At 43.5% G+C, this 142,309-nt stretch overlaps 9 protein-coding genes and 1 pseudogene across 11 annotated transcripts; 4 read left to right on the forward strand and 6 right to left on the reverse strand.

Annotated features, from left to right (window-relative positions):
• Positions 1-5,176: 5,176 nt before the first annotated feature.
• Positions 5,177-7,204, forward strand: LOC122759573 (annotated as a pseudogene).
• A 4,669-nt stretch (positions 7,205-11,873) lies between these two features.
• LOC122759574 (prolyl 4-hydroxylase subunit alpha-1-like) lies at positions 11,874-14,686 on the forward strand. Its single transcript, XM_044014505.1, has 9 exons — positions 11,874-11,904; positions 12,161-12,366; positions 13,117-13,187; positions 13,419-13,518; positions 13,602-13,655; positions 13,760-13,810; positions 13,902-13,970; positions 14,058-14,154; positions 14,247-14,686. Exons 1-9 carry the CDS (start codon positions 11,874-11,876, stop codon positions 14,315-14,317), a joined length of 750 nt encoding a protein of 249 aa, XP_043870440.1. The 3' UTR covers positions 14,318-14,686.
• A 312-nt stretch (positions 14,687-14,998) lies between these two features.
• arg1 (arginase 1) lies at positions 14,999-21,748 on the reverse strand. The gene is made up of 8 exons (XM_044013151.1): positions 21,580-21,748; positions 20,540-20,612; positions 19,849-20,023; positions 16,141-16,300; positions 15,978-16,072; positions 15,797-15,901; positions 15,401-15,537; positions 14,999-15,326 (listed from the first exon to the last, which is right to left on the reverse strand). Exons 1-8 carry the CDS (start codon positions 21,697-21,699, stop codon positions 15,163-15,165), a joined length of 1,029 nt encoding a protein of 342 aa, XP_043869086.1. The 5' UTR covers positions 21,700-21,748; the 3' UTR covers positions 14,999-15,162.
• A 912-nt stretch (positions 21,749-22,660) lies between these two features.
• On the reverse strand, positions 22,661-61,600 carry rnf213b (ring finger protein 213b). The gene is given in 66 exon segments (XM_044013643.1): positions 22,661-23,109; positions 25,456-25,643; positions 26,376-26,465; positions 26,790-26,987; positions 27,078-27,155; positions 27,248-27,449; positions 27,569-27,752; positions 29,006-29,089; positions 29,196-29,325; positions 29,829-30,077; positions 30,161-30,255; positions 31,185-31,353; positions 31,444-31,588; positions 32,089-32,192; positions 32,290-32,324; positions 32,406-32,490; positions 32,579-32,821; positions 34,387-34,488; positions 34,621-34,740; positions 35,333-35,523; positions 36,050-36,254; positions 36,344-36,455; positions 37,486-37,585; positions 37,664-37,809; positions 38,263-38,442; positions 38,526-38,626; positions 38,763-38,886; positions 39,728-39,915; positions 40,568-40,771; positions 40,846-41,021; positions 41,141-41,274; positions 41,815-42,003; positions 42,505-42,640; positions 42,861-43,017; positions 43,096-43,145; positions 43,234-43,347; positions 43,427-43,539; positions 43,639-43,737; positions 43,862-43,998; positions 44,085-44,686; positions 44,689-47,827; positions 48,037-48,189; positions 48,272-48,456; positions 49,091-50,357; positions 51,178-51,330; positions 51,414-51,557; positions 51,634-51,851; positions 52,370-52,529; positions 52,611-53,245; positions 53,321-53,470; positions 54,099-54,266; positions 54,358-54,523; positions 54,672-54,800; positions 54,879-54,977; positions 55,447-55,596; positions 55,679-55,844; positions 55,922-55,977; positions 56,060-56,270; positions 56,859-57,065; positions 57,905-58,140; positions 58,223-58,506; positions 58,795-58,964; positions 59,079-59,234; positions 59,726-60,351; positions 60,433-60,616; positions 61,552-61,600. Coding segments are annotated over 65 exon segments (15,228 nt in total). The 5' UTR covers positions 60,535-60,616; positions 61,552-61,600; the 3' UTR covers positions 22,661-22,970.
• Positions 61,601-65,577: 3,977 nt separating this feature from the next.
• On the reverse strand, positions 65,578-77,186 carry nploc4 (NPL4 homolog, ubiquitin recognition factor). Its single transcript, XM_044014476.1, has 17 exons — positions 76,985-77,186; positions 75,635-75,715; positions 73,759-73,868; positions 73,014-73,241; positions 72,878-72,926; positions 72,702-72,796; positions 72,504-72,627; positions 72,237-72,416; positions 71,544-71,630; positions 71,259-71,330; positions 71,035-71,161; positions 68,577-68,737; positions 68,415-68,486; positions 68,241-68,333; positions 68,026-68,142; positions 67,840-67,942; positions 65,578-67,762 (listed from the first exon to the last, which is right to left on the reverse strand). The coding sequence occupies exons 1-17, from the start codon at positions 76,997-76,999 to the stop codon at positions 67,605-67,607; spliced, it is 1,872 nt and encodes a 623-aa protein (XP_043870411.1). The 5' UTR covers positions 77,000-77,186; the 3' UTR covers positions 65,578-67,604.
• Positions 77,187-78,286: 1,100 nt separating this feature from the next.
• pde6gb (phosphodiesterase 6G, cGMP-specific, rod, gamma, paralog b) lies at positions 78,287-83,723 on the reverse strand. Its single transcript, XM_044013248.1, has 4 exons — positions 83,643-83,723; positions 80,318-80,548; positions 79,322-79,362; positions 78,287-79,226 (listed from the first exon to the last, which is right to left on the reverse strand). Exons 2-4 carry the CDS (start codon positions 80,458-80,460, stop codon positions 79,150-79,152), a joined length of 261 nt encoding a protein of 86 aa, XP_043869183.1. The 5' UTR covers positions 80,461-80,548; positions 83,643-83,723; the 3' UTR covers positions 78,287-79,149.
• A 2,127-nt stretch (positions 83,724-85,850) lies between these two features.
• oxld1 (oxidoreductase-like domain containing 1) lies at positions 85,851-87,271 on the reverse strand. The gene is made up of 2 exons (XM_044014318.1): positions 87,067-87,271; positions 85,851-86,351 (listed from the first exon to the last, which is right to left on the reverse strand). The coding sequence occupies exons 1-2, from the start codon at positions 87,115-87,117 to the stop codon at positions 86,028-86,030; spliced, it is 375 nt and encodes a 124-aa protein (XP_043870253.1). The 5' UTR covers positions 87,118-87,271; the 3' UTR covers positions 85,851-86,027.
• Positions 87,272-92,627: 5,356 nt separating this feature from the next.
• gprc5c (G protein-coupled receptor, class C, group 5, member C) lies at positions 92,628-98,628 on the reverse strand. Of its 2 annotated transcripts, none has more exons than XM_044013271.1 (5): positions 98,502-98,628; positions 95,463-96,494; positions 94,158-94,258; positions 93,558-93,677; positions 92,628-93,050 (listed from the first exon to the last, which is right to left on the reverse strand). In XM_044013271.1, exons 2-5 carry the CDS (start codon positions 96,460-96,462, stop codon positions 93,018-93,020), a joined length of 1,254 nt encoding a protein of 417 aa, XP_043869206.1. In that variant the 5' UTR covers positions 96,463-96,494; positions 98,502-98,628; the 3' UTR covers positions 92,628-93,017. The 2 variants fall into 2 exon arrangements, with proteins under 2 accessions (XP_043869206.1, XP_043869205.1); XM_044013270.1 differs by having other exon boundaries at positions 95,463-96,497; positions 98,502-98,577.
• Positions 98,629-104,102: 5,474 nt separating this feature from the next.
• Positions 104,103-109,721, forward strand: gpr142 (G protein-coupled receptor 142). Of its 2 annotated transcripts, XM_044013138.1 has the most exons (3): positions 104,103-104,252; positions 105,939-106,087; positions 108,409-109,721. In XM_044013138.1, exons 2-3 carry the CDS (start codon positions 105,949-105,951, stop codon positions 109,350-109,352), a joined length of 1,083 nt encoding a protein of 360 aa, XP_043869073.1. In that variant the 5' UTR covers positions 104,103-104,252; positions 105,939-105,948; the 3' UTR covers positions 109,353-109,721. The 2 variants fall into 2 exon arrangements, with proteins under 2 accessions (XP_043869073.1, XP_043869075.1); XM_044013140.1 differs by lacking the exon at positions 104,103-104,252 and having other exon boundaries at positions 105,973-106,074.
• Positions 109,722-114,456: 4,735 nt separating this feature from the next.
• btbd17a (BTB (POZ) domain containing 17a) lies at positions 114,457-118,021 on the forward strand. Its single transcript, XM_044013137.1, has 3 exons — positions 114,457-114,653; positions 115,396-115,702; positions 115,878-118,021. Exons 1-3 carry the CDS (start codon positions 114,602-114,604, stop codon positions 116,950-116,952), a joined length of 1,434 nt encoding a protein of 477 aa, XP_043869072.1. The 5' UTR covers positions 114,457-114,601; the 3' UTR covers positions 116,953-118,021.
• The last annotated feature ends 24,288 nt before the right edge of the window (positions 118,022-142,309 follow it).

Below are 142,309 nucleotides of genomic sequence, written 5' to 3' on the forward strand. Positions count from 1 at the left end.
CTGTGACACGTGTCATCTGAAGTAAACACAGATTTTCAAGGACACATGAATGTACAGTTGGGTCAAGGTTACGCACACGTACACACACACTCACACACACTCACACACACACACACAGCTTCTTTGATGTTATTAATCTACACAAAGCTTCACTCTCTGGGGTCTTTTCAGAGAAAAACACACCAATGTAAATGAAAGGCAATTAGTGTTCATGAGTGTGTGTCTGTGTGCGTGTGTGTGTGTGTGATTCCCTGCTTTTGATTTACACCTTCTTTTGTTCCTCTTGCGTAAAGACGACCTGTGGGTGTTGAGATAATTAGTGCAGCTCTGAAGACTCCAGAGAAACAATAATATTCATATTCAGTCAAACACACACACAGTCCTTTTCTCTCCTAGGACAAACTGTAATGCTGTCTTTCTCTCTCTTCTGTCCCTCTGTCTCTCTCTGTCTGTCCCTCAGTCTCTTCTGTCCCTCAGTCTCTGCAGTTAGACACATGTTGTGCTTCATGGTGCATGTCCTTTTCTGTCGCAGGACAAACTGTAATGCTGTCTTTCTCTCTCTTCTGTCCCTCTGTCTCTCTCTGTCTGTCCCTCAGTCTCTTCTGTCCCTCAGTCTCTGCAGTTAGACACATGTTGTGCTTCATGGTGCATGTCCTTTTCTCTCGCAGGACAAACTGTAACGCTGTCTTTCTCTCTCTTCTGTCCCTCTGTCTCTCTCTGTCTGTCCCTCAGTCTCTTCTGTCCCTCAGTCTCTGCAGTTAGACACATGTTGTGCTTCATGGTGCATGTCCTTTTCTGTCGCAGGACAAACTGTAATGCTGTCTTTCTCTCTCTTCTGTCCCTCTGTCTCTCTCTGTCTGTCCCTCAGTCTCTTCTGTCCCTCAGTCTCTGCAGTTAGACACATGTTGTGCTTCATGGTGCATGTCCTTTTCTCTCGCAGGACAAACTGTAACGCTGTCTTTCTCTCTCTTCTGTCCCTCTGTCTCTCTCTGTCTGTCCCTCAGTCTTTTCTGTCCCTCAGTCTCTGCAGTTAGACACATGTTGTGCTTCATGGTGCATGTCCTTTTCTCTCGCAGGACAAACTGTAACGCTGTCTTTCTCTCTCTTCTGTCCCTCTGTCTCTCTCTGTCTGTCCCTCAGTCTCTGCAGTTAGACACATGTTGTGCTTCATGGTGCATGTCCTTTTCTCTCGCAGGACAAACTGTAACGCTGTCTTTCTCTCTCTTCTGTCCCTCTGTCTCTCTCTGTCTGTCCCTCAGTCTCTTCTGTCCCTCAGTCTCTGCAGTTAGACACATGTTGTGCTTCATGGTGCATGTCCTTTTCTCTCGCAGGACAAACTGTAACGCTGTCTTTCTCTCTCTTCTGTCCCTCTGTCTCTCTCTGTCTGTCCCTCAGTCTCTTCTGTCCCTCAGTCTCTGCAGTTAGACACATGTCCTGCTTCATGGTGCATGTCCTTTTCTCTCGCAGGACAAACTGTAATGCTGTCTTTGTCTGGGATGTTTTCAAATTGACTGTATTGTTGCAGATTTTGGGGACAAACAAGTCTCTCAGGTCTTTGTATGTGTGACAGTGTAGTAAGAAGTGCACGTCTGTCTGTCCTCTCTTGGTTGCCAGGTCTGTCTGTGTGGGCCTGTGGTCACTTCTCCTGTATGGGGTCAGGGTCTTCCTCAGTCTGGGCTCTGTGGTCAGATATTGTGTATTTACGGTTTAATGTAAAGTAACATTCTAGTTTACTGTGAGTTTTCTTGACTTTTCCCAGTAGATGATGTCATTGTCCTTTTGTTTGCTGATCATTTGATTGGGCCAGATATTTTGGGGTGTGTTTTGAGGCGGGGGAGGGTTGTTGGTGGTGGTCAGCTGGCTGAGGCCACTCCTCTCTATGTTGCTCTCTTGGCTTTGCCAGGCTTGGTGGTGATCAGAGGCGGGGTCACTAGTTTGGAGGTGTTTATAGAATGGGATGGCTCTTTTCTGGATGTCAATAAGGAGCAGGACCTGGGGGGTATTCCATCAAGCAGGCTAAAGGCAAAGCCAAGCTTAAATGGCCAAGTCTGGCTAATATGAGTGAGAGTTCGGTTCCATCAACGAGGCTGAGATTAGCCCCAACTCAGTAACCATGGAAACTATGACTCTGGCTAAGCCTCAACCATGGCTAAGCCATAACTGTGGCTCAGGTTTTCGTTCCATCAATCTGAGCCTCAACCCTGTTCCACCAAGGTGGCTAATGTGAATGCCAACCATGTAACCATGGTAACTTATGCTGCCCGGCAAACCTGGTCTGTAGCAGGCTAAAAGTGAAGCTTAGCACCATCTGTGATCAAAGAATGTCCAATAGACAGAAACAGAGACACACAACTGTCATGGAATGATAAAATAATATGTAAAACATAAAACATATAATAAAATGTATTCAAGAAATTATTTATACTAATAATTATATATTATATAATATTAAGTACATTAAAGAACATTTTCACCAAAATAAAAGAGAATAAAAAATAAGACACAAATAAATACAAAATTAAACTAATTAGCAAAAAAATATAATAAAAGGAAATTTAAAGAGATCATCATTGTTTTGATGTAACAAGGGTTAGGGCCTCTGATTGATAGGAGACAGATGATTGATTTGCTGTCACCTGCATTCACTTACTGTAATAGGGGTCCTCGTCTCCATTGAATTGCTTGATTTGCTAAAATGATTCTAGATAAATAATCAATAGATCTGTCATATGATTATTTCCTATAGAATGATAACCAACATTGCATTTCTTCATGTAATAATCTACCATCAATTGTATGATAAATGTGATGAGTCATGTAAAGTACTTTGATTAAATGTAGCCTATTATTATCAAAAATGTAGGCAAGGCAACTTTATATAGCACATTTTAGCACAAGGTGATTCAAAGTGCTTTACATAAAATAAAATGAAAATACAACAATTCAACATATAGCATGTGGGACAAAATACAGCATGTAAAAATGACAGGCTTAAATGAAAATGATATCAATTCTATACAATTGGCCAAGCAGGAAATAAATGAAAGCTATCCAATCGATTTGCATAACAATCAGTTGATAAATGTGATGAATATCACGTTCTAACATTACCACTAGGGCTGCCAAATGATCAAATATGGAGAATTTCACATAAATTGCAGTGAAACAATAATGCTATTTTAATTATGTTCATATGAATGTTACTTATTAGGGTTGTCTGTTTGTTCTTTGGGGATTTTCCTTTTCATTTTAGGGATTTGGTTGCATTAATAGATCCACATAATTGATTAGTTTAAAACAAAAACCATCAAGAAATCAATTGGTAGATTATTGTCTACATATATTTAGTCCCTTTGATGGAGGATTTATATAACATGATGATGCTGAAATACTTCATTTTCTTTGTCACTTACGCATTCAGCCTCTCTGCAATATTCTGCCTTGCTTTATTGATTGCCGCGGTATTGCCTTTCTTTGGGATTATGTGGCTGTAATCCTCATATACCTCCATGAGGAGAACATCTCTGCACGCTCTTTTCCCTTGCTTTTCGGCATTTTTCACAGTTTCCGCTCGACTAGAATGGGCTTTTTATTTTCCCTGTGGGCGTGCACAAGTTGCGTCAGTTGGAGCCAGTTTGTGTAACTGTATGTGTATGTGTAACTGTATGTGTTTGTGTAACTGTATGTGTATGTGTAACTGTATGTGTTTGTGTAACTGTATGTGTTTGTGTAACTGTATGTAACTGTATGTGTTGTGTAACTGTGTGTGTATGTGTTTGTGTTTGTGTATCTGTATGTGTTTGTGTATGTGTTTGTGTAACTGTGTTTGTGTAACTGTATGTGTTTGTGTAACTGTATGTGTAAGTGTATGTGTTTGTGTTTGTGTAACTGTATGTGTTTGTGTAACTGTATGTGTTTGTGTATGTGTATATGTATGTGTTTGTGTATGTATGTGTTTGTGTTTGTGTAACTGTGTTTGTGTATGTTTGTGTAAGTGTATGTGTTTGTGTATGTGTATGTGTTTATGTAAGTGTATGTAAGTATGTGTTTTGTAAGTGTATGTGTTTGTGTATGTGTAAATGTATGTGTATCTGTATGTGTTTGTGTATCTGTATGTGTTTGTGTAACTGTATGTGTTTGTGTATGTGTATGTGTAACTGTTTGTGTATGTGTAAATGTATGTGTATGTGTAAGTGTATGTGTAAATGTATGTGTATGTGTAAGTGTATGTGTATGTGTATGTGTTTGTGTTTGTGTAAGTGTTTGTGTTTGTGTATGTTGTGTAAGTGTATGTGGTATATGTGTTTGTGTATGTGTGTGTATGTGTAAGTGTATGTGTTTGTGTGTAAGTGTTTGTGTGTATCTGCATGTGTAAATGTATGTGTTTGTGTATGTGTATGTGTTTGTGTATGTGTAAGTGTATGTGTTTGTGTATGTGTAAGTGTAAATGTAAATGTATGTGTATGTGTAAATGTATGTGTTTGTGGATGTGAAGAAACAGTCTTCTTTAAAGTGTGTGGGTTTCAAGGGGGCTATGTATATCGCGCATAAGAATATGTTTTCTTTTATCGAGATTGTCCCTTTTTGTATATTAAGCCAAATGTGGGATTCACCTATTTTTACTGCTTCGATGGAGTGTGTGAGGTAAGTTTTATACCAGATCCCATCCCCTGAATCTCTGCCTTGAGTGACTCCCTTGAGTTTGGTTGAGGGTAAAATAATTTCCCTATATCCTGGGGGGCAGCCAGTGGACTCCTCTCCTCTACTCCACGTTTCTTGAAGAACAATCTCTCTGTCTCTCTCTCTTTCTCTGTCTCTCTCTCTCTGTCTCTCCCTCTCAGTCTCTCTCTCTCTCTGTCTCTCTCTCTCAGTCTCTCTCTCTCTCTGTCTGTCTCTCTATGTCTGTCTCTGTCTCTCTCTCTCTCTGTTGATTGGACTCTGGGGGGCGGAGCATAACAATGTCTTGTCCCACCTGAACACAAGTCTGAAGAAAACTTTTGTTCTTCAGTTCATGTCATCAGCCCAAACCGCTTCTTCCAAGAGGAGGAAACCCAACAGCAAGCTACAGATCGACTCATGGAGAAATACCCCCTGGGGAGCCCGAGTGGGCGGGGAGGATGAGAACCCCAATCTGACGGACGAAACGGAAACAACAAATGGGAATGTATCAACGACTATGACCCGCATAGTCCGCGGGAAAATCTGCAAAAACAGCCGAGGCCTCAAGATTTACCAGGCCAGGATGAAGTGTTTGGAGAGACGTGCACCACAGCGCACGGATACCACACCTGATAAGACGCAGGAGGAGCCGGGCCAGGAAGAACCCCATAGAGCCCAGAGCGTCCGTGTGGCGCAATCAGCTCTCCCAAATCCCACCCTGGGGAAGGTCCGAATTAAGTGGCCACAGGCCTGCAAGATGACAGCATGGGAGCAGTTTGATGAGGACGTTGACAAGGTGCTTGAAGCAAGGTGCTAGCAAAAACTACATAGACATGTTGGTGCAGAAGGGAGGAATCTCAGGAGCGCCTGGGTGTCTGGAGCACACTGGAGTGGTGACGCAGCTCATCAGGGAAGCCCGCGAGAACAAGGGTGACCTTACAGTCCTGTGGTTAGACCTAGCCAATGCATATGGCTCCATCCCCCACAAACTGGTTGAGACCACCATGACCAAACACCATGTGTCGCATCATGTTGCAGACTTGATCCTGGACTACTACGATCAGTTCAGGTTGAGAGTCAGAGTGACATCAGAGTGGCATAAGCTGGAGGTTGGGATAATCAAAGGCTGCACCATCTCGGTAACCTTGTTTGCCCTGGCAATGAATATGATGGTGAAGTCAGCCAAGCCTGGGTGTCGGGGCCCCCGGACCCACAGGGATCTGCCAGCCACCAATCAGGGCCTTTATGGATGACCTAACGGTCACCACAGAGTCTGTACCAGGGTGCAGATGGATCCTGCAAGTGCTGGAAAAGGTGAGATGTGCTGATGTACAGAGACTCAAGAGACCCAAAGGTGGACCAGGCTGGAGTGGAGGTGAAGATGGGAAGGAAGTGGAGGGCTGAGGCTGCTGTGCTGGATGCAGAATCCCAGCTGCGCCAAAAACATTTGGTGGGTGTGGTGGCTCATGGCAGAGCAGGCTTGGGGCTGTTCCTAACACCCCGGTATAGGGAACGCAAGGAGAAAGAGAAGCAGAGGCTAATTCAGGAGGAGGTGAGGGCTGCAGTGGAGGAAGGAAGATCAAGCAGAGCAGTTGGTCTGAAGCAACAAGGGGCCTGGACAATGGACTGGAAAGTCACCTGGACAGACCTATGGCAGGCTGAGCCACACTGCATCACCTTCCTGATTCGGGCAGTGTACGATGTCCTGCCTAGCTCAGCGAACTTTTGACCTGGGGAATGGTGGAGACCCTAAATTGCTCTCTGTGCTCAGCCAGGGGAACATTGGAGCACATCCTAAGCTCCTGCCCAAAAGCTCTTGGTGAGGGCTGGTAGACTTGGCGCCATAACCAGGTGCTGAAACCGATTGTGGATGCCATCAGCAAGGATATCAGCAGCTGCAGCCGAGTGTGGAACACCACCAGCGCAATAGCGTTTGTCAAGGTAGGAGTGCAGCCAAGGCCAGGACACAAGATCGTGGCAGCAGGAATCCTGTCAACAGCCCGAGACTGGCAGCTCTTAGTGGACCTGGAGAAACAGCTGAGATTCCCGCAGCACATCGTCAGCACCACTTTGAGGCCAGATATACTTCTGGTCTCAGAGGCTACCAAGAACATTCTCATCATGGAGCTGACGGTGCCATGGGAATACCATTTGGGAGAGGCTCATGAAAGGAAGAGGACCAAATATGAACATCTGGTCTTCGGCTGTCGAGAGCAGGGCAGGAAGGCAAAGTGCATGCCCATCGAAGTAGGTTGCAGAGGATTTGTGGGGCAATCACTCGACAGAGCCCTCAGTGTACTGGGCATCACAGGAGGAGCAAGGACCAGTGCAATCAAGAACATCACCGAGGCAGCCGAGATGGCTCTGGATCCAGAGAGAAGGTCCATGGTACAAGCGAATGCCACCTGAACACACAGGTGGGGTCACCTGGAGGAGAGTGTATGATGTTGTGAGACCCGAAACACCCGGTTACATCACTGATGATGTGTTCAGGTGCATCAGAAGATGTATTAATGAACATAATCTTGACATAATCCAGACATAATCTCGACATAAACTAGACATAATGCGACATGTCGACCTTCATTCAGACGAATATTTTAGCTCTCACCTGTGTGTAAATCATTTTTATTTGATATCAGTGTGCGTACGGACGTACATTTACGCTGCAGGCGTAACAAGCGGTTACCATGGTAACAGTTGAGCGTGTTTGCGTTAACTTCATATATGATCTCATCACATGAGACGTGAGCTTCACCTTCAGTTTGTCAATCATCAGCTGTGAAATATTAATTACAGATAAATAATTACATTATATGTAATCTGCAAGCGTCAGCGGGCTGAGGATTAAACCCTGTGGAACTCCACAGCAGAAGAAAGAGGGAGTTTTTGAGCCTGAGGTGGAGCTCAGTCGTGTTTACATGAGGATTTGTTGTTTTGCTTTGTGCTCACTGATTGTTGTGATGTGTGTGTGTGTGTGTGCGCGTCCACAGATCAGAGCAGACGTTTGTGAGCATGTTAAAGTGCAGTGCGTGGAGGCTCTGCTGCGGTTCCTGCTGTTTCTCTGTAATAATGCAGCCTCACACAGTGCTGGTCCGGACTCTCTGACATTCATTAAACGCTTCTGTTTTCTCTGGATTAGTTTTTCTGTGTAGATTTGATATGAAGTCGCCTGCGTTTCGTCCACAACACCAGCAGAATCTTTAAAAAGGAAAACACTGCAGCTTGTGTCGTTGTCCAGACTCAGGACATGATTATTCATCATATCTTCTTCACTTCCATCACGTTAACGTACAGATCGTCAGATTAAACCTCCTGAATCATCAAAGTGTCCTGTCAGGATTATAATCTGGTTTTTGATTATTGATAAACTGAATCACTTCTTTATGACTCCTGCTGGTGGCGCTGTTCACAGGATTACTGTACGAGAATCATGCCGGTGAAATGTTTTTATTTATAATTCAACACAACAACGTGACTGTTTTCATGATGCTAATGCTAAGCTAATGCTAAGCTAAAGCCTGGTAAAATCTAACTGAAAGACAGAAACATTGTTGTGAAGAGCTAAGCTAATGCTAACTTTAGCTGCTGTTGTAACAGACAGGATGTGTTTGTTTCCGAGTAACCATTAACATTAGGCCACGCCCACTGAACTGGTAAACAAACAGATTCTGCACTCATTTACTTTGGCTGAGTAACAGCTGTGTGTGTGTGTGTGTGAGTGTGAAGAAGAAGATCAATGGAAGACAAATCACTGAGGTTACTGTCCATTAATCCTGTTGTTAGAGGAAGAGCTCAGTGCTGTGGTTCCTCTCATGAGTCCTCACCACTGCTGCTCCTCTGAGTACCCACAATCCTTCATTACAGAGTGCACACACACACAGCAGTGGTTTTTATTGTTGTATTGTTGCTGTAAAGTTTATTTATAGCACCTGTATTTTCTATAGGATGAAGATAAAATCATGATGCACTATGAGCGCCCCCTACTCCTTAAACATGGTAGTTACACCTCGTTAGTTATGATCACCAGGACACTGGGAAAAAATATTGATATTTTAATTTTAAAATCAAGGTTAAAATCAGCAATTTATGAATATTCCTCATGAGAACTTACTCTGTCTTTATCTCACTGTTAGACACGCACACGCATGCGCACACACCCACACACGCGTGCGCACACACACACAAACACACTCTCCCACACCAAACCCCAGAGAAATTCACTGATTTAAGCTGCAGGGACACAGGAGCCTCGTGTGGTCACTTTGTGTCACTGAGTTAAGTCTAAATTAAATATTTCAAATGCTGAATTTATTAAAATCAGACATTAGAGCTCAGCGATGGAGGCAGCAGTGTGTGTGTGTGTGTTGTGTGTGTGTGTGTGTGTGTGTGTGTGTGTGTGTGTGTGTGTGTGTGTGAGAGAGAGAGTCAGTGTTGCAGCAGACGAGGGTGTGAATGATTTATTTGCAGGGTCTGTTCAGGCGGGTGGAGCTCTGCAGAACAGTCTCACATTAATCTGTGTAGTTTTCTGCTGATGAAGATGATGATGAAAATGATGAAGACCTTTCATGAAATACATGAACTCGTTTGTTGTTGTTTTTCTGACGGGAATCAAACCTGTGACCTTTCTGCTGCTCAGCAGCGGTGCCACGTCACCACCTGCCGATTTCAGAATGTCGACATTTCACTCACAGACTGGTCTGTGAGGGGGGCGGAGCCTCTTGCCCCCTCTGTGACCTGGCGGCTCTGTGTTTGACTCGCTAAGACTTTCAGAGTCCGTGTCCACATGAGGATCAAGAGCTCAGCGTGAGAGGATGAAGAGGATTTAGAGTGTGCAGAGTACGGAGGCCCAGAGGAGACACAAAGCTCTTTGTGTTTGATGTTGGATTCACTCGTTCACTCTGACACATGTATTCATGTACATGAACAGAAACACCAGAGATCAGCTTTACAGCAGTTTGACCTTTGACCTCTGTGTGTTGACTCAGTGAAGGAGAACCATAATAATAACAACCCTAATAATAATAATTATAACAACACTAATAATAATAAAAACACTAATAATAACAATAATAACAACAATAATAATAATAATAATAATGAGTGTGAACATGCTGGCATCACTTGGCTGTTTACAACGGTCACAATGTTTCACTTTCTTATGATTTCTTTACATATTTTTATAGACATTTTAAAAAAGCTCCTCAGCGCCATCCACAGGTCTGAGGGTGTCAGAATACGACGTGTGTGTGTGTGTGTGTGTCCTCTTCACATTCACTCACTCACTCTTCTTCATGCTGACTGTGCTGTGAGCGCCCCCTCTGGCTGAGAACCAGCCTGAGACAATGAGAAAAACAGATTTTATTCACCTAATAAAAGACTCACCTACATCATGTGACATCTACGTCACATGATCACGTTTTAGATCTCACACACACACACACTGCTGCCTCCATCACTGAGTTCTAATGTCTGATTTTACTGAATTCAGCATTTGAAATATTTAATTTAGACTAAACTCAGTGACACAAAGTGACCACACGAGGCAGCAGAGGACCAGCAGCTCCTGTGTGTGTGTGTGTGGTTTGTTGTGGGAGAGTGAGTGGTTTACAGACGTGTGTGTAACAGTGAGATGAATATGTGTTCCTGTCTTTCTCTCACTGTGAGGGAATCCCTCGCTGAGGGTTAATTGAAAGCCGTCTGTCTGTCTGTCTGTCATCCTCTGAGGTCTGTACCGCCATGTCTCCCTGAACATGTCCTTCTGAGCACTAATGAAGAAGAGTCTGTGAACTGTAACGACAAAAATCACATGCAGGAAGAAGAGAGAGAGAGAGAGAGAGAGAGAGAGAATAGTGGGAGGCGTTTCCATGACAGCTCCATTCATTTATTACAAGACATTTTAATTACCTGCTCACATCATGAAGAGACTGAGTGTGTGTGTGTCTGTGTGTGTGTGTGTGTGTGTGTGTGTGTGTCTGTGTTTGTCTCTGTGTGTGTCTGTGTCTGTGTGTATCTGTTTGTCTCTGTGTGTGTCTGTGTTTGTCTGTGTGTGTGTGTCTGTGTGTGTGTGTCTGTGTTTGTCTCTGTGTGTGTGTGTGTCTGTGTGTGTGTGTCTGTCTGTGTGTGTCTGTGTGTGTGAGTGTGTGTTTGTGTGTCTGTGAGTGTGTGTCTGTGTGTGTGTGTGTCTGTGTGTGTCTGTGTGTGTTTGTGTGTGTCTGTGAGTGTGAGTGTGTGTGTGTGTGTGTGTGTCTGTGAGTGTGTGTGTCTGTCTGTGTGTGTGTGTGTGTGTGTGTGTGCGTGCGTGTCTGTGTTTGTCTCTGTGTCTGTGTGTGTGAGTGTGTCTGTGTGTGTGTGCATGTCTGTGTGTGTGTGTGTCAGGAGTGTGAGTGTGTGTCTGTGAGTGTGTGTGTTGTGTGTCTGTGTGTGTGTGTGTCTGTGTGTGTGTGCGTGCATGTCTGTGTGCTGCATGTCTGTGTGTGTGTGTGTGTGTCTGTGTGTCTGTGAGTGTGTGTGTGTGGTAGCATGTCTGTGTGTGTGTTTGTGTGTCTGTCTGTGTTTGTCTCTGTGTGTGTGTGTCTGTGTGTGTGTGTGTGAGTGTGTGTGTGTGTGTGTGTGTGTGTGTGTGTGTCTGTGTGTGTGCATGTGTGTGTCTGTGTGTGTGTGTTTGTGTGTGTGTGTGTGTCTGTGTGTGTGTGTCTGTGAGTGTGTCTGTGTTTGTGTGTGTATGTGAGTGTGTGTGTGTGTGTCTGTGTGTGTGTGTGTGTGTGTGTGTATGTGTGTGTCTGTGTGTGTGTGTGTCTGTGTGTGTGTGTGAGTGTGAGTGAGTGTGTGTGTGTGTGTCTGTCTGTGTGTGTTTGTGTGTTTTATTTTTATGGAAACAAAAACATGATTTTAACCTTTAATCTCACTGACACTAAAGAGCTGCTTTCTCCTCTCACCTTCATCCATCCATTCATCCATTCATTCATGGCGTCACCAAGTGTCAGCTCAGGTCAGGAAAACAAATAAAATAAAATAAAATAAAGAGTCTTTGTGATCAGAGACACAAAGGTCAAAGGTGACAGAACAACTATAATAACATCATTTATTATTAACCATTATAATAATAATAACAATAATGATGATGATGATTCATCATTGATGAATATTTTTTAACCAAACGTATCAGTTGTGAGGGATGTTGTACGTCCGCTGAACCACCTGTTGTGAGTGTGATGGATGAGACCCTGGAGTACGACGCTCAGAGTGAAACACGAGCTTTGAAAGACTGAAAAGAAGTTTAACATCAGTTCAATCAAAACAGCAACACAACGACCCTGTGCCCTGACCTTTGACCCTGGTGCTGCTGACCTTTTGACCCTGGTGCTGTGCCCTGACGACCTTTGACCCTGGTGCTGTGACTTTGACCCTTTGACCCTGGTGCTGTGCTCTGACCTTTGACCCTGGTGCTGTGACCTTTGACCCTGATGCTGTGCTCTGACCTTTGACCCCGCTGTTGCAGATATCCGGGGGCTGCAGACGTTCCTGGACCAGACATCTCGTCAGGGCGTGGACGTGTCCCTGCAGAGAGTGGACAGAAACATCAGCCGCGTCTTCACTAACCTGTTCACCAGCATGAAGACGGAGGAGCTGAACCGATACAGAGACACTCTGAGGAGAGCTGTCCTCCTGCTGAGTCCTCACGCTGCTCACACCTTCATCCTACAGGTCCGTCCTCTGAGAGACACACAGACAGACACACAGAGAGAGCAAGAGAGACAGCGTATGAGTGTGTCTAAGACAAAGTGAAACGGCTGTTGTTACACTGTAACCATGGTAACCAGTTCATACACACACAACTACACACAGTAGTTGTAAAGTGGTTTGTTCTCTGATCTGTGGACACATGTCTCCTGATGAGTGTGTGTGTGTGTGTGTGTGTGTGTGTGTGTGTGTGTGTGTTTGTGTGTTGCCATAGCATTGTCTCAAGTATTAATGTGGTTCCGTGTTATCATCCATCATATAGAAACCACACACACACACACGCACATGACATGCACACATGCGTGCACGCACACACGTATACACACACGCGTGCATGCACACACACGCACACACACAAGCACGCACACGCACACATACACGCACACCCACACAAATACACACACAAACGCTCACACACACACACACACACACTGAGCATAAATCACAATCAGTTTGGCGTCAACTTTAAATTGAAGGTGGACAAAGAATTCAGTCTCAGAGGAGAAAGACTGACAGGAACCTATCAGTGTGTGTGTGTGTGTGGGTGAGTCTTATGCTACACTGCAGCCAGTTTGGTTTGTTTATTTATAAAGCGGTTGTTCTCAAACAATGTCATGTGTATTTTTGCAGAGTCATGTTTTTCAGACTGTTTGAAAATGTTAACCCCTGACTAGAGGTCAGAGGTCACTAACTGTCAGCTGACTGGCTCCTCAGCTCCAACGAGCCGGTGTCTATCATGCTAAAACTGGCAGAGGGAAGACGGTTGACTACCGCATCAGTAAGAAGTGAGTTCTTTGATCCGCCTCTTTATGCACCACCTTTATTTGTTGTTTTTATTTTTTATTTCATTTAAATTTAAATGTAATTTACGGAGGAGGGACATAGTAAGATTTAATGTTTAGTGTTTAGTATTTGCTATGAAATTTTGGCACTGACAAATCAAACCAAATCTAAGCCACGCATTACATTGACCCCGCCCCTCAAATTGACCCTGCCCCCTCCTCCTCTCTCGTCAGCGCGTGGCTCAGAGAACAAGAACATCCAGTCGTCGATAAGATCAACCAGAGGATCGAAGACATCACAGGTCTGGACATGTCCACAGCCGAACACCTGCAGGTTACGCCCCCTCCTGGTGACATCACAGTACTGAAGATGCCATCAGTCACCTGACGTGTGTGTGTGTGTGTGTGTGTGTGTAGGTGGCTAACTACGGTGTTGGTGGACAGTACGAGCCTCACTATGACTTTGGACGGGTAAATGTTTAGATCTGTTTTCTTTGCTAATCGTTTGTAAACACATGAGCGACGCTTCAGGGTCGCAACCTCAAGTTGACCCACTTCCTGTTTCCTGTTTGCAGGAAGAAAGATCAGAGCAATTGGGAAGGAGAATCGCCACCTGGCTGCTTTACGTCAGTCAGCCTGTTGTTTACCTGTTGTTTACCTGTTGTTTACCTGTTGTGATGTCATGTTTACATGTTATGTGTTGTTTACCTGCTGCAGATGAGTGACGTACAGGCAGGGGGCGCCACAGTCTTCACTGATGTCAGAGCTTCTGTGAAGCCCATAAAGGTGCAGTTCACCAAATATATGAGAGCAGTTTGTGTTTGAATTGATTGATTAACGGTTATTGATCAGTGTATTGATCTTTGTGTCCAGGGGACGGCCGTGTTCTGGTACAACCTTTATGCCAGCGGAGAAGGAGACGATCGGACGAGACACGCCGCCTGTCCGGTTCTGGTTGGAAGCAAATGGGGTGAGTGTGCGGCGCTCGCTGTCGCCACCATGTGGTTAACGCGGGGAGTTTCTGCTTCACTGTGACGTCACTTCCTGTCTGTGTCTCTGCAGTGTCCAATAAATGGATCCATGAGCGAGGACAAGAATTCAGGAGACGCTGCGGTCTCCGCAAAACAGACTAGCAACGCTAACTTTGCCACTGCCGGTCAACTTAATGATTAAATATTTTATATTAGATATTAATGATCAATATGTTCGATCAGTTCAGATTTAATCACCTGCTTTTATTTTGAAAAACTTTTCCAAACACTTCAGAGAGAAAAAAAAATGATGAGTCATGTAACAGAAGTGAGACACAACCATCAGGACTCAGCAAAAAAACTTGATTGATACAAATTTGTATTTATTTTGATGTTGAACACACACACACACACACACCAATAAAGTTTAATCATTAACTTTTTTCATACGTCAAATTTGTTATAAACAAAGTCGCAGATTAAAAACGTCTTTAGTAGAATTAGTTATTTCTTAAAAAATAACTTTAAATGTACGTGATTATTGTTGGTTAACAAACCTTTAAGGTTCTTTTGGATCATTTTTTGCTAAACTTAAACAACTTATTGAATTCTAACTCAAGATTTTGCTTATTCGTAGCAATGTTGTGGCTAACTTTAAGCTAACTTTTGGATCAATGTTTGACTCTTACTAATGGTTGGGTAACTTTATTTAATCACAGTTATTTGGTAAAATCTTAGCTATTATTTGATGATATTTAAGACAACATTAAGCTTTTATTTCAATAGAAAAGTATGGCTTTGCTAATGTTTTAAAAGCATGTATTAGCACGTGAAACGTCAAAATTTGATCTTTTTTGTTTAATATCCAGTTTTACAAAGTTTATAAATTCTAAAATGTTTATAGTTAATAAAACGCCATTTATCTGAAGACAGGTCGACTGTTTTAAACATGTCGTTCACTGACGTCACGCGCAGGTGTGCGTCAGTACGTGTGGGCGTGGCCCCGCTCATGGTTCGGGCAGACGATAATTGGACGAGTGGTTTCCCTCGCGAAGTCGTCCGAAGCAGCCGAGCAGCAGGGCGACCGCCGTGTCCACCGTGGAGGTCACGCCGTCCTCGCCGTGACCTCGCAGAGGATTCACCTCCACCAGGTCGACCGCCGACAGGAGACCTGAGGACAGACGTGTTATTCACCATGTTCACGGTAACTATGGAAACGTGACCTCAGTGGTTCGTCTTCGTTACCTGTCTGACACAGGTGTTCCGTAATGTACACGCCCTCCCGGTAAGTCAGTCCTCCCACCACTGGTGTTCCCGTTGCCGGGGTAACAGAGGGGTCAATGGCATCGATGTCGTAACTGAGGTGAATCGGTTTCTTCACTCTACAGAAAAATGAAATAAGAAATACTGTCGTCCGTTTATGGTGTGCCGTACGGAAGCGTGTAATAAAAACCGGCTTGAATTCTGAGAAAAAATAATTTTGAGAAAATTTATTTTTTTTGAGAAAAAAACAGAAAAAAAAATTGGATGCCTAACAATTGTTTTATTTTTTTGAAATCTTATTGTAACATTTTCTCATAGAACGTGAAATTCTACTGTTGATAATATGTAATATAATATCAGTGATGGGGCGGAGCTTACTTGGCAGAAAGGTAGTCACATGTTTCCTCCATGACCTTGGCGACACCGAGCTGATCCACCTGTGACATGGAGAACATCTTCACTCCCAGCGTCTTCAGGATGAAACTGACAGAAAACGCAAAGAAACAACGTCACAAACGTTCTTAACATCATTCGCTCACATGACCAGAGATCTACGTACTGTTCCTCCGGATCCACGTCCCTCAAACCGATGTAGACCACGTCTTTGGCGGAAACGCACGCTTTGATCCAGGAAAAGTTCGGAAGAACGGGAATCTGACGACAGACAAACGTCAGAACTCCAGAGCAAACGTTCGTGTCTGGGTTCTTTGAACTAAGTTCACCTTGGACTGCAGCTCACGCAGCAGGTACGACATGGGCTGTCCGTGGATGTTTCCGGTGGGCGTGGTCAGTGGGGTGTTGATGTCGGCGTGGGCGTCGACCCAAACCACGCCCAACTCTCCAACGGCCGCCGCGTGACCGTGGATGGATCCGATCGCCAGGCTGAACACAAACAAAGACGGACTCGCAAATCAGAATCAGCTCAGACACACCCCCCAAGGGTGGAACCCCGGTAGGACAAAGATCAACATCGGGACCAGGATCTCAACAGGAAGTCTGAATGTTAGCATCCGACGTGACGATTTGCTTCTTCAGTTTCTTTCAGAGAATCACGTTTCACTGAACTTTTAAAATGAACTTCTTTAGGAAAATAAACAGATTGGGACTGACTCATCTTCTAGCACAAGAGCTTTAGAAGCACCAGGTGCACAGTTAGACAGTTTCTCCCCTATAGATCTCCCTGAGTTAACATCATTAGTTTCATCATCTAAGCCATCAACCTGTCAGTTAGATCCTATCCCCACCAAACTGTTTAAAGATGTGTTTCCTTTAATTAACAACTCTATATTAACTCAAATTAATCTATCCTTATTAACTGGATATGTGCCCCAAATGTTTAAAGTAGCAGTTATTAAACCCCTTCTAAAAAAAGCGACCCTTGACCCAGATATTTTAGCTAATTACCGACCGATATCTAATCTTCCCTTTGTTTGTAAAATCTTAGAAAAGGCAGTTGCTAATCAATGATGTGAATATTTGCGCATTAATGGCCTGTTTGAAGATTTTCAGTCAGGTTTTAGATTAAACCATAGCACAGAAACAGCACTAGTTAAAGTTAGTAACTCAGATAATGGTCTAGTTTCTTTACTTGTCCTGTTAGATCTTAGTGCTGCATTTGACACCATTGATCATGATATTCTACTGCAGAGATTGGAGCAGACTCTTGGTATCACAGGTGCTGCCCTCTGCTGGTTTAAATCATACTTATCTGATAGATTCCAGTTTGTTCACGTTAATGATAAAGCCTCACTACAAACAAAAGTTAATTGTGGAGTTCCACAAGGCTCAGTGCTTGGGCCTATACTTTTTACCTTATATATGCTTCCTCTAGGGAACATTATTAGAAAGCATAACATACACTTTCATTGTTATGCAGATGACACACAGCTATATTTATCAATGAGGCCGGATGAAATAAATCAGGTTGTTCAACTCCAGGAATGTCTCAGAGACATTAAGTCCTGGATGACCTGTAACTTTCTACTTTTAAACTTTTATACTCGGCCCTAAACACCTCAGAGAAAAACTTTCTGATCACATTGTCACTTTAGATGACATCACCCTGGCTTCCAGTTCCACTGTGAGGAACCTTGGAGTTACTTTTGACCAGGAAATGTCTTTTGATTCACACATAAAACTCATTTCCAGAACAGCCTTCTTCCACCTGAGGAACATTATGAAAATTAGAAACATTCTGTCTTTACAGGATGCTGAAAAACTAGTTCATGCTTTTGTTAATCTAGATTAGATTACTGTAACTCCTTATTATCAGGATGTTCTAACAAGTCTGTTAGAATCCTTCAGTTCATTCAAAATGCTGCAGCACGAGTTCTGACAGGAACTAGAAAGAGAGACCATATAACTCCAGTGTTAGCTTCTCTACACTGGCTCCACCCACAGTTTAGAATTCAATTTAAAATCCTCCTCCTCACGCACAAAGCACTTAATGGTCACGCCCCTTCATACCTGAAAGACCTAGTCTTACCTTATCACCCTAACAGACCACTTAGGTCACAAAATACAGGTTTACTTGTGGTTCCCAGAGTCTGTAAGAGTAGAATGGGAGGCAGAGCCTTCAGTTACCAGGCTCCTCCTCTCCTGTGGAACCAGCTTCCAATAACAGTTCGGGAGGCGGAGCCTCTGCCTGTATTTAAAGTGAAACTTAAAACTTTCCTTTTTGATAAAGCTTATAGTTAAACCTGTATTTTGTGACCTAAGTGGTCTGTTATGCTGCTATAGACCTAGACTGCTGGGGGATTTTCCTGTGGTACACGCACATTCACTCTCTCACACTCAGGGTATGATTATGACTTTTTATATGTCATTAACCTTGTCTCTTTCTCTCCCTAGTTTGTGTCCTTCCTTCCTTCCCTCTCTCTCGCTCTCTGTATTCTCATCTTACAGGTTGCAGGATCCAGATCCAGTTTTCGAGGCTATCCATATCATACTTATCATCACCATTATTATTGTGCTATAATTAAAAGTCGATATCATTGACTGTAAACTTGTAACTTGATACAGTTGTTGTGTATCTGCTCCTGGTTTCTCTCTCTCTTCTGTCTCTACCTCATCTCCCTCTTGTCCTTTCTCTCCCCCCTTTCTGTCCCCCACCTCTCCGCTGTCCCCCATTTTTCCTTTCACCCCAACCGGTCGAGGCAGATGACCGCACATCTCTGAGTCTGGTTCTGTCAGAGATTTCTTCTTCTGTTAAGAGGGAGTTTTTTCTCTCCACTGATGCCTAGTGTTTGCTCATTGTGTGAACTGTTGTGTTTCTCTGCTCTCCTTGATGTTGTCTATGTACAGACCTGAGATCATGTATGTCATGATTTGGCGCTATACAAATAAAATTTAATTGAATTGAATTGACAAACGTCTAAATGTGCTTTTCACAAACTGAACCAAACTCAGTAATAAAGTTCAGGACCTGCTGGACCACAAACACCGACCCTGTGACCCTGCCAGCGGCCGCTAGCTTGTTCTGGTTTAACGAGATTCTTAAACAAAGTCAGTTTCAGAAAGCAGGTTCAACAAACTCTGACTTAAAACCTTAACTCCAGGTTGACCAGGTTTCAGAACAGCTGATCAGCATCAGTTCAGTGCACTCGGAGTTCAGCGTGTGCGTCATCATCAATGGAGCGCCGATACTACGATTCACCATGGCAACGGGTAAACAAAGAGCACACGTGACATTGAAGTGAAGCGACGAGTCAATGAATGAACACTAATACATTTTACACTCATTCATCATTTAACAGACTTTAACTTCATTAGTGATGATAAAATGCTGCAGTCCTAACATTATGTTACATTTGATTTGATCTTTATTCAGCTGGAACCTGACGACGAGAATATGGATCAAACATAGTTATGGATCTATAATGATAAAGTCCAACTGAAGTGTCCATGTTCAAACGGACTCACTTTTTCTTTTGACTCTATTTTACATTAAAACATTTTGCTCAACACTGTTTCAGGACGTGTAAATATAAGGACATGAGACAGGACATGAGACGAGTGTCAGACAGACGCTTCAGGCTCAGCAGCAGGAGGAGACACAGAGAAACTCAGGGTTTGTTGAACAAAACCTGGTTTGGTTAAGTTCACAGAGTATGTTGCCGTGGTAACTGACTCAGAGTTAAGCTGAACTGACTTTGAAAAAACTCTGAAAAACCAGAGTTTCCCTCGTCTCAGTGTTTACTAACTCAGAGTTTCACTAAACCTGCTTTCTGAAACGGGCCCCTGGAGTATGATTGACAGACTGAAGCTACTGTTACACAACAGACACACACACACGCACACTTTCAGTATTTGACGTTTCTAACACTTCATTCTTTTAGAAAAAGTGAAAAGTTATTTATTTATAAAGTCATTGAAAACACATTTGATTTAAATCTAAGAATCATTACGATGAAGAAGTCGTGACCTCTGACCTGTGATCTCCTCCCAGCATCACACTCGTGTGTCCGTCCCTCTTCACCGCCCGCACCGCCTCCGACAGCCTCTGGTTGGCGCCGCCCACCGCCCTCGCACGCTTCACCCGACCCACGGGCGCATCCTCAAACACGTCCTCAAACTCCAGGTTCCCATAATCCTTCACTGCACAACCTGCGACAGGAAGCGTTCCATTTCTACTTTAGACGCTCACTGGTTTTAACCTTTGTAATCTGGAGAGGATTAAAGTTTACTTTTATATAAAAGTAGGAAGGATCGTGATGTGAAGGAGACATGATGTAGGAAACAATGTAGGTGTGTGATCACCCAAATATGTTCCCATTAAATGTAGATAAAACTCCGCCCACTGATGACATCACAAAAATGTCTCTTACAAGAAAATCCTGACCACATTTTATACAGATTACAGATTACAGGCTTAAAATGAGACGCTTTCAAACTGTAAACATTCACGGGAAGTCAGCGACCTCTGCATGACCTCTGCGTGACCTTACATTAAAGGTCACAACTGAAAACATCTGTGATGAAACACAAGGTCGACTTTTATCTGGTGAGTGAACATTAACTGTGTTTGATGTGGAAACTGTTTCAATTTGTCAACTCTGTGACCTTTGACCTTTGTCTTTGCCGTCCTCACACACACACATTTACATGGTGTTTGTGACTCACCTTGTTGCTGCAGTTTGAGCAGCAAACCCGCGGCTCTGATCGCGTCCGGTCCTCGGTCCACGCCGTCTCTGGGCTGCAGAGGACACACAACGTAATCGTGAGGACAAAAGACACAAACAACACAACAGTAACAAAGTAGAAAACTGGAGATGAAGGATGTTGTGATTATTTGATTTACCAGTGGTTCCTAAACAACGTTAGGAAACCTAATATAGGACACAATGAAGGAGACAATGTAGGACACTTATCGAGGATCAGTGGACCAGATGGGAGACTTTTTTGGGGGCGTCCAACATTTTTCGTTGGTCATAAATCATTCTGACGGAGTTTCTTGATAATGAGATCGTGTCTGTGTTAAGAAGGGAGCGCCAGAGACATTCAGAGCGTCCTGATGAATCTGATAAAACCAGTTTCTGTGTAGACCGTGAACCTGACTCAGGTCTTTAACAAGTGTTGAGGATCTGCCAAAAATGTACTCACTGCATCAACATGTCCTTGCACTGCATTTGTCCTCGCAACGCCTCAACACACACATTCCTATACAACTACTTTAAGGAGGACACTCCCTAAACAAAACCTCGACCCAGTTCTAACATTTACATCATAAACAGGTGAGAACAGACCAAAATGTCCTCACTTTCCCAAAAATGTCCCCACATTACAAAGAGTCCTCACTTTCCCAGAATATCCTCAGTTTCCCAGAATGTCCCCACTTTCTCATCATGTCCTCACATTCCGAGAATGTCCTCACTTTCCCAGAATGTCCCCACATTCTCCAAGTGTCCTCACTTTCCCAGAATGTCCCCACATTCCCCCAGAATGTCCCCACAATCTCAAATGTCCTCACTTTCCCAGAATGTCCCCACATTCTCCAAATGTCCTCACTTTCCCAGAATGTCCCCACATTCTCCAAATGTCCTCACTTTCCCAGAATGTCCCCACACTTGACTAATTAAAAGTATGAAGACACTGTGAAGTGAGGACCGGACAGAATTGGTCCCCACATCTCCACCAAAACCTGACCACACACTCTCACACACCTGTCCCTTAGAGAACGGTGCTCCGATGATTCCCGCGGACAAGTGATGATGACGATGATGATGAAGATGAAGGTTTGATCCTGTCACCATGACCCGCCGCAGTGTCCTCGCGCTCCACATGCTGGATGCTGACGATCCGCGAGCGAGAGCGCGCACAGACACACACGAGCGATCCAACTTTATAACACAGTGTGTCGTCATCGGCTGTCTGGTGGGCGGGACTTGAGGACAGTTCTAGAGGTTGATGACTCAAGTTTTAGCCGCGCTTTAAAGTTTTTTAACACGCGCGCGCGCACACACACACACACACACACAGAGAAACAATGTTAGAATCATAGGAGACGTGATGTAGGAAACAATGTAGGACACAATGAAGGAGACATAATGTGGGAAAGGTAAGGAAACAAACTGATGTAGTACACTCAGGGTGATGCCATTTCCTGCATACATTTCAAATTAAAAGCCTTTGATGAAGCGCAGCAATGGCGTCCTTTGAGCTGCTGTTACTGTCAGGCTAAGTTGCCATGGTGATGCAGCGTGGGATGATGGGAAAGAGATTGAACAATGATAATAATAATAAAAGCATCATTTATTTTGATTAAAAAAAACCTTTGACATCAGCGTGTGAATCACAGACATTTGTTTACATTTAATTTACGTACGACAGTTTTAACCAAAGAATAAGTCATAAGAATATTTTATTATTTTCAACTGGGACGCGGTGGTGAACTCGTTTCACTCCCAGTTCCGACATAAACAGAAAATGAATGAATGAATAATAAATATCCAGCATTTATTTGGTTCTAAAATTTGACCTGTAAAGTCTTTGCACAGGTTTTAATTCACTTCCTGTCTGCAGTTTATTTATAGCATGCTCCTGTTCAACTGTAAAAATCGAGCGACAACTGTCAATCAAATTTTCAAAAATCAAAAAAAGATCTTTTTAATGGGCAGAACAATAAAATCAAACTCAAACATCTCTGTCAAACCTCATCAGACTTTGACGAAACGCGGGGTGGCTCAGTGGTTAAGACCGGCACCCTGTGTGCAAAAGACTTCATGGTCCCAAGTTCAACTCCACCCCTGGCGGGTTGTACTCAATTCCCTTCGCTAAATGACATGTAATGTAATGCACGATCACACCCTCTACCATCCTGTCAAGTTTCATCCAGATCTGATTTTGGTGACCATTTTAAATTTAAAACAGGATTGATCCGAAATCTCTGCGACATCTTCTCAGATCAGGATGAATTTTGTGACGTTTATGTGAGATGGTGATGTCTATAAGACGGTAAAGGAGTGAAGAATCCAGAACATGAGTGGCTGAAATCACACAAACACTCAAACTGTTTGTCATAGACTGAGCGGTCGATGACTTTGCAGAAGACATTCTATCGTCTTTTAAAGTCCACCGCTGTCCTCCACACGTCCACTGCCTGTCCCAGTGTGATGTTCTCAGGAAACGAGTTCAGCCCAAGCTGAGGTGGAAGGTTCTTCTTCTCCATGTGGAACTCCAAGGTGGAGCAGATGCTGAAAAACAACAGAGAGAGAGCTGCTGTGACCTCTGACCTGTGACCTCTGACATGAGGGGAACATATTCATTTATGATTCATTTCAGACGTGTTGGAGATTTGAGAAAGCTCCTGTTTGATGGTTAACACTTCTGTTATATATGAAACTTCAGCTCTGACAAATATTAACAGACAAATGAACACCAGAAAAACTGCAGTCAATGATCAACAACCTTCACGTCTATAACTCGTCTACATGATCAACAACCTTCACGTCTATAACTCGTCTACATGATCAACAACCTTCACGTCTTAACTACAGATCAACAACCTTCCGACATACAACCTTCCGTCTATAGCATCGTCTCTACATTCATCATGATCACAACCTTCCGTCACGCTTAAATACATTCCGATGATCAGCAACCTTCCGTCTATCCAACAACCTTCACTCTACGTCTATCTATCAACAATCCTTCAATAACGCTATATCTTCTATATCAGAACTCTACAACTTCTATGATCAACAACCTTCCCTATATGATCAACCTTCCGCATACGACAACTCAATAATCCAGGATATGATCCAACAACCTTCATATGATCAACAACCTTCCGTCTATAACTTCGTCTTTATGATCAACAACCTTCCGTCTATAGCAGCGTCTATATGATCAACAACCTTCCGCCTATCACGCGTATATGATCAACATGATCATACTATGATCAACAATCCAACCTTCGTCTATAACTTCGTCTATATGATCAACAACCTTCACGCTAACGCCTACCTATGATCCAGCAACCTTCCGTCTAGTCTATATGATCAACAACCTTCCGCGTCTACGCTCAACAACTGATCAACAACCTTCCGCGTCGTCTATATGATCAACATAAAGTCTATTCTACATGATCAACAACCTTCCGTCTATAGTCTATGATCAACAACCTACTGATCTTCCGCGTCTATAAGCGTCTATATGATCAGCAACCTTCCGCGTCTATAGCGTCTCAACAACCTTCCGTCTATAGCGGCGTCTACGGATCAACAACCTTCCGCGTCTATAGCGGCGATCATGATCAACAACCTTCCGTCTATACATGATCAACAACCTTCCGCGTCTATAACACTGATCAACAACCTTCCGTCTATATCACAACCTTCACGTTATAACTTCCATACCTTCCGCGTCTATAGCGGCGTCTATATGATCAACAACCTTATACCTCTCCAACCTTCACGTCTATACGCGTCTATATGATCAACAACCTTCCGTCTAACAACCTTCCGTCTATAGCGTCTACGCGATTAACTACCGATCTATACAAACCTTCCGTCTATGATCAACAACCTTCCGTCTATAATGATCAACAACCTTCACGTCTATACGGCGTCTACACTGATCAACAACCTTCCGTCGCCTCTCATATGATCAACAACCTTCCGGTCACTGATCAACTGCGTCTATAACATATGATCAACAACCTTCCGTCTATATAATCAACAACCTTCCGCGTCTATATCTATATGATCAACAACCTTCCGTCTATAGCGTCTACATGATCAACAACCTTCCGTCTATAGCTCTATATGATCAACAACCTTCCGTCTATAGCGGCGTCTGATCAACAACCTTCCGTCTATAACTCGTCTATATGATCAACAACCTTCACGTCTAACTTCGTCTATATGATCAACAACCTTCACGTCGTCTATACGCAGCAACCTTCCGTCTATAGCTGATCAACAACCTTCCGCGTCTATAGCGGCATTTCCGTCTATATGATCAACCTTCCGTCTATAACTCGTCTATATGATCAACAACCTTCACCTTCTATGATCAACAACCTTCATAACGCGTCTATGATCAACAACCTTCCGCGTCTATAACGTCTACGATCAACAACCTTCCGTCTATAGCGGCGTCAACCTTCACGCTATAACTCGTCTATATGATCAACAACCTTCCGTCTATAGCGTCTATATGATCAGCAACCTTCCGTCTATCAACAACGCTCTCGTCTATATGATCAACAACCTTCCGCTTCGTCTATATGATCGTCTGATCAACCTTCCGTCTATAGCGGCGTCTATGATCAACAACCTTCCGTCTATAGCGTCTACATGATCAACAACCTTCCGCTATAAGTCTATATGATCAACAACCTTCACGTCTATAACGCGTCTACATGATCAACAACCTTCACGTCTATAACGCGTCTACATGATCAACAACCTTCACGTCTATAACGCGTCTACACTGATCAAACAACGAGAATCTCTGGGAAAATTCATAACTTTCTGGTCCATTTCCTTTTCTGTGAAAAAACCGTGAATGAGTTGTTGTGATGAAAGTTTTCTTACTCCCAGTGAGCGTGGTAACCGTGGTAATCGCCATTGGCCGCAGCGTCGCTCGTCTTCAGCAGCAGAATCTCATGAAGCTCCAGCGTAAACGTCTCCACGTCTGTGACGGCGAGAAAAACCTTCAGCTCCCGCCGATCGTCCTCCGACATCTTCTGCTGGAACTTTGAGGGCAGTTTCTGAAATGGATCCTGAAACGAGAACAAAAAAAATATATTGAAGAACTAAAACTATAATAACGTTCATGGTAAAAATGTTCATGTGAATAAATTTGTTCACGGTGAAGATGCAACATCGTAGAAAAAAAACAATCAACAACGCAATTTTTCCAATTTCTTGGTTGTACTGTTGTAGGTTAGGAAGGAAAAGGAAAGGAAAAGGAAAATCGTCGTTCGCAGGAAAGACGATATAATCACGATTTCTTCGCACATAGCAACAAATTAAACAATTAGTGGGTTGTGGTGAATTATTTGTTATTGGGATAATTGTGTAAAGAGAACTCCAGAACCTCACAATTTCTAAGTGTTCGCAATTTTACAATACAAATATTTTGTAACGGTACAATTGAACACATTTGTTTAAAAAAGGAAGTAAAAAACAAAAGTACCAGCAAAAGTATAATTTTGTATTTTTGTTTTTTACTAAATTAGACTTTTGAATCTAGGGGCAATAAAAAATTCCATTATATAATTCTAAAGAAATGTTTTATTGCTAATAAAGCTAACATTTTAGCCTCTTTATAACATACTAAGCTCTTATTGAAAAACTTTATTATTGGCACTGATAAACAGCCCCAAATTCTATTTTTGCTTTGGGGCCCCTGACGTCAATATTCATAAAATGAAAGTTTGACAAAGTTGTTTACCTGAAATAATCTGATCTGTGAGATTATCACTGTACGTGTGTGTGTGTGTGATACTCACCTGTTTTCTGTTCAGCATTAGTTCAGATTTCCAGCTCGTCAGGAGCTGCCAGGTGAAAATACAGTGTTCCAGTTTGATCTCTGCAAAACCCTAGAAAAAGACAGAGTCCACATTATTGCGTGACGGTCCATCAGTATCATCTTTTTCTGTGGCCCATTTTAGCCCATTTTTCACAACGGGCTTGGGACCTGGCTGGCTCAGCGGCTCCCCAACACAGACCTGGTGGGGACTGGACTGGCCGGCAAACATTCAGGCACAAGCTGAGTTCTCTTTCCACTTAGCTATGGGCTGCCACTAAATTTGTAATAATTAGCCTATTTAAAAAAACAATAATCAGCCTATGCCGATAATTAAAAACTGATTAGAAGGTTGGCTGGAGAAGGTTGAAGGCCCTCTGGTCCAGGTTGTTCCTACCTTGGCTACGGTGCTGGAAATCTGTGAGCGCATCTGCAGCGAGTCGGTGAGAAAGGACAACAGCTGACTCCGAGGGTCGCCACCCGTCTTGCCGAGGAAGCGAAGGCCGATCTCCAGCATGAACACGGCGTCGCAGACGTCCGTATACGAGCGCAGAACTGTTCTCATGGCGCCGCACAGCGAACCCTTCAGTGGCACCTAGAGCACAGAGAGGGAATTTCGAGAGTCGTCGCACATTCTTCAGGTTTGTTCGCGTAACGTGCTGAAGCGTTCAATGAGTGGTTCTACCTGCTGGATCTTCTCTCGGACTTCAGACAGAACCACGGAGAAATCCTGCAGGTGTCTGTTGAGGTACCTCGAGTTGTCCTGGTTTTTTGCATCAGAGTGGACAAAGCTGGTGAGCAGACTGTTGTCACCCGACATCTACAAACACTTCCATCATTATTTTATTATGTTACCGTCTTGATGAGTGGTTTCCCGGCCAGGAAGCAGCGGACCAGCTGAGTCTGAATTCCCTGCAGATCGTAGCTGTTGTCCATCTCCTGGCCTTTCTTCAAGGTGTAGTGACAGTGAGCTAAAACCAAAGGGAGCAGCTCCCTCTCTGGGTTGCAGAGGGTCAGCTGTGTCTCTGACACACTCTCCAGTGAAACACTGAATTCCCTGAGGAAACACAAGAGGGAACGGTTAGGACTTGTCACAAGCTTCAGGTCCCTGGAGGTCCAAATCACCCAAGATCTTACTTGGAGCCTGAACGTCTCACGTCACATAAAAAAACTGACCTGTCCTCTTGGTGGCTCACTCTCCGGGTCTCTCTCACCAGACTGTTGTGAGTCTCCGACAGGAAGTCCACTAGCGTCCGGAGACACGACCCCGGTCCATGTCGGGACAGTGTCAGAAATTCTCCGGAGCTCTCTGTCGTGATCTCCATCTCACACAACTTTACATCCACACCCAAATCTGCTGCTGTAACAGTTTGAATACATGAAACAGGACGGAGTGACGTAGCATCCCATAATAATGACTTAGCATCCCATAATTATGACTTAGTATCCCATAATAATGACTTAGCATCGCATCCCATAATAATGACTTAGCATCCCAAAATTATGACTTAGTATCCCATAATAATGACTTAGCATCGCATCCCATAATTATGACTTAGAATCCCATATTTATGACTTAGCATCCCATAATAATGACTTAGCTATCCCATTATGACTTAGCATCCCAATTTAGCATCCCATAATAATGACTTAGCATCCCATAATTATGACTTAGTATCCCATAATAATGACTTAGCATGCATCCCATAATAATGACTTAGCATCCCAAAATTATGACTTAGTATCCCATAATAATGACTTAGCATCGCATCCCATAATTATGACTTAGAATCCCATATTTATGACTTAGCATCCCATAATAATGACTTAGCTCATCCCATAATTATGACTTAGCATCCCATAATTATGATTTAGCATCCCATAATAATGACTTAGCATCCCATAATGACTTAGTATCCCATAATAATGACTTAGCATCATCCCATAATAATGACTTAGCATCCCATAATTATGACTTAGTATCCCATAATAATGACTTAGCATTGCATCCCATAATTATGACTTAGCATCCCATAATAATGACTTAGCTTGCATCCCATAATTATGACTTAGCATCCCATAATTATGATTTAGCATCCCATAATAATGACTTAACATCCCATAATAATGATTTAGCATCATGCATCCCATAATAATGACTTAGCATCCCATAATAAGGACTTAGCATCGCATCGCATCCCATAATAATGACTTAGCATCCCATAATGACTTAGCATCCCATAATAATGACTTGGTATCCCATAATAATGACTTAGTATCCCATAATAATGACTTAGTTTCCCATAATAAGGACTATGCATCCCATAATAATGACTTAGCATCCCATAATAAGGACTTAGCATCCCATAATAATGACTTAGTATCCCATAATAAGGACTTAGCATCCCATAATAATTACTTAGCATCCCATAATTAGGACTTAGAATCTCAAAATTATGACTTAGTATCTCTTAGTATAAAAACACAGACTTTAGAATAGAACTATTACCAAACACTTACTATAACATTATTCTTTATTTAAAACCTGCTGTGAACTGGTAGTTGGACTTGTCACATGCACAGATGAACGCAGCAGCGACGCACAGTACTCACAGTTGTTCGAAACCTCGGCTCTGAGGCTGTTCCACACTGTGAGGAACCTCTGCACTCTGTCCAGCAGCAGCTTCTTCTGATGACCTGAAGAGCAGAGACTCATCTCATCAAATATAAAGTGTATTTGTGTTGAGTCACAGTGTAAACACACAACACTACAATAAAGAGTGAGGATCACGTGTGGACGTACCTGCTGGTATCTGCTGTAACATGTGAGCGATGCTCTGAGAGTGAGACGGCGTCACAGGAAACGCCCTCAGCAGGTCCGACTGCAGAGCGGCCAGTTCAGGGAGATGACGTAACTGTCGCACACAGTTAATCTGTGACACAAACACACAATCCTGTTTATTTTAGAGAATTTACCGCTGATTTTCTCTATGGGCTTAGGTGTGGTGTGTTAACAAAACTGAACAAAAGACTCAGCTACTAAAATCTACCTCAGTTTAAGTCTACAACATCTTTAAGAACATAATTCACGTCTTTATCTCACTGTTACACAGACTTTTCCAACCGGAAACTGAAGTTCGTAAACCACTCACTCTCCCACACCAAACCCCATAGAGAAAACCAGTGATTTTAACATCACACACACACAGGAGTTGTTGATCCACTGCTGCCTCCATCACTAACTTTACATGTGTGATTCTGTCAATTCGGCATTTAAAACCCTTTGTTCAGATTGACCTCAGTGACACAAAGTGACCACACGAGGCAGCAGTAGAGCAGCAGCTCCTGTGTCCCCGCCAGCTAAAATCACTGATTTTCTCTCTGGGCTTTGGTGTGGGAGAGTGAGCGGTGTACAGACTTCACTGAAGATCAGCACCTTCTTGAGGAACAAGACAAGCAGCGGTAACGAGCTGCGTCCCTGTGCTTCTCCCACCAACTGAGAGAACCTCTCCACCGTCATGATCTCAGGAGGAGTCCAGAAGGAGGAGCAACTAGTCGGGCAGTTGGACGGCAGAGACAACATGTTCCCGGGGTCCTTGTACAGGAGGGTCATCAGCGGGCTGTGAGCCAGTCCCACATCTGCGCCGATTCTGTCCCGAGCTTCACACACAAGCTTCTGCAAGTCCTGGTGGAAGAAGTCGAGTTTTCACGACAGTCACACGACAATAATTATTCATAACAACAAAACACAGAGGGAGGTTTTCTTACTTGAAGCACGGGGTCGATGGCAGAGTCGCAGACGAGCTTCTCCCACTGCTGCCGTCCCTGTCTGGAAGACAGATCCGGTCTCGCTCTGCGGGTTCCTGTGTCAACATTCAGACATTTATTTTTATTTCACATGACGAAGAAGAGAAAGGCTCTTCTAATATACAAGCATTAATAATGTGGATTTCATTTACCATCTTTTAAATTTTCCACCGGAATAAAAAAGTGAAAGTCAGTAACGTGAATATAAATGTGCATGATTTGTGATCGTGATGAAGCATAAGTGTGTGTGTGTGTGTGTGTGTGTGTGTGTGTGCTGAAGATTAAGTAACACTTAACGTCTCCACCCTCAGTTTAAGTCGACGATGTCTTTAAGAACACGTTCACGTCTTTATCTCACTGTGGGACAGAGTTTTCCACCAGGAAACTGAAGTTTGTAAACCACTCACTCTCCCACACCAAAGCCCACAGAGAAAATCAGTCATTTTAGCTCACAGGGACACAGGAGCTGATGGTCTACTGCTGCCTCGTGTGGTCACTTTGTGTCACTGCGTTAAGTCTAAATGAAATATTTCAAATGCTGAATTCACAAAATAAGACATTAGAACTTAGTGATGGAGGCAGCAGTGTGTGTGTGTGATGTTAAAATCACTGGTTTTCTCTCTGGGGTTTGGTGTGGGAGAGTGAGTGGTTCACAAACTTCAGTTTCCTGGTGGAAAAGTCTGTCTAACAGTGAGATAAAGACGTGGACATGTTCTTAAAGATATCGTAGACTTTATCTGACGTAGATTTTATGATGTGAGACTCGTTTTTCAGCTTAGTCTCATCTAACCGCACTCAAAATATCCCGAACTTTAATTATTTTTTGGACACATCCTGTCCTTGTTTTAGTTCTTTCAATGAAAGATTTTCCTTAAATTTACTTTGCTGGACGTGACCATGGATGTCACGTGTATTCATGAGGGAAGTTATTAAGAAAAGAAGAGGAGGAGGAGGAGGAGCATCAGTGATGGAGGCTCAGTTTGACCTTCAGTGAACTCTGTGCAGACACTCAGAACCATATGGACTGTAATGGCCGTGTTGTCCAAGTTCTGGTTCAGAGTCTGTCCCAGCACGTTCATGTCCTTCTCCAGGTGTTCCCACAGGAAGCTGAAAACATCGGTCGGTTTGTCGGAGTGGATCATGTCTTTAACTCCCTGCAACACACACACACACACACACACACACACACACGTGTCAGCGGCGATGTGTCAGGTCATGTGATCAGATCGACGGCGAAGTCTTACCCTCTGATCGGTGACGGCGCCCTGAAGCATGGCGAGGTGTGTGAGCAGCCGCAGGACACAGGACTGAGCCGAGGTCATCTGTCGCTCCGGAGCGTCTGACCTACGACCTGCGCCTCCTAACACGTGTCCAGCACGAGTCTGATCCCTGACGCAGGTTAAAGAGATAGTTCAGGTTTTTGACCGTGTAACCGTGTGGGCTACGAACACAGAGACTCGCGCCCCGACAAAACACTGACACTTCACAAAAGAGTCAATAAAATCCACGTCAGTTTAAGTCTACGATATCTTTAAGGACACGTTCACGTCTTTATCTCACTGTGAGACAAACTTTTCCAACAAGAAACTGAAGTTAGTAAAACACTCATTTTAACATCACACACACACACACACACTGCTGCCTCCATCACTGAGTTCTAATTTCTTATTTGTGTGACCACACGAGGCAGCAGAGGACCAGCAGCTCCTGTGTGTGTGATGTTAAAATGACTGATTTTCTTTATGGGGTTTGGTGTGAGAGAACTTCAGTCTGTCTCACAGTGAGATAAAGACATGAACATGTGACGTAGATTGAATGAGCTTCGGTCAACGCTGCGCTCGTGTCCTTCTTCACATTTGAACAGTGCTGCTGAGGAAACAGGGTTTTACCTCATATGTGTTTGTTCAGTAAATCCATCGACGGACGCGTGTTTTTCTCCACCGACAGGAAGTCCACAGTCCACACATCTGGACACAACCACCGGTCGACCACACTGTCAGAAAACACACCACAGCAGATGTAAGTCATGTGTATCTACACATGATTTCATTCTCAGTGTTTCCCGACAAAAAGCAAAGACGGCTTCATACCTCTCCCACAAAGCAAACGTGTCCATTAGCACAGGCTGGAAATGACAGGAGAGACATGAGATACAGAATATGACAAACATGGAATTAAAACAAGGTAACACGTCACCATGACTCACTGTATGTGCGGAGTCTCTTCTCTCTGCTCAGCCACCGCAGGGCCTCAGTGTTGTGGTCGTCAGGCATCGTCGGCAGAAATGAATTCTGGGAGGAAGATGTATTTTTGATTTGGTTTAACAAACTAAAAGCATGTCAACACACAGCAGAGCTGCAGGCGGCACTGAATTCTCACCGTGACGTTCTGAGGCTGCGAGGCGATCTGATGGAGAGGAGCCAGTAACAGATTCCCACTGAGCAGAACCGAGTCCAGGTGCACCAGCAGCTCCAGGACAGTCAGTCTCTGCGGCGGCAGATTCTCGCTCACGTGGAGACACGAGCCCGCGCCACCGATCTGATTCACCAGCAGCGACGAGCAGAACCTCCTGAACTCTGCGGAGCCAAGGTCTGTGAGGAGCTGCTCCAGCCTCATCGTCTCCTAATAAAACATTACACCTTTAAAACATGTTTTTTTCAAACACAATGACACAAATTTCAACATTAAAAAAATAAAAAAAGTGTAATATTTTACTTATACTACATGATAATAAGATAAACCTGTTAAAAAAACAACGCTTTTTAAAAATAACTGCACTCTCTGCACCTTAAGTGCAAAAATGTCCCATGCACATAAACAGCAACTAAACATCGGTTATTTTCAGAATAGTATTCCATTGACCATTCATGATACAACACTTTCACCCTCTGGATTACCAGGGAAATGACATCCACGCTAAACAGAGGAAAATGGGTCAAATTCAGACAGGCAGACAGACGACTTTATTAATCCCTTTGGGAGGTTCCCTCTGGGAAATTAAAAGCTCCAACATCCACACATAGCACTGTTAAAATTAGAGTCACACTTTACAGGATATACATATATATGTATGTATGCAGTACATATACATATACACATACATATATACATATATGTATGTGTTTATATATATATATATTAGTGCTGGGCCGTTAACGGCGTTAACGTGCTGCGTTAACGCGAGACTCTTATCGCGCGATAAGAAAATTATCGCCGTTAATCTATTCTCAAAGTTGGGTCTGGGACCTGGGTCCACATAGTGAGCAAGCTATGAATTTCACTTTGATATGTTAGCGCGGATGTATACCTGGCCCAGAAGGCTCTGACCTGGCTGAGCGCGGATGTAGGTAACGTTACGTTATGTAATTTATTGTCATTTTTTGTTTTATAACGGTCTATGTAATTTACCACGGTGAAAATGGTTTCAGGTTGGATATCCAACCGTCGCGTCCGACAACTGTCTGAATGAATATCCACCCTGAAACTAACTTCACGCGGTATAGCTTTAGCTAACGTTATCAACGTTTTGCTGATTAGTTGCTGATAGTTGCCTACTACTACTAGCAATCTTACTCTGATACTTAGCACTTAGCAGAAGAAGAATTCAAATGAGCCATTTTAATCTAGATTAATCTAGATTAACTCCAAGATTGCAGTGAGATTAATCTAGATTAAAAAAATTAATCTATGCCCAGCTCTAATATATATATATATATATATATATATATATATATATATATATATATATATACACACATACATATATACATACATACACATATGTATATATATACACATATACGTACATATATACATACGTATATGTATGTATATATATACACACACATATATACATACATATATACACATATATGTATATATATACACATATACGTACATATGTGTATAAATATATACACATACATACATACACACACGTAAGAAACGTAAGAACGTAAAAAAATAACAACATTAGGACCTCAGAATGAAAACATCAAACCATGGATGGTTTTAAGCTCTAATTATTATAATTCGTTTGATAGGTTACAATTTATGTCAAAATGTACAAATATTAGAAAAAACACAAAACTCCATTCAATACAAATAATAAAAAATATAAAGAAGAACAAGAACTGTGGTGATCAGCGATGTTTTACGTTGTTTTTCGCGACATCACAGGCACTCACCTGTGTGGAGGGGCGTGTCCTGACATCAGGTGACTTGTAGAGGCAGGTGATGTTTCGGAACAGAGCCAGAGCCACGAGGCCGATCTGAGAAGACTTGAGCGTCTACACGCGAGAGAATAAAACGATCAATGATGGCAATCATAAAAAAATACATCAATACATAATGTTTCACAATAATGTGGGTTTTATTTTTAACATCCCTAGTGAAGCAGCAACCTTTCTGTGACCTCTGACCTGCAGTTCTGTCCTGAAGGTGTCCGACCTGTCCTCCAGCAGAACCTGGGTCACGGCGTCTCTGACTGTGCGGTACTTGAGGCCACAGCAGAGGAACTGGTCCACAGTCAGAGTCCTCGTCTGTGACGAGGAAAACAAAAAACAACAAGATCTTCATTTTACAGGAAGCAGCTGCTTTTAACACAGGATTTATCAACTATCAGTGACTGCATTTATAAAAACAATTACTCTGTGTAAGCTGTAATCTGCAGTCTCACCATTAGATGGACAAAAATCCACCTGTTTATTTGAAATTAAAAAGATTTTGTTATGTGGAGCAAAGAAACCAGAAAATATTCACATTTAAGAAGCTGAAAAAATGACAACAATGTGTCACGTGTCGTCTATTTTCCTCTAAATGTGAAGATCATTTACAAATGTTTCATTATAGAAGAGCTGAGATCATTAACTCGTCAGGAAAATGACGTTAGAAATCAAGAGAAAAGTGAAGAGATCACTCTCGGCACCTTAAGTCCAAAAATGTCCCTTCACATAAACAGCAATTAAACATTATTTTCAGAATAGTATTCCATAGACCATTCATGACACCACACTGCCACCCCCTGGATTACCAGGGAAATGACATCTATGCTAAACAGAGGAAAATGGGTCAAATTCCGATGAAGAACGGCAGAGTCGCCCCCTGGTGGCTGGCTTATTTCTGGTTATTCACCTGAAGGCGGATGAGCTCCGCGGGGAAAAGCCACTTCCACGCCGGGCTGTTCATCAGAGACAGAATGCAGTCCAGACCCGAGAGTCTGTGCAGAGCTCGCAGCAGGTAAACCCTGTGCCAGTCGTTAGCACAATACTCACACACCGCCTTCACCTGCAGCAGGAACTCAGACTCCGCCTCCTCACTTCTACCTGCCAATCACACGCAAACAAACCTGCAGTTACAGCCTTCTGTTTGTTTAACTCCCAGTTTAAAGTGACAGTTGTGTGTAAAAACTGATTTAAGACACAGTTTGTGAAATCAACGTCAGTTTAAGTCTGCGATGTCTACGTCACATGATCAAGTCTTAATCTCACTGTTACTCAGACTTTTCCAACAGGAAAGTGAAGTTTGTAAACCACTCACTCTCCTCATAGGAGTTGTTGATCCACTGCTGCCTCCATCACTAAGTTCTGATGTACAGTTTTATGAGTTTGAACTGTGTTCAGACACAAGTGACCACAACTGACCACACAAGGCAGCAGAGGACCAGCAGCAAGCTAAAATCACTGATTTTCTCTATGGACTTTGGTGTGGGAGAGTGAGTGGTTTACTTCCTGTGGGAAAAGTCTGTGTGATGACAGTGAGATAACAGTGTTTCCTTGTGTCTCCGCTGGCAGCCACGTGTCCTCCGAGGACAGTGCTGACTGTGTCATCAGTCTCAGCTTTTTTACTCGCCTCCGGTGGAGACTTTGTCCAGGATGCGAGCCGCTGTGTTCATGCAGATTCTCAGTCTGGCTACACTGAGCAGGAACTCAGCCGGTTCCTCCCGTCGGTCTGGAGCCCGTTTCCTGGCGATCCGGCTCAAGAACTGCGTATCTCCTCGCCTCCGTTGTTCCCCGCTGTCATTCACGTCTCTCGCTCTCGAACACAGCAGGGAATCCTGCGAGGGATGAACGTCGACGCATTAGGAAGTGAGGGTCAAACAGATTTAGAGTGAGCTAACGTGAGCGTGGACGGCGGAGGAAACACCTGGAGACAGTTGACAAACAGCAGGTAGAGCTCAGTGAGGTCTTCACGGTCCAGAAGGTTCTCCTCCAGGTTCTTCATGTAGGTCTCAATGTGAGTTTTTGCCTGGTCAAAACTGACATATGTACCACAGTTAATCTAACACATTCTCTCTTTACCTACAGCAGGAAGTGCAGTGTTATGATGATGATGATGATGATGATGGTGCATCTCTTAATCCTACGCGTTTAATCTTCCTGATATTCGCCTTCCGCCCAAAAGTTGTGCAGTTTTGAGAAAAAAAACCCACACATATATCAAAATGTGCGGTTTGATCGGGAATGGTGTGCTACGACTTTTCTAAGCGTTTCGAGTAACCATGGTGACAAAAATTAAGAAAAACTGTGAATAATTTCCACATAAACATGAACGGGAAACCAGCCCACTTTGGAGCGTCACAGTGTCGTCATAATTTAACACAAAGACGTGGTTGGATCTTTAAACAGGTCACGAGACTTCAGACTTCTCTCACCTAAGTCAAAAATGTTGATAACTTTTAAGTTTTTTTAAACAATCGCAGTTTATGTTTTGTATATTTCTTGGACGTATTCAGATTTTATAATGAGTGTGTGTGTGTGACTTGTGAGTCTCTCTCTGTCCCTCCTTAACTTTATAAAATAAGGAAAATATGTTAAAAAAAAAACGTGGTGCAATATGGTTATGTTGCGCCCCCAAACTCTGGAAACCATTGTGGACAAAGCTGATGTTTCAGTCTACAGGGACCATAACCTCGGCCATTTTGAATTTGGCATCATGTTTGTTTATTAAAATAAATTTTAGATGTGTTCGAAAATGTAAAGTGAAAAAAACCTGATTTAAAATTGCCTTAAGATGAAGGAAATGAAGCAGAGGAGAAGAATGGAATTCTGCTGTGAGGCTGCAGTGCCACAGACAGACAGAGGGGGGGCGACAGAGAGCAGCACTGTCGCTGAACATCCACACAGACAAAACACGTGTAAACGTTGCTTCTCTAGTTTGTTTACGTTAATGTTTTGTACAAACACTGATCGACCTGCGACGTTTTCATGGTCCCCACATGGGCGGGTAGACCAGAACTGTGTGAGCGTGTTGCAGTGGCCACGCCCCCCCTGTGTTAATCCTCGTACCTGTACTGCAGCAGGAGTTTGGGGAGCACAGATCTGACCACTGGACTGTTGTCCACACACTCCAGGAAGGGGGTGAGGTCTCTGGTCCTGTACACGCCTCCTGCAATATGCAAATATATGTAAATAAATAATCCTCCTCCTCCCACATGAGGTCAGCCTATGACACTCTGTCACTGACCGTGAGCGGAGACGAGTAAAGAGAAGAGGAGCGTGACCACGCCCTCTTCAGGCTGCCGGCCCTCGGACAGACAGAAGCGCGACACCACCTCCAGGAAGAAGGAGTTACAGCAGGTCCTGATGGCAGCGTGCTGCTGCAGGGACGACCTGACACACACACACACACACACACACACTCAGTCTCTTCAGACTTTTCCTACAGGAAACTGAAGTTTGTAAACCACTCACTCTCCCACACCAAACCTCATAGAGAAAATCAGTGATTTTATCACACACACACACACACACACACAGTGCTGCCTCCATCACTGAATTCAAATGTCTTATTTTAATTAATTCTGCATTTGAAATATTTCTTAACCCTTAAGACTTAACTCAGTGACACAAAGTGACCACACGAGGCAGCAGAGGACCAGCAGCTCCTGTGTCCCTGTGAGCTAAAATTACTGATTTTCTCTGTGAGGTTTGGTGTGGGAGAGTGAGTGGTTTACAAACTTCAGTTTCCTGTTGGAAAAGTCTGTCTCACAGTGAGATAAAGACTCAAATCTGTTGTTTTCTCTGTGATGCGTCGGACACTTGTGATGTTTCTGACCGACTCACTTGACGGCGTCAGAAACAGTGGGGGTGAAATCCTGCGGCAGATCTGCTCTACACTGCGGACAGGAGCGTCTGTGAGGCTGGAGGCAGAGCTGCAGACACGGCAGACAGAAGACATGCTGACACGGCAGGACGGACGGCTCTCTGAGCTCCAGCAAGCAAACTGGACAGGAAATTCCGAACCTGGACCAGAAGCAAAGACACCATCAGAGACTTCGCCGCGCGTCAAAGCGACGTTTAAAGTGTTAAAGTGCGTCCGCTCTGACTTCAGGTCCCGGCTGATGCACTCGCTGTGGAGAGAGTTGAGGACGCGGATCAGCTGCTGCAGCGTGTCCACGCTGCACATGTTGGACGACTCCTGCATCAGCTGTGAGACACAAATGTGACGCGTTACATTTGATTAAATCATTTTAAAATCAATAATAACAAGAACAATAATGTCCCAGTTATTCTGGAAATTCTGCTCAAACACACGGACGAGGATGAGATTTGAGCGGGCGTACGTTCAGGTGAAGGTTGCAGTGTCTCAGAGTCACTTCCTGTAAACGCAGGTCGTTCTCATGTCGTCCGTTAAAAACCACGTGTTGGACAAAAGACGCGACGACCAGCATCCCGTCCCACAGCGTCCTGGCGGAGACGAACACCGCGAGAAAAGAAAGACAAATACACACAATTTTCAGGAAGAAATGTTGTAACTGTCCTGTTTGTGTTAAAATATAAGACATTCTAAAGTATACATTCTCAAATTCAGCTTCATCAAAAAAAGGAAGACACCTTTAAAAAGTTAATATTTGACACTTTTCTTGTAAATGTAGCCACTTTCAGATTCAAGTAAAGTTGTTAAAAATCCGCTTTTTCAGCCGAGCAAAATTTTTGCCAATTCTTTTTTCTTAAAACAAGAAAATTTAAACCAATTAGTTTTTTTTCAGTGAACATTTTGTCCAGTTTTTCCTCGTTTTAAAGAACTTTACTTCAGTCTGAAAGCGACTAAATTAACAAGAAAAGTTTCAAATTTTTTAGCCAAGCAAAAGTTGCAGGATTCTTTTTTCATAAACAAGAGGTTTATGAATTTAAATAAATAAATGTTTATTTTTGCCTTAAAATTTTGGCAAGATCTAGAAAACATGAAATGAAATTTTATAATTTTTTTTAACTCTATTTCTTAAATCTCTCATTTTAAGACAACAGAATTTGTCAAAAGTTGTAAAGAAAATTTTTGCCTCTTTTCTCAACATTTTCTAGCCAAGAAAATGTTTTTTTCCTTAAAACAAGAAAGATTTTAATTAATTTCAAAAAAAGTTGTGTATTTGCACACACTCACAACTAATTTTTAAGACAGTAAAATGAGTATCATTTCTAGGAATTTGTTCAAAAAATTTTTACTGAAAAAGAAAAATTCACTATCACAGACTCCTTAAAATAAGGAAACTTATTTATAGTGACTTGATCAAAGGTAAGAAGAATATACCTGATGGAGTCCAGGTGTTGCCGGCTGCTCGGACCGGAGACGTTTCTGTATTTCTGACCGAACGCTCCGTCGAGACACGGCTGCAGGAACTCCACACGCCGCACGAACGCCTCGCACTCCTGCAGCGACGCCACGGTCAGCAGCTTTGTCTGCTCCACGCACACACCCAGAGCTACGATGTCCTCCACCTGCAGGGGGCGCACAACACTGTGAGTGGACTCCAGAGCCTTGTGTGGTCACTTTGTGTCACTGAGTTAAGTCTAAATGAAATGTTTAAAATGCCGAATTCACTAAAATCCGACATTAGAACGTAGTGATGGAGGCAGCAACTCCTGTGTGTGTGACGTTAAAACAGTTTCCAGTTACTTTAACTTTTTTTATTGATAAAATCAACATCAAGACAAGGATATCTTAAGAACATGTTACAGGTCTTTATCTCACTGTTACTCAGAGTTTTCCAACAGGAAATGGAAGTTTGTAAACCACTCACTCTCCCACAACAAACCCCATAGAGAAAATCAGTGATTTTAACGTCTCACACACACACACACACACACACACAGGAGTTGTTGATCCACTGCTGCCTCCATCGCTAAGTTCAAATGTCTTATTTTGTCACTTCGGCATTGAAAATCTTAAACTTGAATTTACTTTAGTGACACAAAGTGACCGCATGAGGCAGCAGAGGACCAGCAGCTTCTGTGTCCACGCCAGCTAAAATCACTGATTTTCTCTATGGGGTTTGGTGTGGGAGAGTGAGTGGTTTACAAACTTCAGTTTCCTGTTGGAAATGTCTGTCTCACAGTGAGAAAAAGACGTAGATATTTTTTTTCCTCTCACCATTTCCTGCGGCTCCGTCTTTGGCCTCTTCTGCAGAACGTCAGCAGGCAGCTGAGGCAGCAGCTGGAACATGTGGCACAGAGTTTCCAACCTGCAGGCAAAGTGTTTGGCGGTGGCCGTGATCCAGGCAGGCGAGAGGTCAGGGGCGGCGCCGACGCACGTCTGAAGCTCCGCCACGCCGCCCAGCACAGCCCGGGACAACACCTGTTCAGAGGCGGCGTTAGCACGTGTACGTTTGTTTGACTACACCTCAGATCTCAGACGGGTGGTGTCCCTACCCTGAGCTCCTGCTTTGACTTGATCTTCAGAGAAAGAAGCAGGAAGTCTTGAAGGTAGAGACGAGCAAACTCTGAGCGCTCCTGGTCTGAGAGCTTCCGCAGGTGAACGGCGAGTCTGCTGCTGTTGAAAGAGCTCACAAACTGGACAATCCGTTCCGTGCCGTCCTCTGTAGTTGCTAGGCAACAGGAGAGAACGTCAACCCGCCGCCATCACCAGAAGTACTGTACATACTTATATATGTATACACTGTACAGTATATGTCTAACTCTTTCATTCATAAAACAACAAAACAACCTTGTATAAACTCAGACTCCTCCCACAGACTTTCCAGGTGCATTCTGATGAGCCAGCTGAAGGGGGCAGAGCAGGGCTGTTCTTGGTCGTCCAACATAAAGTGATGCTGCACGAGCACCTCCTGGTCCGACTCACTGTAAAACACAACACACCAATTCAGAGACACTAAAACCCTACATTTTGAATCGTCTGGATCCAGAAGAACCTGGATCCGTACAGATATTTACCTCCTTGTAGCGATCACCATCATATAAACATGACAAAATCCATCCTGATCTGTTCGGATGTCACTGAGATAAACACATCTGGACTTGTTCAATGGGACTCAACCATGTAAGATTTAAAATGGCGGCCAAATCCATAATCTGGATCAAATCCAGATGAGACTTGGTCTGATGGTGGGTTGGATGAGTTATTTTTAATTTAAAAAAAAAAATTAATTAAAGGGACAGGAATTTCTTGAAAATGTTATGTTTTTTGTGACGTCATCGCCGGCTCGATTCTTACCTAAATGAAATGGGAACATACTTGGGTGATCAACAACCCATCACAAAAATCCACATTGATCTGCCAAAAAAGGAAGGAAGTTGCTAACAGGAGGACAAACTTACAAAATAAAACCACGGCCATGAAAACAGAAAAACCTTAGTTATGAGGTAACAAACAAACAACACCTTGATTTGTGGTGAGGTTTCAGGTCTAAGACCTGCGGGTCTGCCACGATGTCCAGCCACAGTGAGACCAGACCACGGCTCAGTCTCTGGTCACAGAGCAGGTCCAGATTGGCGTAGCGGTCCATGACTTCCAACATACTGACCAGGATCGGGATCACGGTGGACTGAAGACAGCGCCACAGAGTGTGTCTGCCAGAAGAAGAAAGCAACTCAGACAACAACTCAAACCCAGCAGAACAACACATACGTTTAACGCAGGGCTGTCAGCGATACTGCATTAATCGCGATTAATAAAAGAGAGATCTCCACTGCCCCCTACTGGAAGATCAGGGTCGTCGACCTGAAGTCCTCAGAATCAGGAGGTCTCGAAAAAGTGTTTTTACCAACAAACTAAACTCTACTTTTTAATTTTTTTTCCTACAAAACAAGTTTAGTTTTAGGGGTTTCCAAACTTTACCACTAACTTCTAGAACACAGTGAACTCCTTAAATGTCATGTTGTAGGGGGAGTGGAGGCTGTCTCTACTGCCCCCTAGTGTCTGTGAGAGGTAAAACCTACTATGCAAGATCAGGGACACCGACAAGGAGTCCTCAGAATCAGGAGGTCTCGTGAGACGCTCATTGGCGCCCAAGGTGGTTTGGGTTTAACCCTCCTGGTCTCAGCTGCTCCAGACCGTTTTTCTCTTCTTACCTCAGAGTTCCCGCCTCCTGCAGAGCCGCTCGTTTCTTGGCTTCCATGTTCACCCACTCCTTCGGTGAGAACATCAGTTCTTCTCTCTGAGCCAGAACCTCAGCCAGTCTGCTCATGATCACCGTCTGGAAGTCAACTTCAAAACAGAGAAGACGTTTTCAGAGACAAATATAGACCAACGCACCCTCAAGCCGTGCTTCCACCAAGTGAAGCGGTTTGGTTTGGTACAGAACGTATTCTTGACAAAGAGTACCAATGGAACCGTTACCATGATGGAAACTCAGCCATAAGGAAGTGTTAATACTGCACTTGGGTGTTTTTGTGCTATGGGGGACAGAAACGGTCACTATATTTACCTCCTGTTTGACCTTGACCAGTTCCTAGAAGACTCAGAAGGATGTTAATCCGCTGCATGCTTCGCGATGTCACACCACTGGGGTCCCTCAGCAAACCCACTGCTTTTTGAAGACATGACCTCACCAAGGACACACCATGGAGGTGCGCGCTGTCCGTCTGCACACAGAGACATTGCTGAGCAGGCTGACGTTTGTTTAATGTTGACACAAATGAATGAATAAACGTCTTATTTACCTGAGAGTCTCTTACTGTTCTCGTCGTTTCTCCATGGTCCTGCTGTTCTACTGAAGATCAATGATACTTTTAAAAAAACAATAACACTTCAACATTTTATTGAACTGGAACTATTTTAACGCTGTCCGCCATCTGTACCTGACAGAGCAGGGTTGATCAGGTGGCTGACGAGAGTTCCACAGAAGACCGACAGGTTCAGACTCATGTCCGCTGAATCCCTCAGGTCATCAATGTGCACAGACTGCCAAACTCCTTGAACACGAAAGACAAAATAAAAGACTTGAATCTTGAAAAACACAATGCATAACAAAGTCGGCTTATAGTACTGCACCTCCTTGGAACCCAATGTACTGAGACTGGCTTGGGATCCTGGAAACCTTCACGATAAACATCACCCAACAGGTCTGACCCTCCAGTGACGTCAAGTAATTCATGGTGCAATATCTGTTCACGGGTGGAATCACAAGCAAATCTCAACAATCTCTCATGTCCTTTGTTGCACATGGACACTGAGATCTGCTGACATACTAATACACGACTTACTTTGCTGATGCGATGAGTGCGTCACTGCAGTGCGATTCCTCAAGGTCCATCTGAATGAACAGGATGTTAAGAGAGTGACCTGCACCTTGGAGAAAACCTCTGGCACAGAAAAGAGAGTGAGATGGATAATGAAAAAGAAGGTTCAGTTTTTTTAGGACAGGACTGTGTCAGTACCACAAAATAAAATGAAGCCCCCTGCTGATGTTATACAAGTAGTTGGTACCGTATTGTGTTGCAGAATGAAACTTCAGTGTCAAATTGGTGGAGTGAGATCAGGAGGATCCTCTCCATTTGTAGTCCAAGAGCATGAGCTATGACCTTGACGTCTGATCTGGTTAACAAGCTGGAGAACGTAGTGATCTATGCAAAACAACACAGCGGACAACAGGGTCAACTATTAGTAAGGAAATGATTAAAACAAATGAATGACGTGGTCTTTGGCTCACCTCGAGAAAGTTGGTAGGTCCCTGAGTCTTGTTCAGGCAGTCTTCGAGAAAATCTCTGAGAGAGTGATGATGCTGTTGCTGGAAGTACACTCTCTGGAGTTTCCCTTTCTCCTGGTTTGCTAAAGCTGAATACTTCAGCCTCAGCACAGCGTCAGGGGTAGCACAGTTCAACAAGAGACATTTAGCTACATCAAAAACTTCTTCTTCCTCATTTTCCTCACCAGTCCCAATACTGTTTTCTACCTCCATCGGTTCTTCACTTTCAGACATGACTTTGGTCTCCTCAGCACACATCTCAGTGGATTCTTCATCATTCTTAACCACTGACTCATCCTCTTTCTTAGCAACATCTACGTCTATTGGGGCATCCAAGAAACCAGGTGCCTCTTTGAGTCCATTAGATTTTGACTCGAGTTCGTCCAGAGGATCACTTTTTTCATCCTGTGTTCTCCTTTCAAGTGCTTGCAAGAGAGCGCTAGCACAGGCATCGTCATGAAAGCCAACAAAAACCTCAGACAGCATAAAATCCTCCGCTGCCTCACCTGAGAATTCCTTCACCCATTCCCTCAGTTTGTGAAGAACCCTGCGTTGCCATGGCTCCTGTCAAGCCTGTGTTTTTCAAGTCTGTTGATGAGGGGCACAGGAAATTGCTCATAGACCTTCTTCTGGTCCTCCACGACCACAAGTCTGAAGTTTGTGTTAACCCGACATTTAACTCTGTGGGAGCCAAGACCCAGATCTACATATTGCTGCTTACTGAGGTAAACATAGTACTGGTTCAATGCATCATACAGGCTTTCATAAAGGTTTTGCATGTTGAGGAGGATGACAGTGCGGCCCGTTTCCATGCATGTTTTGACTCGGTTCACATTGCGGCAGATTTGTGCATATTCCTGGTCTTTTGGGAATCCTGAGCCAAAGACTATCTCGGGCTGTGTATGGTCTCCTTTGGCAAAGACTTGTTGCTGAAGGATATGAAGAGCTGCATTGTTAGTAGTCAGCAAAAGGAGGTAACGGCTCTCGTGGTTGGTGTCATAATCAAGATTCTTTTGCACCATTTGCAAGGTGCTTGGTCTGGGAATTTCTGCAAGGCTTTGGAAAACCTCTTGGAAAAATATGACGGGGTCAAAACTATCTGGCTGTCCACTGAAGTTACACAAGATGGCCTCCACCAACTGTCCACTGTCTGGCTCTTCTTGTGTGGATTTGACTGTGGCGAAGAGCATTTTGATGAGGCTGTAGTAATCCCTTAGACCAAAAAACTGATTCTTCGAGGTCTCATTACAGATGTTCAAGAAGGCCTTTGCCAAAGGCTGGAAGAGATGTGTGATTTTCAGGAGGATTGGATTGGAAGATGAACAGATTCCCTTGGCAGTTTCCACAAGTTCATCCTCACTTGGATCCCATCTGGACACAAATATTCCTCTGTTCATCTTTGCTGGGTCAAGAGCCCAGTTAGAGATGCCAACAAAGCCAACCTTCATGTGTTGATCTGGCTTGTCATTGTCAATGCATCCGTCCTCCAAAAGTGGATGAAGTGTCTTCAGAGGCATCTGAGGAGAATCTTCTGCAAGTCCAATCTCATCAAGCACCACAACTGACACGTATTCTTCCATGTTTTTGTCCTTCTGAAAGCGGGCACAGGTCCTGAATGTTGCTATGATGCCCTCTGGGCTTGAGTGAGGACTGCACTGGAAGGAGACCATATGAACTTGCTTGAGTTTCTTGAAAAGTTCACAGTGAGAGTTCTGGCCCTGCATGGCATCAGCAACCACTGTTTTAGCAAGTGACTTGGAGCTGCCTGGTTTACCAACCAGAAAGAGTGGGATCTTCAGCTCAATGCAAACCACCATAAGAAAGACATTTTCTTTGAGTGCAAGGTTTTTGGCTATGGTCTCTCTTGTCTGTATGTTCTGCAGGAGGAAGTCCTGACAGGAAGAAATTTCTTCCTGCAATGCAGCTGAAGAACAGAGCGGCTCTGGAAAGTACCCACAAATTACAGAAAGGTATTCGTCTTTGGATGCCAGAGAAGGATAGTAGCAGATACCAACTGCAAGAATCAGGCACCTCAGTGTTTTAGAGGTCTCACTGAGACTGGAGCAGTTGTTCAACAGGACCTTGCTATGCTGGTAAAACCAGACTAGCACTTTCATAGACCTTTCCACGTCCCTGAGACTCACAAAACTGCACTCATTTTTCCGACTGCGCATGTATCTCTGGGAGGCTGCCAACACATTTGAGATTGTCTTCTTGCAGGTCACAGGCAAATAATGGTCGGCAACTGTCTTTTGGACAATCTGTTTAATGTAGGAGAGTTCAGTTAAATCACTCAGCTGACCAAAGTCCCACACCAAAGAAGCCATGCTTGGTGGCAGAGGCTGAACTCGGTACACCAGCTGTCTCAGTGGGACTTTGCCGAGACGGTCGTTTGTTTCATCTGCTTTCACCCTGTATCCTAATCCTGCTCGTTCCAGTCGTTCCACCATTTCAGGTGAGTGTTTCCTGTAAGGATTGCAAGCAGCTATTATTTTTAAGCCACTGTCAGCTTTCAGGGGCTTCCCTTGCACTGATTGATCACACAGGATTTCCTTGATGGCAAAAACAGCCTCTGTGGTGTTGGCTTCATCTAGGAACAAAATGGTGTCAAGTTTGTGCATTCTGCGGTTCTCCTCAGCAAGTGTTTCTGCCATCCTTACTTTTCTGTAGAGCATCTCTGCCGTCGTGCCACCGTGTACCTTGACAAGAACCATGTTTTCAACTGGTTTCTCTTCCCTCTGCAGAGCACAAAGAAATCGAACTAATCTGGTTTTGCCACAGCCAGTCTCGCCCATGATGACAACTGGAATTCCGCATCGAAATCTCATGTTTATGGCCAGCATCTTCATCACATTGTCAGCAGTGAGTTCATATGTTGGGTCTGGATCAAATTTGTCATCCTGCATCCCTTTGTTTGCACCAACAACACACAAAATCCTCCTGATTTTGTCTTGTCGGTGCAACTGATTAAAGTCCTCGGTCAAAGAGATCCTTTGCCTTTCCAAATCCTCAAATAGTCTTTGTGACATCACATCCTCTATCAGGACTTTATTGCTGAGAGTATCAACTGCACAGAGTTTGTTTCGCAGTGTCTTCACATTAAAGCCCAGAAAAGACATTGAGAATCGGTCTGCATTAAAGAAAATGTATGGATGAGACTCACTTTCCCAACGCTTTCGAATCGTCAAAAAAGAAAGAAGGTCATCTTCCGCACTATTTTCAAAGTGCATGGGGCTTTCATCTGATGTGTTCAGAGAAGGTGAGGCAAAATCTCTTGCCATTAGAATCATGAACTTCACAATGAAGCCCTTGAAACCTGGAAGCTGGTCAGCCAGAAAATCTGGATCACAGAAAACTGAGCTCTCACAGTCTTTCAGCTGCACATTGAGGAACCACGAGAAGTTCTTCAGCTCAGCCCAAGATGGATCTTTCATTCCACAGTAGAGCAAGAAGTAGTGGAGGCAATCATTGGGATCCCCCATTCTGGATCCTTCATCGTACTTGAAATTATCCAGATTCTGTTGGTTGTGGTAGAGCTTTAGGTATTGGTAGGGTCTTTGAATGCCCTCACTGCAAAACTCACTCTCATCCATGAGTGGATCGAATGTCTGTCTTTTAAAAACATGTTGATTTTGCAACAATTGTTTCACCTCTTTTGGAGGTTGACAGTGGATGGTGGGCAGAATGTCCAGAAGTCCAAAACTGATCTGTGGGAGAAACACAAGCATTATTCAATCACTGAATCTGAGCATGAGGTATTTTTTACTTGTTCACTTTATATTATACAACAGCCCATAACGTTATGATTTAAAAATTAAAAAGGACCACATGACTAATGTCAACAAACTTTAATGATTACCCAGTTTTCTGACACCAATCCCGACAAGAAAAAAGGATCCAAAAATAACATTTCTACCTCTTTTGGACGAGTTTGAGAAGATCTGTGTGTGTTCAGGACCTCAACAGTTATCAAGTGAGTCACGTTCCTTCTCCACAGCATCCCGAGGCTGTCACTCAAACAACCCAGAACTAACAGACGGAAGAGCAGCTCCTCCAGTCCAGAACGAACCTGACAGGAATCAAAAAAGACTAAGAATACGGACTCTCAACCACTTCCAACACCAGAAGATGCCATCTGCAGAGATACTTACACCCGCAGTGTCAATGTGCAGAAGCACAGGGTCCTGATCTCTCAAGGAAGACAGTTTCTCTGACAGAATCTGGATCAACCAGTCCACGTCAACACATGGCTCAATCAGTCGGATCCTGATGTGTTTGGCGCCGCGACATTTCTGCTGAAACTTCTCAAACAACCGATTCACATATAGGGATTTTCCTGTTGATAGAAAAAAGATGCATTCTGTCAAGAAAACGCTTTATCCTCCACATGAGGGTTAGGAAAGGTGGAGTCAATTCCAGCTAACATAGGGTGCAAGACAGGATCACATCCTGGACAGGTCCCCAGTCCATTGCAGGGGAACAACCATTCACTCTCACGGTCTCTAAACCTCTGCATGTTTTTGGACTGTGGGAGGAAACAGGAGAACCCGGACATGAGGAGATCATGTAAACTCCAGGCAGACGTTTCTCTGCTGTGAGGCAACACTTTCAGCCACGTTCACCACCACGTGGCATATGTTAATGTTTCTCCTACATTCCTTTTGTTAGTTAAGATCTTTTGAATTCTTCTACTAAAGAAAAAACATTACTAAAAGGTTGTCAGGTGGTTGTTTGTCTCTATGTGGCTCTGTGATGGACTGGCGACCTGTCCAGGGTGTGACCCCGCTTTTTTGCCCTATGTCAGCCAGGATTGGCACCAGTGCGTCCCTCATGTGGAGAATAAAGTGACAGAAGATGAGTGAGTGAATAACTAAGGGTTGTCACGGTGATATATGTTGACATTAGGATAAAAGAAACCCATAAAAATATATCAAATAAACTCCAGAAGTGTCAGACAGGGTTATCCTTACCAACTGCAGGGCGTTCAGATGACACCATCCACACTGACAGCTGATTTGGAGAAACCAGTGCCACAGGGTTTTGTGAGAGAGCGTCCTGAGTGAAGTGGTGGTGGATGTATTTCCTGGCAGTATCTGATGTTAAACTCATACCAGCCTGTACTTTGTCATTGCTGAAGAAGGACGGCACGTATCTGTGTTGGTGCACAACTGAACTCACGATTACCAAACGATAATGTGGGTTAGCATTCCTCGCCAGGGTCTCAAAATGCTTCCCCAAGGCCACACTGACATCATATCCCAGCAGCCCTGGATTGACCAGACAATGTATCTTCTGACAGTTTTGTTTTGGGCCTTGGCCAAGGGCTCGGCGGAGAAAGATCTCTACCTCCTCCTTTGTGGTCTGCTCTGTGCAGAGTAGAACCTCATCAGCAGATGGCAGAGGCTGCTCTGGACTCTCGGTGTAGAGAGACAGGACAGTGGTGAAAACCTCTGCACTGGGACAAAGCAGAAGATTGGGCTTTCCGTCCTGGAGAATCGGTGGTAGATTCCTGACAATGTATTGCTGGTTCATTTCAGACAGGCAACAGAGGAAGTGGGCCAGACTTGAGATGTCCAAGTACTCATTGAGGTATTTTGATTTATCTTTCTTGAATAATCTCCAGAGGTCTTCTGGACTGTTGTCTTTGGGATCAGCAAAGTCATCTTCATCAGAAGAAAACTCCATCAAATCTTGAGTCTCTTCCATGCCTTCATCAGAGTGTCCCGCTGAAGCTGGTGAAGGTTCGTAACACTGATCTTCATCATTAAACTCAGCATCTGCTAATTTGTCGGGTTCTGACGACACATCTGCTGCACTGCTGTGAGCGACTCTGATCTCGTTGAGAGTGCACTGGGGTTTAATGGGAAAGAGTAAATGCCATAACTGTTGAGGAACTGAGACCTGCCATTGACAAACCTTGTGAATCCAGTAGCACATGTAAACCATCTGCTCTGAGGTGTAGTGGTTCAGCAGGTGGAACTGTGAGCGCATGTCGCTGATGAAGGAGCACCACTCTGTCTGACGACAGTCCATGAAGTGAGCCAGAGTCCGCAGCTGCTCCGTCACCTCGCCGCAGTACACCATCTCTTTATTCTGCAGCGATATGAAGGTGGCTGTGATGCACGGCACGTGGTGTGGACTGCACCAGACCTGAGCGCGCCATTTCCTGAAGAGCATGTTCCCGGATATTTGCATCTGGAGGAGGATTCTGCCAATTCTTTGGACGCCTTCAAAGACCTACAGTGCAGGAAGTTACAGAATGAATAACTTGGATTTCACTGTAAAAGCACATGCTTCATTGTTTATAGCTGGATAATGGGTTGCTAACTGGATGATTACATTACATTACATGTCATTTAGCAGACGCTTTTATCCAAAGCGACTTACAATGGAATTGAGTACAATCAGCCAGGGGTGGAGTCGAACTTGCGACCATTGCGACCATGATGTCTTTCGCACACATTTAAACGACAGCTTGGTAGTTGGATCATAGCATACTAGTTGAATGTGCCTCCAATCATAATGTAGAAGCCCAGTACCCCACCCACTGATCCATTGACTCCCAGAAACTACTACCAAACTACAAAACTACCACTAAAACAGTTTTATTGGTAGTTTTTTAGTAGCTTTAGTATTTCTACTAATAAACTACCACCAAACTATTACTAAAACAACTACTAAAATTACTAAACTACTAATAACCTACTACTAAAACAACTAACAAAACTACTCAACTACCAGTAAAACTAATAATGACCTACTAACAAACTACTACCAAATCTACCACTAAAGCAACTTCTAAAACTACTCAAGTACCAGTAAAACAACTAATAGTAACCTGTCATGATAACTTGTAAACATCATGCTAGCTTACTATTTTAATGATAGTTTGCTGGTTGGCTCACTGTTAGCTAGCTTGATGATAGCTTGCTTGTTAAACAAAGCACAGATTTTTGTTTGGCTCAGACTTTTCTTCGTCTGGATGAATGGATGATTTGGTTTATCCTCCTCTGCAGTTGCTGTTGTTTGAACACAAGGTGGCGTCAAGGCCTCTCACCTCTGTAAACCTGTTGACTTGTTCCCTGCCGTGCTCTCCTTTGGACGACATGAGCATGAGTTTGTTCTGCAGCTCCAGCAGCTCATCCAGCTTGTAGCTCTTCTCCTCTGAGCCTCTCGTTACCGTGACCTGCACCATGTTCTGAAGACATCTCTGCAAAAACCAGCAGAAATCAGAGGAACATTGATCATGGCTCAGATTAACCCACCATCTGTTGAGTGTGACGGACCACGTACCCGCTCTGAGTTCTCATCAGACCAACCGATGTGATAAACCCCGTGGGTGTTGATGGACGACGCCAGGGAGAGTGAGGACTGCTCCACAGAGCCGTGAGTCTCCTTCAAGGCTTTGAGCCAGCTCAGTAGACGGGTCGACTCTCTCTGAAAAGCATCAGCGTTATCACAACAGGGCGAGCTTCCTGTGCTGCCATCAGTTCATGGAAAATGGTTTTAATACCAGTTTGTCCGGCAGCTTCTCGTCTCGGCTCTGGGCGTCCCACACCTGACCGGCACGCTTCATGAACTCCTCGAGTCCGGCGTGAGGGGAGAGGGAGTAGAGCAGCGGAGCGTAGCCCATCACTGCGTCATGGAAATAGGCCACCTGATCGATCTCCGTGTCGTTCTCTCCGGCAGAGATGGAAGCCAACTCGACGTAAACCTTCACATCGCTGCGGTCTGTTTCACACGAGGGTCACACAAGCATCTTTTTTACTATTTACGTTTCAGCATTGGTAAGTTAAAGTTTTTTTTTATGTCACATGTCTGTATCTCACCGTGAGACAGACTTTTACATCACTCTCCCACACCAAACCCCATAGAGAAAATCAGTGATTTAAGCTGCGTGTCACTGAGGTCAATCTGAATCATGGTATTTTAATGCCGAAGTGAGAACATCAGACATTTGAACTTAGTGATGGAGGCAGCAGTGGATCAACAACTCCTGTGTGTGATATGTTAAAATCACTGAGTTTCTCTATGAGGTTTGGTGTGGGAGAGTGAGTGGTTTACAAACGTAAAAACGCCGTCTTTCAGTGACACAGAGCAGTGAACATGTTCTTAAGAGTTCACAGTCGTCAGACGAGTTCACTGGCAGCCATGTTTTCACCTGTCCATGTACAGCTGAATAATAAACATACAATCCCACTTCAAATATCCAGAACTGTCCCTTTAATGTGTGTTTTGATGGTTTTTACTTTTAAGGTTTGCTTTGACCCAGTTGACCAGCATCTGACTGCACAGAAACTCCTGCAGACAGACGGTGTGCTGCCGTGTGACGGACGACAGCTGCCGTTTGGCACGGAACAGGTCGTCACTGAGAGATCCCAGACGTCTGCGCTTAAACGTGGCGTCTTCCTGTTTCAGACAAGGACAAAGAAAAGGTGAGGTATGCTGTGTGAATCAATATCGTAGAAGGACATGACGGAAGTGTTTTACCAGCTGGCGGAGGGACTGGATTTCAGAGAAGTTCCCTGAAAGCTTCATTGTGTCAGCGATGTCCAGGATGGCTGAGGCTGCAGCTGCTGCCTGCTGGAGACGCAGATACTCCAGGATCTGACCGAGTCTCGGCTGCTCCCAGTTCTCGTCTGGTTTGAGTCGTCCCGCTGCAGAGAGCAGCTGGGACATGAGGCTCAGCTCTTTTTTCACCAGCGCTCCGTCGCCCTGCTCGCCACACTCTGCCAAAACCTGGTCCAGCTGCTCGAAGGCGACGTCTCCGTTTGCTATTCGGACACCGAGCTGGAGGAAGTCCATCTGCAGCGGGTTCCAGATGTTTTCGCAGACCTGCATCAGGGTGACGGGGACTGGCGCCGAATTGCCCGACTGCCTCACTGACGCCAGCGCCGCGGCTCCTTTGACCCACCAGCAGAGGACCAGGCTGCTGTGACGCAGCTTCTGCATCTCAGTGGCCATTTTCAACACATTCAGACTGGTTCTGTACCAGAGGACCTGAGGAGGAGGGGCGGTCTTCAGTGGTGCTTCAGCACCGATGGACTGAAGCAGCACCAGTTGGTTCAGACGGATTCTCTGGAGATCTGCTCCGTGCTGGTCCTCAAGAGCCCGCATCTCAGGAACTGAGGATGACGACAACATGAAAACCAACACACACAACCTAAGAAACGCTGGGGAGGAGACTGGACTGAACTCACCTGTGATGCTTCCTGTCACTTTGGCCATCATCTTCATTAGAGAGTCCATCTGCTGCCTCCGCTGCTCGAAAGCCTTGAAATCCTTTTCTCTTTGAGCCAAAACCAAGTCCACGTCAGCAGGAACGTTTTCAGGTTTGCTGTTTCTCCGGTCTGTCAAACACACACAGAGATAAAGTTCAGTTATTAGTAATGTTTGTTTCCTATGTTCCACATGTTTAATTTGCTTCATCTAATTTCTACAGACTCAGTTCATAAAATCTATGTGACACGTCCACGTCTTTATCTCACTGTTAGACAGATGATTGTAAACCACTCACTCTCCCACACCAAACCTCATAGAGAAAATCAGTGATTTTAACGTCACACACACACAGGAGTTGTTGATCCACTGCCTCCATCACTAAGTTCAAATGTCTGATTTTGTCACTTTGGCATTAAAATACCTTGGTTCAGATTGACCTCAGTGACACAAAGTGACCACACGAGGCAGCAGCAGACCAGCAGCTCCAGCTAAAATCACTGATTTTCTCTTTGGTGTGGGAGAGTGAGTGGTTCACAAACTTCAGTTTCCTGTTGGAAAAGTCTGTCTCACAGTGAGATAAAGACGTGAACGTGTTGTTATGATATCGTAGTCTTTTGGTGAGTCGCTAAATGTAGCTTTTTAGCTAAGTTTGTCAGGTTGTGTGCGTTTCTCCTGCCAGGTTCTCATCACCCTCTCATACCTCAGAGAAACTACAGGATTCTTTGAAAACAGAGATGATGGAAGGTTGAAGCTTACACTGCAGGTAAAGTCTCTTAAACTGCTCTTTGTGTTTCAGGCAGGCCGTCAGGTGTCCCAGAGGGACATGTCCTTGTAGCAGAGAGTCCACCAGAGACGCCACGGCATCCACACAGCTGTGGACGACGTGCGCTGCCGCCTCATCCACAGGGATCGACGCCCAGTCACCTGCACCAAGACCATGACACGGCGGCCATTTTAGAAACCTTATGGTAACTTCAGACTGAAAATGGTGTAAATGAAATAAACTTCGATCTACCGTCTGAGAGCAGGAAGTTGATGGCTGACTGTGGGTGGAGCAACTGAGCCACCGGGTCGACGGTGGACTGCACCACAGATTCCATGACAAACGCAGACACAATAACAGAGGGGAGGTCTTTCACTCGAGAGGAGAGACTTCGCAGCAGGTCTCCAGCCTGTCCTCGCTGCACGCGCACACACACACACACACACACACATACACGTCATCAAGACCTGGACCGACAGAACCCTGGCTCCACAGACACACTTGGAACTTGATCAGACATGTTCCTGACACCTCTGTGTGCGCTCAGCCAGAGTTAGTGAGTGTACCTGACAGACTGTCCGGACCGCAGAGCGACACAGTTCGTCCAAACACGTCTGCAGAGCCGTGTGGCTTCTCCTGACACGCGACGAGCTCGAGTCCAGGCACAGCAGCAGGACCTGATCTTCCTCAGCAGCCTGTGGAGACACGCAGAGACGCACCTGTCAGCACACACACACGCACACACACGCACACACACGCACACACACACTGACCGTGGAGAACCTCTTCCTGAGGTCGTTCTTCAGGCTCGCCGTCCACCGCGATGAAACGCCCTCGACAGAGCACTCCACTCTGAACAGCGAGTCCCACATCTGAGAATTCAACACTGACGTCAGAGAAACAAACGCAATCTCCACAAATGATGTAAACAAACCAAAAACTGGTTTAATAAGTAAGTTTGTAAACCACTAACTCTCCCACACCGAAGCTCATAGAGATTTTAGCTCGCAGGGACACAGGAGCTGCTGGTCCTCTGCTGCCTCGTGTGGTCACTTTGTGTCAATAAAGTAAATTCAAATTTAAGATTTTTAATGCCGAAGTGACAAAATCAGACATTTGAACTTCATGATGGAGGCAGCAGTGGATTAACAACTCCTGTGTGTGTGATGTTAAAATCACTGGTTTTCTCTATGAGCTTTGGTGTGGGAGAGTGAGTGGTTTACAGGTGAAATAAAGACATGAACGTGGAGACTGAGCTGGCTCCATGTCTTACTTTCACAACAACCCGACCAATACATCAAATCTAATGGAGTAATAAGACTAAACTAATCATCTCTGTACCTCGATCTCCCTCGGGTAGGTGAGGGATTTTGATGGCGTCATTGTGGGTTTTTGCAGAAGTTCATCTCTCCACTGGCAGATTTGCTGCTGCACAGAGTGAAGCTTCTCCAGGAGTTCCTCCTTTAAGGTCTCAAACTTCTCATTCTGTGGCTGAGAGACAAAAAAAACCCAACAACAACAAATTCAGCTGAAACTGTGAGTCAGTTGAAGTATGTGAGGACCAGATCTTCACCTCTTTATTCAGCGCTGCGTCCTGAACCTCTGCCAGTCTCAACACGAGCTTGAAGGATGTGACGGCCGCCTCGTACCACGGCACGAGTCGCGCCAGCCTGCAGGTGCTCCTCATCACGCCGATGCTGCTCATCAACGCTGGGCTAACGTTTCCACACTCCATCATCCTGCAGACGACAAGAGGAAAAAGTGCAGGAGACACGGAGCTTGAGAGGAGGCAGAAGATCCTTCCACGTGTCCTTACCTGTCCTTCTCCTCATCGACCCTCAGCAGGACGTGAGTCAAGGCCTTCTGAACAAGCTGCATGAAGAAACACAACAGTATTATCATCACTGTGAAGAGGAGACTCGGTTATCTGGAATATCACGTGGGTTTTTTCCACCTTCACAGTCTCCTGTGCTCGGTTGTTGTCCCTGTGTTCACCACAGCGGAGTCTGTACAGCAGACTCTGGATCACATGTTCTAACTCGATCCCTGTCAGCTGCGAGAATTCAGGAAGATCCTCGAAGGCGATCAAGGAAATCCAGCTCAGCCGGAGCAGAGGCGTCGCTTCAGCTGATGATAAGCTGGACTGGATCAAATCCATCGTCCTCCTGCGGAGAAACAGAGTCACTTCTCTGGACATGGATGAACGTTTGTGAAACGTGAGAGGATTTTTCACGGATATTAGGCATTTTAATAAATGACTCATCTCATAAATATCTCTGTCAGTTTAAGTCTACGATGTCTACTTCACATGTTCACGGCTTTATCTCACTGTTACGCAGACTTTTCGAACAGGAAACTGAAGTTTGTAAACCACTCACTCTCCCACACCAAACCCCATAGAGAAAATCAGTGATTTTAACATCACACACACACACACACACAGGAGTTGTTGATCCACTGCTGCCTCCATCACTAAGTTCTAATGTCTGATTTTAATCAATTCTGCTTTGGAAATATTTCATTCAGACTTAATTCAGTGACACAAAGTGACCACACGAGGCAGCAGAGAACCAGCAGCTCCTGTGTCCCCGCAGCTAAAATCACTGATTTTCTCTGTGAGCTTTGGTGGAGCAGATTTTATCACGTGAGTCTTTCGTTAAGCGTCTAAAATCTGTGTTTTTTTTGCGTCTCTAATGGCAGCCATGTTTTTACGCATGTTAGCACCTTATGTAGCCACACTTTAAAAGACTCACCTTCGTTTGTCGAGGGAGAACTGTAAACACTCTCTGAACCTGGTGAAACCGATGCCCTCGAGGCCCGACCAGTTCTCCTCTTCGACAGCTGGACCCACTTGTGTTGCTCCGCCTCCTGGCTGCCGGAGTCTGAGCAGCAGGGGAATGAGGAGGATGATCTCCGACACCACTTTCTGAGCACAGTGGTTTATCAGACCCAGCACGGTGCTGACGAGGAAACAGAGAGTTACACAACGTCACACCGAATAAATATGGATTCGATCAAGTTAGATGGACATAGTATGTAGATACACGGGGTGACATGGTTCACGTCGCACCACCACTACGTGCCATTTTTCTGCCACAACAGAAGGCTACCAAAACCTGGAAGGGTATGAATCAATTCTTCGAATCCCTCCTCAACATTTGAAAACGTTTGAAACTGCATGACATACCAGACTGCACCACTTGGGGGAGGCAGGGTTTGTGGTTTAGCCGTGTTTCCACCGAGTGGAACGGCACATGTTTTTGTTGCGTTTCCATGAGCAATGGGATCAAAACAACCAGCACCAACCGTCCCATTCTTTGGCAGTCTTCCCCTAGTGTACCAGATGCTGGGTTTCCATCGTGGTACGTTTCAGTTTGGTACAGTACAGTATGATTTGGAATGGTAAAGCCCTGAGTCAGGCTTGTGTTTCGACTGAGAACTGTTCCTTTACTCGGTGGGCGGGGCGTGGTCTGTGTCCGATGGCCCCGTCAGCGAGATGCTTAGCGTGACGTACCGAAGGGTGCCAAAGAATGGAACAGTTGGGCCTCGTTCCATACTGAACCAAACGGAACCGTACCCTTCAACTCGGTGGAAACATGACTCTACAAACGGCCAAAACCCAAGCAGGGAAAAAAGCTGCTAGGTGTTGACCATCAGGCACCGCCCACACCCCGCCGTCCAAGTAAAGGATATGTTCTCAGTCAAAACACAACCTTGACCCAGGACTTTACCGTTCCAGACCATACCACAATGGAAACACGGCAGGAGTTCTGCAGCGGACAAACTTTTCTAAACTTACTGCTGTGGACTCTGGAAAGAACCGAGCGACCCGTCTAAGGTTCCCGTCTCAGAGGAAACCAGGAAGCACAGCTCAGCCCAGCCTTTGACTCCGAGGTCAATGTTGCACTTTCTGGTAACGATGAAAACAGAGAGGCCCAGAGTGAGAGAACTGGTGCTCCTGCAGCTTCCTGGAACCTTCTCCAACAGCTCTCCTTTTAAGATCTGAACCAGATTCTCTGAAATCAGCTCTGACGTCTGGAGACACAGAAAGAGTTTGGTTATTGATAAAATTTCGGAGGTCGTGTGTCATGAATGTTTTGGTTCCTTCTGCACAAACCTTGATCTGAGCAGGATGTGAATGGTCCATGTACACCACGTTTACATGCGCAGAGCCGAGACCCATCGTAAAATGCATCAGGTTCTCACACAGGGTGTCGGTGCTCTGTCGCTCTGATGGAGACCATTTCTGGAAGATTCTGCTAAGTAGAGTTCTTGCTGCCGCCTGCCAGGCCTCTGATATCTCTTCACCTTTGGGTTTCCTCCAGTTTAACATGTTAAGACCTGACTGCCAGAAACTCTGTCCCTCCTGACGACTGATGAGGCCTTCGTAGAGGTGCAACTCTAGAAGAAACGCAGGCGATCAGTCCAAACAAAAGAATCACAAGCTTAAAAACCGTGCATCAGACCATCTGAAGTAATTACTGCATGGTCCAGCAGAGGGCCCTCTGAGTACAGCTCAGTCTAGATCCACTTTGAAGGCCCTCTCTTGGTCCATCAGTGAATTAAAACAATGATGTTTTGTTGTGAATCACAAAATTCTGACTTAAATATAAATTAGAACTCTGAGACTTAATTCTTACTTTAGTCTCAGAATTCTGACTCTAATCTCTAGATTTTTTCTCCTCTCACCTTTAATGTTGGAGTCGATAGGAATGAAAATGTTCCTCATGGCAGCTTCTCGTATGTCTTTATGTCGTTGTATTACACAGTACGTGTATCGCAGCCATTCTCCTCTGGGCAGGTTCTTCTCTTCAACAGTGAAATGTGCTTCGATCAGGTATCCTTCCGGTCTCACTCCACTGAACACAAAACACAGACAGTGAGGCTGAAAATCAAACTGCAGCCTGAAGATTACAGTTTCTAACGTGAACCACTGAATAAGATCTGGACATGAACGTGTCGTGAAAACTTACACAAAATGTGTCAGTGTGAGCGGGATACTCGTTAACTCCAGAAGCAGAAGAAACGCGTCGTGTTCTTGGTTGAATCGGAACTTCCTGTCAAGCACGGCGTGGACGTGAAAGGTGAAGCCGGGAGCTCGAGGCGACAATGTCCCTGAGGTTTGACCACTGTGAAGAAGAGAAGATACACATCTGCGATCAGAGGTCCGACCTCTTTGTCCTTCTGTTAGCATGTGTTACCCACTGTTGACAAGAAATCCCAATCTCTTACGAGTAGAACCGACAAAAACCACCCAAAAAAATGAATTAAAACTCATCGGATTTGAACAGAATTTGGTACGTGTACGCAGGATCAGACACTTGAACCTCCTATGAAGTTCCAGATTACAGAATTATTTCTAAGTTTTGAAAACAAGTGTTGTTGTTGTAATGAAAATGGACGTCATTTTTGAGGGTGATTGTATATTCTCATTCCCTTTTGGTAAAGCTCCATCCACTGATGACGTCACAAATATTACTTTTCATTTTCAAGAAATCCCAGTCTCTGACGAGTACATTGGGCCAAAATTGTGTATGCAGGACCAGACACAAGTGTAATCGGGATCTGATCCGGTTTGTGTGGACTCAGATCAGTGGACAGACCCCGAGTAGTGACTCACCCTTCACTCTGGGACGACTTTGTGGTCGTTTCATTGGCTGCCACATTCAACTGTTTGAGGCTCCTCCCACCCGCAGACACAGCACTGGCGTAAGACGCTGGTCTGGCACTTTGAGGCTCCTTCAGGTCAGCCGAGGTGGCTCCTGGAGGCCGAACCCCCTCCTCCTCTTCATGTTTGTTCTCTGGCACATTCGACTCTGCTGCTTCTGGATCTTCTCGAGTGTGAACGTCCTGCGGTGCAGCTCCACACGTGCGTTTGTCTCGTTCCAGGCCGCTTGTCTCCTCGTTGGCGTCGTTGCTCTTTGGCTCTGGGAAATCGGTCTGTGTTTCCTTGTTTCCCTGGAAGACGAGCGGCGTTTGCGTGGCTCTGTTCGTGCTGGAGAGTTTCCGCGTCTGGGTCTGAGCTTGAACCGTCCTGATGTCTTTGCGACGTCCGTCTCCTCGTCCTGTTTGCTCGTCGCCATCAGCTGCCACACCGTGGTCACTGATGCTGCTTGTCGCCGCCTCGCCTGTGTCCAGTTCTTCTGCACCTGCTTCGACTTCCGGGGACTTCTTCCATCTTCTTTGCTTTCTCTTGGATGTCTTAGTCTTCTCTTTGTTTTGAACTCTCCCGCCTTGTCTTTGATTCTGAAAACACACACAGTCACATTCGTCTCAAACTGAAGACCAGAACACACGCTTAAAAAGTTGGAAACTTGAAGTATCTACCTTGTTTCTTTTGCGAGGTTTTTTGGTTGCAGAACCCTCCGTCTCCTTGGTTTCCCTCTGGGATCCAGGAGGACGGTGGAGGTTCTTCTCTCCGTCCTCCATCTGTAGAGATTCTGTTCTCCCTGGTTTGTATTTACATGAACTGCTTTTTCTTTCTTGATGCTCATTCACCCCGAGGCTGTCGCTGCAATCAGAAAAATAAACCAGACGACTGAGCTTTTAGCACGAGGGAAGAACTTAGCAGAGTTTGGCCACTTAACATCGAATAAAATCTACGACATCTACGTCACACGTTCACGTCTTTATCTCACTGTCAGACAGACTTTTCCAACAGGAAATTGAAGTTTGTAAACCACTCACTTTCCCACACCAAAGTCCAGAGAGAAAATCAGTGATTTTAGCTGCAGGGACACAGGAGCTGCTGGTCCTCTGCTGCCTCGTGTGGTCACTTTGTGTCACTGAGGTCAATCTAAATGAAATATTTCAAAAGCCGAATTGACAAAATAAGACATTTGAACTTAGTGATGGCGGCAGCAGTGGATCATCAACTCCTGTGTGCTGTGACGTTAAAATCACTGATTTTCTCTGTGGGGTTTGGTGTGGTTTCCTGTTGTGGCTGCGGGTGCGTCCAGCAGGGGCTCAACTCACAGACGACAATCACAAACATCTGAGTGTTGTTGATGCCAGAGGTCAGAGGTCAGAGGTGAATGCTGGCACAGAGCCTTTGCTTTGTTCTTCTGTGTTTTCCGTGACTTAGTTCAGGGTTGACCAGCTTTTTTTTTGGTAACATTTTATATTTGTTGTTCATAATAAAGTTGACTGAGTCACGTGATTGTAAGAAAATAAAGATATTTTTTAACTTCTGGAAACGTTAGAGAATCACATTTTACACACGAGTTAAATCACATCTGAACACACACACACACAGCAGACCTTTAAACCGACCTGTACTTAATAAAGTGACCAGCAAGTGGACACGAGTATAAAAGCTGTTTTTACTTTATTAATAATACAACAACTAATAATGATATTTTAGACGCTAGAGGTTTTTTTTTTCCACTGATAGAAACGTTTATGTGATAAACGTGATAAATGTGAAGTTCGCTTCGGTTCACTCACCTTCAGGAAAATGGAGCAGAATCAACTGCAGTGTTTTTATAAAACCAGCTGAGCTGTGAGACGTTCAGGGACCGTTGTACAGTTCACGCCCTGCTGAAAACATGAACACACACGCACCATAACTACTAACTAATAACTTATGACTGAAATGTAATTACACTGTAATTACATTTCAGTCATATTAAAAAAAACATATTTTCAGATAAATTAATGTGGATTTCAATGTTTTTTTCCGGTTTCACGGAGTGAGACATTTATTAACGGTCCCTAAATTACAGAGTTCAGTTTTAGTTTCGTTTCTCTTTGAGTTTCAATAAACAAGAAACAAGGGTGTGGGCGTGTCCATCCAGGAAGTGCGTTAAATCTAATAAAACTCATCACTTACCTGCTCATAGTCTTTTTATGTTTTATTAAAAATGTAACGATATTTAAACGTTTCACTGTTTAAAATGAACCTTGTTTGTTTGTAAACTGATTGTCTCGATGGGGTTTGGTGTGGGAGCGTGAGCGGTCTGTGGTGGGCTGGTGATAAGTGTGGGCGCCATCTTGTGGTGGCAGGAAAACACTGTTGAGCACTTTTATAATAAAGGTACAAAGGGATTTTAATGTGAAGAAGAAAAGCAAACATGTTATTGCAGATCATACAAGTTCACGTTACGTCCCACTCTCATTGTCTCATGTCACGCCGCAGGTTTAGTGATTTTGCGAATAACGACTCTGCTTCTTCTTCTTGCCTGAGGTCGACCTCTGGCATCCGCCTCGCTCAGCAGTGCCCCCGCTGGCCGGAGTGGACGTGCTAACCGAGCGTCGTCCACGAAGGCCTCCACGCCATCAAACTTAGAGGTGAGCGCGACCAGACGCTCCTTCATGGCGTTAAACTCCCTGTAGAGATCTGCGAGGGCGTCGGACAGATGCTGGATCCTAAAAACACAAACAAACCAAAAAACACGGAACATTTAACAAAACTTCTTACTATGTGACAATGTAAAGAGGCACAGGGACATTATTTCACGTCGTCATGCTACGTGATGCTAATACCGAAAAAGTTTTTCTTTTACGAAATTAGATTTTTTTAATATAAGGACAATAAACATTTGTATAAAATTTTATGTCATTACATCATTTAAGATTTTTTTTTTTACAGAGAAAATAAAAAAATGTATACAAAGACAATTAAAATAAATCCAGAAAATTATCGTAGCATTATACTTTTTTAACGTGTTTTTTTAATGTAAAAACAGGAAAATAACTTTTTTTTTAAACAAAGTAAAAAAATATTTTGAAACATACATTTTTTTTAACCTTTTTTAAAAAATATGAATTTTTATAACACTAGTGACATTTTTTTTTTATATTGTAAATTTAGAAAATATTTTAGCTAAACTTAAAACATTTTTTACAACGTTACATTTTGGAAAAAAATTTTTATCAAGAAACTTATTTTGTATCGTTAGTGGCAAACGTTTATTTTGGTACAGAATTTTTGTTTTTTGTCACATGAGTTTGGACAGTAATCGCAATAGCAATGATGTACAATTATTTTGTCAAGATAATTGTTTTTTTTCACTCAGTGTTTTGTTTTTTTAAAAAGTTGTGAATTTTGTGGCATTACATTTTCGTAACATTACAAAACTTGATTTTTTTAATGTAAAAACATTAAAAGAACTTTTTTTAAACATAACTAACATTTTTGAACAACATTTTAAACCTTTTGATAATTTTTTTAATTTTTATAACGCTAGTGACATTTGGAAAATGTTTTAGCTAAAGTAAAAAAAAATTCCAACATTACAGCTCATAAAATTTTGGATCAAGAAAGTTATTTTGTATCGTTAGAGACAATTTTCAATCATCTCTTTAAGTCCAGAATTTAAATTTTTCTGAACTTAAGAATCGTACAGATCGCCGTCACCTTGCGTAGTCTGGCAGCACGGTGTTGTGGTCGTGCAGCAGAAGATCTTTGACCTGCGTCATGATGGCGAACTTCCAGTTGTCCAGGACCAGGGTGAGGTTAGAGCACCCCCTGCTGGTCACTTTGTCCGCTGCAGAACACAGAGAGACCCAGAAGACACACAGGAGACGGACAGATGGACACGTTAAAGAAAAAAACATGCAGACTGAGACGTTCGTACATCCAGGGTGGGAGTTCAAACGGTGGCTCGTGGACCACATGTGGCGCAAAGCAAAACGCTGCAAAATATGTGATTCCTCTTAATATTAGAAAAAATGTAATCAGTGACAAGAGTGAGTGTGTGAGTGTGTGTGAGTGTATGAGTGTGTGTGAGTGTGTGTGTGTGTGTGTGCTGCTGCTGCTGCTTACCCTCGTTCCTTAAATCCCACTCAGGTCTGTGGATTATTTTCGGTTTCGGAGCCACAGACAGAATCAAAGCAGACAAGAAGAAGAGAAGTGCTGCAGGTTTCATCGTTCACTGATCAAACAACAACAACAACAACAAAAGGTCACAGCTGAAATAAAACAACAACCAGCTGAGAGAGAGAAACAGACGAGAGTGAAGTTGAGTTTGAGAGCAGAGGTTTTTATCAGACGAGGGCGGGTCCTCAGTGGGACACACCCACATTAGCTTCACACACAATGTTTTGGTTTTTCAATGATGTTATAACATAAACTTTAATGACATTTCCAACAGGCAACTGAAGTTTGTAAACCGCTCACTCTCCCACACCAAACCCCATAGAGAAAATCAGTGATTTTAGCTCGTGGGGACACAGGAGCTGCTGGTCTACTGCTGCCTCATGTGGTCACTTTGTGTCACTGAGGTTAATCTGAACAAAGGATTTTAAACGCCGAATAGACAGAATCACACAAATCAAGTTAGTGATGGAGGCAGCAGTGGATTAACAACTCCTGTGTGCTGTGATGTTAAAATCATTGATTTTCTCTATGAGGTTTGGTGTGGGAGAGTGAGAGGTTTACAGACTTCAGTTTCCTGTTGGAGAAGTCTGTCTCACAGTGAGATAAAGATGTGAACACGTTCTTACAACACCATAGACTTAAAATGACGTAGATTTTAGAAAGTGAGTTTGATTTGTTTTGCCTGTTTCTCAGCAGCAGGGGGCGTCACCAGTGTGTGTGTGTGTGTGTCAGTACCTCATACAAGCACACACAAAAAAAGGCTGAATTATGCCTCTAAAGGAGCGTGGGTTTGGACAGGGCACCTCGACCTCAGTCCTCTGGGAGTTTGAGGCTGTTTGATGTTTCACATTCCTGCTCTTCATCTGGACTCCACCTGTCTGACCACAGCAGCACACGTGTTCAACGACAGGTAGAGAAGTTGTGTTAGGTTCAGACTGTGGGGAAAAAAACAGCTGTTTACGGTCATTTCACGCATCGTGTCTTTTTTTTGTATTCTTCACTCACTCCTCTAAATGTTGCACTTATACGCAGTTTTTCAGGAGCAGCTTTGGATTCTCAATTTACACTGAAATTCACCCTGCTGCCACGGCAACAGCATTGGGGGGAAAGAGTTAGCAAAAAAAAGCAATTTAGCATCATCAACTTATAAAAGCTTTTTCGACTTTGATATGATTGATCATGCTGAGAGAAGTCCATCAAAGCAACACACCAAACCCCATAGAGAAAACCAGTGATTTTAGCTCAGGACCTGCTGCCCCTTGTGGTCACTTTGTGTCACTAAGTTAAGTCTAAATGAAGGATTTTAAAAGCCAAAGTGATAAAACAAGACATTTGAACTCAGTGATTGAGGAAGCAGAGCATCAACAACTCCTGTGTGCTGTGATGTTAAAATCACTAATTTTCTCTATGAAGTTTGGTGTGGGAGAGTGAGTAGTTTGCAAACATCAGTTTCCTGTTGGAAAGTCTGTGTAACAGTGAGATAAAGACATGAAATATGTTCTCAAAGACATCGTAGACTGAAATCATTGTTTATACACCGAGTCTTTCATTAAGAGGAATAAAATGTGTTTTTACAACATCGTAACTTAACGCTGTCAAATTGTGACGGCATGTGAATTCAAACAAGAACCAATGACATGATGTGCAAAAACCATTTTTTTGTTTATTTTTTATTCATTTTTTTGATTTTTTTTCTCTCTATAATTTTGTTTGAAATCCAGATGAAGAGCAGACGACGGCGTCCGTCGTTAACTCAGCCGCGACGAGCAGAACAAGTACAAAAGAAAAAAAACACACAGGAAACAGTCAGCGCTGTTCAGTCGTTACCATGACGTCAGAGGAGCCGCTCAAGTGATTCACACACACAGGAAGGGGGAGGGGCTAGAAGAACAACACCATCAAAGAAAAAAAAAGAAATCCAAACATTTTTCAAAATGAAACTACGACTAAAATCTTGTCACTTCATCAACTTTAAACGTCTCATAAATATCGTTAAACCTGCAGATCGCGACTCATGACGAACCGAGAGGCTCCTTCGCTCATTTCCTTGACAAACATCGGTGACGTAAATCAAAACGTGATGGAAATTTGTGAAATGTGCCGTTAACTTGTTGTACCATTTTTATTTTAACGTGGAAATCGATTCATTTAATTTGCGAGAAAAAGTCGTTCTTAAGTACTAACGCAGAGGAAACCTGAGAGGCTCGTTTCCATGACAACAACGAGGCCGGTTTACGTCAACGTATTTTCAGTGACTCCATTTTTCAAAAAGAAAAGAAAAAGAAAATCACATAAACAGACGTATGATGGAGTTTTTAAAGATAAACTCGACAACAAACATCGGCGGCGTTAGATCAAAACGGGATGTAAATTTGTGAAATTAGTCGTTAATTTGTTGTAGCACTTTAATTTTATGTAGAAAACACAGACGCCAGATTTGCATCGGCAGCGTGAATTCACACAAAAACGGAAATGAATTCTGGAGGACGTGGGACGCGTTCAACGACACGCAAATTATTTGGTAAAGTTTAATTCGCGAAAATTTAACGCGGAGGAAATGGAAGTGAATAAAAAACTATTTTAACCAGATGCTATCACGGCGGACTGCGATTTGTTAAAGGGTCATTTCACCAAAATTAATGTGTAAACAAAACAAATAGCGTAAACCTTTGAGGAACTTGGTCCGAAATTACAGTGTTTCCATGCTTTGCGAATCGTGGTGATGTATAAATGTCGCCTTCCCTCTAAATCCACGCGGTTCACAGATGTCGATGTGTGGAGAAATTCGTTAACAGATTATAGCTTTTACGTATTTTTTGTTTGGCTCTCACGTTGAGTGAAGCTTATCAAAAAATGAGAAAACAATGACGAGACGACGACGTGTGACGAGAGGAAAACCGCACAGATCATTAGCTGTGGCAACGGCGAAGTCCGGGCCGTTTTATCGGGGACAGCTGATTTTAAATTAGCTACATGTTGCGTATGTTCAAGTTCAAACCACAAAAAAAGTTGTGAAACGTGAATTTGGAAACCTGCACGTTTTTAAATTGTTTACGTTATTTTACACTGAAGATAAACTCGGAATAACTCTTGAGATTTGACCGATGATTGTACGAAGGTTCTAGAAAAAGCTGAGTTCCACGCCAAAGATTCCGAATTTTTAAGTTATCGCAACTATCCGATTTTTTTTGTCTTTTTATTAAAAAAAATTGGACAAAAAAAAAAAAGAATTAAATAAAACGTTTCTAAACACAGCAAAACTTTCCAGAAGACGTGGTGAGAGTGGGCGGGGCCCTGACGCCAGAGAACATCTGGCCCTTTCCTGAGACATCACATCAGGATTTTGTTATGGTGGTGGGGGGGCGGGGTTATCCCAGGGGGCGGGGTAAGTGACGGAAAAGGGCCTCGGTCCAAAGTGCTTTCCGAAACGTGAGCCGCTGCTGGAACAAGGGATTAAAAATGAAGATGAACTTAAATGTAAACAGCTGCTTCTGTCTGTTGCCACAGCAACCGCTCAAGTGGGAGGGGCCAGAGGCTTTGACAAGCACGAGGCCAATGAGAGCAAATCCAGAAGCGGCAGCCAGCTGGTCCAGGAGCGGTGATGTCAGGGCTGTGGGTGGGGTTTGTGGAGAGGTGGGGGGCGGGGTTTGTGGGAAACAGGGCGGGGCTTTGTTGTTGTTTAAGTGCGGGGCAGGCTGCACATTTCACAGTGCTCAGTGCCAGGCTGGTTCATGAAGGTGCAGTGAAGACACGACCACATGGACGAGGAAGACGCCGGAGCCGAGTCTCCGCCCATCGCCGCGTAGCCCGAGCTGGACGGCTGCCCGCCCACTGTACCTGAGGAGGGAAGAGAAGAATAGTGAACTTTAGTGGTTTTCAGGGCAGCAGAGTGACGATGTGGGACGGAGACTCACTGCACAGCTGTTCGATGGTGGCCCACTGCTCAGACTTCTTCCAGGTCTGAGCTAGGTCCTCATTGGAAGTTCTCACGGCTTCAAGGAGCAGCCCGATGCTGTCCTGCAAAAACAACCACAGACGATGTTTTTACACCAGGTCTGAGAGAGAAACGCCCTCGCAGACGCAGAGGAGGCGGAGCTTACTCTCAGAGGCATGACTTCGTTGGTGACGAGGAAGAGGAGCAAGTGGAAGTCCGACACCACGTCCAGGAACGATGACGAGGTGCACTGGGACAGGTACGTCGCTAAGCTGTGGAAGTCCTGGACAAAAACACGCAAACGTCAGACGTGTCTCCGTCCACATCCTTGTTTGTTTCTGTAGAACCACGTATGTACAAATCTCTCTCTCTCTCACGTACTTGTGTCTCTCCAATAATGTCCCGGTTCTCGATGTGGAAGTGCTGAGTGGAGCGGAACGTGTACTGAGGATCCTTTGGGAACGTGGTGGTGATCTTTAAAAGACAGGAAGCAAAACATTAAGACGCTGCTTAAACACACGCATGTGTCGAGTGTGTGAAAGACTTTTCTCTCACGTCGATGATGAGATATTCCACAGGAAGAGGCCGCGCAAGAAACGTGACGTCATTTCCAAACTTGTCTTTGTCCTGTGGGATGAAGACAGAGAGAATCTCTCACACTCTTTTTTCCTCAGATACAACAACACAGCAGCGACGGCTGCACGCGTGACCTCTGACCTTGTAGAAGACATCTGGGACGTACTGCTCCGGGCTGGACTCTTTGGCGTAGCCCAGCTCGGGGGCGTCTTTGCAGGGCAGCAGGCACTCGTCTCGCACCAGCGCCATGCACTGATTGGACACCTGGTATCCTTCAAAGTGCACCTGGTTGTCTGGACTTCCTGCACACGAGAGCACGCAGACGAGCGCCGAGTCATTCGTTTGGACGAGGAACAAGCGCTCGGCACTCGTTTCTCTTTAAAATTCAACTCCAGACATTGTTAGTGATGTTCAGGGCTTTAGACGGAGCATCGAGAGAAAAACCGACAGAACACGTTTGTTTTTAGGTCACTTTGTTTTTTCTGGATCTGCATTCACGACACAGTCAGTGTAAGAAAGGTTAAAAATAACAACAAACAAACAGACACGACAAAGACGGTGAAACATCATGATTTCATTTTCAGAATCTCAAGCTTCACATGTGCAGCTTGTTTGTCTTCGCACGTGTGACAGTAAAACACTCTGACATCAGCGCTGGCTGCTGCACGAGCATCATTAGTGCAGAGTGAAGCGATGAGGTCATCGCTGAGCATTAATAAACCACAGAGAACATGTGGCTTCTATCGCACTGTTCAACACAAACATATACACTTTTATATACACATTTACTGCATATGTATATTCAATATTAAGTGAGCCGCAGTGAGGAGGGAACAGCAGCAGCTTCAGAACAGTAAAAGATGAGACATTGATCATTACCAGTGCATAAAGATCACTGCAGTGATCACTAATAACAATAATCATTAAACCTTTAATTTGTACTTTTACAGCATTTTTAATAAATAATTCTGACTTTCTTTTTATTTAGATTTCTGACTTTAATATCAGAATTCTTTTTTATAAATATTTTCATAACAAACGTTCACATGTGAACCTCCTCCTGACTCAGATCTAAAGTGGTGAACCTCCTCTCCTCCTCCTGACTCAGATCTAAAGTAGTGAACCTCCTCTCCTCCTGACTCAGATCTAAAGTGGTGAACCTCCTCCTCCTCCTGACTCAGATCTAAAGTGGTGAACCTCCTCTCCTCCTCCTCCTGACTCAGATCTAAAGTAGTGAACCTCCTCTTCCTGACTCAGATCTAAAGTGGTGAACCTCCTCTCCTCCTCCTGACTCTAAAGTGGTGAACCTCCTCTCCTCCTCCTGACTCAGATCTAAAGTGGTGAACCTCTCCTCCTCCTACTCAGATATAAAGTGAACCTCCTCCCACTCAGATCTAATGTGGTGAACTCCTCCTCCTCAGATCTCCTCCTCCTCCTCCTGACTCAGATCTAAAGTGGTGAATCCTAAAGTGGTCCTCCCTCAGAGTCCCTCCTCTCCTCCTCCCTGACTCAGATCTAAAGTGGTGAACCTCCTCCTCCTCCTCCTGACTCAGATCTGTGGTGAACCTCCTCTCCTCCTCCTCCTGACTCAGATCTAAAGTGGTGAACCTCCTCTCCTCCTCCTGACTCAGATCTAAAGTGGTGAACCTCCTCCTCCTCCTGACTCATAAAAGTGGTGAACCTCCTCCTCCTGACTCAGATCTGAACCTCCTCTCCTCCTCCTGACTCAGATCTAAAGTAGTGAACCTCCTCTCCTCCTCCTCCTGACTCAGATCTAAAGTGGTGAACCTCCTCTCCTCCTCCTGACTCAGATCTAAAGTGGTGAACCTCCTCTCCTCCTACTCAGATATAAAGTGGTGAACCTCCTCCCAACAGATCTAAGTGGTGAACCTCCTCTCCTCCTCCTCCTGACTAATGTGGTGAACCTCTCCTCCTCCTGACTCAGATCTAAAGTGGTCCTCTCCTCCTCCTGACTCAGATCTAAAGTGGTGAACCTCCTCTCCTCCCTCCTGACTCAGATCTAAAGTGGTGGACCTCCTCCTCCTCCTGACTCAGATCTAAAGTGGTCCTCTCCTCCCTCCTGACTCAGATCTAAAGTGGTGACCTCCCTCCTCCTCCTCCTGACTCAGATCTAAAGTGGTGAACCTCCTCTCCTCCTCCTCAGATCTCCTCCTCCTCCTCCTGACTCAGATCTAAAGTGATGAACCTCCCTCCTCAGATTTAAAGTGGTGAACCTCCTCACCTCCTCCTGACTCATATCTAAAGTGGTGAACCTCCTCTCCTCCTCCTGACTCAGATCTAAAGTAGTGAACCTCCTCCTCCTCCTCCTGACTCAGATCTAAAGTGGTGAACCCTCCTCCTCCTGACTCAGATCTAAAGTGGTGAACCTCCTCACCTCATCCTGACTCAGATCTAAAGTAGTGAACCTCCTCTCCTCCTGACTCAGATCTAAAGTAGTGAACCTCCTCCTCCTCCTGACCTCCTCCTCCTCCTGACTCAGATCTAAAGTAGTGAACCTCCTCTCCTCCTCAGATAAAGTGGTGAACCTCTCCTCCTCCTCCTCCTCCTGACTCAGATCTAAAGTGGTGAACCTCCTCACCTGAAGCCACCACTGTCACAAACTTGGATCCAAAGAATCCGTCTCGGGAAAGTCTGCAGGGGTTGGAGTGTTGGTTCTGGAAGTATCCGGCCATGATGCACTCCTCTGCGCTCAGGTAGTGCGAGTCCTGACACAGGTGAGAACAAACATGTGACGCATGAAGGGGAACGATCACATGACTCGCGGGGAAAATGCGACCTCTGAGTGAGCTGCCGTGTCCTCACCTTGTTCCTCGTGTAGCGGACGGTGCCTATCCTCGTGTCCTCGGACAGCAGGTCTGTGAAGATCCAGCCCACCTGAGAACCAGGAGAGAGGACACAGGTGAGGGCTAAAGACAATACTGCTGCTGCCACCTAGTGGTAACAACTGACCCACATTTGACCCTTTTCACAGTAACTTTTCATGGACTTTTTGTTAATAAGTGAATAATGGAATGGTGGAATATTCCATACAATAACAGGAGGGCTGGTCTGAGGCCAGTGAGGGGGCGGAGTCAAACTGACACTGACCTTGCAAAGCCCCAGTTTGGCAGCAATTTCATCCACAGCTGCAGCTTTAGGATCTTCCAGCAGCTCCAGACTGTTCTGAGTGGCCGTCTGTAACAGAGTGGTGAAAAATACACATCAGACACATGATATTAGAATGAAGGAGAGAGAGAGATTATTTGTACATCTCCTATTAATCAACTTATTTTCTCATGATAAAATCCTCAACTTTATTAAACTCAAAGGTGGTTTACAGACAGAAAGACGGACATACAAGAGGTCTGACTGTTTACAGGGTCACAGGTCATATTCGTTTGGAAGGTTCCAATATGAGGAATCTGTCACATGTATGTTCAAAAAATGCTGAGTCACCACTATGAGTTAGTTTGGAGCTAGTCTTTGTATATGAAGCAATGCAGGGCATGAAACAGTAGTTGGCGTCGTAACAAACTGGTAAATGTCAACTTCACTTCTTTCTTGCACAAAGTTCAATGACCCATGTCTATTTAGGGTGATTTCTAAAAAAGGGCCTTCAATCTTTTTTCAGGGATTCCAAGGACCCGTGGGCACCCTGACACCTCAGAGATATCTCAATAAATCCCATCATATAACCCCAGTGTTGTATCATCACCACAGAGTGAACGTTGGCGCTCTGAGCAACAGACGTCACAGATGTGTCTCAGAATGAAGACGCAGCGGCGAGAAGAAGAGTCTGACCTGTGGAGGTTCGTAGATGGCGGCCACCTCGGCTCTGATGCCCAGCGGGATGTCCGTGTGCTCCGTGTATTTGCCGTACAGCAGCCCCACCCTCTGACTGCCCGTCTTCCTCCAGAAGTCCAGGAAGCTGTTGGCAATGGTGTGGTTCTCGAACATGATGTTGTCCACGTGTCTGTATTTCTGAGAGGAGAAGAAGAAAAAGAAGAAGCTTCAGCTGCGTTCTTCTCATCATCACACTGAACGTTACCTCACATGTGACGTGCGTACCTGTCTGTTGAGGATGATGGCGCTGGGCTGACACTTGGTGCAGATTCCCTCAGGCCACGGAGGGTGAACGTCACAGCCGGACTTGATTTTACAGCTGATGTTTTCGAGAGCAGCAAACTTCCCTCTGCAGGACACCAACAACCCGGTTACAGAGAACACACACATGTGTATTTTAACTGAGTCCAAAAACAAACTCACTTATCAGACCCGCCAGTCAGTTTGCGAAGGTATGCGTGGAATGACATGTGCTTGACCGGTGGGTCCAGGTGATTCAGATAATCTTCATCAAAAGGCTGAAAGAGAAACGATGCAGATCAGATCCTCAGAGAGTCACGTTGACTTCAGCAGGTGAGGAGCAGAGCGAGTGTTCTCACCTCTAATGGAACACAGTGCACACATTTACCCAGAGCACCATGACGACACCTGTAAGAACCAGACCACGCGTGAGAATCAAGCGTGAAACCATTCTTTAAAAAAAACAAACAACCGTGTCGCTGTTCTTTGTCTCACAGCTGTGGATCTCTGTTCCTGTAGATCTTGCCGTCCTGTTTGGTCAGATACTGGTCGATCTCATCCTCCTCCTGGACCTGCGGGGCGGAGGAGGAGCGGGACATCAGGGAGGAGGATGACGACGCGGACGGTAGCGAGGAGGAGGTGTGCGGCAGGGCCGTGTCCATCACCTCTCCAGAGGAGGAGGTGGACGCTCCAGACGGGAACAGATACAGCATGTCACCGTGCCTGCAGAGAGAATAACGACGATCTGATGCTCTGAAAACATCCATGTGACTTTACTTTGTTTAAAGACACATGATGTCCTCATTAACTGGACATCAGAAGAGTCTGACTGAACCATGTGTAGAATGGAGGACAAAACACAAGTAATACGTAATTAAGTTTGAATAAACGACTCAGCAGTTTTTTTCTTGCAGAGACACAGGATCAATATTGACTCTGCAGGTGAGATGACTCAGCAAAACACAGCAGCGCTGGAAACATCATTTTCTTCTTCTACAGCTTTGACAGTGTGGACAGACTCACTGCTGACCCCTGACCTAAACAGTGTGTGTGTGTGTGTGTGTGTGTGTGTGTGTGTGTGTGTGTGTGTGTGTGTGTGGACTCACTGCTGACCCCTGACCTAAACAGTGTGTGTGTGTGTGTGTGTGTGTGGACTCACTGCTGACCCCTGAACTAAACAGTGTGTGTGTGTGTGTGTGTGTGTGTGTGTGTGTGTGTGTGTGTGTGTGTGTGGACTCACTTGATCTTCAGCAGACTCAGAGCTTTGTTCTGAGACAGAATCTCTCCGGTTTTGTTGCGGTTCAGGTAAACAGAGAATCCATTGGTGTTAAAGCCAAACTCTTTGGCCACCTGTGGAAAACAAGAAGAAGAAGAAGAGGACATAAAGAGGGGGGGAAGGCGAGGAAGAGGAAAGAAGAGGAGGGAGAAGAGGAGAGGAAGAAAGATGTTAGAGGAACAGGAAGGAGAGGAATACATAAAAGAGAAAGGAGGAAAAGGAGTTTGATTAGAAGGTACAACGATCGTCTGCCACATGAATAACAACATGTTTTATAACCTGTTAATGACTATAACTTTATTGAACTTTCTTTGCTCCATAAAACAAAGAAATCATTTAAAAACTCAATCATTTTGTGTTTGAGGACAAAAACAAGACGTTTGTTCGACATTTTTCTACATTTTATGAACCAAGGCATTTGTGTGAAAGTGTATATTAATCTGTAGTTTTCTCCATCATGGGTTCAGACTGAAAATGATTCCTTCCATCATTGATCTGCAGCTTTAACTCACAGCATCCGTGCATTTTCAATGATGTGCAGCACAGTGGGGATTATAATCATACTTTTAGGAATTAAACTCTTGTATTTCTTCTGCGTTTCATTTTTTATTGACTGAGCTGCTTTGGCGCTGCCTTCACGGCTTCATGAATGAACGATGAGCAAACGCGAGGAAAACTCAGGGAAATACGACACTGTGCTGCACCGATGCTACACACAAACGTTCAATTATAAATGACCGGGACCAAAGAAAGCAGAGGTTGAGACCAGATTCATGTGCAACACTAAATCTACTCTATATTCACAGTGTAGATACGAATATAACCAAATTTTTCATTTAATCAATTCTTTGCAATAGGGCTGCTATCAATAATCAATTACTTTATACTTGATTGATCATTAAAACAAGATTTTTCAGCTTCTTAAATGTGAATATTTTCTGGTTTACTTGCTCCATAAAGCAAATAAATTATTAAAACATCATCATTTCCAGGTTTTATCAACATTTTCTGGACCAAATAAGAACTCAATTAATCAAGAAAATCATTAACACATGAATTGATTATGAAATGAATGGCTAGTTGAGTAAGGCTGCGACTATCAGCTGTTTTCTTGATTGTTGTTTGGTTCATAAAATATCCTAAAAATACTGATCAGTGTTTGTCAAACCTGGAAATGATGAAGTTCTCAAATGTCTTGTTTTTGTCCACATGATTTCTTTGTTAGAAGCTGAAAAACCACCGAAACTGGTTTGAATTATTTTTGAAAAGTGGTAATTGATTAAAAATCAATAAATCTTAGAGCAGAGATATGAAACCAACCTCCACTCACTGATCAGGAAATAATCAATAACATGTTGATTTTTCTTCAATAAAACTATAAAAACTTTATTTTCCACCTCAAAACTTTACTCCTCGTTTCATGAGCAGACATTTGTCTTTAGAAGTCTCTGCCAAATATTTTCTCTTTGAATTTATGAGTTTGGTTCATAAAATGTTGATCAAACCTGGTTTTAATTATTTCTTTGTTATATGGAGCAAAGAAACCAGAAAATATTTACATTTAAGAAGCTAAAAAATCACACACCGCTTTAGTATTTAGGAAGTCATAAATTATTAAACATTATTTTCCATTTCTAACACACCGTCAACACTATATGAATAAGTTTAATGAGCTTTGATGAATGAAGAAGAGCTGAAGTCACTGGAAAGGGAGGATTTGCAGTGAATTCTGGGAAATGTATAATCTTGTATTTACATGACACATGTTGCTTCATCTGTTCACTAATATTTGTTAGAATATTCTATGACCTTGACTATTACACACACACACACACGGTACCTTCTTGAGAAAAGCAGCAGCCGTCTCCCTCTTGGTTGAAGGAATCTTCCTCATACCATCTGGGGACTGAACCCGGACGATCTGATGAGACACAAACACACAGACAGCAGCTCATTTTCAGTGTCATTAAGGACATTTTTCTCACATCCATCAGGTCTTTTCAGGAAGACAAGTGTCCACACTGTTAGTTGTGAGTTGTGAAGTCTGATTTGTGTGTCCAAAGACATGAGCAGAAAAAGAAAAACAAAGTCTGTTTGCTGAGCAGTGAGAATACTAACATGTCCCGTTACTGTCATGAGGAAAAACTGACTTAAGCTACTTTAGTCATGAAATCTATGTCAACTTAAGTTTACGAGATACATTTTTCCAACAAGAAACTGAGGTTTGTAAACCACTCACTCTCACACACCAAAATCCATAGAGAATATCAGTTATTTTAGCTCACGGGGACACAGGAGCTGCTGGTCTACTGCTGCCTCCATCATGAAGTTCAAATGTATTTTTCATATGTATTTGGCTTTTTGAAATTTCATTTAGACTTAACTCAGTGACACGTGACCAAACAAGGCAGCAGTGACATTTTCTGCTATTGACTCATCTCAGGATCTAATTATTATAATCATATTCTCCTTGAAATGTATTCTATGGAAGTTATTGTAGTTTTATGTTGGGTAAACATACAGGACTTTTAAAAGGTTTAAGTCTCAAAAATATTACTAACATTTGATATGTATATTTCAGCAGTTTTTGGGGAAAGTGACATTTTCTGCTGCTAGGAACAAAGTAGTCGTAGGATTTTAAAGAAAGGAAGTCCTGAGCATTTGAGGACCACACGAAATGTCCCCACAAAATGAAGATGTGTCCTCACAGCCTACCACACACACAGTGGTGACAGGACATTGTGACAACGATGACAGTGCATAAACTAGTGTTAACATTAGCTCGACGAGCTTTAATATCATATCTACACATCATTTAGTGACAATAAAAACACAACACAAAGCCCGAGTCAACAATGTCTTTCACTTCACACACAGACCTCATATTCCGTGTCTGTTTTTTGCTCTGGGAGCTGAAAACACGCTAATGACACTGTTTTTATCGTTTGTGTTGCTACACCGTTAGCTTTCCTCTTTTATTATTATTATTATTATTATTATCCAGCGACTATGTACGCTACGTAGAGAGCTAACATCAGCCGGTTAGCGAAACAGGCCCCACAGTCTATCTTATGGTGGTAGTGATAGCTGGCTAACGTTAGCAGCTGAGCTAATTGTGCTGCCTCATCACTCCGGACTCCGGCGGCTAACAGCGTTAGCATCGTCCAGCAGCGGATGTCATTGTACTCACGATATTATCAGCCATGTCGTCGCTCGGGGTCACTTCTCCCCACAGACTTCGTCTCGTTTCGCGAACAGAACAGACAGAAAGTACGCGCAGCGTTACAGTGACAGTGCGTGTGTTCGCGAAACTTCCATCCCGCAACTCAAACACCGGGTGTAGCAGACATTGGTGACCGACCGACCCGATTCACCACCGCCGGTCCCTCACTGCAGCCGAGCACGGGCGAAACAAGCCGTGGACAAAAACAAAAACAAAACAAACGTTCCGCCTTGTCTTCTGTAGTATCATGTCACACTAAAACATTCTCCTGACCTAAATAATCGCGATTTACGATATCACTACACATGGATATGTTTGTTTTAAATGGGCGGGGCCCTCCGTACCTTCATTATTTTAGTTTCTGGAGTTCTGGAGACACAAAAAAGGATCAAGGCGAAAAAATAAATGTGTGGAAATATAAGAGTCACCATTCTCTTTATAACTAACTGTACACGCCTTTAACGATGAAAGGAATAGTATTCCATTTTTAAAAGCATTAAAGCCTAAGTTTAAGCTTCACAACACAACACAACGAATTGAATAATATTTTCGCACATTAAATTTTCTCTAAGTGACCTTACAACCGTCTCCGTTAAGTCAAAGAACGTCCGTTTACCTTTAAATCGCTAAACGACATGCCCCGTTTCTAACAGAGCGCCCCCCTTTGATGACTTTGATCACATGTAAGATTGTATGAGTGTGTAATCACTTTCAAAATAAAGCTATTCTGTAGCTTTAAGACTTTTATATAAACTTGGGTCGAGGGCCTTGCTTTACGAGGGCGGCCATCTTGTGCCGCCATTTTCTATGGCTGCCGAGACACACAAACTGGCCAGAGCAAGTGTTTTATTCAAATATCTGTCCAATGGTTCACTTGACAGACTTCAAACAGCAGGTTTCGACGTTGTTTGAATTAGAAATGCGACAAATATATCACTAAATCGCATCATAGATACGATGTACTGCGCTAGTTTTCCTGTAAATACAATATCTATTTTAAATGGATGAAATAAATTGCAATACCTTCCTATAAGTCTACGATGTTTTATTAATCAAATACTTGTACGAACACACACACACAAACGTCAAATCCAAACTGTCACTTTACAAATGTGTGTTTACACACAGTAAACACGGCGATATTTGTTTAAATTTTCAGGTTTAAAATTAAATAAATAAATAAATAATAAAGTCACTTTCAGGCCACGCACCTATAACACTCTAAATGATACATGAATAAGTAAAAATAAATCACTGTCTCTTTTCCTGTTTTTATGTTTTATTTTTTTCCCCTCGTTCCTGTAGAGACGAAAAAACTCCACGACACACGTGTTCACATCCGTCAGCTTTGATCGACCGCAAATAAATCAATAAATTACAGTTTAAACAGTGAACGAAACTTTAGTTTCAGGAACGTTTTTTTGACTTGAGGACTCAAAACTAAAGCCAAAATATTAAATATAACAACGATAAAAAAATGTTCCTCTCTACAAATTTGAGCTACGGTCAAAGAACATACAGACATGATTTATTACTGTGTGAAAGTATAAGAAATAAAAAATATATACTTTCATATACATTCATATAATACAAGGGAGAAATAAGCTGCAACGCTAATGTGAAACCAAGAGATTTGAGTTTTAAAGTCGTCTTTTTGACATCAAAATCAGGTTCAATGACATTTCGAGGAAAACAGGGTTTTATGTGTCGTGGTGAAGCAGATGTCGACGTTCTGGTCTCCACTCTCTACAGCAAACACGCCCTTTTTTGTCTGTTTTAATATTTTCCGTGACGTGGGAACCCACCCACGGTCACGGGTTTGTCACTTTTACTCAACATGAGGTTTGCCGTGCTTCGATTGTTTCTGTGAGGAGGAGAAGAAGAAAAGAGGAGGAACAGAAGAGAGGAAGTCAAGAGAATCATGAGAACAGATTCTAAACATTCTGTGTGAAGAAGAAGAAGAAGAAGAAGAAGAATCCAGGGGAAGCTGTTGTTTTTTTGTAGAATATTTTTCTCTTTTTCCATTTTTTTGTCTTGTTACAGTTTGTTTGTGTGGAACAGTTCCAACACGTGGTGCTGGGAGACGGAGGCAGGTGGTTTTGGAGTGTGATGGCAGGAGGACGCTCCGAGGCTCAGATGATGCCGTACTGGGCCAGCTCGTGCAGCTCCAGGTGATTGAAGGCTTCCCAGGGGCAGATGACGGTGATGTCTGCGGGAAAAAGACAGGGAACAAACAGAGACGTGACGCGAGCGCTCGGGCCATAAAAACAACGACACGTGTTTTACAAAGAGAGGCGACCTCACCTGTGCCTAAGCCCTCCATGCCAGGGATATCGTCACCAAAGCTGCACAGAAAAAACAGCATTGTTGAAGAGGGAACATCAACCCCACTTATCTTTGTCATGTCATAAGCTTATTTGAGTTTTTCACTCAGGCCTTTAATCATCCATGTAACCCAGACCCATTCACCGTGTTGTTCAGGGTGGCCAATCCAGATAGTGTGAAGAGTAGTTGTGAAGCAAAGGCTATTTCACTTTCAACGCTGTTAGCCAGAAAGTTAATCTTACAATCTTGATAATCTGAAAGGTCTCCTACATTTGAAATGTGGCTAAGAGAGCTGGGAAACGTATTACATTTGGAGAAAATCTGCTAAAGAGGAATGTTTCTCTAAAACCTGGCAACCTTTTCTCCATTTAATGTCTAAGAACTGAACTTGTGTCCTGCTACTGCGTGTTACAATCCTCTGTCAAGTAGCCTGTACTGTTCTGTACTGCACCACCAACGACTGTTAATATGGATCTTTTCCTTCGTTACGAAAACAATAAGAATAAATACACAAAAAAAAGAAAAAACAGCATTGTTTGTGATTCTGACTGAACTGTGAGCGCCCCCTGCTGCTCAACATCAGCGTGAAACACAAATCATGGCTGTCAGGAGGAAAGGGAAATCTGAAGTTTGTAAAGCGCTCACTCTTCCACACCAAAGTCCACAGAGAAGATCAGTGATTTTAACATCACTCACACACACACACACACTCACTGCTGCCTCCATCACTAAGTTCAAAGGTCACCTTTTTGTTCACGTTGACCTCAGTGACACAAAGTGACCACACGAGGCAGCAGAGGACCAGCAGCTCCTGCTACAATCACTGGACTTTGGTGTGGGAGAGTGAGTCTCACAGTGAGACAAAGACGTGAACGTGTTCTTTACTCACTCTCTTGTTAAGAGGCTAAAATCTTTAAACTTGAACATAATGTCTCAAAAATAAGAAAGTCAAAGTGAGACGTGTTTGAGACCCACCCCTGGATTCCTTTTTTCGGAGGCTTGCTCTTGAACTGACGGGTCTGCCTCTGCTTGAACTTGGGCGGTCCTTTGCGTGGCGTGGCGGGGCCTCCGCTCACACGCGTGGCCGACTTGATCTCCGCTTTGGGCTCAAGGTTCATGTTGGAGCAGGTTATATGACCTGAGTGCAGGCTGTGGCTCTGGATTCACCTCTGTGATGTGTCGTCGTCGTGGTGATGGTGAGGACACCTTTGATTATACGGCAGAGAAAAACGTTAAAAAACACTGAACATTTGGAAGTAAACAGTAGAACAGGACCTGGGCAGCGGAGTAAACATTTAGGTGGAATCAACCTTTACAACTCCCACACCCTGGTGCCCCTCCCCCTTCTAAACACCTGTTTGTAACAGTCAACAACCAGCGAGAAACAGAGAAAGCAGCGTGTTTTAAAGTTGATGACAGAGAGTGAAAGTTTGGTGTGTGAGCGTCAGGAGGCTTTAAGCCACTCCCACATCTACTTCCTGTGAACTGAGAGAGAAACGACAGTTTTAAAATCTCCAGAGCAGAGTTTTAACATTGAGCAGAACTCTCTTTTAACAACACACAGCAACGTGTGTATGTAGAAACTGTCTGTGTGCGTTGGTTTAGAGATTTGTGTCATTATTTTCATGGACCTCAACGCACGCAATACACACTCATTGTAAAAGTAGAAAACGTAAACTGTGATTGTTTAAAAACCGTAATATTTATCCAAACTTTGACTTAGGTGAGAAAAGTCTCACGTCTCATGATCCGTTTAAACTTTCAACCACTTCACGAAGTGAAAGTATGACGACACTGTGACGCTAAGCGGGCTGGTTTCCCATTTCATGTGTATGTGGAAATTATTTGCAAGTTTTTGTGATTTTTGTCGCCATGGTTACTCAAAACGCTTAGAGTCATAGCACACCATTCCCGGGCAAACCGCACGTTTTGATATAGGATGTGTGGAGCTGTGAAGTCACCTCTGCGTGACCTTCACACTCTAATCCTCGCTCTGATGTGACGAGCAACAGCAGGATTTACGCTCAGATCCCACGTAACTGAGCGTCTGACTGTGTGCGTGTGTGTGTGTGTGTGTCCTGTGTGTGTGTGTGTCCTGTGTGCAAGGACGACCCAATTTCCTCCTAATCCCCCAGCTCAAGTTAATAAGCAACACCCCCCTCCTGTGTAATCTCATTAAAACAAGGACAGACAGCAGATTACAGATTATATGCTGACCGTGCAGCGAGTGTCTGAACAGACAATCCTCTCGTTCCACAGACACAGTCTTGACCGTCAGACATGGACGCCACGTGTTTCTAAACCCAATAACGTCACTAACTCTACTGTCATTCACTGTAACACGGCATTTTATTTATTATATTTATTTATATTATATTTCCTGAGGTTATTTACAGTCTTTTATAAAGTACCTCAAAGTGTCTTCTTACCAGAAAGTCACTTTTTATAATATTACTTAAGTAAGCAGCTCAATGGTAGAGCACGATGTCTTTCAACTGGAAGGTTGAGGGTTCAATTCCTGGCTCTGCTCGTCTACATGTGTCCTTGAGCAAAGACAGTTAAACCCAGGTGTGAGTGAGTGAATGTGTAAATGACTGAATGAACAGATTATATCTTCATTTAGCCAAACTATCACCTGGAGCTTAGCTACAAGGACTTTAGCTAAAGTTAGCTAGACTATCAGGTAAGCTAGCACGTAAAGCAACAGTTTGTTATGTTTGTGAAACATAAAAAAGTTAAAAAGTTAAATCACAGAAACAAGATTTTAGCCAAACTAGCATCCATTAAAACAAACAAAACAATTTCAGTCAAATTCACACGTAAACAGTCAGATTAACTGTTAACTTAATAACCATAACTATTAATATAAAATTAATTTATCACACAAATACCCAGTAAAATTCACATATCAGTACTTTAACTCTCTTTGTTACTCGTTACTACCAAATAAAATCAGAAGAAGAAGAAGAGTTGGTCGTCTTGATGAGCTGCAACATGGGCTTAACTCAGGGACACATGTAGACGAGCAGAGCCAGGAATTGAACCGGCAACCTTCCAGTTGAAAGACAACTCACCCACTCACAGGTGAAAATGTGGCTAACTTTAGCTGCAGCCTGTTTGCTAACCATAACTTTGTTTTTAACATAGCGCTCGGTTCGTGTTCATGCTAGCAGTTGGTAGCTTGGCTAACTTTAGCTCCCATACGTTACAAATATGTTAACGTCCATGTTTTGTTTTCAGTTCACTTTCATCCCGACGCTAACGTCCCTACAGTTTGGCTAACATTAGTTAAACATTATTGTTGTTTCGTGATTAAGCTAAGCTAAGCTAATGTTGGCTAATCTGTTCACTAAGTGAAATTTTAAATATGTGGATAAACCAGCGCGGATAATTAGGACAAAAAACCCACGACTGAGGTGTTAGATGAACGCGCGCCCTCATGTGGCTCAGCGGTGAACATCACGACGTAAATCTCACATGACAAACGAAATAAAAGTTAAATTAGACAATCATGATTTAACTTCACCTGAAATCACTTTACATTTATTTATTTAAAGTTCATTTATTAATCATTTTATATTAAGTCTGATTTTAATCAGCTTTACAGCTCTGCTCCCATTAGACGTCTCATGTTAATCCACTTAACTGTGCCCCACACACAATTATATACATACACACACATATATACATACATTATATATATACACAATGTTACACACACTGTTTACATTGTGTACGCTGTTTTAAAGGAAAATAAAGTCTCTCGTAATTTAAAAAAAATAAAAATGTAGTAAAAGTAAATATGAATCATAGCATTATTAACATTAAAATGGTTATTATTGTTATTAAGTCTTCAAACTGTAGAAGATAAAACTTTATCACAGCAGCATGAAGAGTAATAAGAGTGAATGAGTGAAAAATAAACCACAATACTGTTTATATAATTATCAGCTTAATGACGTAAAGAAAGTCTCATTTTAAGTCAAAATATAAACCTCACGACAGAATGTCTTAAATTTCTGAAAGTTTTGAAAAAAAAATGTCCAAAGAATTCTTGTTTTTCTCCAAACAAGAACTTTTTTAATGAAATAAAGAATATTTCACTTCTTTTACTAGAGGAAATATTTGTTTTGTTTCCTGAAAATGAGAAAACGTATCTCTCAAAGTTTTGCCCTTTGTCTTAATATCACAGATTATACTTTAAACTTTAATGATCAGTAACAAGTGAAAACAACAGTTTAGTAAAATCCAAATGTCTTATTGGCTGTGGCGGCGCGCGGTGGTGCAGAGGTGTACTCACCGGCTGCTGGTGAAGGACAGGCGGACACAGATGAGTGGACTTCTATGCTAGGCTCCTGCTGTGGGGGCCGCTGCCGCTCCGGGCCCCTCTTATATTCTCAGCTCTGCAGAGGATTAGGAAGAAGACGCCGCCTCCTCCTCCTCCTCCTCCTCCTCCCCTGACGTCAACACCTGGTGCAGTTTGTTTACAAGGACACACAAGCAAAGTTGTGTTTGATGTGATATCAAGTTATTACATGTTAATAACTACATTATAAGCACTTTATTACCTTCTACTACACAGTTACAGTCTAAAGTAAAGCTGTGTGTCAGAGGAGAGCGCCCCCTCTCTGTCACAGCACACTTCTGTGGTTTCTTTATTTAAAGATGGCAAAAATAATATGGCATTTTGATAATATAACGACTCATGTCTGATATATCTGATATATTCTCCTGATGTGAAGCCACAGAGAAGAGGCGGAGTCTTTAAACACAAGTTCAAATGTTCAGAGGCGGAGTCTTTAAACACGAGTTCAAATGTTCAGAGGCGGAGTCAGATTTCATTCCATGGTTCAGCTTCAGAAAAGACCTGATGAACCCGGGTTTAAGTCTGGATTTTGGTCTGTTGAACGTGAAAATTACAACATTTAAAGTGGTGCAATAATAGTTCTCCTGTGTAATAATGATAACAATAACTAGGACTGCACGCTGTCATGACCTCATGTTTGAATAGACCTTTTGCTCGTTTACGCCGGGCGTAAATCGACAAAAATGGACGGCAAGATTCCAAATGGCCGACTTCCTGTTGAGTTGAGGCCATGGTCACGGTGGACTTTTCTGTTCGTCTCGATCGATAACATCTACACACTGAGTTTCACGAAATTTGATGGAACTTAATTTTGCCTCTGTTTTCACCTCATGGGGCGCTAGAGAGCCGTTTCAGCCCCTGGCATTAGTGCTCAGGCCCTAATAATAATAATGATAATAACAATAATAATAATAATAATAATGATAATCATGTGTTTACAGCATTATCCACCACCAACGACTGAAAACCTCGCTCATCTAACTCAGTGGTTCACAAACACTGGGTCAGGGCCCACACATGGGACGCAGGTGATGGTTTTTGTGTCCCCAAAACAAATGTGCAAACATAATACATTTTAATCAATGTATTAAATGTCACTTTACCAATTTAAAATGATAAAACACACACTCACACACAAAGGTAACAGGTGTACAAACCCCAGGCTCCGCCCGCCGATGTCATCAGGGACAGAAGAGGAGCCACAGAAACGACTGGAAGTCCTCACATGGACACGAGAGAACACACACACACACACACAGGTCAGCTGACAGTAATCTGTGTGTTTCCATCACGTCACAGTGGTCAGTGAGATTTATAATCCTCTGGACAAACCAGATCAAAAGAAGAACTGGACGGTCTGAGACACACACACACACATACACACACAGAAAAAGTGCTGGCTCATCATTATAATCACAGGATTTCAGTGCTGAGTCAGTGTGAGGAGATCAGGGTCAGGGGTCACAGTGACATCTCAGAGAAACGTGAGCGAGTGATGTCTCAGCGAGATCAAAGACGTACGATATTATTGTCACGCATGGTGATAAAAATCTTCACCAACATACAGTCCTAGTGATTAACGCTGAAGCACCACAAGGGGGAGGTGCATCTTTAAACCATTCCAGAAAAGTCTTTAGTTAATAACATCATTTAAGATGTAATAGTTTATATTAATAACATGTTTTTTTAGACACAACATCAGTTAGTGTCCGGCGCCCTCCGGTGGCTCATTCTGCTACTGCAGTGAAACAAAGGGCAGGAAAAAGTGATCTTTTCTGGAAGAAACATTTATTCCTGAAAAAATAAAATTCAGAAACAGAATTTAAATAAAACTCTTAAATAGAATCACACATAAATAAATATATTTAACTTTCATAAATAAAAATGTGCTTGAATTTAAGAAAAAAACCACACAAATCAAATGAACACATTTTCTGATCAACTCCTGTATTTGTTAAAAACGACTGCAATTAAAATCTATGTCGGTAAAGCACTCACTCTCCCACACCAAAGCTCAACACAGGAGCTGCTGGTCTAAATCACATATACAGTATCAAATGCCGAATTCATTAAAATAAGTGGATCAACAACTCCTGTGTGTGTGTGTGATGTTAAAATCACTGATTTTCTCTATGGGCTTTGGTGTGTGAGAGTGAGTGGTTTACAAACTTCAGTTTCCTGTTGGAAAAGTCTGTCTCACAATGAGATAAAGACGTGATTTTATAAGTTTAGTCTTTTATAAAGTGGCTAAAATCCGTCCTCAGTCGTGGAGTCAGTGTCAGTCTTCTGAGGTGTGCGCAGATGTGGAGGTAAAACACGTCACGTCTTCTTCAGGAGTCTGATCTCCATCTTCAAGTATGTTTTAAGGTTCTCGTCGAGGACGCTCTCCTCGATGGCGGCGATCGCCCGGTCGCCTCCGTCGTGGTAGAACACGAGCAGCTGCTCGGCGTGAGCGATCCACACGCAGTTGTGACAACCGCTCATGCAACAGTGAGTGGGAGTGGGCGGTGGAACCTGGTCAAGAGAACCAGGTCCAGACTCAGAGGAGTCGGGCGTAGGAGGTGGAGGAGGTTTAGAAGAGAGACTGCGAGCAGTGTTGCTCCAGGACTGCAGGGGGCGCTGCAGCAGTGAGAGGACACACAGCTGGAAAATAACAAAGCGTTCGTCAGAACTTTAGCTTCTTAAATGTTGAATATTTTCTAGTTATTGTCATTTTTCAGCTTTCATCATTAGCTGCAGCTGAAAATAATACATTTAATTGAAATTTGATTAAAACAAAAGGAAAAACTGACATTAACTAGAACTGTCACTCACTATTATTCATGTAATTCATTAATCTGTCGAAAATTTTTATTTTATTCAGTTTTAAACAAATCAGAATATATTCTTATTTTAGGCACTGAAAATCATAAAACTTGCACTCATGAATGAAAATACATAAAAATCGGTTGAAGATTTATTTAGAAATCAATTAATGATCAATAATCAGCCATAATTTTACCCACGTAAGAATCACATCTAGTCTACAACATAAAAATACAATAAGTTTATTTAATAATAAACGTGATTAAAGAGTAAAATACATAGATAACGTCATAAAAGAACAGAAATACATGTGAAAAACGTAAGAAATAAGACATGACATTGAGTTTTGACCCGAACTTTCATTTAACCTTTAATTTAAAAAGGTAAACGTTAAAAAAAAGAATGAACAACGTGAATTTACCGCTGAAGAGACGGGAAAAAACACATTATTATGTGTTTTCTGTTCATTAAACCAAATAAGAAATATGAAATAGTATCAACGTGCCAGAGACTCCATGCTAACGTCAGCCTGTTAGCTTCTCCGTTAGCTTACCTTCCGTAAAGAAACCGACATTTTCGCCGCTTTTCCACGCAAACATAGCATCGTCGCAGCTACCGCGAACCGCGGCGATGCGTGACACTCGCTGGTGAACGTAAAACTACGACGTGTAACTTCTTAATGACGTCATAACACACACACACATCTTTAGCCTCCGGGCACAAACAAGCTAGCTGCTCCGCTTCAGCTTCTTGTGTCCTCAAAATACGAACTTCCGGTTCGGCTTGTCAACAAAAGATGCGATTGGCTCGCGACGGACCAATCGGAACACAGAGTAAAGTGGGTGTGTTTACGGTGAGCATCCAGCAGGTGGCAGCGTTTCACCTGTTTGTCTCACAAACAGCGATGAAACAGGAAGAGAGAGGAGGAGAAATTAGAGAATAATAAAAGAAAGAAAGAATAAATACAAAAATACATTTAATAAATGCATCATCAATGTGGTCTTTATTCTTTAATTGATTTATTTCTGTATTTACAACTCTTTTTTCTGTGTGTTTTCACTTATTTATTCATTCATTCATTCAACAACCTAAAATAAATACAGTTCTTTCATTTTTAAAATCAAAATACAATCACCCCAGTATTACACACACTGTACTAAAATACACAACATTACTGTCACATGTACATGTTATATTCATGTTAAAGAATAATTCCAAATGTTAATGTTTTTAATGTGTTTAGAGTGTGTGTGTGTGTGTGCGTGTGTGTGTGCGTGTGTGTGTAGATTTGACAGCACTCACTCAAACGTGTAACAGCAGCTCAGACACACAGTGTGTGAGTGTTTGTCCCCACAGACTTCAGTGTTTGCAGGAAACAACCATGGAAACACAGCAGCTGCTGAGCCACCAGTGTGTGTGGCAGCAGCTGCTGTGTGTGTGCGAGTGTGTGTGTGTGTGTGCGTGTGAGTGTGTGCGTGTGTGTGAGTGTGCATGTGTCTGTGCGCATGTGTGAGTGTATGAGTGTGTGTGTGTAAGTGTGCGTATGTGTGCATGTGTGTGCATGCGTGTGTGTGTCTTGGCGTGTGTGTGCATGTGTGTGTGCGCATGTGAGAGTGTGTAGTGGTGCAGTGTGTGTGCGTGCGTCCATGTGTGTGTGTATGTGTGTGCATGTGTGTGTGTGTATGAGTGTGTGTGTGTATGTGTGCATGTGTGTGCATGCGTGTGTGTGCGTGTGTGTGTGCATGTGTGTGTGTGTGTGTAAAAATGAACCAAACATCAGTGACTGTAGTCGTTTAAATGAGCAGAAAAACAAACACACGTTTCAACAATGACTCAGTTTTAGATTTCACCTGAAATACAAACAGACACAAAGATACTCTAGACAGACAGACAGACAGACAGGTAGGCAGGCAGACAGCCAGACAGGTGAGGTTTTGTCCACCATCCCATTGACCATGGTATTAAACTGAAACTCACAATCAGCTCTGAGTATGTCAGGTATGTGAACAGGTGAAGAGGCTGAAGGCTCTGATTTACACACACACACACACACACACACACACACACACACACACACACACACACACACACAAATGTTGAGGGACATTGCATTGATTTACATTCATTTACTGGAGACTTACTCTAACTTTAACTACAATTACTACTGGCCTAATCCTAATCCTAATCCTAACCCTAACCCTAACCTCAACCTAACATATCTTCACCTTAAAATGTGGTCATTTACGTTATGGGGACTTACTTTTTGTCCCCACAAGGAAGACAAGTCCCCATAATGACTGTGTAAACAGGTTTAGGTCCCCACAACATTAGTAATACCTGTGCACACACACACACACACTGCTGCAGGATTAGATTTCTCTCCGCTTCACCTCCGCCTGGCTTCTCCTTAGGCGACCTCTGACCTCAGCGTCCAGACTGAGGGCTAAAAACAGAGATTACATCGAGCTCATGATAAATTCTTGAAATAATAATAATAAAAAAAGCTCAAGGGAGAACTGAGAAATATTTCACATGACCTCAGGCGTCGTCATGACGACTTCATGAGGTCACAGCAGACATGTTTCAAACACACAAACAAACAAAAATAACATTTCATGTGTGATTTTCAGTTTATTTATGTGGCGCATGAAAAACGACAGAAGCCAAAGTTTAGACGAAACAACAAAACAACAAACAAAACAACACAGAATAAGAGAAAATAATAGAAATATCAAAGAGACGGCGTCAGGGTTAAACGAGTGGACGTAAGACACTCAACACAAGACTCAACCAATGAAATCTACGATGTCTTTCAGGACACTGATCTTCTCTGTGGGCTTTGGTGTGGGAGAGTGAGTGGTTTACAAGCTTCTGTCTCACAGTGAAAGAAAGACGTGATCATGTGACGCAGACATCATTTTATCATTATTCAATCAGTTTTTATTTGTGTTTCTTTCATTTAAAATGTAAACATTGTTGTGAACCAGACTCTTGATGAGGAACAATGTGTGACATACATGACTCAGCTTATTTTACTGTGTGTGTGTGTGTGTGTGTGTGTGTGTGGAGCTGAGGGATTAGCTCCTGAAAGCCAGAGTTCACAAACGTCCGGCTGGTGTTTCTGAACATTCGGAAACACAAACACTGACCGTGGAGAAAAAGTATGAATGAAAAATAACAGTTCTTGATTTTTTTAAAAAAGGTACAAGTTTATGACCTGAAATCAGAAGTGTGTGTGTGTGTGTGTGTGTGTGTGTGTGTGTGACCAGGTTCTCCTTCATGATCCCTGAGGTCGACTCACAGCAGCAGCTTTGTCCTCAACACAAAGAACACACTGTACCTGTCTGTGTGTGTGTGTGTGTGTGTGTGTGTGCGCTGCCCGTTTCTCAAACAGCATCAACAACATCCAGGGTTTAGTATTAGCAAACAGCCAGTGAAAGTAACAATGTAAACAGGAAGTTATTAAGTAAAGTCATTAATGATGATAATAATAATAATAATAATAATAACATCAAATGATTAGGAAACTGTTATCCACAAACTGCTACGTCATCATTTGACATTAGCATCTACTGGCTAGCTGTTGGTGTTAGCACAAGACGCTAATACACGGCATTCCGCTATGCAGCATCTTATGCTAGCTGTTAGCATAAGACACTGCATAGATAGCAATTACGGGGATTCCAAGATGGTCGCCACACATGCATCAGTAAATCAGTCATTCATGCTAAACTGTTTGGTTTTTAACCACAGATGTGTCGCTACGAAATTTATGTGAGTTCTTATTGAACTGCTACTGCTAACAGTGGCTAACCCGAGATAAGTTTGTTCTGACCTCCAATGTAAATGGAAGGCAGTGTTTCTGTCAGACTGTGAGACAGAGACAGACAGTTATTGGACACAGTGTCTCCTGTGGTCCTTGGTCCAGAGAAAGGACTCGGTGTCAGCGGTGGACACACCTCACCTCAGGTCAGTGAACGCAGCGCGATGTAAACGTGTTAATCAACCACAGACTCTGTTTACCTTCAGCAAACACCTGAGGAACAACTGTGAAGTTATTTTAAAAAAAAAACACACACAGATGTAATCATGTGACTGCGGAGTGGGCGGAGCCTACTGTGATTAGAGTTATTAGCAGAAACTGAAGAAGTAGATAGATAAATAAGGCTTATATTTGCGATATTTTTAATAATCTGCTTCGATTATTATTCATTAATTATGCTAGCTGTTAGCAGCTGCTGTTAGCATAAGACGCTGCATAGTTAGCAATTACGGGGATTCCAAGATGGTCGCCACACATGCATCAGTAAATCAGTCATTCATGCTAAACTGTTTGGTTTTTAACCACAGATGTGTCGCTACGAAATTTATGTGAGTTCTTATTGAACTGCTACTGCTAACAGTGGCTAACCCGAGATAAGTTTGTTCCGACCTCCAATGTAAATGGAAGGCAGTGTTTCTGTCAGACTGTGAGACAGAGACAGACAGTTATTGGACACAGTGTCTCCTGTGGTCCTTGGTCCAGAGAAAGGACTCGGTGTCAGCGGTGGACACACCTCACCTCAGGTCAGTGAACGCAGCGCGATGTGAACGTGTTAATCAACCACAGACTCTGTTTACCTTCAGCAAACACCTGAGGAACAACTGTGAAGTTATTTTAAAAAAAACCCCCACACACAGATGTAATCATGTGACTGCGGAATGGGCGGAGCCTACTGTGATTGAGTGAGTTATTAGCAGAAACTGAAGAAGTGGATAGATAAATAAGGCTTATATTTGCGATATGTTTAATAATCCGCTTCAATTACTATTCATTAATTACGCTAGCAGTTCACACCACACACACACAGGTGTTTTGTTTTTATCACATGTAACACACATTTAGCACAGTTGTGTAAAAGCAGCGCTGTGAGTGCAGATAACATGAAACAATACAGTCTGTCCCTTTAACTCTTTTCCTCACAGAAACACGTGTGACTCACGATAATCACAGCTCTTTGTTTACGTGACTGTTACACAACAACGCTGGTGAACAGGAAGCAGATTTCCCCCGAGGAGGAGGAACCTTCACACTTCTCCTCCAGAGGAAACAGGATTTTAGAACGACAGTTCCGAAAATCTAGGTCAGTTTAAGTCTGCGACGTCTTTAAGGACACGTTCACGTCTTTATCTCACTGTGATACAGACGTTTCCACCAGGAAACTGAAGTCTGTAAAACACTCACTCTCCCACACCAAAGCCCATGGAGAAAATCAGTGATTTTAACATCACACACACAGGAGTTGTTGTGTCACCTCTGGTGCTAGCGGCTAATGTTAGCATGCATACCTAAAAACTAATACTATAATTCTGCATTATTATTTTTAACGCCATATTAGCATGTTAGCATATAAATCACCTACTTTGCAGCCTGAAACACTCAACCTCACTCTGAGGAAAACAAAATGGCCACAGACAGTGACGTAAGGAAAAACTGATTTTTAGCCACTTAGCTAATAAAATTAACGTAAGTTTAGGTCTACGATGTCTTTAAGAACATGTTCACGTATTTATTTCACTGTGACACAGACTTTTCCAACAGGAAACTTAAGTTTATAAACCACTCACTCTCACACACCAAAGCCCATAGAGAAAATCAGTGATTTTAACGTCACACACAGGAGTTGTTGATCCACTGCTGCCTCCATCACTAACTTCTAATGTCTTATTTTGTGAATTCAGCATTTGAAATATTTCATTTAGACTTACCTCAGTGACACAAAGTGACCACACGAGGCAGCAGAGGACCAACAGCTGCTGTGTCCCCGTGAGCTAAAATCACTGATTTTCTCTATGAGGTTTGGTGTGGGAGAGTGAGTGGGTCTTTTTACAAACAGCAGATTGTTCTGTGGGAAATGTGATCAAAAATAAATTCAGACGTCTGTGTATGATTTCTGTTTTGTTTTGGAAAGAGAGAGAGAGACCTCTAGTGGCAGAAACCACGCCCTGTATTTACATAAATACAAATATATTGATTAAGTTTGTGAACATTTCACTGAGAAACTGCTGAAATCTCCAATAACACACACACACACACACACACACCCACCCACTGATCCAAGACAAAAACAAGAAGACAAATAAAGATCATTTTTAAGCTAAAAGCAAAATTAGATCAAAATGATTCAGTAGCACATTGTTGATAAATATTAAATATACAACATATTCATACATGAAATCCATGTACGCTATAAACAATATTCACAACATGTTGTTTTTTTAACTCCATGAAACAAAAATTCTGTTTCATTTAAAGCGAATTGTGTTTTTTGGGGGCGGGGCTTAATAGTTCTCTTCCACCGTGTCAGAACTTTTCTTTTTCTTCTTCTTCTGTGAATGTTTGCAAAAAGACTCTTATTCTGAAACTTTGACTCTCAGACAAAGATCGGATCTTTCCGAAGAGTTTTCTTCAGCGTTCGAGAAGAAGAAGACGTGACAGGAAGTTGTTGTTAGGGGGCGGAGTTTTCACCAGTGGGACGTCCTGTGAAGACTGTTTCCCTGCAGAGGAAGAAACACGGTCAATATGACGTTAGCTTTGCTTCACAGAAGATCTACTCCAGTGAATCTACTTTTAATTTGAGTTAAAGTAGGTAAAAAAATACACTTAACTTAAGTACAAAAGTGGCCATAGGTGAAAAAAGTACATTAAAAATACTTAATTCAACTAAAACTACTTTTACTTTGATGTCATTTTAGTTAAATACAGGTTGAATTAACTACAAAGTAAGAGTTAAAGTATCCAGCAGAAGAAGTTAAAGTTTTACATTAAAAATACTTTTACTTGAGTTTAGTTTAAGTAAAAGTGAAAAATACTCAGAGGTAAAAAGACAAAACTTCAGTTTTTCAGAGTGAACTTTTAAAACCTGGAGACAGTGAAAAAAAAAAGAGTCCATACAAAGAGACGATTCATGGTCGACCTGGAGAAGATTTAGGTTACCATGGAAACAGCCAGTCGACACGCACAGAGAAGCAGTAAAGTGATCAGGAGACGAGAGAAGAACGTACGCCGTGTCCGTTTGTCTGAGTCCTGGTGTGAGTGGACGGCGTGCTGCTCCTGCCCTCGACCGTCGAGGACGCGGTCGCTCGCGGAATCACCAGGTCATGTGACGCGGTGTCTGGAGGATGCTGCGAGAAAAGAACACAGAGCAGAGTTTAGCCACGAATACCGATTAAAATCTACGTCAGGTTAAGTCTACGATGTCTTTGTCTCACTGTGAGACAGACTTTGTAAATCACTCACTCTCCCACACCAAACCCCAGAGAGAAAACCGGTGATTTTAACATCACACACACAGGAGATGTTGATCCACTGCTGCCTCCATCACTAAGTTCTAATGTCTTATTTTAATGAATTTGGCATTTGAAATATTTAATTTAGACTTTTAAACTCAGTGACACAAAGTGACCACACGAGGCAGCAGAGGACCAGCAGCTCCTGTGTCCCCGCAGCTTAAATCACTGATTTTCTCTATGAGGTTTGGTGTGGGAGAGTGAGTGGTTTACAAAGTCTGTCTCACAGTGAGATAAAGACGTGATCATGTGACGTAGACGCTGTAAACTGTCTCAAAAATAGCACATGGGAGTGTGTGTGTGTGTGTGACTCACGTTTCCCACAGTTTTGGTGATGAGAGCGAGTTCAGTCGGCTGATAGACTGAGCTGCGCAGCTGACCTGTGTAACCACTGTACGGTGACACGGGTTTGGCCCCTGTAACACACACACACACACACACACACACACTTTAATATCAGATAAGGTTTTACAGCAGCAAAGATAACAAACATCATTATCATAAATTTGTCGTGTAATGACCGCACTCCCTCTTGTCGCTCCCTCCCTCCCTCTGGATGAAACCTGTGTTGCCGTGGCGACAGCGCAAACACAAGGTGTGATGATGAGAGGGAGCGGCGCTGATGCATTTAGAGACTCATTAACACCGAGGCAGAGGGGAAAAAACAAGTGTCACGTCCTGGTGCTGCTGATCCACGTCTGAGTCACGACAGCCTCAGACTCTAAATATCAGCAATAAACAACAACAACAACAATAACAACAATAACAACAATAACCTGAGTCATGCACCAAAAAACACGACTGCTTTGAAGCGCTGAGATCCACGGTCATGTCACTTTATAATCCAGGAAATTCACAGACTGAAAACAGGCCCTGATTAGACGACACCAGCTGTCAATCACGCTGGTGTCCACTCCCACGTGTCCTCTTAATACAAAGATCATTTACAAAAGCTGGAATCAGAGATTGATATCATTAACCAGAGAAGAACCAGAGAACACTGCAACAGCTCCCTGAGGCCATCAGAGGAGTCGAGGTGTCCGCCGGGTGGAGGGTTGCCGGGTCCCTGGCACCATCTTCTTCTGTTGAGATCGGAGTGAATTCTCACATTCACTCGTGGGTGGAAGCAGGAAACCCGGGGAAGCACCCAGTGGAGATCATTCAACCTCCGCACAGGACGGCCCTCAGCTGAACCTGGCGGCCTTCTTTCTGTGAGGCAACAATGCTAGCCACTGCATCGCCGTGTGTCCCTGGAAACCTTCAGGATTCTGACAGGATTTTCAGAGACCAAGGCTACAGTTTGTGTCTCATCATCTACTGCTCTATCCTCCACATGACAAGAGAGTCCAGTCTGTCTTATCCCCAAATCTGCATGTGTTTGGACTGTGGGAGAGAGGAAACTCCACGAGGAGAACCTGCAAACTCCACGAGGAGAACCTGCAAACTCCACACAGAAAGACACTTGGTTGTGAATCCAGGTCTGGCTGAAAAGCCAAGAGTGGTAACCACGTACAAAAAGGTCAAACCGCACAGACAAAAGCCACATTTTCTAAAATACCCTCATACCTGTGACGTCAGAGGGAGAGAGAGAGAGAGAGAGAGGAGTGACAGAGTAAATACCTGGGTTGGGTTCGTCCATGGAGAAACCCTTGTTCTCCAGGAAGATGCTCTGAGTGCCGTGCTCCTTCAGGATGTTCTCGTATCCAACTCCTTGGTTGGCGTACAGCTCTTCCCCGGCGCCCGGCTGGTTCTCGCTGTCGCCGCTCAAGCAGCAGACTTCAGGGATGGCATAGACGATGATGAACGTCCAGGCGTTTGCTACCAAGGCGATGGCCAGGGTGGGGTCGTCCCACGCCGGCCTGCCGTGCTTTCCGTTGCCGTAGATGTACATCACGATCCACGCCAGCCAAATCCCCACAGAGAGGACGCCGGCCAAGAAGATGCACACGCCCTCCCTCAACCACCGCTTGTGTTTGCCGCACATGACGGCCGCACTCGCCATCACCATGGCAACAATCAAAACCATGACGTAGATCAACGCCATGACGAAGTCCTCGTTGCCGATGTTGCAGGGCGTCGCAGTGGCTCTGCTGGTTTCAGATGTGCCGTTGAGTGGCGGCGGCAGCGGCGGTAGCGGGAGACGAACCACGGTGATGATCAACCACTCGGTGTTGATGACCACCTCCACCAACCACAGACCCACCGCGCCCAGACACAGAACCCAGGCCGGGGGCCCGCTGTTCCGCCGGGTGAGGATGTTCAACCTCACGCTCTGCATCAGGAGGCACGAGAAGCAGCCGCCGAACAGGACGCCAAACAGGAAGCGCCGCGACGCGCACGTGGAGAAGTTCTTCCCCACGATGAAGGCAAACGTGAGGCAGAAGAGTCCGGCAGTGAAGACCAGGAGGCCGGCGTGAAGAGCCACTGAGCTCCGGCGGTTCTTGTCTTTCATGAAGGGTAAACTGGCCAGCAGCGACATGAAGAGCACGAGCGAGAAGACGACGCCAGCGGACGCAAACGCCTCCAACACGATGCCCCACGCCACGCTGAGGTCACACAGGTTGTGGTAGAGCGAGTCCACGTTGGGGCCACAGCCTGCGGGCGTCACGTTGGCCGCCATGGTAACCAGGACCTCTGGGATCTGACAAGGCTCTGCTGAGGTGAAGGAGAGACAGACTGAGACTCTGCTGCTGAGGACAGCTATCTACACCCGATCAAGCAAACATCGCACCTGATGACTCACGAATGTCGTGATGTTGAGTCAGGAACGACGCAGAAACACTCGGGCGTGTCCCATAGCAACGACAGTCATTAAAGGACATTAAAGGGTGAAGTCTCAGATCTCTATTCTTAGCTCTTATTTCTGATTTATGTCACTCACTCTCCCACACCAAACCTCATAGAGAAAATCAGTGATTTATTCTGCGGGGACACAGGAGCCGCTGGTCCTCTGCTGCCTCTTGTGGTCACTTTGTGTCACTGAGTTAAGTCTAATTTAAATTAGAACTCAGTGATGGAGGCAGCAGTGGATCAACAACTCCTGTGTGTGTGTGATGTTAAAATCACTGGTTTTCTCTATGGAGTTTGGTGTGTGAGAGTGAGTGTTTGTAAAACTCTTCCACAGCCAGTATTTCACGACGTATCAGGTTCATTAACTGTATACACAACATTCTATACAACACTCACTGACACAATTGATTATAGTTTAACAACTACATTTCTGTCCTTTGTTGACTTGTATGTTTTATTCTGTATCATTATGTGTTTCTGGGCGTGGTCTTCATGTCAGCTCAGGTTTCTACCACACGCTCACTTATACTTTCATGTTATTTTTTCTGCATTTATGTGTGAAAACAACAACAAACGACAGTTTTCTGCAGCTCGTTCTCTGCCTCACCAAAAAATAAAAAATAAAAATCACAGGAATGTCAAACAAGTCTTTTCCCCGACTCTGCCGTTAACCATTAACGGAGTCTGTCCACAAACATTGACTGTGTGCAGGTGAAAGTGCAGTGAACTGAGAGAGTTTCACGTTTAGTATGTAAATAATGTTCAGTACGTGTTCTTTTTATTCTCGTCCACATTGTGAACCAGCCGGGGTCTCGGGGTCTCTGTCACACTGATCCGAGGACAGTTTCTGTGCCTGATATTTGGTCTTAAAGGTGCAACAACAAAGCTCTTTCATGAGCTGAAGGACTGTGTCGCGTTGTAAAACGAACACAAACTCATTCACGCACAATAACCTCCAATCACACACTGAAATCCTTCAACTTCAGTGTCGTCAAAATGGAAAAACAGAGGAAGTGGAGTAAAACAGAGACTGTGACGTGACTCAACAGGTTTATGTTAAAAACGATGTCTGAAGAACACGTTCACGTCTTTATCTCACTGTGACACAGACTTTACAACAGGAAACTGAAGTTTGTGAACCACTCACTCTCCCACACCAAAGCCCAGAGAGAACACCAGTGATTTTAACATCACACACACACACACACACACACAGGGGTTGTTGATCCACTGCTGCCTCCATCACTAAGTTCACATGTCTTATTTTAATGATTCAGCAGTTGAAATATTTCATTCAGACTTAACTCAGTGACACAAAGTGACCACACGAGGCAGCAGAGGACCAGCAGCTCCTGTGTCCCCGCAGCTTAAATCACTGATTTTCTCTGTGGGCTTTGGTGTGGGAGAGTGAGTGGTTTACAGTTTCCTGTTGTTAAACTCTGTCTCACAGCAGTAAAACTGAAGTAAAAACCCTGAAGTAACTCTTTACACTTCTGTTTTCAAACTCAATCATTAGAAACTTCTCTGTGTTGTTGTTGTTCTTCCTCATTTGAACTTAAATGCAACACAATTCACATTTAAAGCACATATTAGCAGGCGGTGACCTCACTAACTGTTCACTGTTATGATTTCTTTTACATTCATGAATTAAAAAGTCTTATTGACATTAAAACCGAAATACGTTGGTTAATTGAGACACATTATTCAGAAGCTACATCTACATTATAGTAAAAATAATAAACAGCTTCATCACTAAATCACACACATTTACATTTAAACACCTACAGTCACGTTAATTCGACGTCATTTTCACATAAACTCCACATAATAAACACCGTGTGTGTGTGAGTGTGTGACGCGTTCACGTACCTGATGTTCAAACTCGTGCTCACCTGCTGCAAAAATCAAACATCGACATAAACAAAGTCAAGACAAAAGAAAAAGAAACGAGTTTCAGTTTAGAATCAAAGAAAAAACAAAACAAACGGAATTTAACGTAAAAAAGAGAGAAATGAGAAAAAAGAGGAGAAGAAACGAACGTTTGCGCGAGACTGACTATTCAACATCTGACTGATGCTCTCTCTCGCTCTCTCTCTCTCTCTCACACACACACACACAGCAAAAGCTTGTAGGTGTGAGGCGACATCTGGTGGTCAAGACAGTATCTACACCAATAATATAATATAATATAATATAATGTAATGTAATGTAATGTAATGTAATGTAATGTAATATAATGTAATGTAATGTAATGTAATGTAATGTAATATAATATAATTAATATAATATAATATAATGTAATGTAATGTAATGTAATATAATATAATATAATGTAATGTAATGTAATATAATATAATATAATGTAATGTAATGTAATATAATGTAATGTAATATAATATAATATAATATAATGTAATATAATGTAATGTAATATAATATAATATAATATAATGTAATGTAATGTATAATATAATATATAATGTAATGTAATGTAATATAATATATAATGTAATGTAATGTAATGTAATATAATATAATATAATGTAATGTAATGTAATATAATATAATATAATGTAATATAATATAATATACTGTAATGTAATAAAATATAATGTAATGTAATATAATATACTGTAATGTAATATAATGTGATGTAATATAATATACTGTAATGTAATATAATATACTGTAATGTAATGTGATGTAATATAATATACTGTAATGTAATATAATTAAATGTGATGTCATATAATATACTGTAATGTAATATAATTAAATGTGATGTCATATAATATACTGTAATGTAATATAATGTAATGTGATGTAATATAATATAATATACTGTAATGTAATATAATGTAATGTGATGTAATATAATATAATATACTGTAATCTAATATAATGTAATGTGATGTAATATAATATAATATAATGTAATGTAATATAATATAATATAATATAATGTAATATAATGTAATGTAATGTAATGTAATATAATATAATATAATGTAATATAATGTAATGTAATATAATGTGATGTGATGTAATATAATATAATATAATATAATATACTGTAATGTAATATAATGTGATGTGATGTAATATAATATAATATAATATAATATAATATAATATAATGTAATATAATGTAATGTAATATAATGTGATGTGATGTAATATAATATAATATAATATAATATACTGTAATATAATATAATGTAATGTAATGTAATATAATATAATATAATGTAATATAATATAATATACTGTAATGATGTAATGTAATGTAATATAATATACTGTAATGTAATATAATGTGATGTAATATAAATACTGTAATGTAATATAATAATGTAATGTATAATATAATATAATATACTGTATATGTAAATATAATGTGATGTGATGTAATATAATATAATATAATATAATGTAATGTAATATACTGTAATGTAATTTAATATACTGTAATGTAATGTGATGTAATATAATATAATATACTGTAATCTAATATAATGTAATGTGATGTAATATAATATAATATACTGTAATGTAATATAATGTAATGGGATGTAATATAATATAATGTAATGTAATATAATATAATATACTGTAATGTAATGTAATGTAATATAATATAATATACTGTAATGTAATGTAATATAATATAATGTAATATAATGTAATGTAATATAATATAATATACTGTAATGTAATATAATGTAATGTAATATAATGTGATGTGATGTAATATAATATAATATAATATAATATAATATAATATACTGTAATGTAATATAATGTGATGTGATGTAATATAATATAATATAATATAATATAATGTAATATAATGTAATATACTGTAATGTAATATAATGTGATGTGATGTAATATAATATAATATAATATAATATAATGTAATATACTGTAATGTAATATAATGTGATGTGATGTAATATAATATAATATAATATAATATAATGTAATATACTGTAATGTAATATAATAGAAAAGCAGAAAAGCACAAAAACTCCACTAACTTACAATAAAAGTCAGTTTTTTCATTCAGCCACAAGGTGGCCTTCACTCACTGTTCACTCACCTGAACACTATGTGTGTGTGTGTGTGTGTGCCCAGGTATTACTAATGTTGTGGGGAACTAAACCTGTTTACACAGTCACATTATGGGGACTTGTCTTCCTTGTGGGGACAAAAATCAAGTCCCCACAACGTCAATGACCACATTTTAAAGTTAGTTAGTTTTTATTAATCCCCTTAGGGAAAGTATTCCTCTGCATTTTGAGCCATCCTAGAATTAGGATCAGTGGGCTGCCACACTGAGCAGCGCCCGGGGAGCATTGGGGGTTGGGTACCTTGCTCAGGGGTACCCCAGCCCTTTTTGAACTGGCGACCCTCTGGTTACAAGTCAAGTTCCCTTTCCACTTGGCCATGGACTGTGAAGATATGTTTTAAGGTTAGGGTTAGGGTTAGGGTTAGGATTAGGATTAGGTCAGTAGTAATTGTGGTTAAGGTTAAAGTAAGTCTCCAGGAAATGAATGTAAGTCAATGCAACGTCCCCTCAAGTCATGAATGTCCAACATGTGTGTGTTTATCAGTTCTGATCAGATCTTCTTTCTCCGTCAGTCGTCACAGTTTGACCTCCACCTTCATCAGGTCACTTTATCGCCATCATCATCATCATCATCATCACAGCAGATTTGTATCATTATCAGACATTAGAGACATCAGTGTGTCATTATTGTCTGACCTTCCTGTTACAACATCACATTATACTGTGATGGACAGAGACATGTGCAGAGACAGAGACATGTGCAGAGACAGACACAGAGACATGTGCAGAGACAGACACAGAGACATCTGCAGAGACAGAGACATGTGCAGAGACAGACTCAGAGACATGTGCAGAGACAGACTCAGAGACATGTGCAGGAGACATCTGCAGAGACAGAGACATGTGCAGAGACAGAGAGACATGTGCAGAGTGCAGAGACAGACACAGAGACAGGTGCAGAGACAGAGACATGTGAGACAGACACAGAGACAGGTACATCAGAGAGACACGCAGAGACAGACACAGAGACAGGTGCAGAGACAGAGACATGTGCAGAGACAGACACAGAGACAGGTACATCTGCAGAGACAGACACAGAGACATGTGCAGAGACAGACACAGAGACAGGTGCAGAGACAGAGACATGTGCAGAGACAGACACAGAGACACAGCAGACACAGAGACATGTGCAGAGACAGACACAGAGACATCCAGAGACATGCAGAACAGCAGAGACAGACTCAGAGACATGTGCAGAGACATGTGCAGAGACAGACTCAGACAGACAGAGACATGTGCAGAGACAGACTCAGAGACATGTGCAGAGACAGACACAGAGACATGCAGAGACATGTGCAGAGACAGACTCAGAGACATGTGCAGAGACAGACACAGAGACACAGACAGACATGTGCAGAGACAGACAGAGTGCAGAGACAGAGACATGTGCAGAGACAGACCAGAGACATGTGGAGACATGTGAGAGACAGACACAGAGACAGGTGCAGAGACACAGAGACATGTGCAGAGACAGACACAGCAGACACAGAGACACAGACACATAGACATGCAGAACATCTGCAGAGACAGAGACATGTGCAGAGACAGACGAGACAGACACAAGAGACAGGGCATCATCTGCAGAGACAGAGAAATCTACAGAGACAGAGACATGTGCAGAGACATGTGCAGAGACAGACACAGAGACATGGCAGAGACAGACATGTGCAGAGACATGTGCAGAGACAGAGACACAGACACAGAGACATCTGCAGAGACAGAGACATGTGCAGAGACAGAGACATGTGCAGAGACAGAGACACAGAGTCCTCTCTCGTCGTGACGTGTGCTCGCAGCAGCCTCATTATTCGAGGTCGCTGTAAATCAGCGCGTGTGCAGTGAACACATGAAATGATTTGCAGCTGCGAGGATGAACGAGTTCCTCGCCGCTGCTCCGCTGTGTTTGTTTTGGAGCTCATCAAACATGTGCAGAATCACTGGCTCACACACGTGTGAATGAGTGAGTCTGAATGATGACGCCTCTCTTTTATTTTGAATTAAAGTCGTGAGAATAAACATGTTTTCTGTTTCCTTTTAAGGAAACTTCAGGCGATTTTTGATTTTTAAACTAAAGAGTTTAAGAACGTGTCTCACGTCTTTATCTCACAGTTAGACAGTTTGTAAACCGCTCACTCTCTCACACCAAAGCCCACAGAGAACATCAGGGACACAGGAGCTGCTGGTCCTCTGCTGCCTCGTGTGGTCACTTTGTGTCACTGAGGTCAATCTGAACCAAGGCTTTTAAAAGTCAAAGCGACAAAATAAGACATTTGAACTTAGTGATGGAGGCAGCAGAGGATGTGTGTGTGTGTGTGTGTGTGCGTCTGTCTGTGTGCGTGTATGAAGTGTGTGTGTGTGTGTGTCTTGTGTGTCTGTGTGTGTGGCGTGTCTGCGTGCCATGGTGTGGGTGCACATGAGGTGTAGCGCGGTGTGAGTGTGTGTCTGCGCGCGTGTAAAAGGCAAGGCGTCGCGCGTGTGTGTGTGATGTGTACTGTCTGTGTGTGTGTCTGTGCTGCGGTGTGTGTGTTGTGTGTGTCTGTGTGTGTGGTCTGTATGTGTGCTGTGTGTGTGTGTATGTGTGTCGTGTGTGTGTGTGTGTGTCTGTGTGTGTGTTGTGTGTCTGTCTGTCTATAGCGTGTGTGTGTGTGTGTGTGTCTATGTGTGTCTGTGTGTGTGTGTCTTGTATGTCTGTCTGTGCGCGTGTGTGTGTGTGTAATGCGTGTGTGTGTGTGTCTGTGTGTCTGTGTGTGTGTGTGTGTGTGTGTGTGTCTGTGTGTGTCTGTGTGTGTCTGTGTGTGTGTGTCTTGTGTGTGTGTGTGTGTGTGTGTGTGTCGTGTGTTGTGTGTGTGTGTGTGTGTGTCTGTGTGTGTGTGTGTGTGTGTGTGTGTGTCTGTGTGTGTGTCTGTGCGTGTGTGTGTGTGTCTGTGTGTGTGTCTGTGCGTGTGTGTGTCTGTGTGTGTGTGTCTGTGCGTGTGTGTGTGTGTGTGTGTGTGTGTGTGTGTGTGTGTGTCTGTGTGTGTGTGCGGTGTGTGTCTGTGTGTGTGTGTGTGTGTGTGTCTGTGTGTGTCTGTGTGTGTGTGTCTGTGTGTGTGTGTGTGTGTCTGTGTGTGTGTGTGTGTCTGTCTGTGTGTGTGTGTGTGTGTGTGTGTGTGTGTCTGTGTGTGTGTGTGTGGATTTACTTTTCCACACTTGAATCTTCTGTCATATGAAACAGGATCCGTCTTCATTCCCTGTGGTTTTCCTGTTTTTCCCTCTCTCTCTCTCTCCTCCTCTCATCCACACACCACTCCCTCCTCCCCCTCTCTCTCTTATTTCTCCCCCCTCTATTTGCCTCAGTCATTGCAGTGATGCTCCAGCAGCCTCTCCTCTCCTCTCCTCGTCTCCTCGTCTCCTCTGTCCTTCACTGGCGTGGTGGACTCTGCAGAAGCTTCAGTGGAGACGATGAAGCTGATCCAGGATCAGAGAAGCTGTGAGACCTGGATGTGAAGGTGAGACAAGTTTGTGTTTCTTCATCATCGTCTTCATCACTTCTTCATACAGATGAATTTCAGGAGGATTGTGAATGAGTGAATGAGTGAAAGTCACCATCATACAGTCATAGTGATTCATATCTGCGGTGCCACCAGGGGGAGCTGCTTCTTTCTCGTCATTTATTATGATTTAAACTTTTAAATTGTTTGAACATTTTTGTTGTGATGTCGTTCAATCAATCAATTATATTATATTTATATATATTTTTATTTGAATTATTCTGCTAATGCAGTCGTTTTTTTCTTATAAACATTTACAACATTTTTTAGTTTTTGTAATAAATATCATCATGTTTTTTTAATGTTTTTATAATATTATCGTTATTAAAAGTATTTTTTATGTTGAAATACATTATTTCATTACATTATTATTTACATTAAACATTAGTTTCAAACTTAAAAATCAATCATTTCTTTAACATATTATCATAATAACATTTATTATAACTTTATATAATAATAACTATTGTTTTATGATTTCAAACTTTTTAATTCAACAAAACAAAGAATCATTTTGAAACTAAATGATGATGAAGACAGGAAGTGTCTTCAGAGGACACTCAGTCTGCTTCATCATCGTCTTCGTTTGTTTAAAGAGAAAAGACTTTGTCTCACACACACACACACACACACAGGTTCCTCCTCGTCTCTGTCCTTGTCCTGTTTGCCGCAGTGGTCTCTGTCTCTGTCTCTGTCCTCGTCCTGTTTGCCGCAGTGGTCTCTGTCCTTGTCTGTGCCTTGTCTGTGTCTCTGTCCTCGTCCTGATTGCCACAGTGGTCTGTGTCTCTGTCCTCGTCCTGATTGCCGCAGTGGTCTGTGTCTCTGTCCTCGTCCTGTTTGCCGCAGTGGTCTGTGTCTCTGTCCTCGTCCTCGTTTGCCTCTCAGTGCTGTCGTCTCAGCTTCGTCGTCTCATGATCAATAATTCAGAGGACAGTTTCAGGTTCAGCGCTGGGTTCTGGGTTCACTATGAAAACCAGTTTAGTGAAGCACGTTGAGGTTTTTGTCTCTGACTCAGACTGGAGGATGAAGACGACGACGATGATGATGTTGTTTACGTTTGCAGAGCGATGACACGGATCAAACACGTCTTCACACATGAGCGAAAACAAAAGATCTGAGCTGTAGATAAGACAGTGTCCATCTGTCCACCTGTGTGTCATCATCATCGTCATCGTCGTCTTTTACAATAAAGTTTATTTAAACGTCTGAAAAAACGTCACCAGGTTTTATCGCATTAAAATACGACTTTTGCGATCACAAATGAAAAAGTGTCCTCTCTGTCCATCAGTCCTGCGTCTACGTCTGTCTGTCCTGTGTCTCTGTCTGTCTGTCCTGTGTTTCCGTCCGTCTGTCCTGTGTCTCTGTCTGTCTATCCTGTCCATCTGTCCTGTGTTTCCGTCTGTCTGTCCTGTGTTTCCGTCCATCTGTGTCTCTGTCTGTCTGTCTGTCCTTTGTTTCCGTCCGTCTGTCTGTCCTGTGTTTCAGTCCGTCTGTCCTGTGTCTCCGTCCATCTGTCATGTGATGGTCGGTGTCTCTCAGTCCCTCAGATCAAACTGAAATGGTTTGACCCACCTTTGTCTGGAGACAGTCGTTTTTCTTTGACTGACAAAAATATGACTCCACCCCCTTCCTGTAATTGTCCAGGTCAAAGGTCATGATCGACTGGCCCAATGAGACTGAGTCTGGCCTGGAGGAGCTGGACCTGAGACCTGAGGACCTGCAGAAGTCCACATGCGTTCTGGGCTTTGTCCCCGTCGTCTACTACAGCGTCCTGCTCTGTGTGGGTGTCCCAGGTAACATGGAGGACACAACATGGCCGCCATCAGAGACACAAGGACAAACTGAATTTAGTCAGAAGACTCTGAAAGTCTGGATCATTTGTGAGCCACATAAAGTTCTGGTTTTGTCTTGTTTAGGTCTCAGTAACCAAGAACACTTTGGTCTCTAAGTCCTTAAAGTGTCTTGGTCTTGGTTCCCTCTCCACACCGACGTCCATGGTTTAAAATGATTTTAAAAAGACTTAGTCTCATCTTGGTTCCTTAAGTCTTGGTCTCGTTATGGTTTCTGTCTTGGTCCATTTTAGTCAGTTCAAGTTTTCGTCTCATCTTAGTCTTAAATGTCTTGGTTCTTCACTCTCTCACACCAAACCTCATCGAGAAAACCAGTGATTTCAGCTCACAGGGACACAGTGTGTCCTGGTCCTCTGCTGCCTCGTGTGGTCACTCTGTGTCACTTAAATAAACATAAACTAAGATTTTCAAATGCTGAAGAGACAAAATCAGACATTTGAACTCAGTGATGGAGGCAACGGTGGATCAACAGCTCCTGTGTGTGTCTTTGGTGTGGGAGAGTGAGTGGTTTACAGACTTCACTCTCCTGTTGGAAACGTCTGTCTCACAGTGAGATAAAGACTTTTGTCAGGTGGCTAAAGATGTCTCTGTCTCACGCTGGTTTAGAGCAGCAGGGGGCGCTCACACAGTCACACCAGACATTTAAAAATGCTTCAATCATCTAATCATCTCATAATCAATGAGCAGCAGCAGCAGCAGCAGCAGCAGCAGCAGCAGCAGCAGCAGCAGCAGAGTCAGGGTCACGTCACCTTTACGCTCCTCAGGGGACATGGACGTAAAGGTCAGAGGTCAGAGGCCATTTACAGTCACAGCCATTCTGACTGATTTAAACTTTAATGAGCAGAAAATCTATTATTCATGTTGACATTTCAAACAGATGATGATGATGATGGGATGGACACACTCACGTGTCCTGGCATTAAAGGTGATATACGTGAAATATGTAGTACAACAGCGACTTCTGTGACTGTGACTCACGATTAATTAATGATTAACTCACGATTAACTAACAATTAACTAATGATTAACTCACGATTAACTAACAATTAACTCACAATTAACTAATGATTAACTCACGATTAACTAACAATTAACTCACGATTAACTAATGATTAACTCACAATTAACTCACGATTAACTCACAATTAACTAACAATTAACTCACGATTAACTCACAATCAACTCACAATTAACTCACGATGATCTTTGTCGTCTTTGGTTCATAAAATGTTGATCAAAAGTCTCGTTTTTGTCCACAAACACAAAACGATTCCGTTTGAATGATTTCTTTGTTTTATGGAGAAGAAGAAGCTGAAAAATCACATAAAGTCGTTTAAATCTGATGCAAATACCAGAAATGAGGAAGAAGGAGCTTTTATTTTGAAGAATAAAAACAAAAATCCCTCAGAAGAAACAAGAATGTTTTTTTTGAAGACTGTTTTCCCTCGACAGATCGTCTGAGGTCAAAGGTCGTCAGCCTTTAAAGCTGCACTACGTAATATGTTGATGTCTGTTTTGGTTGCTAACGTTAGCTAACGTAAACAAAGTTATCTTCAAAAATAACTTGTACAACTAGCGAGCTAATGACCCAAAGATGTGGAATATTCATGGTTCCACAGAGGGTTTAGCGTGCAGGACAACGTTCCTCAGATCGCAGATGTTTCCTTGTTCAGATTTACACGTTACAACGACAGCTATTTGTAAACGTAGCTACTATTGATTCAGACTCGCAACAGTCTCCCAGAGCTACCTACAATTCACGACATATCGTACGTTCCATTTACATCAGAGGTCAGAGTCGCCTCGAGTTGGACCTCGTTCCAGTAGAAAATTCTGGAAAAATACATCGACGTATTTCGGGCCAACTATTGTTAGCAATACCATTTGATAGCATTGCTTTGCGTGGTATTTTGAGTACATGAACATTGTAGCAACATGTTAGCGGACAGATTTACTGTGGATTAAATACGACAGAAGTGAAATTAGCAGTAAGTGTAGCTGTGTTTGTACGATGGCAGCCATCTTGTAACCTAATGTCGGCGTATGTGAGGTTGCTCCGATAACGAGAGTTGGAAACTCCAACTGTACCTCGAACGCACCAATTATCTCACTCTGTAGATTGGGAATCAGGCACCGTTTGACTTAACGTCAAATGTTTCTTGCTAATGCTAAAATAATTAAGTCGTTAAAAAAACAAATGACAGATTCAAGCTAGCTGTGAAGTAGCTGAATGTCGCTAACGTCTTCATAAACGTGTCTTTCAGTGAACATCCTCACGGCGGTGGCGTTGTCCAGATTAGCGTCCCGCACTAAGAAGACTCTCTACTGCTACCTGCTGGCAGTGACGGGCGCTGACATCCTCTCACAGCTCTTCATCATCTTCGTGGGCTTCCTCCTGGAGACGGCCGTCTTCCACCGCGACGTCCCAGCGCTGCTGCTGCACTCCGTCAGTGCCGCAGAGTTCGCCGCCAACCACGCGTCCATCTGGTCCACCGTCCCGCTCACAGTGGACCGCTACGTGGCGCTCTGCCACCCGCTCGTCCACCGCCAGATCAGCTACCCGGAGCGAGCCAGGAAGATCATCGCGGCGGTGCTAGCGCTGTCGCTGGCGTCCGGCGTCCCGTTCTTCTGGTGGTCGGACATGTGGAGGGACAGCCACCCGCCCACCGCGCTGGACACCGTCCTCATCTGGACGCACGTGACCATCATCTACTTCCTGCCGTGCAGCATCTTCTTGGTGTTGAACTCTCTGATCATACAGACGCTGAGGACGCGGCACAAGCTACAGCGCCACCAGGAGGACGGGGGGTCAAACATGGCGCGGCTGCAGCGGCGACCGCTGGGTAAGACCACGGCGATGCTGCTGGCGATCACGTCGGCCTTCTCGGTGCTGTGGGCGCCGAGGACGGCGGTGGTCATCTACCACCTGTACGTGTCCTCGGTCCACAGGAGCTGGCGCGTCCACCTGGCGTACGACCTGTCCAACATGCTCGCCATGCTCAACACCGGCGTCAACTTCTTCCTCTACTGTTTCGTCAGTAAGCCGTTCCGCGGCGCCGTGCGCGACGTGTTGCTGCTCAGGGGCGGTCCCGCCCTTTCCCGCCGTGCGCTGCCGCAGCAGAAGGCCGCCGCCAACGCCTCCATGTCCTCGCTGTACAGCGGCAACAACAAGCGCTTGCAGCGGGAGTCCAACAGAAAACCCTCTTGACCCTGCGCTCCCTCCTCTTCGTCCCAAACGCTCCGCGTCCCACGGTCCCTGAACTCTTGCCACCCCGGGGACGCCCTGCGGCGGTGAGCGTGGACCTCAGCCAGAGCGTCCGGCGCCGCTCAAACACACAACATGTGTGTGTGTGTGTGTCGCTCGTTCCACACAAAACGACCACGTATTTATTTTTCTTACAAAGAATTTAAAAGTGTTTTTTTTCCATGGATGTTTTTTACAGCGTTACATAAAGTTTGTTTTTCTGTGATGAAATGAGTAGAAAAAAGAAAAAAGCTGCTACGTGTTTAAAGTGTGACTGTGCTCTGAGCGCCCCCTGCTGCTGAGAACCAGCCTCACACACGGAGGGTGAAAACATGGCTGCCAGTGTAAAAACTCCCACACCAAACCTCATAGAGAAAATCAGTGACTTTAGCTCATGGGGACACAGGAGCTGCTGGTCCTCTGCTGCCTCGTGTGGTCACTTTGTGTCACTGAGGTAAATCTGAAAAAAGATTTTCAAATGCCGAATTGACAAAATAAGACATTTGAAGTTAGTGATGGAGGCAGCAGTGGATCAACAACTCCTGTGTGTGTGTGATGTTAAAATCACTGGTTTTCTCTATGAGGTTTGGTGTGGGAGAGTGAGTGGATATCATAGACTTAAAGATTTTATGACTACGGTCTTTTGCAACATGTCTTTAAAATGTTGTTTTTACATGTTTTAGCGTCTGTGTCAGTAAAAATAAAAGAAACCGACTCTTCAGCAAATGTCTGTCATTTCTATGTGAAACACTGCAATCGTTAGATACTTATATTTACTCATAAAATGAATAAAAATGCCTGAAAAAAAGAGAAAGATTTGTGGTTTGCTCTCAGAAGAATGAAGACATGAGATAATCTATATTTATAAAATATGAACTCACAAAGAAGGAAGAAAGAAATCATGGTTTCACAAACATTCACATGGACATGAGACTGAAGCTTTCAATAAATAAGACATTTACATTTGAATATTATTGTCCTCTGATGTTGTGTAAGAGGAAACACAGAAAGAAAACACAGCTGCTGAGTCACTGTTTATTTTTCATGAAATGTAACAGGATGAAGCCACGCACACACACACACACACACGCACGCACACCACGCAAGCACGCATCACACACACACACACACACACACAGGCACGCACACACATGAAACGCCCGCACGCACACAGACGATGAGAAATGAATCTGTTTGAAATAACAAACAGTCAGAGTCTCAGTTTGATTAAATCCACTTTAAAGCTGAGACTTTGTGCTTCTTGCCGCACACTCACACACCCACAACACACTCTCATGTACACACACACACGCACACACACATACGCACACACACACACACGCACACATACACAAGCACACACTCTCATGTACACACACACACGCATACACACACACACAACACGCACACACGCGACAGACACACGCACGCACATTACTCACACACATACAAGCACACACTCTCATGTACACACACACACACGCACACACACACACAACACACACACGCACAGAACAGCACACACACACACACGCACACACCGCACACACACACATACACAAGCACACACTCACACACGCACACAAGCACACACACACAACACGCACACGCAGACACACACAGACACGCATACACACGCACAGACACAGAGACACACACACAGACACACACGCGCGACAAACACGCACACACACACACACACACACACACACACACACGCATGCGCGTTAAAACCACCCACACGTTTGTGTACGTGTATAATAATCACTATAAAATATAAATTCATTTGTTTTTGTAGCTTTAAAATAAACCTTGTATTTAGAGTTGCTTTATACTCAAACTCGCCAGGCTGACCTCACGCTCACGTCTTTATCTTTACTGTTAGACTGAAGTGTGCGTGTGTGTGCGATGTTAAAATCACTGATTGTCTCTGTTAAAGTTAGTTTTTTTATTAATCCCCTTAGGTAAAGTATTCCTCTGCATTTGATCCATCCTAGAGTTAGGAGCAGTGGGCTGCCACACTGAGCATTGGGGGGTTGGGTACCTTGCTCAGGGGTACCCCAGCCCTTTTTTGTTTAGGCCGGGTGGGGATTTGAACCGGCGACCCTCTGGTCACAAGTCAAGTTTCCTTTCCAATTGGCCACGGGCTGCCAATGGCGTGGGAGAGTGAGTGTTTCCTGTTGTAAAGTCAGTGTCACAGTGAGATAAAGACGTGAACACGTTCTTAAAGACATCGTAGACTTGAACTGATGTAGATTTTATTAGCTTAATGTTTAGTTAATGTTTACTTAATGTTTAGTTAAGTGGCTAAAAATCACTTTTCCCTTGTGTCTCTTTCCCGGCAGCCATTTTGTTTTCCTCTGAGAGTGAGGTTGATTGTCTCAGGCTGCAAAGTAGGTGACTGATTTATATGCTAACATGCTAATGTTAGCATATAAGCAGCTAGCACCAGAGGTGACACAACAACAGTGTGAGTGATTTTCTCTATGAGGTTTGAGAGACGAGAGAAAACCAAAAAGCTGAACTATCACTTTAAGGACGTTGTCGTCCCACTGACATAATTATGACTTCACAAAGCTAAATGTTACTTAAAGGACTTATTTTGAAATGCACAGTAGTAGGGACTGTCCACTGTTTTGTCCTCGCCTCAGTAACGAGGACAGACGTCCTCTGCAGACACGTCCTCCTCCCTCGTCTATTTCTGTCGCTCATCACGTTTAAAAGAGTGAGATTATAAATCAGAGTAAGAGCTTGTTCACGCACGACGAGCTTCCTGGACACAGGCTGCCGTCCCGGACACCTGCTGAGCCTGTGTTTGAACAGCCACAGAGGACAGAGGACAGATGGCAGGGGGACGTGTGGAGCCTCGGCTCAGCTCCATTACACTTTAATCTAATCCTGCTCTGACTTTCTAACGTCTTGTTATGATTTAATCTGACCATCATCATCGGTGTGAGGTCATCGCCGCCCCCTGCTGTCAGCGTCAGGCAGCGGGAGACGTCTTCAAAGACAAGCGTCCGGTCTCTGAGAACTCAGTGTGAGACGACAGCGGGACACACGGACACAGGGACACCGAGGTCAGCTGACAGTGTTACAGTAAACACAGTGGACGCAGGTGGACGTTGTGTTTACACGTGTGAAGTGGTTTGAGACGATGAAGACGGAGGGACACGTTTGACACTGTGTACGTTTCTTCTTAAGTGTGTTTCACAGACGCTCAGTCTGAGTGAAAACATGGACAAAGACACTTTAAGTCCAACAGTTTAAAGCCTATGACGTCTTTAAGGACAAGTTCCCGTCTTTGTCTCACTGTGAGACAGACTTTGTAAACCACTCACTCTCCCACACCAAACCTCATAGAGACAATCAGTGATTTTAACTCACAGGGACACAGGAGCTGCTGGTCCTCTGCTGCCTCCTGTGGTCACTTTGTGTCACTGAGTTAAGTCTAAATGAAATATTTATTAAAATAAGACATTTATAGACATTTGAAGTTAGTGATGGAGGCAGCAGTGGATCAACGACTCCTGTGTGTGTGTGACGTTAAAATCACCGGTTTTCTCTGTGAGGTTTGGTGTGTGAGAGTGAACAAAAGATCAAGTTCATGATTAAACATTAAAAAGTAAAAACACTTTGTTATTCATCCACAAACAGACCAGAGCAGTGAAACAAACATGAATCTGCTTAAATCACAAATCACAGTGAGATTTATCCAAATATCAAAGTAGAAAATCAAATGCTGAAGATTTACATAAATACAGAGCATTTACACGTCAAACAGTGAATGAAAACTACATTTAAATTGTTATTAATGGAAAACTGAAGGAAATAAAATCCACTGAAACAAGGACCCTTAACTAAGTGTAAATGTGTCGTTAATGGATCTTAAATGAGAAGCAGAATCACTAAAACTGCAAAATGACATTGATATTATTTTATTTGCTCATATGAACTGGAAAACAGGAGACAGTGACTGACTGTAGGGGGCGCTCTCTCGCTCTCGCTCAGACTTCAAAAGAGGAAACAGATTCATTAAATTAAGTTAAACTTCATTTTATTGAGTTAAATGAAAACATCTTTAAGTTTGAATAACTCTAAGTTAGGTTTGATTCATTGAAGTCATTTCAGTGCAATAACAGAGTGCATTCTGGGTCTTTTATTGATTTCTTTTATTGATTTCTGTTCACACTTAACACTAAATGACACGCAGCTGTTCTGCCCTCTTGTGGACATAAACTGTAATTACAGCCACTTGTCTCGTGAACATGAGAATGTCTTTAATTGGAACTGCAGCGCCTCTGTGTGGACACTCTGTGTTACTGCACTGTTTCACACACATGATGGTTTTCTTTGTCTCCAGCAGATTACACGAGATCTCGTGGATTCTTTTCACGACTGATTGATTCGTGCGTCAGTGATTATTCTGTTTTCCATGTCTCTGAAATAAAAGTCTCCTGTAGATTATTACGCAACATCTATTTAAGAGAAAAACACTCTTTAATGATCTGTTTTTCACAATTATTCTGAATTCAAATACCAAAATGACCTTGTTTTGGGGACATGAGGACACAGTATTGATGTGAGCTGTGGCCCAGGGCTCTGAATAAATCACTCCCACATTAACCCAGTGACACACATAACTGCGAGTGATTTTAGACACTTTACAAAAACACCCTCACACGCTCTAAATCTCCGTCAGTGTGAGTCTACGACGTCTACGTCACATGTTGACGTCTTTATTTCACTGTGAGACAGACTTTGTAAACCACTCACTCTCACACACCAAACCCCATAGAGAAAACCAGTGATTTTAACATCACACACACACAGGTGCTGTTGATCCACTGCTGCCTCCATCACTAAGTTCTAATGTCTGATTTTAGTGAATTCAGCATTTGAATTATTTCATTTAGACTTAACTCAGTGACACAAAGTGACCACACGAGGCAGCAGAGGACCAGCAACTCCTCTGTGCTGTGATGTTAAAATCACTGATTTTCTCTATGAGGTTTGGTGTGGGACAGTGAACGTCTCGCTGTCCTCACTCAGTTCACAGCGGTCGTCATGGAAAACAACCCGGGCCTGCTTTCACCTCACATTCAATCAATGATTGTGTGTGTGTGTGTGTGTGTGTGTGTGTGTGACTCACTGTCCCACAGTCAGACGTCCGTGTGTCCGTCAGGTCAGAGGCTGAACGTCCAGACAGAGTGAAGATGTTGAGAGCTGTGGTCGAGCTGCTGCTGCTGCTGCTGCAGGTGGAAACAGGTGCGTGTGAAACCGTTTTTATTTAAATGTTTCAATTAAATCTACTTCAGTTTTCTGTCGTTTTATAAATATAAGAAGAGAAGAGTATAGATTTTAGATTTTACAGTATGCAAGTGTGGAGTAAACATGACGGAAGTTTATATGTGAAATATCTTTTAAGTCAGTCAAACATATTTACAGGAAGATACGATAAGAAATAAATAATGAAATAAGGTAAGGTAAAATAAGATAACCCTGTATTAAGTGGAAAACACTCGAAAGTAAATCTTAAGTGAAGAAAAATAAATCAAACATAAGAGTTTTTATATTTTGAATAAAAACTACAAAGTTACAAGTTTTACAAGTGATTTAAAATCCATTTAATATGTTTTTATATATCTGTGTCATTGCGTGTCATTGACAATGTGTGTGTGTGTCCTTCATAATCCAGATTAAATCAATAACATAGATTTTGTGACACTGACCTACAAACCACGACACGTCCTGGTTTCACTGCGTCCTCTTTTAAACTGTCTTTTTCGTCACGGAAACATTTTCACGTTTTATTTTACGACAAAATAATGAAACTGAGACTCCGTACGTTTAAAAGTAACGATCGTGACCAAAGTTACCTCCAGTTCTCTGTGAAGGGTCCAACCCAACACAGGAAGTAACATACACACCAATGATCAGTGCTGCCCTCCAGTGGACGCACCACGGAGACAGGAGTTGGCGTTCACCTCCTCAGTCTGTTTGTGAGCAGGTTTGCTGATGCTGGACGGTGCTCAGGACGGAGCAGCAGGGGGCAGCAGTGGTGACGGCGACACCATCAGTCACCCCGTGGTCCTGGTGCAGCGCCTGGAGACGCTGCTGCTGCAGGGGAACGGCAGCGACGTGTCCCTGCGGGTGGAGACGCCGGCGGCCGACGAGGTGAAGATGATCCAGGCGCACGCTCTGGTTCTGGCGCTGCACAGCGCCGTGTTCGAGGAGATGCTGCTGAGCCGCAACGGCAGCACGCTGGTCCTGAAGGAGGGCGCCGACTGCGCCGCCGTGTTCGACAAGTTCATCAGGTGAGGTCAATCTTTGCATGAGAATAGGTCGTGAGTGATGACGGAACACTGGTCCAACACTGGTACCCCCAGGAAAGGGTGCCAAAGAGTTGGGACTGGATAGTTTGGTACTGTTCCTCATTGAATACCATACTGAACCAAACCACTGAAGTAAGATTGTCCTCTCTCTGTGCAGGTATCTATACTGTGGAGAGATTTCTTTGCGTCTCGACCAGGCCACGCCCCTACACAAGCTCGCCTCTAAATACCAGGTGCTGAGTCTCCAGCAGGGCGTCACCCAGTACATGATACAGAACCTGGCACGGAACTCGCCGTCGGGCCACGTGGCGGGCTGGTACGAGTACGCGCTGCAGGCCGCAGACGTGACTCTGAGGGACAGTTGTCTTCAGTACCTGGCGTGGAGCCTGTCCTCGGTGCTGCAGAGCGGCGAGTGGTTGACCGTTAGCGGTCACCTGCTCATGTCGCTGCTGCATCGCTCCGACCTCGTCCTGCAGAGTGAGATGGAACTCTTCGCCGCTCTGGAGGCGTGGATCGTCCACAATGATCCGGACGAGTTGACTGCAGAGAACGCCCTGAGGGCTGTGCGCTACGCCATGATGCCTCCACGCGAGCTCTTCCACCTGCAAACCCAGTCCCCGGTCCTGGCTCGCTATCAGGAGTCAGTGCGCGACCTGCTGTACATGTCGTACCAGTTTCACTCCGCCTCGCCGCTGCACATGGCCAAGTACTTTGACATGAACTGCAGCCTCTTTGTGCCCAGGAACTACCTGTCTGCGGCGTGGGGTTCCCCGTGGGCCATCAACAACCCGTCACGAGACGACCGCAGCACAAGCTTCCAGACGCAGCTGGGGCCCAGCGGCCACGACGCGGCCAAGAGGGTGACGTGGAACGCCCTGTTCTCGCCTCGCTGGTTACCACTCAGCATGAGGCCGATGTACACGGAGACCAGCGCCATGCAGCCGACGCGAGCGGAGGGAGGACGTCCTCGCATCATCATCACCCCGGCCACATCCAGTACCGACTTCGCTGGGGTGAACTTCCAAAAGACGGTGCTCGTGATGGCGAGGCAGACGGGGACGCTGGTGGTCAAACATGTCTACAACTTCCACCAGAGCACCGAGGAGAACAGCGACTTCTTAGCCGAGGCCGACCTGTCCCGCCGCACGTCTGAGTACCTGACCGACAGCTCCCTCTTCCTCCATATTGTGGTGAAGCCGGTCTACCAAAGCCTGATCCTCAGCAAGAACTGACCCCGGTCCATGGATGACAAAGTCGCCAGAACTCGATGAATGAAGATCGGGAAGTTGTTGAAAATCGTCCTCACTGTAAAATCACGTCTCTTGAAGGATCAGGCTGGTGAGGTCGTGTTTTAATACCCCGACGAAAATAGTCCCCGAAAACTACAAATCCAATGATATTTATGAGCAACTGCAAAAACATCGGGTCAGTAAATATGGAAATTCTAGCGATATCAGGCAGCGATACATCCCCGACCCCTTCTGGGCGGCCATTTTGTCAAAGCCCCACCCCCAAAAAATACTGGAAGTTTTTATTGCTGTAACATGTTTTTGAAGCATGATGACATAATACAATACAAAACAGAAGCCTCCGCCCACTTTTATTCATGAACTGTCTGAAAATGTAAATAACATTAACTTCATGTAAACTTTTGCCAATTTTTCATTTTTGATTTTATTTTTATTTTAGTAAAAATATTGGTAACTTTTTTGTGACATTAGTTTATCTGTTTCAGCTGTTAGCTTACGTCTTAAAAAAAGAACAGAAAGCCCCGCCCCTTTTGTCCATGTCTCTTTCCTCCAATGACGTAATATTTTGTAAAAAATTTTGACAACTGCAGGAATGTTTTTTTGTAAAGATTATATATTATTTTGTGTCCATAAAGTTTATTTAAACCAAACACAGGTACAGACAGAAGGTTCAGGGAGTATGTGTAAAGTTTGCAATATTAGTTTAGGCTTCATTACGGCAAAATACTAAATCCCGCCCTTAAACGCTGGCTGATCTAAGGCTAATTATCACCGGCCTGATCCTTTAAACCTTTTATCGTTTATTTTTTTTCTTATTTTGAAACGTTGGTGCTATTTGACCCTCTCAGTGTTTGTGGGTCACAGTTTTTCAATCACAGCCCAATAAACAGCGATTCTGTGATTTACAGTCGACTTATTTCAGCAGATTTTAAGGATTATAAATAAACATACTGTTAATTATTCATAAAGTTACCGTAGAAGTTAGAAAACGTCGTCATTAGATCGTTAAATTAGATTCACATTGAACATCCTAATAAATATTTTTACTGATGTTTGAAAAATAAACTCTTCATTTTTTTCTTTTCTTTTATTTATGCAACTTCATTTTAGTTGTTTTTCCTGAGATGGAAACAAATATGTGATAAAATACAGTTTAAAAATATTGCATTCAAATTAAATTTTTTATATTAAATCTAAATGAAAAATATTTCATTCAGACTTAACTCAGTGACACAAAGTGTGTTTACTCACACTGTATGTTCTCCAGTTGACCAGCAGATGGCAGCAGAGGCACACGTGTGCCTGGAGCTCAGCTGACAGTGGACAGCAGAGAGCTTCAGAAACTAAGTTTTAAGACATCGACATCTTCATCTTCACATGTTCACGTCCAACAGGAAACTGAAGTCTGTGAAACGCTCACTCTCCCACACCAAACCTCATAGAGAAAATCAGTGATTTTAGCTCACAGGGACACAGGAGCTGCTGGTCCTCTGCTGCCTCGTGTGGTCACTTAGTGTCACTGAGTTGAGTCTAAAATTAATATTTTTAATGCCAAATTCCATAAAATCAGACATTTGAACTTAGTGATGGAGGCAGCAGTGGATCAACAACTCCTGTGTGTGTGTGATGTTAAAATCACTGGTTTTCTCTATGAGGTTTGGTGTGTGAGAGTGAGTGTTTTACAAAGTGACACAAATGTTATAAGGAAAATACAGACAATTTAAGAGCAATTCTAAGAGCCTGGATACTCACAGGTCACGACATGTAGGTGTACACAGTCAAATGTGTCTAAGGTGAAAGGTCACAGAGGTCAGACGTGCAGGTGCTACAGCGAGCAGCAGCAACAGGAAGTGAAGGCCGTCAGAGAACCACAATCACGCAAACTGCGTGTGGTTTGCAGCTCCGCGCCAAGACCTCTCACTCCCTCTGTGGCCCAGACTTTCTTTATCCAATCACACACACACACACGCACACACAGCTGACCGCACACAAATGGTTTGAATCAGAAGTCTGCATGACTGGGCTGTGGCTGCAGATGAAATCCTGAAGAGTGATAGTTTACTTAGCCTAAATACCCCGATTAGACAAATTGAAACATTGTTGTTATGCGGTGGAAACTCGAGGAGCCACTGGCCCCGGTCCGCTCACTCCGTTCCGGAAAAGGTTGAGCGCGCCCGACTTTCGTCATGCGAAAACCACAGAGTCTGACACGAGTGGAAAAAACAAAAACAAAAACAACAGAGAAGAATGATCTACAGCAGCAGAACGAGGCCGGACCCAAACAAAGACAGACGGACAGACACGTGCAAACCTGCGACGACAGACACGTCCACCACAGACGCTCCGTGATTTCACTTTTTCCTCGCGCTCCTGAAACAACAACAATCGCTGTCGTTACTCCACATCCAGTGGACTCGCAATGTCGACGCCAAGCCTGAACGAATGGGCATCAAACATCATCTGCTGTGGCGCCCCCTAGAGAGGGAGAAGCTGAAAGAAAATAATAATTATCCTGGTTTTATTATTACAATAATAATAATAAAATAAAAATATTTGCAGGGTGCTTTTATTGTGAAATATATAAGGGAAAGTCTGTCTAAAACTTAGCAGCAGTTCCTCGTTAAAACACAACGTTTGTAGAGAGCGTTGGAGTCATGTGAATGTACTCCTGACCTGTAGGGGGAGCTACAGCTGTGACAATAAAGAGAGGATACGTAAGACACACACAGCGTCGTGATGCTGAGTCAGTTGAAGACTGAGATGCAGGTACTGTACCTTTAATCAAAGAAATCATTAATCAGACACGAATGAAATGACTTCAAGCACGCACGCACACGCACACACGCACGCACACGCACGCACATACGCACAACGCACGCACGCACACACACAGCGGTTTTTCTCCGTTTTCCTCCCACAGTCCAAAAACCTGCAGAGGTTAAGGAGACACTTAATTGACCGTAGGTGTAAACTGACTGTCCACCTGTCCACGGTGTGACTCCGCCTCCTTCTGTGACCTCATGTGGAGAACAAAGAGGTAGAAAAAATGAGTGAGTGAGTTTTTTTCTTGCATGTTCAGAAATGTAAATGTGGGGTCAACAACAGAGCAGCAGTGGACGCGTGTGGACGGGTGTTTCCACTGTGAGTCAGTGAAGGTAGCAGCAGGTCTGAGAGAGTGAAGGTTTCCGTGTGGACGCGTGTCTGTGAGCGCGGTGAGAAACCACAGGACCTGCGGAGACGCTGCTCTGTCTTCTCTTTGACGTCAGGAGGAGACGACGATCACCGGGGCGGATCAGTCAGCGCCGTCTCGTCTCATGATTACCGTCTCGTGTCCAACGCTCGCGTCTCGTGATACACTTGATGATGTGCTATCAAGTGTTTGTCTTTTATTGTGTCCACATGTTTCAGAGCAGGAAGAAAAAAAAACGAAACAATGTTTCCGCTGCTTGGATCATAAAAATATTCCACTTTTAAAAGACAGACAACATTTGACTGATGCTGAAGGACATGAAAGATATGAGGGATATGAGGGACATGAGAGATATGAGAGACATGAGAAACATGAAGGACATGAAAGACATGACATGATAGACACAAGGGACATGAGAAACATGAAGGACATGAGGGAAATGAGAGATATGAGGGACATGAAAGATATGAGGGAAATAAGAGATATGAGGGACATGCGAGACATGAAGGACAATGAGACACAAGGGACATGAAGGATAGGAGAGATATGAAGGACAGGAGACACATGAGGGACATGAAGGACAATGAGACAAGGGACATGAGAAACATGAAGGACATGAGGGACATATGAGAGATATGAGGGACATGAGTGATATGAGAGACATGACATGAAAGACACAAGGGACATGAGAGACACAAGGGACTTGAGAGACATGAAGGACATGAGAGACATGAAGGATAGGAGATACATGAGGGGCATGCGAGACATGAAGGACAATGAGACACAAGGGACATGAGAAACATGAGGGACATGAGAAACATGAAGGACATGAGGGAAATGAGAGATATGAGGGATATGAGAGACATGAGAAACATGAAGGACATGACATGAGAGACACAAGGGACATGAGAGACATGAAAGACACAAGGAACATGAGAGACATGACGGACAGAGACACATGAGGGACAGTGAGACACAAGGGACATGAGAAACATGAGGGACATGAAGGATAGGAGAGCTATGAAGGACAGGAGACACATGAGAAACATGAAGGACATGAGAGACATGAGGGAAATGATTGATATGAGGGACATGAGAGATATGAGAGACATGAAAAACCTGAAGGACATGAAAGACATGACATGAGAGACACAAGGGACATGAGAGAAATGAAAGACACAAGGAACATGAGAGACATGAAGGACAGGAGAGACATGACGGACAGAGACATGAGGGACATGAAGGACAATGAGACACAAGGGACATGAGAAACGTGGGGACATGAAGGATAGGAGAGCTATGAAGGACAGGAGACACATGAGGGACATGAGAAACATGAAGGACATGAGAGACATGAGGGACATGAGAGATATGAAGGACATGATAGACATGAGAGATATGAAGGACATGATAGACATGAGAGATATGAGGGACATGAAGGACAATGAGACACAAGGGACATGAGAGACATGAAGTATAGGAGAGATATGAAGGACAGGAGACACATGAGACACATGAGAAACATGAGGGACATGAAGTATAGGAGAGATATGAAGGACAGGAGACACATGAGGGACATGAAAGACAATGAGACACAAGGGACATGAGAGACATGAAGGACAGGAGAGACATGGATTGATTTCATGATTTAAACAGACTGATCTATCAGTAGATTTTGGAACTTTAAGTAAAATTTGGAACTTTAAGTGAAATTTGGAATTTTAAGTAATTTTAAGAGTCAGACGTTAGAATTTTTGTGCCTTCCTTTAAGTGGAACTCGGAAACTTTCAAACTCATAATCCCAGACACACACGACTACAAAATGGCCGCTCATTTTCAGGGTTTGTTTCACGGTAAATCCGACGTAAACATAGTAACAAAGATAGTTCTATAAATAACAAAGTAAAGTACAGATACGTGAATGTTGTACTTTGTTACACTGCCTGATCCTGAAGACTGTCTTTCCTCTAACAGACAGTAGGGGGCAGTAGAGACATTTAAGCGCCACAATGATTCTGAAGATGTTAGATTTTGTACAAATCCTGCTTTAAACTGTTTTATTGCCCTGATTTCTAAAAATCCCGACCCACTGAGAGTGAACGCAGTGAAAGGCTTCGTTCATCTTCTGTGAATATTCTGATAAACATAAACCTCAACCATGTGACACCAACATGTGATCAAAGAAAACAGGTAAATTATAATCTGAACCACTGTCTGTCTGTGCTCACCACCGCTGCTGCACGTGTCCCACAGTGTCAAACCTGCAATAATCTGCAATAATCCCAGAGAAAATACATAATTTATTTTGATTTAGGTCCAAACTGATTCTGATTCTTCTGAGTATCTGACATTTTTAAGATCGGTTTTAAGATTTAAGATCATTTTTAAGATTGGTTTTAAGATTTAAGATCATTTTTAAGATCATTTTTAAGATTTAATATCATTTTTAAGATCATGTCGATTTTTTACAAAAATTTACCACTTAATTTTCTGTCTTTTAGGTCAGATGGTCTGACAGTTAGTCCAGTTTACTCTAGTTCAGTCTAGTCCAGTTTACTCTAGTTCAGTCAAGCTTAGTCCAGTTTAGTCTAGTTAGTCCAGTTTAGTCTACAGTAGTTTAGTCTATTTTAGTCCAGTTTAGTCTACAGTAGTTTAGTCTATTTTAGTCCAGTTTAGTCTACAGTAGTTTAGTCTATTTTAGTCCAGTTTAGTCTACAGTAGTTTAGTCTATTTTAGTCCAGTTTAGTCTACAGTAGTTTAGTCTATTTTAGTCCAGTTTAGTCTACAGTAGTTTAGTCTATTTTAGTCCAGTTTAGTCTACAGTAGTTTAGTCTATATTAGTCCAGTTTAGTCTACAGTAGTTTAGTCTATTTTAGTCCAGTTTAGTCTACAGTAGTGTAGTCCAGTTAAGTCTTGTTAAGTCTACAGTAGTCTAGTCCAGTTTAGTCTAGTTTAGTTTAGTTTAGTCCAGGACCTTTTCTTAAAGTGAAGACTTAAAGTAAAGAATCTGGACAGTTGTCCCCTAGAGTGGGGGCGGGGTTTAAGCAGTCTACTGATGTCCAAAAATGTCTGTCCATCGTTTCTGCCTGTGACGACACTGCAGTCCTGACCTCATGCTTTCAGATTAGATTAGATTAGAGCAGATTAGAAACAGTTCCTCGACAGTCTACTCACTCACAGCTGGAGCCGGAGACGTCCTTTGTCTCTATGTGTGTCTCACTCGTGACTGAAGTGCTTCCAGGAGGACAACAGGAAGACAAAAGGACAACAAGAGGTCAGAATGCGATTAAAGGGCAGAAGCAGGTGTAGCACTGCGATGTTTGGTAAACAGTGAGATCCAATCTCTGGTCGTTCCGCTGTCTGTTTGAGGGTAAACATCTCCATGTGGCCGCGCCGGATTAAATCCAGCAGTGACGTTGTTTTTGCCCGAGGAGGACGAGAACGTCCACAATGAGAGCTCCCACTGGTGGCAGTGGAGCGTGGTGTCGTCCTCGCAGCTCCACAGAGACACGGATGGCAGACACACACATGCTGGCACATTTCAAAGCCATTACACTGCTTTTCCATCTGTGCTGCGACAGATTATCCAGCTCACTCAGCTGATTACGAGGCCTTGTTTAATGCACTTAACCCCGCGACTTAAGATAAGTCTGATTCCACTCTGAGTCCACTCTGAAGTGGAAAACTTCTCCTGACGGAAGGGACAGTGTTTCAGAGACGACCCAGTAAACACAGTCATGTCATGTGTGTTTCATTAAGGCTCGCTGCTTTTTCCTGGAGCCACTGAAGACGCCGGTGTCGTGTGAGTGGACGCCGGTCACCAGCACGGCCCGGAGCCTTTTCCCACCCGTGAGTCTGCGTTCACCTGGAAAAGAGCCGGAAAAGAAGGAAACATGGAAAAATCCTGCAATGGAAATCAAATAAAATATGTTCTCATGAAGTCATGTTTGGATTCAAGCTTTCATTTGATTTCTCTGCTACACAAGATTTCACAGTTTACCTGCAGAGGCTCACCTGGAGGTAAGGTGCAGGAAGTGAGGGAAGGCAGGAAGGAAGGAATGAGGGAGGGAGGGAGGTATGTACAGTGCAGAAGTTAGCTAAGAAGGTAAGACAGTAGGTAGGTAGGTAAGAAGGTAGGAAACGTACTGTAGGTAGGTAGCTCCCAAAAAAGGTTTCCAGGAATGTACTAGAATTCTTCGACTCCTTTGCAAATCCTAGTAAGGATCCTGAGATTCTTCATCGCCTACGTCCAGACTAAAAAGACAAAAAAAATGAGACACTGAGTTTAATAAAACCCCAAAACAATTTTACTCTTACTTCAGCTCATGTCAAACATGACGGAGCAGTTTTCAAACATGACGGAGCAGTTTTTAAACATGACGGAGCCGTTTTTCAAACATGACGGAGCAGTTTTTAAAACATGACAGAGAAGTTTTTAAACATGGCGGAGCAGTTTTTTAAACAAGACGGTACAGTTTTTAAACATGACACAGCAGTTTTTTTTAAACATAACAGCAGTTCTTTTAAACAAGACGGAGCAGTTTTTAAACATGACGGAGCAGTTTTTAAACATGCAGGAGCAGTTTTTCAAACATGACGGAGAGTTTTTCAAACATGAAAGAGCAGTTTTAAACATGACGGAGCAGTTTTTAAAACATGACAGAGAAGTTTTTAAACATGACAGAGAAGTTTTTAAACATGACGGAGCAGTTTTTTAAACATGACAGAACAGTTTTAAACATGACACAGCAGTTTTTTTTTAAACATGACGGAGCAGTTTTTTAAACATAACGCAACAGTTTTTAAACATGAAGGAGCAGTTTTTCAAACATGACAGAGCAGTTTTTAAACATGACAGAGCAGTTGTTAAACATGACGGAGCAGTTGTAAACATGACAGAGCAGTTATGTAAACATGACGGAGCCGTTTTAAACATGACAGAGCAGTTATTTAAACATAACACAGCGGTTTTTCAAACGATGACGATGTGAACGGCAGCTTCACCTTCACAAACCTCATTAATATTTTGACGGAGCAGTTTTTAAAACATGACAGAGAAGTTTTTAAACATGGCGGAGCAGTTTTTTAAACATGACGGAACAGTTTTTAAACATGACACAGCAGTTTTTTTAAACATGACACAGCAGTTTTTAAACATGACGGAGCAGTTTTTCAAACATGAAAAGCAAACATGACGGAGCAGTTGTTAAACATGACGGAGCCGTTTTTAAAACATGACAGAGAAGTTTTTAAACATGACAGAGAAGTTTTTAAACATGACGGAGCAGTTTTTTAAACATGACAGAACAGTTTTTAAACATGACACAGCAGTTTTTTTAAACAAGACGGAGCAGTTTTTAAACATGACGGAGCAGTTTTTTAAACATAACGCAACAGTTTTTAAACATGAAGGAGCAGTTTTTCAAACATGACAGAGCAGTTTTTAAACATGACAGAGCAGTTGTTAAACATGACGGAGCAGTTGTAAACATGACAGAGCAGTTATGTAAACATGACGGAGCAGTTTTAAACATGACAGAGCAGTTATTTAAACATAACACAGCAGTTTTTCAAACGATGACGATGTGAACGGCAGCTTCACCTTCACAAACCTCATTAATATTTTTCAAACCTCGTTCTCTGTGGTGAAAAACCAGCTCTATTTTCAGTGAAGAGCAGCAGAACTCACTGACACGCCTGTGGTTTCCTGTCCTCAAACTGCAAACTGTCACACAGGCAGAAGAACTCCTCATACAGATACTGATTAACCGTAGCTTCTGGACTGTGTTGCATCTTTGACGTCGGCTCTCAGTTTCTGTGAATGAATATGATCCAGTTCAATCCAGAACACTTTGATGGAGACTGTTTTCGTTTCTGAAACGCGTCTAATTGACGTGAAAGTTCCAACAACAGCTCAGTCTAATGAGAAAATGGTGTTTGCACGAGTTTGGTGCTCATGTGTTTGTCTTAATCACGTTAGAGCTGGACGCAGTTTGTAAATGTTATGTCTGAGCGGAGCTGCCAGAGAAGGTCTGGAGTCTCAGCCAGGTTCTCGTCATGTCCGACACAGGCGATGGGAAGTCGTAAAATAAGCAGAGAATATGATGCATTACACGGCGGAGAGGTTTGTAAACGATGAGGCGGCTCTGGATCTCGGTCAGAGAGAGAGAGAGAGAGAGAGAGAAGTCTGGCTCTGCCATGTTTCGTTATTCCACACATTTGGTCCTGATCTCACAGCTGTGCAGGTCATTAGTGAAACAGTTGCACGGGAACCACAGACTCTGCCAAACCCTCTGCTGTAACTCCACTGCAGAACATTCTGGGGTCACGGCCGGGCTCTGGGTCCACAAACACCACAGGTCTGAGACCTGGACTCAGACTCCAACACCAGAGCTGCCGGGCGATGACAGATTGCAGACTCTGGACAGGATCACGGCTGCCGGTTTCGTGACCTGAGGTCTGAACAGTAGGAAGACGACAGCATGCAGTGGCACTCACTCTGGCAGACCAGAGAGCTGAGGAGCGTGAGGCAGAGCTGGAGAAGAAACCCAGAGTCACGTCGCAAATATGAGGAATGAACTGCTGCAAAGAAAGAGTCACTTCCTCAAATCAACCTTCTCCACAGAAACAGAAGAAGCTACAGTGTCATGATGACCTTCATCAGGGTCATGATGACCTTCATCTTCATAACCAGACTCAATCATCATCATCCAAATCATCTTGAACCTTGATGAAGCTCACAACTCCTCATGATGACCTCGACAACTCGACATGAACTTCAAACTGTGATTAAGAACTTCAGCATCACACCTCTAAGTGTACAGCCTGCCCCAAATTACTCCTCACAACAATCTTGATGAAGGTCATGACGCCTCACGAAGACCTTGATGAAGGTCCTGACTCCTCACGAAGACCTTGATGAAGGTCCTGACTCCTCATGATGACCTTGATGAAGGTCCTGACTCCTCATTTAGACCTTGATGAAGGTCCTGACCTCCTTGAAGAAGGTCCTGACTCCTCACGACAACCTTGATGAAGGTACTGACTCCTCACGAAGACCTGGATGAAGGTCCTGACTCCTCACGACGACCTTGATGAAGGTCCTGACTCCTCACAAAGACCTTGATGAAGGTCCTGACTCCTCACGACGACCTTGATGAAGGCCCTGACTCCTCATGAGGACATCGGTGGAGGCCACAACTTGACATAAACTTTATTTAAGAACTTCAGATTCTTCATGAGAAGAAGAAGTTGACCTTGCATGAAGCTCACAACTCATCACAGTGACCTTGACACTGAACAGCTGCTCAGGAGGAGAAGATGATGAGAGTTTGAATTGTGTTAATGAAAACTTTGAACTATGGGGGGCAGCACTGCACTTCCTCAGTCTACATCCTGCCCGGAATTATCATGAGATCTCATATAAGAAAATTCCATCATTTCTATCCCATAATTGTTTTCACATGCACTTCCACAGAGGACGGCTGCTGTCTCACTGTCCTCTCGTCACGACGACTGTTACCAAAACAACGGTGCGATGAACAGTAGCCGTGCATCGTCCCTACTGTTGTCACAACACCTGACAGCAAAGGCTGACCTGACGTTGCCATGGCAACCACACCTTCGACAGACAACAAGAGTCTGACAATAGAAACACAGCAGCTCCTGTCCATGCTGTTGACACTGCACACACACACACACACACACAAACACACACCTGAATGGGATTATAACAAAGCAGCACTCTCAGTAAGCATGTTAGCCACACAGGAGAGACACAGAGAGACATTGTCTTTAATCCCTGGATTGTAATAATTGTGTTGCTTTTTTGTTAAAATTAAGAAATGTCGTTCATACGTCTGCGTTTTTTTTCAAACACTGATTTTTATTCAAGACTTAACGTCCTTTTGTCTCACATCTAAACATACATTTATTTGTGTAGACACTGAGGACATGTCCACATTTCTGACGAGAAGACACGTGTGGAGCTCAAAGGACGTCAGCTTAGCTTAGCACAGAGCCTGGAAAAACTGAACTTCCTGGCTATGCTAGCAATTTTCCTTCTGTTTTTAGCCTTTATGTTAACTACTTAATATATCCCTCCATAGTTAATGTGCATGAAATACAGCTTTTTTTCCTGAGTTAGATTAGAAGACACATATTGAGCTAGCCTTTATGCTAAGCTAGGCTAACTCGTCAAGCTATAGCTCCATAGTTAACACTTAAGATGCGTCTAATTCAGCAAGAAAGAAAATAAATGTTTTTCTGAATTGTATACGTATGAAATGCACTGTATGCTAACACTGTATGCTAAGGAAACATATTATATTTTTGTTAAATTTTATTGACATAAATTAAGAAATGCCCCGCCAGCAAGCATTATTCCACGTCTGCCGTCTGTCCCGGTGTTTGTCCGCGTGCACACTCGGCCTCGCTGACCGTTTCAACGAGACCCCGGTCGTGTTGACACAGTTGTCGTCCCCGAGGCTAAACAACAGCCCCTGAAGAGAGAGAGGGGGCCACAGGAATGGACCGGGCCCCCGGCACTGACCCGGGTCCCTGTTCACCTCCCACTACACGGAGGAGGTCACAACCCTCACAGCTGAGCCTCGAGTCCAGTCTCAGTCCTGCTGGTCTGCATTCTGCTGATTATTCAGCAGTTTGATCGGACTTTACCCTTGGAACACGTGACCGGATCACGAGGAACGTCACCTGAGGAAGAAAATTCCAGGTGCTTCAAAACAACACTCCGTCCTGAGAAGAGAAAATCCTTCATTTACGGAAACGCAGGACAAAGTGACAAGAAGTGGAGAGGACGCTAAACTGGTGCAAAACATTTCATGTATACGACTTCCCGAATGTTAGCCAGCAAAACGTGAAACTGAAGTGCGTGACTTTTAAATCCAAACAAATGTCTGAAACAAAACTCAGATGTCGTAACAGATGTGGTAGAGCTTGCGATTAAAACCGACAATAGCACCTTTAATTTTTGCAGTGTGAAAACAAACTGAGTCATGTGATGTCATACACTGGACTGCTGTCACGTATTATTTTGAAAATCCAGGAAAAAACGTGTTCTGTCATTTTCAGAATGCTAATTAACTGAATGTGTAAGCATTTACTCTTGAGTAAAGTGAGGGAAAGTTTATCAGAAAGTTACAGATGTCGTAAAGCTGCAGCTCGGGCGGTTGTCATACTGGTGGAAAGCAACAGGGGGCAGTATAAGGATGAGATACATTAAGTCTGTCTTGATCTAAGTGGATTTAAAATGACCGACACGCGGAAGCTTTTCCTGCCAACATGGCAGTAAAAACAAAATGTGTCATGTGATGTCTGGAGCTCAACATGTGATGTGTAAGCGCTCTGTAAGACGTGGATCTGTCGACGTGAGATCTGAAGATGTAGTAAAGCTGCAGCTTGGGCTGTTTTCGTACGGGTGAAAAGCACCAGGAAGCTATTCCTGCCAACATGGCAGTGTAAACAAACAGAGTCATGTGACGTCACACAATAATTCCATGGATTCACAACACCGAGGATACACGACACTTTTGTCCTCTCAACTAGACACACTGAAACAGTCTCTCAGGCTCCGGTGACGTAGCGATTCGGCCGTTTCAAGGAAACTTCTTGGACTTTGAGCAGCGGTGGCGTCTGTGTTTGCTCGTGAAGGGCAAACGTTTACGTCAATGTCAGTGTGTCGAAACTGAGGAATTAATCCAGATTTCTCTGGGCAGACGCCACGAAACCTTCTGACTGATCAAGTGGATTTGCACAACAACACTGGACCACCCTTCAGCACAGGAAACACTGTAGGTCTCTCACACATGAAGGAAAATCTGAGTCACTGCTCTCTTCCAATAAATATGTTTAAATCAGATCAGAGAGCAGGCACATGCTCGCTCTGACTCTGACCACTGTACTCACAACTGACTCTGTTTTTCTCTGGATCTGAAGACAAATGAAATCAACGACAGACAACAGTGATCACAAATATCATCAGTGATCAGGAAGATCATCAGCGATCGTGAAGATGTGTTCTGTACAAGCTGAAGGTTCTGTACGAGGTAAAGGTCCTGCATGAGCTGAAGGTCCTGTACGAGGTAAAGGTCCTGCATGAGCTGAAGGTCCTGTACGAGGTGAAGGTCCTGTGTCCTGTGTGAGGTGAAGGTGAAGGTCCTGTGTCCTGTACAAGCAGAAGGTCCTGAACGAGGCTGAAGGTCCTGTACAAGGTGGTACTGAAGGAAGATCTGAAGGTCCCCTGATACGAGCTGAAGGTTCTGTACAAGGTGAAGGTCCTGTACGAGGTGAAGGTACTGTACAAGCTCAAGGTTCTGAGCAGGCTGAAGAGGTGAAGGTCCTGTCTAGGTGAAGGTCCTGTCTGAAGCTGAAGGTCTGGAGTCACGAGTGAAGGTCCTGTCGAGCTGAAGGTCTTGTACAAGGTGAAGGTCCTGTATGAGCTGAAGGATCTGAAGGCAGAGCTGAAGGTCCTGCGAGCTGAAGGTCCTGTAAGAGCTGAAGGTTCTGTACGAGCAGAAGGTCCTAAGAGCTGAGGGTCCTGTAAGAGGCTGAAGGTCCATATGAGCTGAAGGTTCTGTACGAGCTGAAGGTCCTGTATGAGCTGAAGGTTCTGAACAAGCTGAAGGTCCTGTACGAGGTAAAGGTTCTGTACGAGGTGAGTCGGTCACTGATTTTCCTTCCACTCGTGTTCATTATTATTTTCCTCAGAAAACAGACACATTTATAAACTCACTAATAAAACCAGTTTCTGGTCCTTCTGTTTGTTTATGTTCCGCGTCTCCTATGTCCTCAACTTCTTTTTCTTTCCTTCAGACGTTAAAGGTCCACAGATTATTTCCTTTCTTTTTTGATCTGGAAAAAACACAGGATGGCTTTTTTCCTGCGAGGCCATCATTCGTTTGAATGACGTCTTTGTTTTTATAGAGCAAAGAAAACAGGAAATATTTACATTTAAGAAGCTGAAAAATCACAGAAACTGGTTTTTAAAACTGATTTGTTTAGTGATCGACTCATTTTCTATATGAAGAAACACTTTCAAATCAAGGAGAACGAGTATTTTGTTGCTGCTCATGAGACTTGGACGTCACAGAGTCCATGGACAGAGACGGTCAATGTCTCACAGCCTGAGGACAAACACCATAATGTCCACTTTCCACAAAGTGAACAAAGTCAAAGTTATTAACTCGACAACAAACACAATGGATGTGATTAAAAGTCTGTCTGTCTCTCTCTGTGGTGCAGTGAGGACGTCTCCCTGAATATAAACAACAAACATTTTCACAGAAAAAAATGTTTCAAATTTTATGAAAATGGAGCAAAAATATTAATATTTACTTTTAAAGGTAGTTCCATGAATGCACCTTTTATTTAATATGAGCACACAGCGTAAGTAGAGGATAATTCAAACTCTAAACCTGCTCCAGGTCAAAATAACCGTCCTACACTCAACTCAACAGACGCTTTCAACTGTCCAGCAGGGGGCACTTTTTCGCTCTTCAGAAGACGTCGATGAAAAGTCATGTGATGTTTTTTAGACAACGAAGCATCTGACGAACACCGTGAACAAGTTTTTCCTCGTTTCTTCAACAAAGTCGTTAAAGTATCAAACAATTCTGCGAACCTGCGTGTTAGTTTAACGTTAGCTTCACCGGCGTTAACAGCTCGCAGTAATCGCTTGATTTCACTGAAAACAGGAAGTGGCATTTATTAAATAAATAAAAGAAATCAAGTTTGGACAATGTACAACAACGCCCCCTGATGGTAGGAAAAAAGTGCAATACACAAACTGCAGATAGCATCATGCTAACATTGTCGTTGCAGCAGAAAACTTTCATTTTACATAATTTCTTATAACTGCGACAAATTAGCATGCCATGCTAGAAAAGTGCGAACAAGTCAAGCCCCGCCCATTTTACAATCGTCACATTAAAAATTGATGAATGTATTAGGTTATTTTATTGAATATGTCGAGGTCAATGTCTTTATTCACAAAAACAAGTTGTTTTTAAGTGAAGGTTCTGTCAGTAAACGTGATAAACTGTGAATTATTAAGTGTTAACTTAATTGTGTTAACCAGAAATCCTGGTTCTTTTGTCGTGAATAAAGTGTAAACATCGCAGATTACAGCAGGGTTTTTGTCCTCAGATTAACGATCACACGGTGACAAAGTCTCCGCCCGTCTGCGGGGAATGAGGTCATGTCCTTCAGGAACTCATTCATCCATCAGGACAATGGACCACTCACTGTTTCCCAGGGTGCAGTGCGGCGCGGAGCGGTCTGCGAATCAATTCCCCCATGAGTGGGAACAAAAAAAAGAGAGAAGGTGAAAGGAATGATGTGACACAGTGAAAGTGTTTCCTTCCTCAGTCAAAGAGATGTTAACTCCCTGAACTGTGACCGTCACTCACAGCAGATCATTGGCTGCTATTTTTAGAAACTTTAAAGAGATGACGTGAGGACGTGAAGTGAGGACGAGAGGACATGAGGTGAGGATGTGAGGTGAACAGCGTCTGTAGACAGTCACCCTAACCCTAATCAGACTAAGGTCGTAGTCTGAATAAAAAAGGACAATCAGACAACTTACAGAGTCTGAGTTTACACGTGGAGGACGAGGTGGACTTTTTGTGGTCGTGACTCTGATGAGTGGACATGTTTTTAAAATGAAAATATTTGGTGTCTTCATGTCAATAAAGATGTTGGGGGACGACATCTTCACTCTGTCGACAATATAAAGTCTTTGATGTGGAAAAGTTTGACTGTGTGAGCGTCTGAGGAGATTAATAAAACCTGAGGCGGATTAGGACGGAAGAATGACTCACGACAGGTCCTTCGTAAAGCTTCACCTCTGTGTGACCTCTATGTGACCTCTGCGTGACATCTTTAAAACAGAGGCGTCAAACTCACGGCGGGTTAGCGCTAGATGAGTTACACCAAATTTCCCGAAACTTGGTGGGAAGTGGTTTTAGACCAAGACGAATATTGGCCCAGTTCACAGACGTGTGTATGCTCAAAGACTCTATAGCGCCCCCTAAGGTGACAACAGAGGCAAATTGGTGACTTTATCATGAAAAACACTGTGATCTCTGATTGATTGATAAAGCAGGAGAAAAAAAAAGAGAGAGAGAGAGAGTAGCATCAGCAGCTGTTACTCGTTTAGGTGGCTCACACACACACACACACACACACACACACACACAGAGTAAATTTCAGTGTTATTTTCAATCATAACTGTTTCCTCTGGCTGTTAACGTTGGTATCTGGATGAGCGTCACCGCCGGCCGCCTCACATCGCTCTGAAGTGTGTGTGTGTGATTAGGCGGCGTCTGGCGGGAGTCCGAGGTCCAGCCTTCGCGTGGGCAGGCTGAGACAGCGGCGGTGGCGAGAACCTTCCAGGAATATCTCAAATAAATCAGGTGTGATAGCTGAGTGGAAAAACACCCCAAACACCCATTTTCCACATATTCAGTCCAAGCTTTGACACCTTTAGTCCCAGAGAACTCAGGAGGAGAAGGACTCTATCTGCGAGCGCAAGGCTTTTGTTTGTTGTATTTTCCCCGGCAACAACAGAATCATCCGTTTATGAGGCTCCGTCATGCTGTCGGACTACCCCACCTCCTCCTCCACCCAAAGCTTTTCCAATACATTCTCGACAACACGCCTTGAGTAATTGTCGTGGTCAACGCAGAAGGCCAGGGATCCAAACAGGAGACAGGAAAAAGGCCTGAAATTATTCCAATGGAGTGAGATTGGATGATGGAAAACAAGTCCTTGAAAAAAAAAAACCACGAGGGTCATGAAGTCCAAACTTGGACTGAAGTCGGCCGATTCTGCGCCGCCGCTTGTTTTTGATCGCCGCGATTAAAAATGGATGTGAAGTCACAAACTCGTCCTGATTTTATCACAGGTTTAATCCTGGGGAAATATTTTTAGCTCGCCTTGCCTGGATGACCAGATTCAGCTGTGCGGGATTAAAGGGTGTTCCTGGTCCGCTCACGCAGCAGCTCTGATGTTTGGACCATCATCCCTGTCATCGCCTGCGGGTTTGTAAATCTGGTTTTAGGAGTGTCGTTCCTGGGAGATTAGGATTAGAGGATGTTCCTGTTCCTGTTGCGGTGAAAAGGTGAAGCGGTCATGTCTCTTTCATGAGGTTTTGGTCGTCTCGTTTCCATGGGAAACAATATGAGATATACAGAAGAAGGAGGAGGAGGAGTTTGAGGCTTCAATTCTTTATGGATGTTTGAGTCCATCGAAGAACATTTATTCATCATATGACTGTCCGACAGTTTCCTCGACAGACTTCAAACTTGGCAGGTGCCTCACTCGGGGCACCAGTGTGTGGAGTTTGGTGAAGTTCGGACGAGCAAAGCAAGAGATATCGGTGAAAATGTGACATATGCCGCCCTCTATAGCTCCAAGTTCCTCACCACTGCCCCGTCTCTCACACAGCGCCCCCTCCTGTGAAGGGCAAGAGCCCGTTGATGAGGTAGTGAAGTCTGCTGTAAAATTGTTAGAAGAAGAAGAACTAACTCAGTCGGCTGGAGGAGGGACTGAGGAGACTAAGAATCTAGAATGATTGAGAAGGAGAGTAGAACTTTGATCTGAATTGCATTTCTAGAGCTTGGAAGTGTGACGAAGAACTTCAAAACTGTGGCAGTGTTGCACCTGCAAGAACTTACTGGAAGAAGCAGAGGAAGAACTATGGAGGGGAACATCACACCCCTGCAAGAAGAAGAAGAAGAACCCCTGCAAGACTCAAAGGCAAGAGTCATGTGATGACTTTGAACAAACAGAAGAAACATCAGCCATAAAACAGTGAGAACGTTGTGAAGAACAAGATCTTTCAGCATCTTTAAGGTGAGAATCTTCTGGTTTTGTCTGAGAACATCATCATTTCCAGTTTTCTGGAGCAAACATCTCATGGATTCATGGAGAAAACAATTGTTGGTTTCAGTCGTCGAGGTTAAAGGAGTTAGTAGAATCTTCAAGTGTGAGCAGGTCCATCTCTGTGTGGACTGCAGTTGTGTTACAGGTCAGATGAGTAAAGTTTCTCTCTTCAGTTCTCATGAAAACAAACGTGGACGCAGATTCTGCATCTGGTTCCTAATTTTCTGCAAATTCACCAAACGACCAAATTTAAGTTCTGAACACGCAGGAAAGAATTTTGGGGTCAAAGCAACGGGAAGCGGGGTGTATATCGGAACGCCGAGCGCTCCTGACTCATGCGGCAACAACTGTGGACTCAATCAGACGGACATAATTGAAGCCACATTCCTGTGAGGTTTGAATTCCTCACACACACACAGACACACACACACACACACACACACTAGTGAAAGTAAAATCAAAAATAATTTTTCCAGAAAGCAGAAGCTGAAAATGTCACAACATGGAATTCCTTATCTCTTCATTCAGGGTTTTTCCACTTGGAAGTTCCTGAGAACTCAAGCTCTCTTTTTTTTTTTTGCTACAGAGTAAGTGGATGTGATTGGCCGTGTTTACACACACACACACACACGCACGCACACACACACATACACACGTAACAGTCCGTGAAATTACAGGCTGTGGACATCAAAGAGGTTCTTGGAGATGGTTGCAGGTCAGGAGCGTGAAATAACACTGTGACAAAACACAACTCGCATGGCAGGATACGATGTCCCTCATCCGCTCACTCACTCACTGTCCTCACTCACGCCAATGTCATAAACTGTCTTGAGAATGTGGCTTCACAGCGTGCGGACGATGTTTCCCGTCTTCATCGTCGTCTTCTTCTGTCAATCAGTCTCAGTGGTCGATGTATAGAATGGCTCATTATTTGGCAGTCAGTCTGATGGTGGATGTATAAAATCCACCAAGACACTTTCTCCATCTCCACGTCCGTTTACATTCTGAAGTCACGTCAAATCACACGAGTTTCTGTGAGATCCCAAATCCCTGAATTGTTTAATTGGAAGTGTGTGGTCCTGTGTCTTCACTGGATTGTCTGTTGAGTCTGTTATTCCTCAGGATTTGGGTCTGTGGTCTCTGAAAATCCTCCAGTGTGAGGCAGACTTTGAAGAGTGAGTGAAATAAAACAAAAGCTAAGGCTCAAACATGATTCGTCAAATCTCTAAACTTGAAACGTAAAGACTCTTACATTCTGTACATTCTCACACACAGAATCCTATGAAGCAGCTCCGCTAACGTCTTGCAGAGTTCGGACCTTGACGTGCGAGTTCTGAGGTTCAGCGCAGGGAATTTCAGACCAGAAAAACCTTGGAGGGAATTTCAGACCAGAAAAACCTTGGAGGAGCTTCTTTGTTTTGTCTACGTCAAAGTGAAGAAGCTTCAGATTCCATCACCTCGCCATCGCCTGGTTTTGCCAACGCGCCGACAGAAGAGATCATAACAAACCACCAGCGCTGGCGTCCGAGTCTTCTGGAGTCTGGACACGAGGAACTGATTTGGACTTTCATGAGCGCGAGGAGAGTGCGAAGAGAGCGCGAGGAGAACGCGAGAAGAGCGCGAGGTGAGCACGAGGAGAACGCAGGAGAACGCGAGGAGAGCACAAGGAGAACGCGAGGAGAGCGTGAGGAGAACGCGAGGAGAGCACAAGGAGAACGTGAGGAGAGCACAAGGAGAATGTGAGGAGAACATGAGAAGAGCACACAAGGACAGCGCGAGGAGAACGCGAGGAGAGCACAAGGAGGAGACGGAGGAGGAGAACGCAAGAACGCGAAGAGAGCACAAGGAGAACGCGGAGAGCGCAGGAGAGCACAAGGAGAACGGAGGAGAGCACAAGGAGAATGGAGAACAGGAGAGCACACGAGGAGACGAGGAGAACGGAGGAGAATATGGAGCACAAGGACAGCGCGAGGAGAGTGCGAAGAGAGCGTGAGGAGAACGCGAGGAGAGCGCGAGGTGAGCGTGAGGAGAACGTGAGGAGAACGCAAGAACGTGAAGAGAGCACAAGGAGAACGTGAAGAGAACGCGAGGAGAACATGGGGAGAGCACGAGGAGAACGTAAAGAGAACATGAGGAGAATGTGAGGAGAACTCGAGGAGAACGTGAGCAGACACTATAAGCTGACGACTGCGACGACACCGAGCGAGACCCACTGATGTGACAGGAAATCTCTGTTTGATTCATCTGGACTGTTCCGCTCTCTGCTGTGTGGACTGGGAAACTCTGGCAGGAAGTTTAGAGCGTGCGTGTGTGTGTGTGTGTGTGTGTGTGTGTGTGTGTGTGTGTGTGTGTGCTACAGCTGTGAAAACACAAAGCGCTGCACATGTGAGGAGCACAGGTGACTCGTTATGTTCGGATAATGTTGCTCCTTTATTTACAGCCTGATTAAACTGGATGGATGAAGAGTCTATTTTCTGGAGCCAGAGGAAAACTTCCTCAAACTTCCCTGGTTCTGCTTGTACTTTCACAAATTTATTCCCACAAATTCAATTTATTGAAAGAAACGCGAGCGAGCGGCTCATTTTCATTCATGAGAGAGAAGAACACATGAAAACAATCCTGCTGCCAGTCAAAACGGAGTAGATCACAGTGAGGGACTTTTATTTTGAAAGCTGTCAGCGGCGTCTGCCTTTTTTATATTTTGTCAAAATGCCGCAGTGATCAGAGCGACAGTGAACAAGACCAGCAGCTGAGTCAATGTGTGTGTGTGTGGTGAAAAGGGACAGTTCAGGTTGTTTTTATGAAGTTTGGTGGCACAACTTTGTGCCGTGTGCCGATTTTAGCAGCTTAATTAAAGACTGAGCTGATAAAATCTATGTCGGTTTAAGTTCACGACATCTTATGAACGCGTTTTTACGTCTTTATCTCACTGTTAGACCGACACACCAAACCCCATAGAGAAAATCAGCGATTTTAACGTCACAGCACACAGGAGTTGTTGATCCACTGCTGCCTCCATCACTGAGTTCAAGTCTTATTTTGTATCATTTGGCATTAAAAATCATTAATTCGTGTTTAAGTCAGTGACACAAAGTGACCACCGGAGGCAGCAGTAGACCAACAGCTCCTGTGTCCCCGCGAGTAAAAATCACTGATTTTCTCTATGAGGTTTGGTGTGGGAGAGTGAGTGGTTTACAAACTTCAGTTTCCTGTTGTCTATCTAACATATTCTTTAGATATTATTAGACGTAAGCAGACATAGATTTGATTCAACAAGTCTGCTAAAATCCCTGCCCCCCCCCCCGATGAACCGTGAGCCAAAAACAAAAACCGATAAAAGAACGTAACGCGACACCATGGATGTCCAGAGGTCCGGCCGGCGAGTCTCGTGATTCGCTCTGATGAAAGAGCAGGTGTCTCAATATTCCGTGCTCGCAGAAATCTCACGCTACTCAGGAGAAATCCCAAACCACCTGATGGAATACAGCGATAGCGGGATGTGAGCGAAACCTGGAGATATAAATATCCTTATTATCATTGATACAGATGTGAGCGTGTGGACGTACACACACACACACAGAGTGAGCTGGTATGTCAAAACATCTGGATTAGATCAGCACTTCCCACTGTACGGCCTGGATGTGTGGTCATACAGTGTGTGTGTGTAAGTCGAACATGTGGAACGACTTCAGTTATATAACCTGCTGCAGAAGAGCGACGCATGTCAGGGTCTCAGATATCAGTTGTGATCAGGATCAATAATCATTTCTATCAAAGAGAAGGTGTAAAAAGAACAAACGTCTGCTCATGAAACCACAAGCAAAGTTTTTAGGTGCAAAATAAAGTTTTCCTCTTCTGTTTTGAAGCTTCAAAAACAGTTTTAATCAAAGGAAATCAACATTTTATCCATTATTAAGGTCTGTCTCATGTCTCTACACTGAAATCTGTCAAATCTGTCATTTTTCAGCTTCTTAAATGTGAATGTTTTCTACTTTCTGTCATTTTCAGCTTCTTAAATGTGAATATTTACTACTTTCTGTCATGTTTAAGCTTCTTAAATGTGAATATTTTCTACTTTCTGTCATTTTTCAGCTTCTTAAATGTGAATATTTTCTGGGGCTTTTTGCTCCATAAAACGAATTTCAAAATGAATTTTGTGTTTGTGGACAAAAACAGGACACTTGAGGACATGTTATAAACCAGACTAAGTCCTCGATTAATTAGGACAGATTTCTTGAGCTTCTTGAGGCGAGAGCATGTTGGTGGTGAAAACTGACGCACAATAACAGAGACATATTTGTGGGTAAAGTAGTCGTCGCTGTCCCACACGTGTTGAGCAGGAGGGGGCGGGGCCAGGTCAGTTTGACGAGGCGCCGCCAAAACCTTCGTGAAAGCAGACACGCAAACGTCTGACAGGCTGGACATGTGTGTGTGTGTGTCAGCTGTGGCCTTTGACCTTCCACACTCTGTCCACTGTACACGCACACACGAGGAGCGAGTGCTCGGAAAGAATGAGCACATGACTTCCTCGCGTGTTCCTAATGGCTGCAGGTGTTTGTGAAGGAGTCCGGGATCTGCAGGGACCATGAACGGTTTCTGTCCCATCTGTGCTCTGTAAACACATCACAGCTCACACACAGCTGAAAACCCGGGAAACTCAGACCACAACAAAAGACTAAGACACTTTAAACCAACGTAATGCTGAACTGAATTTAGTGATGGAGGCAGCAGAGGATCAACAACTCCTGTGTGCTGTGATGTTAAAATCACTGATTTTCTCTATGGGCTTTGGTGTGGGAGAGTGAGTGGTTTCCTGTTGGAAAAGTCTGTCTCACAGTGACATGAAGACATCGTAGACTTAAACTGACATGGATTTTATTTGCTAAATCACAGCGAGTGTGTGGCCCGTCCACCACCCTGTGTCCTTTCCTCTCTGCCACTCCCTTTTCCATGCTCCCCGCCCCCTCCCCCCCCCCACCACACACTGGTGTGTGGTGAAGACTCTCATTATTTTCACCCACCAGAATGTGGAGCAGTTCATGCAAATAGAAAAACCACTAGTTTAGTTCTGTCTGGACAGAGACCAGGTCTCAGTCTGCTCACCAGCGTCTTAAACTGCCGGGACAAACTGACATATTAGGAGAAGAATGGAGAGAGCCGGCGAGACGAAATTCACTTATTTTTTTTCCTTCCAAAAACCCAACATCTTAAATTAGAGGAGATCAATCATTTAAATCCATCATTTACGATATTTCCCATTGAGTGAGACAGATCCAGCGGGAGGACACCGGGAGGACACCGGGAGGACACCGGGAGGTCGAGTGGCTGAGAGTTCACTGACTGCTCTGCTTTTGTCCATGTCGGCTCTCGTCCACCACATCATGAGCTTCACAGACAAAACTCTCAGTGTCACCAGGTCACGACGTTCAGAGCTTTGTCAACCGCTCACTCTCCCACACCAAAGCCCATAGAGAAAATCAGTGATTTTAACATCACAGCACACAGTAGTTGTAGTGTCACCTCTGGTGCTAGCTGCTAATGTTAGCATCCATCCCTAATAACGAATACTAGAAATCAGCGTCATTCAGTTTCCTGTTGGAAAAGTCCGTCTTACAGTGGGATAAAGACGAGAACATGTGACAGCTGTGGATGAAAGTCCTGCCTCTCCTCTCATTCATGCTCTGGTTAGATGTTCTCCTGAAGTGAACGTGTGGATTTATTTCCTTTATGATGAAAACACGTTAAAGGGTTGTCGTATGTGAGAGAATGAAAGAGAAGAAGAAAAAAACTTCTCAAAAAAACCTCCTGAAGTTTTGTGCGTGGTCTCCAGTGGAAGCAGAGTTTGCCGAACTCCATCTCGACCCAGAGAGCGTGTCATTATTGCGCGTGTGTGCGGTGACTTGATTGAGCAGGTATTTGCTCTTCGCTCCGTGCTGACGTCAAGCAGCATGACGTGAGCGGCTGAGGTGCTCAAACCACTTTGTATCAACAACCTCTAACCCCCGAACTCCCCGAAAAAACCACGTCAGAGCCGGCGCAGTACGCGTCCAAATGAGTTTCAGGTTCACATAAAAAAGGTACATGTTTTCCACGTCGGCTCTCGTTTGCCCCAGCAGCGATGATCAAAATCAAGCCCGGAGTAATTGAGTCCAGCCCGGAGGATTGATTTATCCAGCGAACGCTCGCTATTAAGCTGCAACAGAAGGATTCAAATAAAACGCAGCCTCGCGAACAATTACTTCACACACTAATGTGTGTTGCGGGGCGAAACAAGCTCTTCATAACGAGACAAACACCGAGCTCGGCTCCCACCGCTCAGGTTTACGGTCGCAGCAGTAAATTCTTCACATAGAAAGGACAGGAAGAGTGAAGTGTGCGGTGGTTATGACTCGGTTTTCCCTCCACTGACGCTGAGTAATAAGACCAGAGTTCTGCAGCTCACCTCACATAAAGCCAACAAAAGTCTAACGATAAGATCCTGAATCAAAGGGCTGTGGTTGTTAGAGGAAATGACACATACACTGAAACAATGTGTCCACGTCTTTATCTCACCGTGAGACGGACTTGTCCAACAGGAAGCTGAAGTTTGTAAAAACACTCACTCTCCCACACCAAAGTCCATAGAGAAAATCAGTGATTTTAGCTCGTGGGGACACAGGAGTTGCTGGTCCCCTGCTGCCTCGTGTGGTCACTTTGTGTCACAGAGTTAAGTCTAAATGAAATATTTCAAAAGCCAAATTTACTAAAATAAGACATTTGAACTTGGTGATGGAGGCAGCAGTGGATCAACAACTCCTGTGTGTGTGTGTGTGTGTGTGTGATGTTAAAATCACTGCTTTTCTCTATGAGGTTTGGTGTGGGAGAGTGAGTGGTTTACAAACTTCAGTTTTCTGGTGGAAAAGTCTGTGTCACAGTGACATAAAGACGTGTGTGTGTTCTTTTCAGAGTTTTGTCTTTTGTTAAGTGGACTTTTGTCTCACTATGTCGCAATAAAAACACTTGAAAAACCCAGAACTGTGACTTTAAAGTTGTACCTTTACACACCTTTCAGTGACTTTAAAAGGATTAATAAAGTGCATTAGACTTAGCGCTCGTTAACATTACTCATAAAAACTCTCCAACACACACAGGTCTGTTTCATAAAGATTAATAAGCACATTAAAGTATGGGGCACTCACTTGAAGGGTATCGTTGTGTAACGTGAATAAATCTTGTGCAAACAAAGAGTGGATAAACGTGCGGATCGAG

Source organism: Solea senegalensis, linkage group LG18 (genome assembly GCF_019176455.1).
Source record: "Solea senegalensis isolate Sse05_10M linkage group LG18, IFAPA_SoseM_1, whole genome shotgun sequence".
In the NCBI taxonomy this organism is placed as follows: Eukaryota; Metazoa; Chordata; class Actinopteri; order Pleuronectiformes; family Soleidae; genus Solea; species Solea senegalensis.

Coding starts and splice junctions, on each gene's coding strand:
- oxld1 (XM_044014318.1), bottom strand. CDS start 87,117: ATGCTATGTTTGCGTGGAAAAGCGGCGAAAATGTCGGTTTCTTTACGG. Junction 86,352..87,066: donor TGTCGGTTTCTTTACGGAAG/GTAAGCTAACGG, acceptor GTTATTTTCCAG/CTGTGTGTCCTCTCACTGCT.
- LOC122759574 (XM_044014505.1), top strand. CDS start 11,874: ATGGATGAGACCCTGGAGTACGACGCTCAGA. Junction 13,519..13,601: donor CCACAGCCGAACACCTGCAG/GTTACGCCCCCT, acceptor GTGTGTGTGTAG/GTGGCTAACTACGGTGTTGG. Junction 14,155..14,246: donor TCTGGTTGGAAGCAAATGGG/GTGAGTGTGCGG, acceptor GTGTCTCTGCAG/TGTCCAATAAATGGATCCAT.
- gpr142 (XM_044013138.1), top strand. CDS start 105,949: ATGATCGACTGGCCCAATGAGACTGAGTCTGGCCTGGAGGAGCTGGAC. Junction 106,088..108,408: donor GCTCTGTGTGGGTGTCCCAG/GTAACATGGAGG, acceptor CGTGTCTTTCAG/TGAACATCCTCACGGCGGTG.
- gprc5c (XM_044013271.1), bottom strand. CDS start 96,462: ATGGCGGCCAACGTGACGCCCGCAGGCTGTGGCCCCAACGTGGACTCG. Junction 93,678..94,157: donor TCACCAAAACTGTGGGAAAC/GTGAGTCACACA, acceptor CTTTTCTCGCAG/CATCCTCCAGACACCGCGTC. Junction 93,051..93,557: donor CTCAGACAAACGGACACGGC/GTACGTTCTTCT, acceptor CTTCCTCTGCAG/GGAAACAGTCTTCACAGGAC.
- nploc4 (XM_044014476.1), bottom strand. Junction 72,927..73,013: donor AGGAACAGAGATCCACAGCT/GTGAGACAAAGA, acceptor TGGTTCTTACAG/GTGTCGTCATGGTGCTCTGG. Junction 72,628..72,701: donor CTGACTGGCGGGTCTGATAA/GTGAGTTTGTTT, acceptor GGTGTCCTGCAG/AGGGAAGTTTGCTGCTCTCG.
- arg1 (XM_044013151.1), bottom strand. CDS start 21,699: ATGTGGAGCGCGAGGACACTGCGGCGGGTCATGGTGACAGGATCAAAC. Junction 16,073..16,140: donor TGCGTGAGCTGCAGTCCAAG/GTGAACTTAGTT, acceptor GTCTGTCGTCAG/ATTCCCGTTCTTCCGAACTT. Junction 15,902..15,977: donor GACGTGGATCCGGAGGAACA/GTACGTAGATCT, acceptor GTTTTCTGTCAG/TTTCATCCTGAAGACGCTGG.
- btbd17a (XM_044013137.1), top strand. CDS start 114,602: ATGTTGAGAGCTGTGGTCGAGCTGCTGCTGCTGCTGCTGCAGGTGGAA. Junction 114,654..115,395: donor GCTGCTGCAGGTGGAAACAG/GTGCGTGTGAAA, acceptor GTTTGTGAGCAG/GTTTGCTGATGCTGGACGGT. Junction 115,703..115,877: donor GTGTTCGACAAGTTCATCAG/GTGAGGTCAATC, acceptor CTCTCTGTGCAG/GTATCTATACTGTGGAGAGA.
- pde6gb (XM_044013248.1), bottom strand. CDS start 80,460: ATGAACCTTGAGCCCAAAGCGGAGATCAAGTCGGCCACGCGTGTGAGC. Junction 79,363..80,317: donor CCGAAAAAAGGAATCCAGGG/GTGGGTCTCAAA, acceptor TTTTCTGTGCAG/CTTTGGTGACGATATCCCTG. Junction 79,227..79,321: donor CATGGAGGGCTTAGGCACAG/GTGAGGTCGCCT, acceptor TTTTTCCCGCAG/ACATCACCGTCATCTGCCCC.